Source organism: Glycine max, chromosome 4 (genome assembly GCF_000004515.6).
Source record: "Glycine max cultivar Williams 82 chromosome 4, Glycine_max_v4.0, whole genome shotgun sequence".
Taxonomy (NCBI): domain Eukaryota; kingdom Viridiplantae; phylum Streptophyta; class Magnoliopsida; order Fabales; family Fabaceae; genus Glycine; species Glycine max.
Genome location: NC_016091.4, coordinates 9,032,203 through 9,154,586, shown reverse-complemented (window position 1 = coordinate 9,154,586; position 122,384 = coordinate 9,032,203). Strand labels below are relative to the sequence as shown.

General features: G+C 32.4%; 9 protein-coding genes and 1 pseudogene across 14 annotated transcripts; 8 read left to right on the top strand and 2 right to left on the bottom strand.

The window, feature by feature from the left end:
* Positions 1–10,995: 10,995 nt before the first annotated feature.
* Positions 10,996–12,081, top strand: LOC102665656 (secreted RxLR effector protein 161-like). Its single transcript, XM_006579016.1, has 2 exons — positions 10,996–11,138; positions 11,694–12,081. Exons 1-2 carry the CDS (start codon positions 10,996–10,998, stop codon positions 12,079–12,081), a joined length of 531 nt encoding a protein of 176 aa, XP_006579079.1.
* Positions 12,082–12,176: 95 nt separating this feature from the next.
* LOC100778505 (phospho-2-dehydro-3-deoxyheptonate aldolase 1, chloroplastic-like) lies at positions 12,177–16,468 on the top strand. The gene is made up of 4 exons (XM_014775057.2): positions 12,177–12,389; positions 12,980–13,233; positions 15,551–15,826; positions 16,369–16,468. Exons 1-4 carry the CDS (start codon positions 12,177–12,179, stop codon positions 16,466–16,468), a joined length of 843 nt encoding a protein of 280 aa, XP_014630543.2.
* Positions 16,469–32,860: 16,392 nt separating this feature from the next.
* LOC106798468 (F-box protein At1g78280) lies at positions 32,861–34,362 on the top strand. The gene is made up of 4 exons (XM_041014624.1): positions 32,861–33,269; positions 33,380–33,637; positions 34,017–34,101; positions 34,342–34,362. The coding sequence occupies exons 1-4, from the start codon at positions 32,923–32,925 to the stop codon at positions 34,360–34,362; spliced, it is 711 nt and encodes a 236-aa protein (XP_040870558.1). The 5' UTR covers positions 32,861–32,922.
* Positions 34,363–37,450: 3,088 nt separating this feature from the next.
* Positions 37,451–39,745, top strand: SGF14h (14-3-3 protein SGF14h). The gene is made up of 4 exons (NM_001251460.2): positions 37,451–38,086; positions 38,442–38,564; positions 39,131–39,247; positions 39,335–39,745. The coding sequence occupies exons 1-4, from the start codon at positions 37,601–37,603 to the stop codon at positions 39,386–39,388; spliced, it is 780 nt and encodes a 259-aa protein (NP_001238389.1). The 5' UTR covers positions 37,451–37,600; the 3' UTR covers positions 39,389–39,745.
* An 8,775-nt stretch (positions 39,746–48,520) lies between these two features.
* Positions 48,521–49,471, top strand: LOC106798467 (uncharacterized). Its single transcript, XM_014775055.1, has one exon. It carries the CDS (start codon positions 48,521–48,523, stop codon positions 49,469–49,471), a length of 951 nt encoding a protein of 316 aa, XP_014630541.1.
* A 4,649-nt stretch (positions 49,472–54,120) lies between these two features.
* Positions 54,121–57,463, bottom strand: LOC100777442 (VQ motif-containing protein 9). 4 transcript variants are annotated; one of them, XR_005891239.1, is made up of 3 exons: positions 56,350–57,463; positions 54,585–54,647; positions 54,121–54,276 (listed from the first exon to the last, which is right to left on the bottom strand). XR_005891239.1 is itself a non-coding variant. In XM_041015129.1 (2 exons), exon 1 carries the CDS (start codon positions 57,220–57,222, stop codon positions 56,359–56,361), a length of 864 nt encoding a protein of 287 aa, XP_040871063.1. In that variant the 5' UTR covers positions 57,223–57,463; the 3' UTR covers positions 54,121–54,647; positions 56,350–56,358. The 4 variants fall into 4 exon arrangements, 2 of the variants coding, with proteins under 2 accessions (XP_040871063.1, XP_040871064.1); XR_005891240.1 differs by having other exon boundaries at positions 54,585–54,628; XM_041015129.1 differs by having other exon boundaries at positions 54,121–54,647.
* Positions 57,464–64,637: 7,174 nt separating this feature from the next.
* Positions 64,638–66,494, top strand: LOC100776911 (peroxidase 42-like; annotated as a pseudogene).
* Positions 66,495–95,698: 29,204 nt separating this feature from the next.
* Positions 95,699–100,070, top strand: LOC100809150 (serine--tRNA ligase, chloroplastic/mitochondrial). 3 transcript variants are annotated; one of them, XM_003522736.5, is made up of 10 exons: positions 95,699–95,956; positions 96,055–96,203; positions 96,885–96,978; positions 97,053–97,201; positions 97,326–97,418; positions 97,880–98,059; positions 98,389–98,555; positions 98,829–98,963; positions 99,063–99,156; positions 99,525–100,070. In XM_003522736.5, the coding sequence occupies exons 1-10, from the start codon at positions 95,776–95,778 to the stop codon at positions 99,801–99,803; spliced, it is 1,521 nt and encodes a 506-aa protein (XP_003522784.1). In that variant the 5' UTR covers positions 95,699–95,775; the 3' UTR covers positions 99,804–100,070. The 3 variants fall into 3 exon arrangements, with proteins under 3 accessions (XP_003522784.1, XP_025983997.1, XP_040871062.1); XM_026128212.2 differs by lacking the exon at positions 95,699–95,956 and having other exon boundaries at positions 96,063–96,203; positions 96,878–96,978; XM_041015128.1 differs by lacking the exons at positions 95,699–95,956; positions 96,055–96,203 and adding an exon at positions 96,218–96,472 and having other exon boundaries at positions 96,878–96,978.
* A 943-nt stretch (positions 100,071–101,013) lies between these two features.
* Positions 101,014–102,644, top strand: LOC102665112 (protein MAIN-LIKE 2-like). Its single transcript, XM_006579012.1, has 4 exons — positions 101,014–101,052; positions 101,849–101,924; positions 102,030–102,172; positions 102,252–102,644. Exons 1-4 carry the CDS (start codon positions 101,014–101,016, stop codon positions 102,642–102,644), a joined length of 651 nt encoding a protein of 216 aa, XP_006579075.1.
* Positions 102,645–105,918: 3,274 nt separating this feature from the next.
* On the bottom strand, positions 105,919–111,245 carry LOC100775284 (O-fucosyltransferase 7). Its single transcript, XM_006578252.4, has 13 exons — positions 110,849–111,245; positions 110,542–110,714; positions 110,126–110,200; positions 109,547–109,646; positions 109,397–109,464; positions 108,989–109,077; positions 108,710–108,890; positions 108,469–108,597; positions 108,229–108,362; positions 107,925–108,138; positions 107,177–107,361; positions 107,013–107,108; positions 105,919–106,461 (listed from the first exon to the last, which is right to left on the bottom strand). Exons 1-13 carry the CDS (start codon positions 110,868–110,870, stop codon positions 106,311–106,313), a joined length of 1,617 nt encoding a protein of 538 aa, XP_006578315.1. The 5' UTR covers positions 110,871–111,245; the 3' UTR covers positions 105,919–106,310.
* Positions 111,246–122,384: the final 11,139 nt, after the last annotated feature.

The following is a 122,384-nucleotide window of genomic DNA, read 5'->3' as shown; positions in this document are numbered from 1 at the left end:
TTTGGAGACTTCAGATAATGCCATTAAAGTTGGTGCAGCACGTGCTTAGGAACATCAAAATTAATTAAACTAATTAGAGTTAACTAACATAGGTTGTGGTTTGGGTGCAAAATTGAGGTGAAAATGGTGGTGATTACAACTTGTCCTTGTTAATGTCTAACACCTTTAATAAATTCCATTTCTGAGTTTTTCCCTGATTGTGAATCACAAGGAGGACGTTTGGTTTGTCCTCATTATCGAAATGTGAAGGCAGGGTTCGGGACCACCAAATGCAGAGTCCTCAGTTTCACATATCTGGTGCCTGTTCTTTGATCACAGATTGGATCCGTAGGAATATACAACTTTTTCCTTAGCAATGTGTGAGGTGCTACATAATGCTTCATGATGAAATAAGCAGTGGTCCCACTTCCATATACGCTCAACTGTGTTTCAGTGAGCATTTGTGAAATTAATTTTCAATGACATTAATTTTATAAAACTGATTTTAAAATAGTAAATGATTAATTTTCCTAGTAACGAGTTTGTTGTAAAATTTTCTAGTTAATGCAAAAGCTATATTTTTTTATCACTTTACTGTGTGTTTCTGTTTTGTTATTTGCTTTAAAAGATTGGATGAGTACGTCACTTTGAAGCAAGATGAAGTGGCTTCTTTGTCTTTTAAAACATTTGACACGATAATGTATCTAAGCTTAGTTAAACCATGATTTAGAGTTACAATCAATTTTATTTAACAATAACCAAATATTGTATCTTTACAGAGATTACATTTGATAGGAGGTAAAATCAATTCTGGGACGTGTATATATATATATATATATATATATATATATATATATATATATATATATATGTAAAAGATAAGATTCAAAGACTTCAGTGTAAACACAGTTTGTTATCCGGTTTCAAGAATAAAAAAAAATGATTACTGAAAATGGGAAAGTTTAGACATGCATTATCATGTCTAACGTTATGATGATCTTATTACTAGAAAGCTTCATTAAAACAAAGAATCTATTAAAGTCGAGTTGTATGCTTTGTGTAATACAACAAAGAATCTATTAAAGTTGAGTTGTATGCTTTGTGTAATAAAACACAGATCTAGTGAGAACGTTATATTCGGGTGATTAATTTCATCATTCAATAATAGTCAAATTTACTACTTCTTAATGAAAATAATCTCACGAATTAATGAATTCTAGTCCTTTCCACAAGCTGCTCCTTTAATCTAATTCTCCCTAAAGTAAGCTAGGATGACATAAGAAAGCCTAAGATGAAGTTCAGATAAGAGTACTGGATTTATGTTATTTTTATTTTTTGTAACAGGGAGGGGCCAAGCCCCTGGATTTTTATTTTTTGTTACATATATAGAGAACTGGGCTAGTTGTATTCAAACAATCAAATTACGTTCAATTAAATTAAGAAAACAATACGTGACCAATAAAAAATAAGAAAATAATAAAACATACAGAATTCTACAGTAAAATGTTATGCGTGTATTTATTAATGTACTCCTACTTGTTTTTTAAGAGGATACTAACAAGTTACACCTTAAATATATTTTTACAAAATTAAAGTTTATAACTTGGTAAAATACTCCCTCTAGAGAGTGTGTATTAGCAAGTCTCCTAATGATCCATGTTTTTTAGAATGAGATTTAACAAGTTATCACAGTATTTTTTTTATTTTTTGAATTCAAATATAATAAAAAATAATTAATTTCATACTAACTAAGAAAGATAATTAACATAATTAAATTTTATTAATCTCGACTAAAAAATTAAAATTGTTCTTAAAATATTCTTCATTAATACTTGATATCATGAATAAAAAATCATTATAAATAAAATCAAAGTTAAACAAAGAGTGTTTTAGAAATTATTTCATCAAATAGGATGAATTAATTAAATTTAGTTGTATTTAAATCTAACAAGATAAATTTTTTGTTATATTTGAGTATATAAAGAATAACTTGTTAACATATTTTTTCTAAAAAAAACTGAATATTTCTTCTTAAAAAAAAGTGAATATGCTAATGTTATATGACACCCTATGATACTTGTATTTGAAATGTAATGTTCGTAAGATCAATATTTGAGAGTTATTACACTTGACCTTCTCTAAAAGGTACATCACTATGTAAAAATTATGGAGTGCGGGTGCAGAGATACCATATGGACTTATGCCTCATAATATTGAGCTCTCAGCCTGTTCTATAGAGCTGGGATTTAGCAATTGCAGAAAGAGGTGTTTCTGGCTGCAGGAGATCGATACACTAATCCAAGTACCATCAATTCTCTTAATTCCGTTTTGTCGTTCGAAAAGTAAAAGGTTTAATTATAGATTTAGTCTTTTAAAAATAACTAAAAATTTAATTGATTTCCTCAATTATTAAAATTTTTAATTAAATCTTTGAATTGTTTAAAAAAGTTCAACTGAGTTTCTCAATTATTAAAAAAGTTCAATCAGATTTATTACTTGTTTTTAAAAGATTTAATTGGATCTTATAATTATTAAAAAATTCATTCAAATTTTTTAATTGTTTAAAACAGTGAGTCTAAGAAATTTCTTAGAAAATTTCTATATTTCATTATATAAAAAGATTTGATTGTAATGTTTTAAATAATAAAATGATCTAATTGAACTTTTAAATAATTGAAGGATTTAATTATAGTGTTTTAAATAATTAAAAAAAACTTGATTGAACTTTGAATATAATTAATAGATCAATTGTATAATTAAGCCTAAGTAAAATAGATATCCAAGTTTGTAGGCTCACCAAATTTTAAAATAAGATTCAAGATTCAAAACAATGAAAAAATAGAAAATAAAGTAATACAAAAAATCACATTTCCTCCTTTAAGTTATTCTATATCAAAATAAAAACTACCATTTGCTTTATAATTTATTAATTCAGATTTTAAATTTTGTTAATTAAAAAAGAAGGCTAACTCGACTTAATTCGCCTCTCTAGGTTATACAAGACTTAAGTAAGTTGAGTAAAGATGATCCAAATGAATAAAAGTTAAACATTTTTTTTCCAATCCATTTGACCCGTGAATCAAATTAAGCTAGAATGGTCCACAAATTAGAACTTCTATTCACACTTTTAAGTTATGATTGGTTAAGTTTTTCTAGAAATATTTATAAGAAATGAAATAAACTTTTTCATAAGATAAATTTAGTTTTTCGTTAGTTAATATGTATGTGCTTTTTCATCTTTTAGAGAAATTATTTGAGAGAGTTTTTATAAATTAAGTAATATTTAACTAATGAAAAATTAATTTTAATTTATGAAGCAACTCATTTTTTTCTTATTTTCTTTTCTTAAAATTATTTTTAAAGAAATTTATACAAATGAGTCCTTAGATTAACTCTAATAGGGAGCAGCTTTCAAGGGCTCTTTTATGCTGTTTCTTTACAATAATCAATTCACTTTAGTTTAATGATTATTAAAGTAAACTTAGTTGGTGTTTCTTGCATGTTTGATACGTGCATTTCTTAGCTTTATCGTGCTAAATCTCTTATTTTTGTGGAAGCTACAGTGTAATTCGTTTCATGAATATGTAGATCTATATTTAGCAATTAACAGACATTAAACCAAACATAATTACTAGACATTGATTTAGCTGGTGAAATATTAACTATTAATTTTTTCATTAACAATAAAGATCAGTTACTTTACCGTTTCTTACTCTTTTTTTTCCCCTGAAGTTTACCGTTTCGTACTTTAAAGTAGTCAAATTGTTTTTTTTTTTTTTTTAGTTTATTTACTAATCATTTTATTTTTATTTTTATTTTTGTCCCTGGAGCTTTTCATTGGGCTGAGCCCAGCTCTGATCCAACATAGGTCCAGTTCGTAATATTGTCAATTTGTTGTATCTAATTTTTGTCTAAGTCCAAAACTAATCCTATTTTTTAAAACATTTTTTTAGTATTGAAGGATTGGTATGTTTTGTTTATCGTTTCAACTAGTATAATCATTTGAGCCCTTTAACCCCTTTTGTATTATGAACCTTTACTCTCTAATCTTCTACAAAGATAAATAAAACTTGGTGCTTACGATTCACCTTAGACATGATTGACTTAATTATTCCAACCTTTTCAAAACTAGGAAATCAATTACTAATTCTCTGTATTTCCGCACCAATAAAAGTTAAATTGCAAATCCTTAACCCATTTTTTCTTATAAAATAATACATCACTTGATTCTCAATCCAATCGAGAATATGGAAGAGCAAGAGACTAACCCTGTTGAGTTAAACAAAACATTTTCATAAATTTTTCCTTGTTTAAAAAATAACAAAGGTCATCGTATTTAAAAATAAAAATAAATATTGAAAAATTATTTCCTTGATTTTGAAAATAATGGCAAATACCAATTTTACTATTATCTTAATTTTATATATTTAAATAGAGATAACTATTTTAGCATGACCATGCTTCTTCACCAGGGGTGAGTGGGAAGGCAACATAGGTGTGTTTTTCTCTTTAGGTGAGCTCTTTTCGAGATTTAGCACGATGTGCTCGTCTTTTGAGCGTGAACCTTTCAAACACAGCACGATTGTGGTTGTTGTAGCACGACTAGCTCCTTCCTCGAGAGGCAATTGGCTAATTTGTGCTCAGCATGACCATGCTAAAGGCCACGCGATTGTGCTTCCCATGAAGTGTTGAGAATTCTTCAAAAAGAAATTGGCTTCTTTTTTCACTTAATAACATGGAAGCTTACGTGTTACGCAGTTAACAAAAAAAATTAAGTAGGAATTGTAAGGTTGGATTGATGATTGAAGAAAGAAGATGAGAGGAAGAGATTATAGGTTTGAATATCTTTTATTAGTAAAAACTAATAAATTAATAACTAATGTTAACCTTTAAAAAATCAGAAAAAAGTGAGTTCTACCAGCATAATATACCGAAAAGTAATGAACATTTTTATGGCCAAAACTCATTTTCCAACACGCAAAAAATATGATTTATCAAATGAACTTCCAATTTGAAAAAGTAATTAAATGCCACTAGCAAAGGCCCTGAGATTCTACCGTGTCTACCAAAGTATCCAATTTGATGCCAAAAGATTTGCATTTTTCAAACTATATGAGGTTTCTATATGAGGATAAAAGCGGGGCAGTACTTTGCATCATTAATTCTTTTTCTAGAAAACTTGTTAAAGGCTCATCCACAAACCGAAAATTGTTTAGGCCAACTTTTTTTTTTGTCGGTTGTTTGGGCAAACTTGTTCTATGGGCATAATTATTTTAACGTTACAATTACTAGATGAATTCTTATTTTGCATGGAAATAGATTGTACGTCATTTTGTTAGGTCAGACTTCGAGTTTGCATGGCCTTGGGTGGCATGACGCAATGCGTGAGGTCATGCATGGTTGCACTAGTTAAAGGTTTTTGTCCTTACGTAGAATATATAGTTTACAAAATGCAAAGTCTATCCTTGATCATGTCTTCTTAAAATTATTTCCATCTCCTTTTTTTCCTTTGAGTCAACTGGTGGGCCCATGGAATGGGTTGCTTCTTTCCTCATTAATGGAAATTTCCTCCTTCTTTCCCTCCATTTTGATTTATTAGCCTTCAAATTAGATTTTAAAAACTATTAGATTGGTTTTTTACGTTTTACAACCAGCCAATCATTGTACAAGGTTCCATCAATATTTTTTGCTTTATCTGCAGTTAATGATGGTCCCATAAAATTTCCACGATAGTAAACTGAGTAACATTTTCCTGTCCTCCAAGATTGGTGGAGCTCCCCTTAACAACTGGTTGATTTGTGTTTTTCGAAGCGGCAATCGTCGATTTTGGATGAACATTGCAATTTCTTACTAGGTGGCGATAACAATCAGACAAGGTGCAAATAATATACATCCCCTCATACTCCACCTTTTACCAATGACCATTAAGCTAAACTTTTCTTACTACTAGCCGATTAAGGTCAAATTTCCATGCTAATACATGCAAATCTTCTATCAACTCTCAGGGTATTTGCATCATCGACGCCATGATGAGCAAGAACGATTCATCATAATACACGAGGTTGAATCTTGGAAATAATATCCAAACCAGAGTGGGTTCAACTTGAACCTTTGATGAGACAAATTTTGGACTTTAATTAGTAACTATTGGATAATGATAAAAGATCATCCATGGTCTCTTTGTTATTACCTTGTCTCCATCTACTTTTAATTAGATAACATTTCACGCCATGCAGAAACCATTATCTACATCCATAATATCAAATCCTCCGACAAGCTTCACCACAAGGACATATTGCCACAAGTTCCAAAAGTCCTGATCATTCGAGTAGACTTTAAGAAACAATATGTTTCCATCATAAATTTCAACAGTACTAGATTTTGTGCGAAGAGATCTACGCTCTCCTTTACTAGTAGGGGGAGCTTGCTTATTATCAATCACCTTGTCTTTGAAAGATATTTTATTTATTGTCGTTAGATCAAGTAGTTTTCCTAGAGCTTCAATGTAGTATAGTACTCTTAAGTAGAGAAAACCAAATCCCCATATCTTCCTCCCCCTTAAAGATTGCTCTATTGAAAAGAAATACTATACACGTTCCTATTTATAAAATCAAATTATCTAATTTATCAAGATTAAGAAAAATGATTAATTTAATTGATAATAATAAATACACTAAATTTATATATATTTTTAAAAATATCATTTGTCAAATAATATTTTTCTCTCTTTTTTAAATGTTCGTTAATATAACTTTTTTTAATTAAAGATATTTTGGTCTAAAAATAATTAACGTAAGATACATCATGGAGTGAGTTTTATAAGAAAAAAAAGAAATATCATTTTTAATTTTGATCTTAAAATGGAGATGATTGATAAACATTGATGACTTAAACCAATAAAAAATGGAGATAATAACTTTTAACTAAGAATTAGACTTAAACCAATAATTCAACGCATAATTTCTAAACATGATGACTTTAGATACATGTGAATTTATATAAAAAAAATAGTTGCACACTACTTTTATGGTCGACATTGATTGAGCCAATTAATAGGGAGAGAGAGTTTTGGGGTATTTAAATTTAAATGTTAAATGCAATCTCATTAATTCTTCCCCATTAACCCCCGCGCCCCGGTCCCCCACACACACAGGAAAAAAATTCTGATTAACACTATTTTTTGTGTGTTTTTATATTCATATATATAAATTCATGTATATAATTTATTTTTCTTTAACATATGTATATGAGTGCTTAAATAAAAACGAAAATGATTAATTTACTCATTAAAATGTAGGTCATGAATACTCCTTGGTCTTTGAATTTTAATAATTGTGCAATGTGATTTTGAACATTTTTAAGTATTCATTTTTATCATTAATTTTCCATGAAATATTAATGGAAAATGTGTATTTTTTCTTAAAAATAAGCTTAAGACTAAATCATGGTTAGATGTAAGTAAGAAAAAGAGTAAATTAAGAGATCGTTTATTTAGTATTCTATTTTTTATTTTGTTTCCAAAAATTTATATAAAAAATGAAAACAAAAAATAATATTTTTTCACCGTTGATAGAAAGTAAAATAAAAAATGTTTTGTTAGATCAAACATTTCGTAACTGTCTATTGTGTTAAACTATCAACATCACTCTCTATTTTATTCTTTTTTTTTTATTTTGTTTAAAGATCCATGGAACTAGTAACTGTCTATATTTGTTTTATATATATTTTATTTAATGAAGATCATTAACTCTCTGTATTTTATTTATATTTTTTGGTGAAGATAAATAAATACGTTGAATCCAAAACTATGAAGTGGAACCCCGCAGTCAAGCCATCTTCCCCAACAACCCCATTCCTTTATAAACCCGTGTCTCCCCTCTTATCGTAGCATATCAGAAAACCCCGTCGTATCTCTCTCTCTACGCTAGATTCTGTGTCAGTGTCTGCGAGATCATAGACACACACAACAACAACAACAATGGCGGTCACCGCTTCCAACTCTCCTTCACACCAAACCATTAGTCCCAACCCTTCCTTCTTCCTCCAACAACAACAGCAACCAATGTGCATCTTTTCCTAGGCCCAAGGCTGTTGAAATATGATAAAAATACCAATTAAACATCTTAGTATCATTTTGGTCTTAGCTGTTAAATAGTTGAATAGTGTTGAGAGTGATAGTTATAACTAACTACTAACTGTGTCTTGAATTGTATAAAAGAAGTTGTGTTGTAACAAAAAAAATAACAATACACTGCACACTTATCATTCTATCTTCTCTCCAAGAACAAAATTTTCTTTCTTTCTTCTTTCCTAAGACATAGATCACCATTAACCATCTCCTTCAATTGGTTCTAACAGATTGGCATCCAAAGCTTTTGGTTCGATTGGCACAACTCAATTCACGTTCCAGTTGAAGGATCATGGCAGGAAGCAATGACATTCTTGGAAATCTACCACTTCTTGAAGGAATCAAGAACTAAGATAAATGTTGTTCTCAAATGAGAGTTCTCTTTAGATTTCAAGGTGTGCTTGATGTTTTTGAGAAAGGAATTAAAGCACTGAGTGAAAGTGCGACTAAGGCACAAATAACAGCTTACATGGAAGAATTAAAGATTGATGGAAGAGCATTGTTTCTGATCCACCAATGTGTGGATCCAAATATCTTTGAGAAAATATAAGAAACCAATTCAACAAAGGAGGCTTGGGATACTCTTGCAGTGTGCTTCAAGGGTGACGAAAGAGTCAAGAAAGTGCGACTTCAATCACTAAGGAGGTAATATGAGTTGATTCAAATGGAGTTCAGTAAAAGGATTTCATAATACTTCACAAGGGTATTAAATCTTGTGAGTCAAATGAAGAATTATGGTGAAAAAGTCCCAAATCAATAAGTGATTGAAAAGATCATGAGAACCTTAACTCCCTCATTTGACTAGATAATTGTGGCAATTGAAGAATCAAGGGATCTAGAGGAACTGAAGACTGAAGAATTACAGGGTTCTTTAGAAGCTTAAGAATTGAAACTACTTGAGAGAGGTGTGTTAAAGACTGCAAACCAAGCTCGGCAAGCCCAGACCTCTAAAAGAAACAATGGTGGAAAGAACTGGAAGAAGGGACCAAAGAAAGGAAAATACTAAAAAGAAAACTAGAAAGATAAGCAAAGGAAGGAAGAAAAACCAGAATCCTTTAGCAAGGGATCTTAGAAGAATTCAAATGGTAAAGATGGGAAAAAGGGGTATGACAAAAGGAAGGTGCAATGTTCCAATTGTGAAAAATATGGTCACTATGCTAATGAGTGTTGGTTCAAGAAAGGGAAGACAAGTAGAAATAACAGTGAAGAAGCCAATGTTGCCCAGGAGCATGAGTCTAATTCTGATCCAGTTTTGTTGATGATGACAACCAGTGAAGGTGAATCACATAGTGAAAACTGGTATCTTGACACAAGATGTTCAAGCCATATGACTGGGTATAGGGATTGGTTGATTGAGTTTGATTCAAGCAAGAAGACTCAAATCAAACTTATTGATAGCATATCACTAATGGCAGAAGGCATGGGGAAAATTGTAATTTAGAGAAAAGATGACAAGGCTTCAATGATTGAGGAAGTTCTGTTTGTACCAGATATGAAGTGTAACCTAATGAGTGTTGGACAATTAATAGAAAAAGGATTTCCAGTGGTGATGAAGGATAACGACTTAGAATTTTTTGACTCAAGGCAAAGGTTAATGCTGAAGTCTCCACTGCCCAGAAATAGGACCCTCCAAACATCAATCAAATATGCACAAGTGGAGTGTCGTCTAGTAGCTAAAACTGATGAAGGTTGGCTTTCGCATCTCAGGTTTAGCCTTCTAAACTTTAGAAGTTTGAGTTAGTTACACAATGATGAAATGGTGATAGGTCTGCCTAGAATCACATCACTTGATAAATCATGTGAATCATGCATGCTTGGTAAGCAAGCAAGGTTAAATTTCAATCCCTGTTTACGTATGAGAGTTGTAGGTCTATTACATGTTCATTCTAACATTTGTGGACCTTTTGAGACTTTTTCACTAGGGGAAACCAGTACTTTGTGACATTTGTGGATGATTATAGTAGAATGATGTGGCTCTACATGATCAAGCACAAGAGTGATGTGTTTGAGATTCTTCAGAAGTTCAAAACTATGGCTGAAAGACAAAGTGAGAAGAAATTGAAGATCCTCAGGATAGATGGTGGAGGAGAATACACATCTAGAGAAGTTGAATGTTTTTATGAGAAAATGGGCATTCAACATGAAGTGGTTGCACTCTATACTCCTCAACACAATGGACTTGTAGAGAGGAGAAATAGGACAATCCTCAAATTATGCAGAAGTATGATGAAACAGAAGCAATTGCCAAAGTCCTTTTGGGGTGAGGTTATTGCTACTGCAACCTATCTTTTAAATAGATGACCCACTAAGAGATTACATAAGAAGGTCCCTAAAGAGGTCTGGAATGGAAAGAAACCAATGATCAGTCATCTCAAGGTGTTTGGTTCCCTATGCTACAAGCATATTCCAGATGCTAAGAGGAAGAAACTACATTATAAGAGTGAATGCATGATTTTGATTGGATATCATAGTACAGGTGCCTACAGGTTATTCAATCCAATCAAAAAGAAGGTTGAGATCAGCATATATGTGCTTGTCTGTGAAAGTGAATTCTAGGACTGGGAGAAACAAAAGGGCCAATTGAAATCAGTAATTCCTGAAGCTGACTCGCATCAGGAAGTTGAAACTAGAAATGAAGAACATAATGACTTAGACATTGAAGGAGCAAATGATACCAACCTAATGCCTGAGAGTAGTGAAGTAATTGAGGGAACTAGTGCAAATTAGAGACCGTAGAAAGATAGGCACATGCCAACCATATTTGACCAGTTTGAAATGCTACCTTATAATAATGTGGCAAACGATGGTGATCTAGTTCATTTTGTTTTACTTGCTGATACTGAACCTTTAGACTTCAAACTGCGAGAGAACAAACCTTGAAACAAGCGATGATTGAAGACCTGCAATCAATTGAGAAGAATCACACATGGGAACTGACAAAATTACCTTCAAAGAAGAAACCAATTGAGGTTAAATGGATCTTCAAGCTCAAACTAAACTCGGATGCATCAGTGGCCAGACATAAAGCCAGGTTAGTGGCTAAAGGATTTTTGTAGAAAGATGGAGTAGATTACAAAGAATTCTTTGTACCAGTGGCCAGAATTAAAACAATCAGACTAACTATGGCTCTAGCTAGCAAATGAAATTGACCTGTGTATCACTTAGATGTGAAATCTGCTTTCCTGAATGTATCTCTCAATGAAGATCTATATGTTACTCAACCACCTGGGTTTGAGATAAAAGGGAAAGAAAAGCTAGTCTACAAGTTGAATAAGGTTTTATATGGCATAAAGCAAGTCCCTAGATGCTGGAATAAGAAAATCAATTCATTTTTTTTATCAAACATGGATTCAAACAATACATAGTTGAATATGAAGTGTACTACAAGGAAGTGTTTGAATCAAGTCGAGTACTAATTTGCCATTATGTAGATGACCTATTGGTTGACATATTTCCTTGGCTTGGAATTTCTGTACACTGATAAAGGAATCCTTATGCATCAAAGAAAGTATACCATTGATATGGTAAAGTGGTTCAAAATGATGGACTGCAATCACATAATCACTCATTCTGAATTAAACTCTAGGAAGGAAGAAACGAAAGATGAAGAAAAAATGGATCATACCCACTACAAGCAACTCATTGGCTCAGTAAGGTACCACTGCAATTCAAGACTTGACCTTAGCTTTGTAGTAGGAGTAGCTAGTAGGCATATGCACGAACCAAGAAAGTCACACCTCATAGCAGCCAAGAGGATCCTCATATACTTGAAGGGTGCCAAAGACTTAGGAATTCTATTTCCAAAGAACACAAATGAGAAAATGGATGAACTGATAGGATATTGTGACTCAGACTGGTGTGATAATAAATCAGAGAGAATGAGCACTACGGGATACCTGTTTAAGCTTGCTAGAGCCCTAATTTCATGGTGTTCCAAGAAGCAACCAGTGGTGGCATTGTCAAGCTTGAAGTAGAATACATTGTTGGAACCTATGCATCATGTCAAGCAATTTGGCTTGATTTTCTACTGAAGGAGATCAAAGTTGAAGTGAAGAGACCTCTGTACTTCATGATTAACAACAAATTTGCAATCAATCATGCAAAAAATCTTGTTGCACATGGGAGAAGTAAACACATAGAAACAAGGTTCCATTTCCTAAGAGAGCAAGTGAAGAAAAGGATAATCGAAGTGACCCATTGCCCCACTCAAGATCAACCAGCTAATGTGCTTACCAAACCAGTGAGAGTGGATCGGTTTTTGAAGACCAATGGTGAACTAGGGGTTCTAAGCTGTTTAGATTGAAGGGGAGTGTTGAAATATGATAAAAATACCAATTAAACAGCTTAATATCATTTTGGTCTTAGGTTTTAAATAGTTGAATAATGTTGAGAGTAGTAGTTATAACTAACTACTATGTCTTGAACTGTATAAAAAGAGTTGTGTTGTAACAAGAAAAATAATAATACACTACACACTTATCATTCTATCTTCTCTCCAAGAACATAAATTTCTTTCCTTCTTCTTTCCTAAGGCATAGATCACCATTAACCATTTCCTTCAATTGGTTCTAACAAATCCCAGGCCTAGGCCTATCCAAGATGTTCATGCCGCTGACAACAACTCCATGAATGTAATAACCGATAAGAAGTGTGAGGCGAAGTGGACAGTGGACAACTAGAAGTCGAAAAAGGCCATTCAGCTCCCGGAATACCCGAACCAAGAGAAGCTCCAGTATCAAACTGATGATCGACTTTGAATTAATGTCAAACTAGTGGGACATTTATTGATCCACATGACCTGATTTTTATTAAGAAAATGTGAAATAAAAGAGTGAGTAATGATGCTATGTTTGACTGGTCGTGCTGTGTTAGGTGGGAAGAATGATGGGTCAATTTGCGAAATTGAGATCCAAAGAGATGAAGGAGACAGATGGGATGAAACTGTCGAGTTACAAGGGAGATAATGTGAATGGAGATGCTTTCGAGGAGAAAATGAGAATTCCTGATCCTGAAAGGCTGATCAGAGCGTACAACAAATCTGTTGTGACTCTAAGTCTTCTGAAGGCATTTGCTATGGGATGCCAATGGAATTTGGACTTCTCACAACACAACGAGCAAGGAGACAAGTACTCATGGGTAATTGAAATTCACACAGATCTAAAATAAAAATTAAAAATCTAATCAAATCGATTGTTTGGATGATTTTTTTCCCTCAAATTAATCAGTTTGTGGTTTGTGTTTTTGAAATCGAATAAAATCGTAACGCTTATACTTCGGGGTGGGCATAAAGGTCGATCTAGTTCGTTTAAGGCCCGACCCATGAAACCTATGTTCTAAGTGGACCAGGTAAATTCATTCTACAAAATAAATGGATTTTTGTAGGTTCGTATTCAGTTCACCAAGCTTGCGGATAAACGGACTAGTTCGCGGGTTCAATTAATAATTTTTTTTAAAAAAAAATATGTTTTTGGTTGTTTGGCACAACCACAAGCAAGAAAGAGGCGGGACAGGATGGGAGGCACGATGGCGTAGGGAGGCAAGACATGCAAGAAAGAAGATCAATGCGTAGAGAGGGGCAGTGCGTGCGAGCCTAGGAGGAGGGAGTGGCCTTCTCTCTTGCGGTGTTTGGTCGGGGTAAGGGATGTGCGGTGTGGTGCTGGCTGAGGTAGGGAGGTTGTGCGTGAGTTGAAGAAGAGAAAGTGATGTTGTGGGCCTCTCGGTGGAGTGAGGGCCGAGGAAAGAGATAGGTGACAAAGTGAGGGCCGAGGAAGGAGATGCATGGTGAAGTGAGGGTCGGGGAAGGAAACGCGCGACAGAGTGAAGGCTAGGGAGGGGAGGTCTGCAGTGAAATGAGGGTTTGAAAGGAGAGACTCTGAAGTTTGAAGTCTCAACCTATATAATTTTTATTTAAAAATTAATTTTGTCTTCTATGGACTACCCGCGAGCTCGCGGGTAAAATCCGTTATGTCCACGAACTTAACAGATTGAACTCAAGTATTGCTTATAATCATAAGGGTTTGTAAAAAAAAGACTCACAATCCGCGAGCTTAACGGGCCGACTCACGGACTTGAACCGTAGACCTACCCCTACTTATACTAACATTTATATTACTTTTTATGTTATAGATTTTGAGTATAACACTTGAGTTTTATAGTATTATAGTGTTATATACAAAAAACTTACACAATATGTACATTTTTTAGACGATTTCTTTAAAATATGTGATTTTAAATAAATGAAATTTTGATAGATTTATAAAATGTTTAACATATTAATAAATTTTATATATGATTTATCAACAATTTTTTTAATGTAATTTAATTTAAAAGATAAAAAAATATAAATTTAAATAAAATAATATTTTAATAAAAACTGTAAAAACTAAACTGAACTAAATCACAAATTATTGAATTAGTCTAAATTTTATTTTAAATAAAAATTAAACCAAATTAAATCATATATATTTTTTATTTTAGTTCACATAACTTTTTGATAAAAAAATCAAATCAATGAGTCACACGAAAATTCCTATATCACGAAATCCTTTTTTTTTCTTTTACTTCAATGGGTGCATCTTTTTCTTTTCTTTTCTTCCCCGTAACTTATTTTATATTTTCATGGCTTAATTATTTTCCTACTCTCTCCTTAAATCTTGTCTTGTTCTATTCATTTTCCTTCAATGAGTCAAGTTTTTCTTCCTTAAAATAAGGTTGAACAACCTCTTTCTTCCTCTAAATGGGATCGTACTATCTAGAACAATAAAATTAAAAATAAAAAACGGAGGTTGGGTTACGTGTACAGTGTCAATGTCTCTCGTTTAAATTTTTAATTTTAATAAAATTAATTTTAAATGTTAGCTTTATTATTTTTTAAAGTTTTATACTAATTAATTTTACTTTGTTATTATTTAAATTAAGTGCATTCTAATGTAGAATATTCTTTAGATATAAATATTTTTTTGGTACAAGATATAGATAAATTAATTATTTTAATGTTTTTTTAAAAATGAATTCTAAATAAACTCATTTTTTATTTTATTTTTTAAAAAATAAATTATAAATAAAATAATACGATCCCATTGTTTTCCTCTTTTTTTTTTCATAAAAAAATCAAGTGACATTATTGCCAAGCCATATATTAATAAATGAAATAAAATGATTAAATATTATTATATGTTTCTGTTACATTCATGTTTATAGCTACCTCTCCTTTTCAATATAATTTAATATTAACTATCCGTTCCAAGATTTAGCTCCCTTATCCACTTTCCGGTTTATAGCTACAGAACATCTATACATTGAACATCTTTTGTTGGTTTTTCTAATGGGGTAAAGAGAGAAAGATGGCTAAATTAAAATTTTTATAGTGCACTGCACCTATAAGAAAAAATTCTTCATTCAAGTCTTTGCAAAAAATAATTATTTTTTGGCATGGCATGACAGGTACCTAGAGCTTGCTCACCGAATTGATAACACCCTTGGATTCATGGCTGCTGCAGGCCTCACGGTGGACCATCCTATAATGAAAACAACTGAGTTTTGGACTTCACATGAATGTTTGTTACTGCCCTATGAGCAATCACTCACTAGGTTGGATTCAACTTCTGGTCTCTACTATGACTGCTCTGCCCATATGCTTTGGGTTGGGGAACGGACCAGGCAGCTCGATGGTGCCCATGTTGAGTTTCTAAGAGGAGTTATAATCCCCTTAGCATTAAGGTTTGAACATGCATGTTTCTTCTAATTCCAATTAAATTCACTTTCATCTATGAACTTGTACAAGCACGTAGAACCATAAAGTCATCCTAACGATAAAGAAGATCTATAATAATTTTTAAAAGAAATTTTTTACTTTAAATATGTCAGATATTTTTACTAACAAATGTGATTTCTTTTTTTCAATATATGAGGTCTGTTTTATTTTATAGATACTAATAGCAAATGAATTTTTTATTGATGAACCTAAAACATAAGCTTTAATTGTTTTACCTTTAAGTTGGTCCCGGAGAACCATTTCATTCTATTGCTATTTTGATATGTATCTTTAGTCTCAACTCTCTTGATATATAGTGTAATGTTGATGAATTAATAAAATGATACCATATTGCAGGTAAGTGATAAGATATAAGGTATTGCGAATTCCTGTGCCGCTGAAGATAGCTGGCTACAGAAATCAAACGTAAGGTTTTCATTTTTCAATCACCACTTGAACCAACCTTGACTGATTTTGAACATGGCTACCACACTCACTGTGACCCCAGGCTTAATGCTTCACAATCTCTTGAGCTTGCTTTCAACATTTCTGAACGCCTCAAAAAGAATAGGATCGGATCTGATCTTAACAGTATCTTTTCTCTGTAGAATGGCTTTGCTCCTTTTCCTTAAATTTTAATTTATATATGGACGCAACAAACAATGTTATTGAATAATGTTTTGTGGATAGGAGAGGAGATAGGCATAATAAGTAGTATGCTAAGGAGAGAAATAAGAAAGATCAAATGACTATTTTGTATTAAAAAAAGTATCCATGAATATTATCAAACTTGAACATGGACCATTTAGATATAAAGCTTGTGCACTTTATTTTATGTGTATATTGACAAGTAAAGCGGTCGTGTTTTTTAAATTAATTGGGTGCACATGCTATTGACAACTCCATTTAATCTCTTTCTTCTACATTAATCCTTTTTCATGATATTTTTATAGATGTCAAACTTATATTATTTTCGTGTATGCTTCGGGACAAGTCCATCTCACGATGACAAGGAGTTTAGCGTGCTACTCTTAAATGTGAAAGAAGATATTTCTAAAAGCAACTAGTGAAATTACTTATGTTAATGCTTAAAGTACATAATCTAAAGATATTATTAGGGTAAGTGAATTTTTATAATATTTTTACAAAAGTTTGTTTATATATCTTGCTATCCTTTATATGACATGATATATGACGTGTGTTACAATTATTTTAGGTTTTCATTGCATGATGAGAAGATAAAAAATGATAATACATGATGATACATGTATGTAGATTTATCTTTAATTGACGAACATGTTTATTAGTATAAGACTGTTTTAAAGGATCTTTGACAGAACGTGTTAAATGTATGTTAAGGGGAAAAAAATATTGTATTGATGAGAGTATTCTTTGAGAATTATGGATGCCATGGAAGGATGTAGTGATCGTAAACTTCTGAGAAAAATAACAAGTTTTCTTACAAGAAGACCGGTTGAAGTCCATTTGTAGACCATTAGGAGGTATTGATGAAGTAGATGTGAGAAATGGCTTTTTCATGGTGAAATTTGACTTTGCTATAAGGATAGAGAAAAAGTTAATAGTTGAGAGCCATGGATGATATATTTGACCATTACCTCACAGTTTGTCTATGGATCTTATAGGATTTTCTTTATCTAGATTGATTGGATCTTGGTTTGGATTCATTCTTCAAGTTTAACTATAGAATATTATGGTAAAAGTGTCTTTTTTGCATTGCCCTCAACTGTTGGAAAACTAGTAAAGGTGGATATAAGGACGACGAATGTATTAAGGGAAAGGTTTACTAGAGTATATGTGGAAATTAACCTTGATTAGTTTGTGTGTACGTAGTGCGAATAGGGTTTAATTAGAAATCACTAGTCTGATGTGGAATATGTAGGTTGGCATATGTTGTGAAAGAGATGTGGTTTTTATTTCCAAAATGTGAGAAATTATGCAAGAAAGTAGGCGACACAACTAGTGATGACGGTTGTTGGACCTAACCCTAACACAAAAGGAGATGCATTCTAAAAAGAAATTGTTAGTCATGCAAACCCTAATGCAAAGTTGGTGATCAACATAATTAATGGGAAGGTTGATTTGTACGGTGATTAGCTGGTCGTTACTGAAGCCAAACGACAAATCAAATCAAGACAAAATTAGTTGTGGAGGAAATGATGAAATTCTAGGAAGTCAAATAAGAATTGAAATCAATTTCATGCGCTAATTATTTTTGGCGAGGGATATATGAAAGTAGGGCCACCACAATCTGAGTCAAATAAGGGGTTATTACACAGCATAAAAAAAGACGATAAAGTTGAGAATAGGAAAAGAATGAATCATAAATGACAAGAAAATAGGAGAAATGTGGTGACTGTTGACATAATTAATCTCATTATCCAACCCTTGGTCAAACCAATAAAACAGTGAGTCCAAAAGGTGGGAATGTGGAAATGCAAATTGCACAAAGAAATAACATTGAATAATTGAATGCTTATATGGCATCAAAACTGCGATGAATGTCCAAATATTTGCCCCTAATAAACTAAGATTGGAGTATCTAGAACCACCAGATTCTATGGTAGAGGTGAGGTCACTTCAAATGATGGAAAATGGGGTAGAAGTAGATGAAATGGTGGCTGAAACACCATTGACGTATATCATGGGTTCGAGCTTCTTATGTCACAAATCAAGTTTTAATGAGTAAATTTAAAGATTTTTCAATCTTATCTTGTGAGAGGGTTTGCCAATAACCGAAGTCATCAACATACATGAGATGTTGCAAAGATATAAACTAAAATTAATTTTTATTTGAGACTCGCATACCCTTCTCTAATACCAAATTAAAAATGTTTTGGGATAGAGAAGGTTATATTTCATTAAGCAAACATGCTACCAATGTGTTTGATGCGAAAGAAGATATTGCTGCTGATTTGATTGCAAAACTTTTGAAAAATGGGAAAGAAAACTCGTGATTTCAAATTCTACAATGTTAAAGTTGTAGAAGAGGAATATAAGGACAGGGGGAAAGGGCTTGAACAAGAAGTTCTCAATTCATACTATAACATATTTGCTTTAGAGATGAAGGTTGCCCTGCTAACTTATGGGTCAGTTGCAACAACTTGAAAGCAGAACCGATGACATTTAGTAACTCGCATACGAGGTCCAAGTAGAAGGTGCAATGTGTCTCAAGCTCCTTGACGCTATTGGAGTATTAGTATTTGTGTCTTTATTACAAATTATCAATTTGTATGATGTGTATGAATCATCATACGTGTTGCAAATTCATATAATCTAATTTTTTAAAAAGAATTAAAAATATATATTTTTAATGTTTTTTTTAATAAATTTAGTTATAATTTTTTAATAATATTTGTGTAAATATTATTACGTTAAAGTAGGTTTTTATTTTTGGTTTTATTATAATTAATTTTGATCTAATAATATATTTTTTTACATATATAAATTTTAAATAAAAATCATAAGTTTAATAAAAATTTATATACATAAAAAATTAAATGTTACAAAATTTATTATGTAAATTTATATATGCATTAAATATACATTAAAAATTTTAGTGTTAAATATAACGACATTAATTATTTTATAATATAATTGACATATTAACTCAATTGATTAGATTATTATATTAATAACACGAAAGTGACATATTTAAAACTTATATGAATAATTAATTTTAAATTATTTCATAAAACATATTTTTAATCATCCCTACAATTATTCATTCCCAACATACAACAAATTAACCCTGAACATAATTATGTAGCTTTCATGCATAGAGTAGGATTGGTGTAACATTCAAAGAAAGAAAATGAGTTGTATAAAACCTTCAAACCTTCAAACCTTCAAACCTTCACATTAGTCAAGGGCTTTTCTTCCACACATCATCTCAAGAATAAGCACATGCACCAAAGCTATAGACATCACTTTTCTTAGTTAGTTGACCATAAAGTGCATATTCAGGTGCTATATATATATCCATGAGTACCATGCTACTCTAGCGTTTAGATGAGACATACTTTCACTGCTCCGTTTGCCTAGCCCGATATCTCCAAACCTTGCTCTCTTATCTTCATCAAGTAGTATATTGGTGGCTTTGATATCTCTTTGAAAAACCTCAGGTTAAACTCCAAAGTGCAAATAAACCAAAGCATTTGTCACATCCAAGATTATGTTTTTCCTTTCTAGAGGTGTGACTGTCTGCAATTCAGGAGGTTTGTTTTATCTCATTTTCCGCTTCTGGTCCAAATTAGTAAAATAACAAATCCCATCATAGACATAATTGAGGTCTGCAAGCAAATTTGGCAACTTATATTGCAATAGCATCTGTGAATTTTTAAACAACACTACACCCTACTTCTCTAGGTAAACTAGTCTAAATCATATATTGCCAAACATATGATTGTAATTAAAGTGTAAATGGAGGGGCAACTTGCTGAAATTGCTGGAGGAATAGCCACCTACAAAGGCCACCAACGTCCCAATTGAAATCCAGATGCAACCCTAATGTTGGGACACTGTAATGCACTTCATTTCCCTAAATTTCCCTCTCCACTGCACTGCATTCCAACCAAATTTACGGGGGCATTAGTGTAAATGTAACTGTGGAGGACAATCTTGTCATTTTCTCTACGTGGTCAAATATGTGTAATTTTGAATTTTTGTTTTAAAAATAAATATTAAAAAGATTACCCCCTTAGCATATTACCCGTAAGGACTCTCAACCATCCATCTTTTTTATATTATATCCAACGGTCGTTATTGAATTTGATCACCAAACTCTATTTTGCAAACTTGACCACTTAGAATTATTCCATGAATAGACCAGATATAGTTTATGATTTATTTGATACACATATATGACAAATATAGTATTATAGGACGAATAGTTGGACAATTATTAATGGATGCAGGAATAAAAACTTTTAGGAATTTACTTGCTGATTTTTCCATCTATCTATGCTCCAAACACACAACTGTTCGCATGAAGAAAACTAATGGATGTCAAGATTTTTTATATGCATCGGTTTCTTAATTATTTTTTTTGGTTTCCGTAATAATTTTTATGGTTCTCATAGTGTTATATCACTCATAAAAAATTCAAATAGAATTTTACTTCAATGCAAAAAATCAAAAAAACCGCAAGAAACTTTAAAAAATTTAAACATTTAAATTTTTTTATTATAACTTAATTATTATTCCAATAAAATAATTAATTCATTTTTTCAGTTTTTATATATACAAATAATAAATATGAATAAATGAAGAAAATATTAAATATAAATTAAAAATAAAAAATTACATAACATTAAAAGGAAATGTGTAACAATAAAAAATACATTTTTATATAATAATAGATAATTAAATACAATAACATAGAAATAAAAAACATAATGATGAAAAAAATATTACATAAAATTAATTATTATTTTCATTTCTGAAATGTTCCCAAATATATTCAACTAAATCTGCTTGAAGTTGGTGGTGTCTTTGTTTGTAGTGAACCTCTGCTCTTCTTTGGAAGTATGTTGATCTCATACTAGGGTGAGCACCTATTAGAGTTGACATGTTATTACCTACACTATTGTAATCAATATTATTTTGATACGTGTCAGGTTTGTCCTCAACAATCATGTTATACAATATGATGCATGCATAGATGATATTCTTCATTTTATCAACATCCCAAAAACATGTCGGATCACGTATAATTGCGAATCGAGATTGGAGCACTCCAAACATCCGTTCTACATCCTTTCTTGCTGATTCTTGTCATTATTTCCGCTTTTCTCCTTATGGCATTGAGATGGTCTTCACAAACGTGACAAAGTCTGGATAAATGTCATCCGCTAAATAATATCTCATATTATATTGGGTTCTATTCACTGTGAATTGCATTGCGGGTGCACGTCCTGACAAAACTTCATCAAACACATTAGATCCATTTAACACAGTAATGTCATTATTTGAACCAGCGGTGCCAAAAAATGCATGTCTAATCCACAAGTCTTGTGATGTCACGACTTCAATAATTATTGTTGGGTTGTGATGATCGCCTTAACAAAATGGACTTTTCCATGCAACTGGATAATTTTTTCATTCCTCGTGCATACAATCAATGGAACCTAACATACCTGGAAATCTGTGTGCCACTCCTATTTGTAGTAGTCATTCAGTGTCTTCGTTATTTGGTCTTCTCAAGTAGTCATTCCCAAATATGGTGCAGATGCCAGATACAAATCACTCCAAGCATTTCATTGCAGTTGTTTCACCAATTTGAACTTATTTATCACCACTGTCAGCAAGTGATCCATAAGCCAATAAACAAATACAGTTGTGTACTTCTGCAATGGAGATAGGCCTTTTCGACAAAGTGCATCGACTCTCATTTGAAAGTATTCATCATGATTGTTGAGCGCGTCTACAATTCGGAGAAACACATGCCTTCGCATACGAAACCTTCTTCGGAAAATGTCTGTGTACATAGGATTTTCTGAAAAATAGTCATTGAGCAATCGATCATGACCTTCTTCACGATTACAACGTACCACTTTTCTTCTTTGGCTATGCCTAGTGGTGTTGCCATGTAGTTGTTGTTGACTCTCAAGTATCAATGTAATTATTTCTTCATTTGTGTTGTCTTCCAATTCCTCATCTATCATTTGATCTAAAACTCCATCTAAATCAATGTTTGGATCCATTATATGGTAACTGAAGTGTTTGAAATATAAGAGAAATGTTGTGTATTTTGCATGAGAACATGTGAGAATGATGAAACATTGGGCATTTATATAATTTCATTTATAACGGCTAGTTTTATAATGGCTAGTTTTATAACGACTAGTTTCATAACGGCTAGTTATATAACGACTAGTTTCATAACAACTAGTTTCATAACGACTAGATTTATAACAACTAATTTTACAACATAAAATTCTGAATTTAAGATACAACAAAAACCTACACTACTAAAATTAAATATCAAGCACAACATTAGCATAACATTCATACATAAGAACTAAACATTTAATATCCTAATTTTTTCCTAATAGTCACAAAAATATTCATGGTCTTTGTGTTGTTGTTCAGACATGTTGGATGTATCCTTCATGAGGATTTCATACTCCATACGTCGTTCCTGCTCTTGCAGACGCCTTTCCTGTGCCTCCTTTAACTGAATAAGTTTTGATGTGTTCACATTTTTTACCTTCATTACATTTTATATGCCAGATAAATCGAGTGTTAGAAGATTATTTTCCTTTGCTCTTCCTTTTTGCCGCTTTTTGTCCAATTGGGCGAGACATTAGCGTATCATATTCTTCAACTTCAATGGGTGCTCTGGGTTAGAAGATGGCGAGTAATTTCCAGAAGCAAAAACCTTTGTTCTTTTTTAACACTTTGACATAAATTCTGCATCGAATTTTGGTTGATCTTTCAACAACAACCAAACATGCTCAACCTCAAATTTTTTACCTGTATCCTGTGAGTAAATCATATGAGCATCAGCCCAGACATCCTTCTTTGAACTTCCATTTCTCCTATGTTTATCTGCTTGTTTATAGCACCCATTAAACTTCATTGCTAGGTACAAAATTGGATAAAAAAAAGGCCTATAACATGTGTTTGGGTTGGTGGTTGACTATAAATTTATGGATTTTGAGAACTACCACTAGTACGTGACTCTACATTGAATGAAGGATGCATATAGTGGATACATAATATACAGTGGTGGATTTTGAGAATTTTCACTGGTATGAGGTGGTGGTGGATACATAACATATTGTGATGGATTTTAAAAATTTTCACTGGTAGGGGGTGGTTGATTTTGCAAGTAACTACAGTAACATTGATAATTATATTGGTTGGGATCCATTTTTGAGAGAATAAAAAAGATTGAGGCTTGATAGGAACAAGGAAAAAATCCTAATTATTAACTTATTTACAACGAAAGTTTTAGGTTTTAAATAATTTTTTTATATAATCTATTTTATCTTCCATTAATTTTTTTTTTCAATTACTCCACTTCTCCATTTAATTTTGCCACTTCTCTAGAATTTTCCCCCTTCCCCACACGTTGTCTTTCCCACTTCCCCACACACTCTCCACCCCCACCCCACCCATCTTCTCTCTTTTCTCCGCCAGACCTCCACATGCACACCCTTCTTCTCTCTTTTCTCCGCCACACCCACATGCCTCTTTCACTTCCCTCATTCTCTTTGTGTTCTTTTCTTCAGTGCACCACCATTATCATGGCACCATCTTCGCAACACCACCATTGCGTCACCACCATCACACCACCACCATCATGGCCTTTCCCTCGTGCAACCACCGTCATCCCTCTTGCCATCATTGCGGCCCCTCCCTTGCGCAACTATTGTCACAACCCCTTGATTTGGTGATTCTGTTCTTAAATTTTTTTTTCCATTCTCAAATTACTTGTTTAATGTTCTTTAATTTTGGTTCTATGTTGCTCTTGTTCGTTGTGTTGTTCTGTGTTTTGTGCTCTCATTGTTCTTTCTGTTGTTTTTCCTCTCTTTTTTACATGGTGGTTGATGTTAGATATTAATATTTTAAAGTTAAGCACAAGTTCCTTATATAAGAAATGTCTCTCTAGTGCAAGGTTTCTTCATGACATTGCATCTTGGTATGAAGGAACGACTGGAGAACCCTGCGTTGGAAATGCTCTTAATGATTTTCAACTGTATAATTCCCAAAAGAGCCTTTTTAAGAAACCATCCTCCAAATAAAGAATTTGCAAAATCAGATTTCATTAAATTAATAAAGCTATTTTTTTCCAGTGAGGGATCCAAAATTACGCTCTAAAAGGTAAAGACAAAACTGCAAATCTGGACCTTTTTTTTTTATATCTGTGCCCCTATTCTTACCATTAAGATCCTGAATACCCCTTTTTAAATTAAGTACAAAGATATCCCTTTTTTTCTTTTTTGCATTGTGAATTCGGGTCCTTATCCACCAAATTCACAACTTGTTTATGAAAAATCGTTTTACACTCACGTTAAGAATTCGATTTTCCCATAACCAAATTCTTAACAGTTTTTTTTTGTTTTTTCCTTTTTTTATTGTTTTTGTTATTTAAAAAATATTTTTAATTAGATAAATTATTTTTTCCTTTTTTTATACTAATTTTTTTTGTCTTATACATTTTAAAACATTTATTTTGGTTTTTTTATTGTGAAATTTGACTTAGTAAAGTTATTAAAGATTTTAAGTGCAAAAAGTGGGTTTGGGCTTTAACTCAACCCTATAAAATCAACTTGTAAGGTGAGAATTGTTCTCCACTTATATAATTTATCTCGACACTATTTTTATTCGATGTGGGATTTTAACCATGTCTCTTTTAGAATTCCATTGTCAAGAGAACACCTGTATCGCTTCCAATATCTTTTCTCAACACTCATATATACCTAGTGCATATAGCTACGGACGAGTTCATTCTGTTTTTGAACCTTTGTACAAATTGTTTGGGAGAAAAATAATTACCTCTAGAAGATATACGTGTATAAGGGTATATTAGGGAAGAATCAAGCTTTGAAATATAGCAACAAAATTTTTCCTAAAATCAATCGTTTTGTTTTGAAATAAAAGATATTGGAATTTAGAAAAGAGGAAAAAAAGAAAGAATATACATTATACATATGAGGGATCAGAGGATCAAGAAGACAAAACTAATCCTCCAAATTAGAAAAAAGCTAAAAGAAAATAGGTAAACAAAGTAGCATAAGGACCCACAAAGCTATCCAATTTGTTGCAACAAACATGAGGAGAGAACAAAAGAAATGCAATAAAAACAATCTTATGAAACAATGTGTAAGAGAAAAGTTACACCCTTTGCAATGTCATTCATGTTGGAAGTTTTAGAGGATCCTATAGAAGCATAATTGCTAGATCAAAAGGATGTGGAAACTGGAAACAAAACCAACTCCTCTACCTAGTCATCCATCAGTCCCTCTGAAATTCATGTTTTGTGAGAAAAAAAACCCGAAAATAATAAAACAATCAAGTTGTCTGTCACAATTATTACACCAATAAGGAAACATTGAAAAGTACATGTCTAGAATAATTTTACTTCTAAACAAATTTTTTATTCAAATCCTTGAATTGAATTATTGTTTTTTGGCAAAAAAAAAATCCTGCTATTTTCCCCTACTTCAACAGTTAATTTGTAAATCATGAATATAATGTTGTTTTTAATCATGAACCACTATATATATATATATAGAGAGAGAGAGAGAGAGAAAGAGAGAGAGAACGGATTAAATTATACAAATATAACTTTGACATTATATTCATGATTAAAAATGTTGTTTTTCTGCTTACTTTTTAATTGCCAAATGAACTCCTTTTCTTTCATTGTTCTATTATTCAAAACCTGACTCCTCACCACAAAAAAGTAAATGCACCATAAAAGTTCAATTCATTTCAAGTTACTGAGATCCATAAAAAAAATTGTCTCAAAGTCATTGTATCAAAAAGAAAATTCTGCATAGAATTTGTGAGAGACTTATAAGTTTAGCCTCACCATGGGACGTTCTATTGCAATTAACAACATCATACAATTATTTTGGTTATGCATGAACAATTATGGTAATTATGCAGAAACTATCATGAGTTAGAAAACACTTTTATTTCTGATAATATAGACTTATCTATATCTAACATTGGTTTTACCCTTAATTGCATCTTCTACCTATATATAAAGGTTGATCATCTGTTATTGGCACTTGGGTGAAGGGCAACCTATTATTGCAAGGATTATTGTTGTCAATGTTTTGCAATCTAGTGTTATTTTGAAGACTAAGGAAGGAGGAAAAATAGTGGTGATAAAAAAAAATATTGTATAAACCAGTTAAGTGTTGACATTTTTGCAGTTCTTTACTTTGATTTTCCATTTAGAAGTAACGTAACTGCCAAAGTTCAAATAAACATAAATTAACTTCAGCACAAATAAAAAAAATGAAATGAAAGGAGGTGTTAGTACCTGATTTGTAAACTCTTCACGCCCCTGTTCAATTTAATCATTCTGCTGTTAAATGCAGAAGGATGGACTTGCTTCATCATGTTGCTCTTAAACAAACTATCTTGTAAGTATTCTATCGTCTTATTGGCACCTAAATAAGGACATTATACTTAAGCCTAGCTCACAATAATAAGAAATTCCAAACTAAAACTAAATTAGCCATAATATGTTACAAATTTGAACTTCAATTGCAACCATACATACCTACCTCAGTCATATCTAGAAAATAAAATTCTTTCATGAGTTACCCAATGTTCCTTAATGATTTCAGTATATCTAGAAAATAAAATATATCATTTCATGCATTAGTATCACAAAACCAATCGACTATAAAAAGCACTGAAAAATACTTTATTTGATGGAAGCAATTGAAGAATCCTAGTGACAGCTCAAATGCAAAGTGCATAAAACCTAGTGTATTACAGGTTATCATATACCATATTGATTTGATGTTAAAAAATAAAAAAAAAGGGTTATGTTTGTGTACCGTTGATCCTTGCCTCCTTGGAGTAGAAGATAGGGTCCTTATTTTTCCTATGAATGCCAAAAGATTTATATTATATTAGGATTTCAATGATAGAGAGGGTGAGTCTTCAAGCTTCTTCCATAGGGCTGCAATAGTAAGTTCATCTTCAATCCAACACATATCAGCGTGGAATTTTATATTATATTGGGAAGCACAAATTAGAATAAGAAATTAGAGAAATAATATATTAGTGGAGAACATGCTACTATTAGTAGAGCATAAATAAATAGAAAAAATATAAAAGAATTAAGAAAACATGAATACCTTCCATATGAGTTTAGAGTTAGATGTACTTATCAAAGTTTCTCTTTAAGTAACATGTAGGCTTCCTACATATGCTTTGTCTTGAAACAAACTGAAGCACACCTTTCATGTGCAACATCAAACCTTATATTTCAACTGAAAATGATATAACCTTTTGAAGCACATCAATTGGCTTTTCATTCTTACCTCACTTTTTCCTCTTTAAAACTGCCAAAAGTACATATTGTTATACTAAACACATGTTATGTATGGACCCACGTTAGTAAAATATCTAGTCTTGAAATCAAGTAGGCACAATTCATATTGTTATAATAAACACCTCCCTACCTAAGAATTTAGTTCAAACAAGTTAAGGGATCAGTGGACAGAGAGTTATAATCAAAATAAAATTTATATCATTAATATCATGTCTTTTATGCATCGTCAGAAATGAAATCTTAGAGTGTCTTCTTTAAACTAAATTAGTGCCTCGTAATCTTGTAGAAATGCATGTACTTCCTCTATGTTATGGCATGCTTCACTCGAAGCTTTCACACTACAACATTCAAATAATTTTTTGCTAGTTTTCCATACTGAAGTCCTACCTACTTTCTATATCATCCACCTATTATTAAGAGGTAGGCATTAAAGGTGTGCCTCTAGTTGCACTCACCACAGGGATTGTGTTCATGTCATTCTTTGTTGGATCATTCTTTAGAGTCATAAAAGGTGTGTCTCTAATTGTATTCACTGCCACAACATGAGATTATTTATGGTATTTCCTATCTAAATTGATTGGATGACTTCATCTCTCCTTTCTCTGGCATGAAAAGTTGAAATTCTTTCAAACTCAAGTTTATTTCAACTTCCCACCATATTGGATTTGATCAAATCTAGACATGGAAATAAATTTCTACTTTTATCAATATGCAGAGAATTATTTAACTGCCCATTGTATTTAGGAACTCTAAGAGCTTTTTTAGTAAACAAAGCTCTTAAGTTGTAAAGATAAAAAATAAAAGGCTTCATGCAGGAAGACAAACAAACAACAAAAATATTAGTGTTTCTTTCATCTATGCAGAGCACTTAATTGAACTAAAAACATTATTGGTCAGTGAAATGAAGTAGTTTGAAGGTGCCATAGGTTGTACACCAATGAAATATTATATAGTCGAATTGTAATTTTTCACCTAGTTCAAGATGCATTGAAACAAAATATGAGCTTTCAACTCAAATTGTCTTCCAAATGAAAGATAAACAATTCACAGGAAGATTATTGTGCTTTTTCAATTCTGCCTCTGCATCACCCACACTCAACAAAATAATTCAAATACAAAAGCCATAAGGAGTGATGTATAAGGGAGAAGAAAAATAGAACTCACTGGTGTAAAAATTTTAAGGGTTTCCTAGATTCTCACAAATAATAAATAAACCAATGATGTGTATCTTTCTCCATAGTGAGGCTTCTTTCCGATGTACTTTGATTTCTTGAAAGATGAGAGAAACAAGATTTCACTCTCTTAACTATTCTTTCTGTCTCTCTACGTTTGTGATGACAGGGATTAGAGAAAACATTTTTTTGTCAGGAAGAGGATTTTATTTCACGTTAGTGGGTATTAACCCCCTTTTATAACCACTACTCCTATCTAGTAGTAGTTACCTCTAGAAACTTCTCTTATTTAACCCAATTACAATTTAGTCTTTAATTATTATTTATTTATTTATTTATTAGTCCCTACACAAGTCACATGCCTCTCACATGAGACATTAATTCTAACATTCTCCCACTTGGCTCATGTGACATTACTAAACATTATGGACTAAATAAATAAATAGATTAAATTAACATAATGTGCATTAAAAAGGATTAAACCATTCTATACATTGGGTACATCATAATTTCATGATTAAGAATAAGAACCAATTCGAGTCATGGTGGTTGTACATCACTTAATCGACATAGTCTCTTCCATGTACTATAAATTAGTCTTCTCCTTAATATGATCATTAGTTAGGCATAATTGGTCCAACATAATGTCTTTATTCAAGATAAACCTATTAACATTACTCTAACACAAACATGCATGCAAACATAGAGAATAGGTAATCAAAAACATATCATAAATGAGCTCAAAGTGTTAGTAAAATGAATAAGATAAATTACACTTATTGATCATCAATAACAATAATGCTCATACTTTCAACATGTTCTATAAATGTCTTGGGCGATAATCCCTTATTCAAAGGGTAAGCTATCATAAAGTTTGTGCTAATATTTTCTATTGACATTCTTTGTTTCTGAACTTCTTCCTTCACAACAAAGTATTTCAATTTCATATGTTTAGCACCCTTAGAGTACTCGTCGTTCTTAAAAAAATACTATTGTGGAGTTATCACAACACATTTTTAGCGGCCTGGCAATACTATCGACAATTCCAAGCCTTGAAATAAAGTTCTACAACCAATTAGCCTGAATTGTAGCCTCAAGAGATGCTACAAATTCAGTCTTCATGGTAGATGCAATAACAACTGATGCATATGGAATTGTTTCCATTTGTTTTCGTTCCATATCATTTCTAGGATATTGTGCGAGACTAAATTTGTCTCCTTTCTAAATTGGAATAAGTGATGCTAAATACCTTTTCATCCTGAATCTCTCTAGTATTTTATTAATATATATTTTCTGAGATAAGCCTAACAATCCTTGTGATCTATTACGAAATATTTCTATCCATATCACATAGCTTACCTCACCCATATCTTTCATTTCAAAGTTATTATAGAGAAATTTCTTAGTCTCATGAAGAAGACCAACATCATTAGTTGCAAGCAATATATCATCAACATACAAAATTAAAAAAATAACCTTACTCCCATTGACCTTCAGATATATATACCGATCAACAGTATTTTCCTTAAATCCAAAGGAAACAATGGTATCATGAAACTTCAAATACCATTGGCAAGAAGCTTGCTTAAGACTGTATATTGATTTATTTAATTTGCACACCATGTGTTCCTTTCCTTCAACTGAGAACCCCATTGGTTGGTCCATATAAACATTCTCCTCTAAATCTCCATTAAGAAAGACATTTTTCACATCCATCTGATGTAGCTCCAAGTCATAATGGGTTACAAATGTCATGATAATCCTGAAAGAATCCTTTCATGAGACAGGTGAAAACGTCTCTTTATAATCAATGTCATCTTTTTGAGTAAATTCCTTAGCAACAAGTCTAGCCTTGTAAAGTTCAAGGTTGCCATGAAGTCATGTTTAGTCTTGAAGACCCACTTACAAGCAACTCTCTTACAACCCTTTGATAATTCTACAAGGTCTTAAACACCATTATGTTCCATGGAATTTATCTCTTCTTTCATGACATTTAACCACCTCTCAGAATTATCACAGCTTACAGCTTGTGAAAACGAAACTAGATCATTACCATTAATGCTTAAGTCTATTTATGTTTCATGTAGGTATACCACATTGTCATTCGAAATAGCTGGTCTCCTTTCTCTTTGAGACCTCCTTAATGTTACTTCTTGTGATTCTTCCACAATAGGTTCATTATGTATCATGGGCTCATTATTGTGTTGTACTTCTTCATTATTGTTTGTAACAACACCTAAAGGAGCAATCACCTTACTGCTAAAGGGACTTGCACTCTAACTTCTTTAATTTCCACTTCTCGTGGAACTGTACTCCCATTGATTTCACCATTTTCAATGAACCTTACATTTCCAGTTTCAACAATTCTCATACTATGATTAGGACAATAAAACATATACCCCTTTGACTTTTCTAGATAACCAATGAAATATCCACTAATTGTTCTTGCATCCAATTTTCTTTCTTGCGAATTATAAATCCTTATTTCTGTCTGGTAACCCCAAACATGCAGGTGCCTTATACTAGATGTCCTATTTGTCCACAGTTCAAAAGGTGTCTTTGGAACTGCCTCACTAGGAACCCTATTTAACAAATACATGACAATTTTCAAGGCATACATCCACAAAGATACGGGTAAAGTTGAATTGATTAACATACTCCTAACCATATCCATTAATGTTCTATTACGCCTTTCTGATACATCATTTTGTTGTGGTGTACTAGGCATTGCGTATTGCGCACATATGTTCTACAAATTTTTTTTTAATGGATTGGATCAGATTCCTATTCAATGTTGAAAACAAGTTTAATTCAAACCATACCAAATTTTGTTGTGTTTTTAAGATTATTCAACAGTTAACTACATGATCATGTATTCAAGAAATTTGCTATCTATTTTGCATTTGTTCTTTAAGAGATTGTAAAATTATTTTTAATTTATAATTTGAATGTATACTTTGAACTATGTTGATGTGATGTTGGATTAGTTTGTTTATTTCATAATTTATTTTAATATTTGTTGACTCTTTCTTCAAAAACTGAAAAGCAATCCAATCTATACTGAAATAAATTGGATTTAATTTGATTTTAAAGTCAAGCTGATTAAATGATCAAAAAACAAACTTGAAGTGATTAGATCGAATATTTCCCCCCTCAAAACTTATCTAATCCAATGTGAGAACACCCCTGTAGTGGTAACGACAACAATGATAATGGTGGCGACAGCTGCCATTAATAGCAACGGTCGGTGGCCACGATGGTAGTGGTAGTAGTGGCAATGACTGTGATGTAGGCATTGGCTGTGGCAGTGTGGCCATTGGCTGGTGTTGTGGTGGGTGGTGGTTATGACATCAATGATGATTGGTAGCTGTGGGACAATGGTTACGGTGGTAGTGATGTATAGTGGGTCTTTTGGGAGAAATGGAGGAGTTAAATATATTTTTATAACTAAAAATAAAAACCAAAATTACTTTTTATTATTATGAAAGTTTATATAAAGTGTTTTGAAATTAAGTTACAAATCAATTCAACCTCATTTTAGCCAAACACATTTTGTTTTGAAATTTACCCTTGAAAACTAAAAACATGAATAGGCTATAAGGTTCTCCAGTTGAGTTTTCACATGAGAATGGCTTGTGGTATCTAACAGAGTACTTTTGGTGTATAAAATATCTTTCTAACTGGGAATATTTTCCATTTTCTAACTAGGTTTATTTAGTGGGAAACTCTGTTGTTAAGATTTTTGTTGAAGGAGGACTGGAAGCTTCACTTTACGGTTTAGGGACAGAGGTACTTTATTGGCATTCTGTTTCCATTGCTTCTGTTGAACATATCTAATTTTAATATGTATCTTTTACAGCTAGAGTTTCACAGTCTGTTGGATGAAGCCAATTCCCCTCTCAGTAAACACATTCCTAATGTTCTGGCCAGTGGAATTATTTATCTTGAAAATGGATCTTATACTAATTTAAGTTGGGATGGAAAAGGAATCCCTGATGTCATTGTGGAAAACAATATGATCAGGAAGAAATGCAGCATTGACGGTTTCTCATTTGGAGTATGGGGCAAGAAACAGTTAGAGTATAGGAATGCTGGGATGCCGGTGGATGGATCAGTTAGCTTAGCTGGTAACTCAAGCATATGGCCATATATGATAACAAAACGATGTGAGGGGAATATGTTTGCAGAATTGTAAGTCATATCATTGGGGTTTAGTATTAACTCATAGCAATGCAAATGTCTTATTTCTAAAAGTAACATAATTCATTGAATCTTAGGATTTTGTTTCCGTTCTCTTGCAGAAGAGACAGACTAACATGGGAAGATACAACTAACTTGGCCTCCTTCTTGGGGGAACAGCTGTTTCACCTTCATCTTTTATCATATCCACCTCTAAATGTTTCATCTTTCTCTGATATTGAACATGAATTAAGCTTGGGTGAGGCTAATGGTTGCATTGCAACTGTTCACTGTAAATCAAACTCTGCAGCAGAATGGAGGCTCTTCACCAGAACCTTAACAAAGATGAGGAAGGATGTGTCAGGCCGTTTGACCAAGTGGTACAATTTGTTCTTTTTGGCCCTCTGATTTCCTGTTAAACAGTGCAGTTTGAATTTGTAGATATGTAAGAAACACACTGAGGGAAAAACATAATTTTTTTATGCATATGAATGAAAATTTAATGACCTTCAAGCACTTCGAAGTTCAACAGGAGTTCATAAAGTAGAAAAAAATGACAATTTCAGTAGCTGTTTTTATCAATTATTTATAAGCTCTCTTTTGACTTGCTTAGATTGTACTTTATTCGTGTGTTATTATGTTTTCTTTGTTTCTTTTGCCTATGTGCTCCTGTAACATACTCGTCTCTATGATTAATCTTTCTTTTAGTCATTCTTATTTGTAAGGCTGCCTCTTATGCTTGTTATTAATATTTTGTAGGGGAGATCCAATTCCTAGCAAACTGATAGAGAAGATTGATGAATATATCCCACCAGATTTTGCTGAACTGCTAAATATATCTGAGGTTTCTTCTAAAACTCAATCACATTTGGACATCAACTTTTTTTTTTTGGATATGCTAGAGTTGATTTGCTTAGATAATCTAATGCAACTTTTTTTGTCTTGCACAAATAAAGATGTTTTGCATTGTGCCTGGCTTTAATAAATTTAGCTATTGTAGGTGCTATTGTAGCTATTAAGAAGTGTACAATCCTTACAGATGTTTTGCTCGATGGGATTTATTCATTTTCTTTTGAAATTGCAGGTGCTATTGTATCTTGCATGATGACAAATTGACAATGTCTTAGGAGCTCTTTTTAGCGTATGGGAAGAACTGAGATCAGCAGAATCATGGGAAGAAGTTGAACTGACAGTGTGGGGAGAGTTGAACACTTACAAAGGCTTTCCGTGACCATTGGTTGCATTTAAATATTTTTGGAGCCTGAATGCACGTCGGAGCCCCAGCGATAATAAATATTCAACTTGTTCTGTAGCTAAGGAAGAGGGAGAGAAGTTTAGCACTTAAATTAGTTGCCGTTAGCTTTTTTATTTATTACATTCTGCTTGAATTTTGATATTCATAGTAAAGTTTCCCTCTATAGTTGATGTAGTTGTGAAGTCATTACATTATTTTTTTTCCCCCATTGCATAAATGAACACTGTAAAATCACATTTTTTTCCTATAAATTCAAAACTACATCATATGAATATATTCTAATCGATATTCCTTAATTTCTCCTAGAGCCTATTATCAAAATGAATTAGAACTTCTACCAATGGAATATAAATACGTGACCCATCTTGTAATAGCTTCTTCTTGAGTAAAATTTTAAGGCTTATATACCAATTTCTGTATATTGATAAAAAAAATTTAAAAAAAAGAACTATCTAGGCTTCTACACCAATTCACTATCGACTATTTCTAATTGAGAGGTGTACATGCTATAAGAAAGTTAGATTCTGGACAAGAAACGTGAAAGAAAAGCAACACAATTTGGCTTGTGCATTTAAGGTCACTCTTTACAATTGAATGGCGGTTCTAATGAATGATTCCAAAATTTCTTGTCATAGTGATGTTGAACGAAACCAACTTGGGAACTAGACGGGAAATTGGACCAAAAATCATACGGTTTTTTTGGCAAGTTATGACTGTGCAAGGCCTTAAACAACAACGTGAAGATAGGTAAAAGAAACAGTCACGTCGAAGCCACTGAGTACTGACTATCTCGTGGTGAATGAGACGGTAGCAAAGTCTAGGTTAATATATTCTGATTTGATTTTTTATTTAAAAGTAAAATGTAAATGAATATCTCAAACTAATTCAAATCAATAAATGTTAAAGAATTTAACTTTTATGCACTGATTGGATGTGACACAGAATCAACTTAAACTACCCATAAATATTAATTCTTCCAAAAAAAGGAGGTGATCCAATCACACCTATCTTATTAAGACTTTACTCTCATCACTAGTAGTCATGTTTTGGCATCTCCCTCCTTGTAGTTAAGGTAACACTTCGGGCATGATTAGTTCCCATAGTGTGATGGGTAATGTGTATAAGACCTGGGAATAAATTCATTGGAATATCTCATCACAAATTAATATTTAAATTATTTTAAAAATTAATAAATTTATCATACATATAACCAGTGGTTCTTAGATGATTATATAAAAAAATTTATATATATATATATTCTTTTTCTCAATTTTTTTTGAAAGAAAAAATAAAAATTACCCAATTTAATATGATACTATAATCCACTCAAGTCAAATCTTCCACTCAATCAATTCCGAAATCATATTATATTAAAACAAACCAATAATCAATGATATGAGTAGTATTCTCTATGTTAAGAAGATCTTAATCAATTTTGTAGGTTAAAATACTTGTAAAATAATTCTAGAAAGCGATAAACTAGTTTCAAACGATAACATGCTTGCAGTTTCTATCACTTTTATGAGTTTATCCTTGAATTTAACTAAATTTTATTGAATTTTTTTTTTTGTTCCTTCGTGTGTGATAAATAATGATGTCGGACTGTCATAGTTGTAACTTGTAAACAATAATGTAGCCATTGAACAACAGTCTAATAAAGTGACGAAATAGGCCTAACAATTGATAAAATACAGTCAAACACTTCCCCTTTCTTTCTTTCTTTATTTGTTTTCTGAAACACTTTCCTCTTCTCTACTAATTACTTCGTCTAGATTGCATAAAATATTTACAAGACTGGAGGATGAATTAGAATTAAAGCAAAACGCGCTAGCCAAATTGACCTCAAGCTAGACGAAGGTTCATACTTGTCCTCTCTGTTTCACACGTACTGATAATTTCGCTGGCCTTTATTTTTCTCGATATTAATTAATTCAACTAAATCGAGAACAAACTCTACACCAAATTCTTGATTAAAAAGTAGTTATTTTAAAATGAGCATTCCCACTTGATGTCATACTTTTTCAAATAATTATTTTTTGTTGAATAATTTTTGTACGAATCATGCTTAAAAGATACGCCTTTAACTTACGTTTTGAAGAGGTCAACAAAAGATTTATATTAAAAAAATATCATTAGCATTGTTGTTACACATACACAAATTGTTAAGATTACGATAAAAAAATATATTATTTGATTTGTTACAATTGAATCTAACAACAATCATCCAACTAAATTAAAAATAATTAGACTCAATTATTTTGTGTTTAAAGAAATTATGTCTGATATTTATTTTACTAAAAACACTATATAAATTTTCTTTAATTTATATGATATATATATATTTCTGTTAATATAAATTTATTTGGATTTATTCGAGTTATTATATAAATTGAAAGAGATTAGTATAATGTGAAGGATAAAGTATTGAATGTAATATAATAATTTCAAGTAAAACTTGTTATTATATATATATGGAAATTGTGAAGCTAACTTTATTAAGCAAAAAAAGAGCGACCGCGTAGCAGCTAGTGCCTAGTATGACCTACCACTTTGTGTTGATTCTTAATTAACGAGGACAGACGAAGGAGAAGAAAAGTTGCAGTGAAAAGCACTTTTAAGGGCCTAGTCGAATCCAATCTTCAAACGGGCCCATTACCAACCAACCCAGCCCATTCCTTTTTCCTTTCCCAATTCAATTTAAATTTGAAACTTTTCAAAATCAACGAAAACGAATGTTATAAAAAGAATACAGATTCTACAGAGCGAGAGAACAGAGAAAGAGTATCAAAACCCCGTGTCTGACAGCTGTCTCTTTTTCTCATTTTAAATTACAGCAACAAGAATTTCCAATTTTCAGATATTAATTAATAAAAAACAAAACAAAAATCACCCATCCATGATCCAACGGTTCATGTTCAATCTCCAAAACGACCCCACCCACGCTTCTCAAAACGCAATTATCGGAAGCAATAGCCTCAAAACTACCCTTCCCTTTCGTCGTTCTCCGTCTCCCTCATTTGTTCACTTTCTCTCTCTAAATCCCTAAACCAGATCTCGCACTCGCGCTTTCTCTCTCTAGGATTCGACAATGGCGGCCGCTCCCTCGCCTCGCGAAGAGAACGTGTACATGGCGAAGCTCGCCGAGCAGGCCGAGCGCTACGAAGAGATGGTGGAGTTCATGGAGAAGGTCTCCGCCGCCGCCGACAACGAGGAGCTCACCGTCGAGGAGAGGAACCTCCTCTCCGTCGCGTACAAGAACGTGATCGGAGCGCGCCGCGCCTCGTGGCGCATCATCTCCTCGATCGAGCAGAAGGAGGAGAGCCGCGGCAACGAGGACCACGTCTCCGTCATCCGCGACTACCGATCCAAGATCGAGTCCGAGCTCTCCAACATCTGCGACGGTATTCTCAAGCTCCTCGACTCTCGCCTCATTCCCTCCGCTTCCTCCGGCGATTCCAAGGTCTTCTACCTCAAGATGAAGGGAGATTACCACAGGTACCTCGCCGAGTTCAAGACCGGCGCCGAGCGTAAGGAGGCTGCCGAGAGCACTCTCTCTGCATACAAAGCCGCTCAGGTTAACCGTTTATTTCTCTTCTTTCTTTTCTGATTTTGCGATTCAGATCTGTTCGGTTTTTGCTCCAGATTTGCGATTGTGCTTTACTGTTTTCCGATTTTTGTTATTCTGACTGTGAAATCTATGTGATTATTTACTCGATGCAGTTCTTTGGAGCGGTTATGCGTTATTCTTTTTCTTGTTTAAAATGTTTTGGCTTAATATGGATTTTAACTGCTGATATTTTCCCATTGCAAATGAAATAATAAAATATCTGCGTGCTTTTATTCTGTACGAATTGGTATGAACGATTTTCGTTGTGGTGCTTTTGTTACTCTATTGGTTTAACGAATGAACATGTTACTTTGTTTTTCAGGACATTGCAAATGCCGAACTGCCTCCAACTCATCCAATTAGGCTTGGCCTTGCACTTAACTTCTCTGTATTTTACTACGAAATCCTTAACTCTCCCGATCGTGCCTGCAACCTTGCAAAACAGGTTAGATTCAGATATAGTGAATATCTTGGCCTTTGTTTTGCTCTGTTTATTTTTGTTTTACAACATTTTGAGCAATGTTTTGGATGTTTCCCGTGAAAAGAGGAAGGAATTGGGCCCCATACAGTGAAATTTGCAGCTATTATTGTCCATTAATTCGAATAACTTTATGGCTACTCCCATAATGCATTTCGTTAATGTCGAAGCAACAATGATAGCTACTCGTTGGATTCTGGCGGCTAAATATGGAGTTCGCTTTGTACAGTTGTTGCTTACTTTACCTGTAGCTAAAATGAGTTGTCAAATATTTGGTGGATTTCACAGTAGGTGTTTGGAAGTCTAATAATTATAAGCTAGCAAACAACAATCGATCAATTTTTGACTACTTAATCTAGGTACTGGTATAGATGGGAATCTGACCTTAGTAATACCGGTGGAATATATTCTTTTAGTTTTTGATGTGAAAATGTTCTGGTACAAGTTGCAAGAGCATAACTTTACTATGAGTTCTGTTTCTAATGGCATATTTCGTACTCATGAAGAATCTTTTTCCTTATGATATTCGCTAGGCTTTTGATGAAGCTATTGCTGAATTGGATACACTGGGAGAGGAGTCATACAAGGATAGCACTCTGATCATGCAACTCCTTCGTGATAACCTCACCCTTTGGACCTCTGACATGCAGGTATTGATTTTAGGTTGCCATAGCTCATCCATCACTTCTTTTTTTATTTCCCTTTTTTGTGTTGTCGACTTATTATTGTGGTTTCAGGATGATGGAGCAGATGAAATTAAAGAAGCAGCACCGAAACAGGATGACCAGTAAAAATATTTTACTGCTAATTAGAATTGAACTTCTCCTCCATATCTTTTTGAAGGGAGAAGGTGTTTGTTGCTAATATCTCTTTGGTACTGAGATTTTAGGCATTCATGTTTGTTATGATTGTGGATGTACTGGGCCGTTTTTAGTTTGTCCTTCCATTTTCAAGTGTTTTGCCAAATTGCCTATTTTATTAAGGACGCTGAAGTTTTTATTATATGGAATTGGAATTTTAAGATTCTTCTCTTCTATCTAGTAAACTTGATGTCACCCGCTTATATTGTGAGGATTAGATATATTTGTATTCTTTTTGAAGCCTCGATATTTAAATTTAGTTTGATTGGAATTGGGTTTGTTCTCGTTGAACTATTTTGAGCATTGTACACTTCATTCTGATAGAAGTTTCTGCTGTTCGAGATCGCTACCCTGTGTCAAATTATGTTTGGATGAAGAATTTCCAAATGACAATGCAAAGTAATTTATTTAATTGAAAGCAGTTAAATTCCAATCAATTATAAAATTACTTGTTTGGATTATAAAATTTTGCAAATATTTTCATTGAATTGCAGAACGAATGTTCTCGTGATTTTCTTATCTCCTCGCCTACATTGTTTTGTATCGCTACCACACATTACATCCATCAATCCCAGCATTGCAGCACAAATCTCGCGACAGAAATTGAATCTTGATAAATGAATTGGATATCAAGTTATCTTTATGTTATGGAAATTCACAGCCGCTTCTAAGTCATCAACGGAGGTATTGAAATGGTCAAATGCCTTGAGAAAATTGGTGTCATTGAAGATGGTGATGACACAACAAAGGATCTTCACACGGTGTTGATGACTAACCAACCACCGAGCAAACTTGTTTTTTCCCCTGCCGTTGTTGAAAAAATCAAAGGGATAAAGTTGCTAAAGATGAGGTTGGGGATGATGAATCTGTGTTCTGTTCAATGAAGATGAAGAGTGATTGACGAATTTCTTAAATTCCACCTATTTTGCTGGACTTCAAATTCTGTATCTAACAAAGGATGATAAAATTGAAGAATTCTTCAAATCCTCATGTTAAACATCCAAACAGAAAATACCCTCAAAATATTACCTGTGTAAATGCTTCATCCAAAACACAGGTAAATGTTGCCTATGTTTTCTCTATTCTGCACCTATTTTCTATGTGTAACAGCTAGAGCGTTATTCACGAGCGTTGCATTTTTAATTTTCTAATTATGGTCTTGAAAGCATGATTTGCAATTTTTTAACGAGTCTAACAAATAATATTAAAAATTATAAAATCATGAATGAGGTTTAATAAATAAAAGTAAAACTTAAAATTATCACATATTATAATTTAGCCAATACCGTATTTAAGAGTGAATGGTTTCACTGGAGAGGAACTCTCTCGAGTGACCTTTTTACTGGAGGAGATCCCCGACCCTTAAATATTTGTTGTTAATAAAATATATTTTATTTAAAGTTTTATAAAATCAATGGCTAGATTATTTCACTTGACAATTTTGCCATTTTTTATTTTATTTTTTACATATGAGGATCCTTTCCTGGTAGAGTATGTTGTCAATATTTCTTTTCTTAATTGGCTTGGAATGGATTGTTAGTTGGTGCCTCAAAATTAAAGTAATAGATGCTGCCCTCTCTACACGTGAACAGCTTTCAGTAGTACTGGACAGTATAAACAAACAAAAGTATTATAGTGATTCGCGAAAAGAATTGCATGCAACAATCGAAGGGCAACCAAAATGGATAGAGCAGTCTTATTGGCCAAAATCTGAAGAGAATATGCTAACTGATTATGTGAAATAGGTTTAATAAAAATTTATATATATGTAAAAAAGTACAGATTAAAATTAATTGTTATAAAATTTATTACATATTAAAAATTTTAATGTTATATATAATAACATTAATCATTTTTTAATATAATTGACTTATTAATTCAATTGGTGAGAGTGTCATACTATTAAAAAAATCAGAGGTTTAATGTTTACATTGACCAGTAATTTTAACAATACGACAATAGGTAAAGGTTATACGTAAAAACAATGATTCATTAGGGAAAACAAGTTAACCTGCTCACCAGTACTGCCGACCTAAATTGCCACTTGACCTTATATTGAACTGTTGAAGTAGATCTGAGTCAGCTCTAATTGGGCTGAACCATATTTTCCCAAAATAATTCAATCTTGTGCTAAACATTTCCATCCACTTGGTAAAACCAATTACTAGCCTGTTATTTTTCTATTCGCCTAATTAACACTCAGTATCTCATATTTCCCTTTTTATTACCAACATATCGTTGGTCTGGATTGAACTGAGCTTAGATCTCATAAACAAGATCCCATGTTTATGTTTAATTGATGAAAAAAAATGTAATTAAGAAAGTAGATCCTACTAAAAGTAACTAGTGAATTTTTTCTACAAAGATTAATCATAGTGTAAGAAACTTTAATATTTAAGTTAGTAAGATTTAGAGTCAAGAGGTTAGAGATAAAGTAAATGCGTCTAGAGGTTAATCTATTATATTTATATCATCATTGACTTATCATTTGACAATAAATACAATTATAAATATTATTAATTTATTTTCAAAATGTTTGAAAGTATTTTTGCAAGCCATTAATTTGACAGGGTATCTAAGTGTGAGTATAGTATACTGCACCTGGAGTCCTAACAATTTTTATATAGTTTTTAATAGTGAAATAAGCTAGATATCATGTTAATGTGACATAAAAAATTACGTGTCATCGTAATACCTTATTTTTGCACAGATTAAAAATATTTAATTATAAATTATTTTCTATATATAATTCAGTTTTAGCCAACTCTCTTTTAAATTTGTGTTATTGCTTTCTGTAATAATAGATAATCTGACATCTATATTATATATAAATCTTCTTTCTTCTGCAATTTCTGCCAATAATTTTTTCATCTATCCTAATTGTCTTGCATCTTCACCAAATTTATATTTTCCGTTTCAAATTAATAACACATTAATATTCATAAAAATTATTTGGTTATTCAATCCTAATTATATTTGTCGTTTCATCTTCACATTTCAAATTTGTCATTAAGGATGAACAAGAAAAAAACCTTGAAGAGGCTTGTCACGTACAACCCTACATTAAGAATGATAAAGTAGTCGTAAAGGACTTGAAGAGATTTGAGCAGTTGAACCATGAAGAGTATTTAGAAAAGAAAAGTCAGAATTTTGCTACAGAAATAGCGGCACAAAGTGTAATATTGATTTCTTTCACTTTTAAAAAAAAAAAAAATTGTAAGATGGATATCATCTCACGTGTGGAATTCACAAGTTGGTTTAGGAGTTTTGTCATCAAATTGAACCAAAACCAAGTTAAATATGTTATTACTAAATTTCATATTGTTTTTTTTTTCATTATGAATTTCTATTGATTTTATATTTATATGTGATTTTTTTCGTTGTAATTTATATTCTTCTACATATTTTTTACATTCTAAATGTCTTGTTGATTTTTTATTTATGTGATTTTTTTTGTCGTAATTTATACTCTACTACACATTTTAATTAATTTGTTCTCAAATTTTGTGCAATTAAAAACAAATAAGGTTTCCTACTAATTTCTTGAACAGTTATGGAGATGACCCACAAGCTGGAGTTGTTAATATAAATTACTCATATGGAAATACAATGAAGATGAAAATTGGTGTTCATCATAGTCAATTTGTTATCACTAAAGTTGACAACATCTTCAGAACTTTTTATTGCTTGATAAGCCATCATATTGTGATGTTTTATTACCTAGGAGAAAATAATTTTCATATTAGGATATTTGCTATGGAATTACGTAAAATTATTTATCCATTAGGAGAAAAAGTTTTACAAAGGACTTCTGCGTAACACTTAAGTTGGATTTGGTTTATGGAGAGGTATCAATTTCTTTCTTTTATACTTTTTTTTTGTTCCTTCAATTACGTTTATGCAATTTCTTTCATTAATTTTTTTAAGAAAATGTTATACCTGGATAGATTTTTCTCGCATTTTGGTGTCAAAAAATTGATATCGACAACACACAATTGAAGGATGTAAAAAAAAATTGATACAAGTTGAAGTCATAAAAATATTTGATATCAACATTTACAATTTTGGAGCTTTAGAAAAAAAAATTATGAATTTTACAAGCTTAATGGAAAACATGAAGTTCATGTCCATTATGTTGGACAAAATAATTTTGAAATGAGGCTTTATGATGAACAAGGTATTGAAATTCAATATTCAGTGTCCATGATGGATCCTACTTTCAATCCAAAGTTGAAATTTCATATCAAGTGCCCATGATTAACTCTAACTCTCAATCTGAAAGTGTCGGTGATGATATATATTTGGCAAATGAACGAAGTAAGAAGCTGGATGTTATAAGACATTCAAAGTTATTTTTACATTTCAAGTTATTTTATAGTCAATTTTTAGGCATATTTAGAGTTATATGAAATTTTGATTATTATTAATTTAATAATTTTATTGTCAGCAATTTATATTTATAATTTTATATAATTAATAAAAATATTGAACTTAAATTTACGAAATTGTCGTTGCACTAAGGAATATAACGATCTTCTCCCACTACTAAGTCATTGGCTTTGAACCAAATCTAAGCAATGACTCTCAATATAATGGTTGCATATTCCAACTCCAAACCCTTGCAAAGACCTTATTCCTTTGTATATTATTAAAAATAATTTTCATGAGTTTAAATTTTTGTGAATAATTTTTTAAAAAATCCATAAAATAAAACTCAATTACCAAGCAAATGCAACAAAGATTGATTGCAGTTTATATAATCCATTAGTAAATATATAAAAGGAACAAGACAACAAATAGTTCATGCAATAATAAATTCTTGTTATCTCTAGAATTTTTTTGAAATTTTGACATTAAACACAAATATGTGACTTCTCATTAGGAGTTCGAATTCAAATGTTGCAAAAATGAATTTATTCTCATAATGGGTTTTGGGAATTGGAAATGTAACAATTGAAGAAAGTAATGATGTTGACATACATGTTGATATACCAGATGATGTGTTGATAAAAACAAGCAAATAATTTGTTTTGGTTATGATCAATTGGGTATGATCAATTCTGCTTGTCTAGGTTTTTTACACAACATTAACGATCCATCATTTTTTTGAGATAGGGTTGTCTTAGATCCCAAAAATGATATTGTTGACATCATAAATGAGTACATGTTGTCCTTAAACATTATCAAATAGATAGATCTGATTATGTTTACACTCCTGAATTTTTTAATAAAATTGTTACTTCAAGTCTACCTAATGATCACTTGAAACTTAAAGTAGGAACAGTACCAATTATGTTCCTAAGAAACATTGATTAATTTGTTGAACTGTACAAGGGTACTAGACTCATCATTACAAGAATGGGTAAATATGTGCTTGAAGGAAAAGTTATTACTGGAAGTAAACTAGGTATGAAGATTTATATATCTAAATTGTCGATAACTCCTTCAAATCTTAGAATCCCTTTCAAATTTGAAAGAAGGTTGTTTCCTTTAGCTTTTTCACTTGCAATGACTAATAACAAAAGTCAAGGCCAATATTTGAAGCATCTTGGAGTATTTCTTTCACAATCAAATTTTTTCCTCATAGTCAATTATATGTTGATGTATCAAGAGTTACAATGAAGAATTTGATAACTGACAATGAAGACAAAGAATTTACAAAAACATTCAATGTGATTTAGAAATAAGTTTTTATAAATGTTTAGCACAAAAGGTGGATTATCATCATTTTTTTTTTAGATTTCAATTTAAACTCAATGAAACAAGTTTGAGTTTATTATTTTTATACTATTTTCATGGATTTCAAGATATGACATAAAATTATTTATTATTGTTCCCATAAATTATGACTTATATCAATAGAATAATATTTTTTATATTTCATATGTTTGATAATTTAATGTTGTTAATTGTTCTCTTATATCTTATATACACAATTATTTTTTAATCGCTTTTATTCAATGGCATTTAACCATTTTTTTAATACATATAATTTAATTAATTAACTAGTTAATACATATAACTTTTTAGTTGAAACAAGAGCCACATACTACGAATGGTAATGTCTAGGCATGGAAAAATTCTACATTGAAAAAAAAATGAAAGTATCTCCCACCTATACATTTAACCAAGAAAAATGTTAGGATAATTTCTCAATTGCAGAAGTGCTTTTGAGGTTAGTCTCCGATCAATACTCGTAGAAATGCTATAAACAAGTACCAAACTATAACTAAAATTTACACTGCACGTATAACCCCTGTGCAATTCTAAAATGATTCCTATTGAAGAATATTGACCAATTTTGCTGACTGGCAATTCAGTGGCAGCGTATAGGTTAGGCTTCCGTCCAAATCAAAGGAAAATCAACGAGTGTGACAGAAGAACTTCACTCTTCACTGTTCAATTTCCAGCGCAACAGTCAAAAGAAAGAAAGAAAAAATTGTACAATATCACTTATTTTAAAATATTATTTGCTATCAAGGAAAAATGGTCAAGAGGATTTAAGACATATATTTATTCAACAAGACAATATACAAGAACACACATTGATCAATATGATGCTGAATTTCATCCGGCATCTTTGGAAGATGAATTTGATATTCGATCGTTTTGATGAGTCAAAGTGTAAATTCTACTGATTTGAATGTTTTAGATCCTAGATTTTTCCGTATTACTTAATCCTTATAATATAAAGATATACCTAAAAGTGTTGATGAACTTGTTAATTTTGTTGTGAAATCATTAGAATTTTTTTCATCAATGAAGTCAAATTATTTTTTTTACATTACAATTATATATGACAGAAAACATAAAATCAAAAGGTTCTCGGAAGTAAAAAAATATATTATACATGCAAAGAAAGCAATGTTAAAAAGAAAAGGGAAGCTGCCAATACAAATCAAGTGCAATTCTATATTAATGCAAAAGGTTATATCCATTATTTAAGTTAGATTTTCTTCCAAGATAACAATCGTGCGATTGTAACATGGATGCAATAAGAGTTTTTTTTTTATAAACAAATGTTAGTGGTTAATTTTGTTAGAAGTTTAGTCGGAGTGATCCCAACCAATAATCTCTCTCTTCTTCTTTCATCCTTTAATCATTATATCAACTTTATAATTTCTAATGCGGTAAGAGTTAGATATGATTTCTTATTGATGGTGTAATTTTATTGATTTTTCCTTTTTGTTTTAATGCAGTTTGAATTTTTGGTATTAACTAAAAAAAATGAAACATATATAAAAGTATAAAACTTTACTACTAATATATACCAGAAAAGAAAATATAATTTAAACTATATCAAACAAAGAATATATACCGAAACAATCAATATTCAAAAACTGTGTAAAGCTGAAACAGAAGGGGTGTGTTTTTAACTTCTTTTTTTTTATCAAAAATGGTGCAGTTGAGTCTAATTGGAAAACAAAAAGATAGTTTAATGCAGGATATCTGAACCGCTATTTCCTACTACTCACTTAATAGTGCATCAATACTCAATTCTCATCAATCATTCATTTTTCATATAATCAATTTATGATGTAACATTCATTTCATAGCCGCTTTCCCAAATAATAATCATTATAATTATAATAACAACTTATAAAAAAGACACACCTTTTGCAAAGAATAAGATTCAAATCAATCCCCACTCTCCAAGTAACATGTAAATGGAAAGTTTAGGGAATTGTCTTCTAATAAGGAACATGTTTCAAGATTAGGTCATCTCCGGATTCTGAAAATTAAATCAACTTAAAAAGAAAATGCCCATGGCCATGACAATAAACACGTGAAAGATCACTCGGGTACCTAAGCTGGCACTTAACCCGTTACTTAAGCCTAACAGAATCAACTAACAAATATTTACAGAGGATTAACATGAAAGACAAAATGCTAGATATTTAAAAAATCCTCCTTTTAGGATTAAAAATAAAGCTTCTTAAACGACCAAATTGATTATTTACTCAATTTATTAATTAATATATAATATTATTATTATATTTAAATATAATAATAAATAATAATTTATTATATGATAAAAATGTTATATTAATTATTAAATTAATATGTTAATATATAAATGCTATGTACTTTTATTTAATACTTAATTTATTATTAGATAATAAGTTTTCATTAAATAATATTATTATTAACACAAAATATATAAATTCATTATATTTATTAATATTTAATTATATTATTATATACTAATTAATTTATATTTATAGGTCAAAGGCCCATGAAATCCAAAGAGCACTTTGAATCAAATCAAACTCCTTTGTAGGTCTAGATTGTAAGATCGTCCAACTCCCAAAGATAATAATAACCTAAAAGGAAAAAAATGCAAGCATTTAAGGTTCTAGAGATGTATCAAAAAATTAAAAAGGTGCAACTTAGGCCCCCAAGGCGCCACCCATCCAAAACAATCATGTCACTAGCAATCCTATCAAAGGAAATGTTGCTAAAAATATCCTCACTTGTCACTGATTTAACCTAGGTTCCTTTCGTCCTTGGGTGCTGCCCAGTGGCTTGGCCACCGACGGAGTGGATCTTTGCTATCTACAAACGCTAGGATTCCTTCTTCGATCCTTGGGAGTTCTGACTGCCTCAGTCTCCAATGCTTTTCCTTGTTTTTTTCAATCGCGTGCCCTATCACTTTTTCTCATCTTGGGCTATGAAGTAGTTCGTTACTACCTGCAATAGCCCGCTTGAACTGCTCCTGATGGGGAAGAACAAGGGTCGTCAATCGCACTCAGCTGCAAAGCAAATTATGGTGAAGGGTACTACCTCAGATTCAGGCAAGGTGCTCGTAAAAAGGCAGGGACAAGTTCTACAAAAACTGATGATGTCGCACACCAAGTGTTTGATAATTTTTCGGAATGCAATGCTGAATCTGAATCTTCCCCAGAGGTTTCTTGCACCTTAGGGGACAATGATTCAACTACTGATGAGGATTCATCTCACTCCTGTGGCTCTAAGTCATCACCGCAGCTAGACGACAATAAGGCTCCCACTCCTTAGGTCAATCTGTTCAAAGATAACAGAAACCCTTCCAAAAGTTTTGGAATGAAGTTTTCCCCTCCACCCTCTGATGATGAAGTGTTGTTGGAAGAAACTGTTTTACAACCCCTGGAAGAGGCTTGGGGACATAGCCTTATTGGCTATATGATTGGCCGCTTCCCAGGAAAGAAAGCTCTGTTGGATTGTTGCCAAAAATGGGGAGTCAAGTTCTCATTCTCAGCTCATGAAAGTGGTTGGCTGGTGTTTAAATTTGAGGCTGAGGACGATCTGAACCAAGTCTTCTCTGCAGGCCCTTACTTCATATTTCAAAGACCCCTACTGCTGAAGGTTATGCCAGCATTCTTTGACTTTGGCAATGAGGAGCTCAGCAAGATCCCTATTTGGGTTAAACTCAGAAATCTTCCTCTGAAGCTTTGGAATCCTCAAGCCTTAGGGAAAATCCTGTCCAAGATTGGTTCGCCCATTCGATCTGACCATCTTACTGCTTCTAAGAGGTCTATTTCTTTTGCTAGAGCTTTAGTTGAGATTGATGCTTCTTTGGAGTTCATCGATGAAGTGCGATTTAGACTTCCTACAAGGAAGACTTTTGTGCAAAAGATTGAGTATGAAAATAGACCTTTTTTTTGCACTCACTACAAGATGATTGGGCACCGCCTCACTAATTGTAAAACTGTCACTACGAATAAGTTTGCTCTCATCACAACCTCCCCCACCTTGGATCAGCCACAAGTGGGTGATTCAGCAATGCCCCCACATACCAATATAGCAGGCCCCTCTGATAATCCAAAGACTATTCAGACTAATCTGTCTGTCCCTCCTCACAAAAAACATGTTCTGGTTGCAAATCATGTTCCTGTCCTTCATAATTCTTCTGACCTCAAAGAAATAGGGAACACTGAGTTTGGTGATCCTATAGAAAAGGGGTTTGTTCAGGTGAAAACAAAACACCAGAAAAAAGGTAAAAAAAGTGCAACTCATAAAGACAACTCGTACTGAGGATATGCACGCTGATGTCCAAAGAGGAAGAACTCATAAAGCTGTAACTAGGGTCGGGGAGGCTTCCTCCCGTCCGAATCCATGCTTATTGCCTCTTGGAACATCAGAGGCTTTAATTTGCCTCTGAAGCATCATGCGATGCAAAGCTTCCTTCGCTACAAGGAAGTTAACGTCATGGTTGTGTTGGAAACTAAGTTGAATAAGGTTTCAATTGAGGAAATCATGAGAAGAAAGTTTGGTGACTGGAACTTCACCCATAACTTCGCTTCTCATAATGCTGGCAGAATTCTTATCCTCTGGAATCAGGATAAGATCCATCTTTCTGTTTTGGAGTCAAATGCCCAATTGATTCACTGTGCTATTGATTGTAAAACCACTGCCAAGCGCTTTCAGGTTTCATTCATCTACGGTCTTCACTCCATTGGGGCAAGAAGATCTCTTTGGATAAATTTGAATAGTATCAATGCTAATATGAACTGCTCCTGGCTCCTCATTGGTGACTTCAACTCCATTTTGTCTCCCACCGACCGTTTCAATGGAGCTTAGCCCAATGCTTATGAGTTGCAAGATTTTGTTGATTGATGTTCTGACCTAGGGCTGGGGAGCATCAACTCTCATGGCCCCTTGTACACGTGGACTAATGGCAGGGTGTGGAGCAAACTGAACAGAGCTTTATGTAATTAGGCCTGGTTCGATTCCTTTGGAAATTCTGCTTGTGAAGTTATGGAGTTTATTTCTATTTCAGACCATACTCCTCTAGTTTTCACCACTAAGTTGGTAGTTCCTAGAGGTAATTCTTCATTTAAATTTAACAATGCTATTGTGGATCATCCAAATTTCTCAAGAATTGTTGCAGATGGCTGGAAGCAAAATATTCATGGCTATAGCATGTTCAAGGTCTGTAAGAAATTGAAAGCTCTTAAAGCTCCCTTGAAGAATCTTTTTAAGCAGGAGTTCAGCAACATCTCCAACCGAGTGAAGCTAGCTGAGGCTGAATATAATAGTGTGCTTAATTCCCTAAAGCAAAATCCTTAGGACCATTCCCTTCTTGCTCTGCCAAACCACACTAGAGGGCAGACCATTATGCTTAGAAAAGCAGAGTCTATGAAGTTCGCTCAGCTCATCAAAAACAGATATCTCCTGCAAACTGATAAATGCTCCAAATTTTTTCATGCTTTAATCAAGCGCAACAGACACAGCCGGTTTATTGTTGCCATAAGGCTAGAGGATGGGCATAACACTTCCTCCCAAGATGAAATTGTCCTTGCTTTTGTGAATCACTTTAGGAATTTGTTTAGTGCTCATGAGCTGACCCAAACTCCTTCCATTTTGATCTGCAACAGGGGTCCTAAGGTTCCCACTGATTGCTTTGCGGCCTTATTTTGTCCTACTTCTAAGTAAGAGGTTTGGAACATTATTTCTATGATGGATAACAATAAAGTTCCAGGGCCAGACGGTTTCAATGCTTTATTCTTCAAGAAGGCTTGAAATATCATTGGTGATGATATCTTTGAGGCGGTTAATGAATTCTTTACAACTGGAAAATTTTTAAAGCAGATCAACCATGCTATTATTGCGCTTATTCCTAAGCATGATCAGGCCTCCCAGGTTAACCATTTTAGACCCATATCTTGTTGTAATTTATTATACAAGATTGTGTCTAAAATTTTGGCCAACCGCATAGCCCTAGTGCTTGAGACTATTATTGGGGAAACTCAAACTGCCTTCATTAAGAATAGAAAGATGATGGACAACATTTTCCTAGTTCAAGAGATTTTGCGCAAATATGCACGGAAAAGATCCTCTCTGAGATGCCTCCTAAAAATTGACTTGCATAAAGCTTATGATTCCATTTCCTGAAAATTCTTGGATTGGATGCTTAAGTCCATTGGCTTCCCAGCCCAGTTCTGTACTTGGATCATGGAATGTGTTTCTTTCACTTCCTTTAGTGTGGCAGTCAATGGATCCATTTATGGCCACTTCAAAGGGAAGCGGGGTCTTAGACAAAGGGATCCTCTCTCCCCTTATCTGTTTGTGCTTTGTTTGGAGTACTTTTCCAGAGATATGAGTAGCCTCAAGGATGATGCCAATTTTAAATTTCATCCCAACTGTACAGGTATTCAGCTATCTCATTTGGCTTTTGCTTATGACATTATGCTTCTATTTAGAGGAGATATCCCTTCTGTGTTAACTATGTTTGCCAAGCTTCAGCACTTTTGTAGGGTTTCAGGGCTTTCCATCAGCTCTGATAAATCTGTCATATACTTAGCCGGTATTAGACCTCATGAGCTTTCTCATATTCAGCAGCTTACTGGATTTAGCTTGGGTGGTTTCCCTTTTAGATACTTAGGTGTTCCCCTTTTATCATCTAGATTAAATGTATGTCACTATGCTCCCTTGTTTTCCAAGATTACTGGTCTGATTCAGGGATGGAGCATGAAGTCTTTATCTTATGCAGGTAAACTAGAGTTGATCAGAGCAGTTATTCAAGGAATTGTGAATTTCTGGATGGGGATTTTTCCTTTGCCTCAATCTATTCTGGATCGGAACAATGTTTTGTGCCGTAATTTTCTATGGGGCAAAGCGGATATTGGGAAAAACAAGCCCTTGGTTGCTTGGTCAGTAGTTTGTTCTCCGAAAAAATAAGGGGGTTTAGGCCTTTTTAATCTCAAGGATTGGAACCTTGCGCTTCTTTTTCATTGTAAGAAAGATTCTCTATGGGTTCGGTGAGTTCACCATTACTATTTCAAAGGGAGCGATGTGTGGAATTACAATACTTCTTCATCAGATTCAATTTTGATAAAGAAAATCATTCAAATAAGGGACTTTATTATCTCCAAAGAGCTAAGTACGGAACAGGCCAAAAAGAAGATTCAATCTTGGAGCACTGATGAACAATTGCTTGTTGGCAAAGTCTATGAATACATTAGAGGTGTCAAGCCTACTGTTAGTTGGTATTCTGTTATATGGAACCCAACAATCCCCCCTAAGATGTCTTTCATTCTATGGCTTGCTAAAAGGAACCGACTGCTTACTCTTGACAAAGCTGTTTTTTTTTAATAAGGGTTCCCTCTGTCCTTTATGTTCAAATGAGACTAAGTCAAATGCTCATTTGTTCTTTTCTTGCAGGAAATCTCTCCAAGTTTGGGCTCACATTCGTGATTTTTTGAAGTGTTCAAGGAAAATTTCGTTGTCTGACTATAACAATTACAGTCTACTGCATCTGGCTGTCTAGGAACAATCTGATTTTTTGAAGATTATCAATTTTCTGTAATAGAGGTTATTAGCAAGATTAAGTTTCTTAAGTATAGACAAGCGCACCTGCTGCATTTGTTTTAGCATCTTGATATAAGTCTTCTTATGTTAGGGAGACTTTTGATTTTCTCTAACTGCGGGGTATGTCCCGTTTATTGTTGTATCATTTTGGATTTAATATAATTTACATTTTTTCCAAAAAAAAAAAAGGAAATGTTGCTAAGGATTTCTCACCAGTTATATTTACAATTGATATAAAAAATATAAAATGGTTAACAATAGAGACACCTCCAATATTAATAATTCTTTATGTCTCTATTATGTTAATCATTTTTTACTTTCTATATCTCCTATTTAGGATGGCGTTTCAGGAGAAAAAATGCGTCAAAAACAAAATAAGTTGTTCTCATATTACACCTTTTGGGTAATGTTTCTTTTTTCACCCACTTCGGCCAAAAAGTCGCCAACCTACGTGCTCTATACCAATTTCGTGTAAAAGAAAAAGATATTACATTTTTTTTTTTTACTATTGCTATATCCATCCACTCTCCTTTAAAACTAATACACTCCCTTTTTAATTTTTTTTTTCTCTCCAAAATACCCTATTTCTCATAAAGTGCTTTAAGGAAACATGATTCTTAATCTTAAGGATAGAAAATCGTATTACTCCATATATTCACCGGCAATTACTCCTCGCTCTTAACTCATTTTAATTTTTCACTATCTCCACATGTGCCTCCTATTCAAAAATTCATCTTTCATTTTTCACTTACATAGAGACAGAGAGAAGAGGATCACTGAGAGCAATAATGCATAAACACCCACATTAGATACCCTCATACCCAAGGCAAAGCGTGGTGCAGCAAGTCGATAAGATCATCATCAAACAAAATTTTGTTTAGATCGACGACAACGGAAGGGAATGCGATGAGGAAATTGTTATTGCCATCATCTACGACAAAAGTGGAAGAGCCAATGATAATTGCCATTATTGGACAAGAGGGAGGTATCTCTTCAGGTAGCAGTAAAATAGGGCATAATTATCAAGGGTATTTTTAGATAAATAAAATAAAAGGGAAGTGGAAATAGTAATTACCTATTTATGTAAGATACCAAGGTGATATTTGATTTGAATGTTTATTTTTTGTTTCATTTTTTATTTTTATTTTTAAGATTTATAAAAATGTATCAAGAAGAAAGTTTTTTAAGATGTCACCGCGCGCTTTCACTTCTTTCAAAAAAGGTTGAAAATATCGATTTGTTATTTTTAGTTCAGCCTATTTTTCAAAATATTTTCTAAATTTTTAAACAAATATATTTTTATTTTTTATTTTCTTTAAAAATGAAAACATAAAACACTGCAACCAAGCCCCCCTAAGATTTACAATAATCCATTTCCTACACAAGGATTCGTCCATTTCCAGCACAGAAGGCCCACCATGTGTTTGGATATATAAAGGTACAATTCCAATTGAGGAACAGCAGTGTAAACAAATGTGGCGTGTCCTTTGACAAATTGCAAATCAAATAACATTCAGCTACTTGCCGGACTGGGAAAAGAAAAAGAAAATTTACTTAATGAATCCAAACTGATTGCATAGCATTTTTTCTCTGCTTGTCAATCTTTGTGTAACAAAATTCGTAATTATCCCGACCACATATGCGAGAAACACATTCTAACAACAGCAGAATCAAAACTTGTCACAATAATTTGGCTGTTAAAAGCCATAGTTAAACTTCAAACACAAATGAAAGGAACACTTTCAAAACTAAGGGAATCAATATTTATCATCAATCGCTTAATAAAACTAACTACCAAATATTTGGTGATGAACTAGCTACAATCATATATTCTTACCGAATATCAGAAAGCTGTGCTCTCTAGCTTCCTTCTGTCACGGCCTGGTAGAAAAATAAAATTCTGGGACCAGGTTATATAAGTCAGGTCAGGTGAAACAATAAACAGAGCAATTTACTCTCTTCGTTTAAACTAATGATCCTTTCCTCCTTAGATACTAGCTATAATTAGTTTCCCAATTCTTAATTTATTTTTCCCCCTATTGTATGCAAAAGATTTGGGAACAGCAGCAAGGAAGGATATGAAGCAAGATCCTTTCAACTTGTCACAGTATTATAACAAAATAATGTTTTACATATGGTGCTATCCAAATTCAAAACTACTTCATCTTGGATCCCCCAAATCACACCAAAACGACATTCATGCTGATGATCAAATTCCATATATTGTTTTATAATCATCATAGTTAAGAATGTTTCACCATAAAAATTTAACCAAAAAGACTGCATTTAAAGAACCATAACCAATGTCAACCCAGAATGTGGAAAATAACAAAATCACAGCCAATGTCATAACATATTATGTTTGAAAATGCAAACCAAGACCACAAATTGAGAAGCATTAGCCAAAAATAAGAATACAAAGAGAAATACATTTTAAGAATTAAAAAAAATGCCTATTTAGTGTGTGTCCTTTGATATTTTCCGCGTCAATTTCAATCCAAAGGACGGCTTTAATGTTTTTGCATAAAATCCACGCATTGAATTGGCTAACCGCCAAACCAAACATGTGTAATATAGTGATTCAAAAAGCATTCAAATGCCTAAGCTGCGCTGTATAACATTAAGTTGCAGATGCATGTCTATCTCCAGTGGACGTGCGTTCAAACACATGTGTAGAGAGTAGTAGCATGTGTTGGTGTAGGTGTGTGCGTTAAACAAAAATCAATTTAATTTCCATGGTCATGATAGCTAAGCTCCAAAGCAAAACTTTAATGTTTTTTGCGTAAAATCCAAGCATTGAATTGGCTAACGGCCAAACCAAATACACGCGTAATACAGTGATTCAAAAAGCATTCAAATGCCTAAGCTGTGCTGTATTACAGTAAGTTGCAGATGTGATCATTACAGTGCAGCAGCATTAATATAGAGTTGCATGCTAAAAGAATCAAAACCAAAATCTGGTATATTTGCAGGCAAAATTACTAGCCTTGTAGGAGAATTTCAACCTTGTATGACTGAATGGGATGTAGCCACTAGCAAAAACATGAATCCAAAAGGCAAGCAGTGTTATAGTACAACATATGTACACCGAAACAAAACACATGCAATTATAATTCAACCAGTCAATTATCATGATCTAACCAATTGAAGTGCCAAAAGGAATTGCCAATTATCATCAGCTTGTGTGACAAACAGCAAAGAAATAAATGACAATATCAACATGGTTAGGACATTTACACAGAATTAAAAGAAGAGAAGAACAACAGTGAAGACAATAAAGATTTTGATTATATTGAAAACAGCATCATAATGACAATGATAATAATAATAATAATCCCACTATAATTGTATAACATCTAATTTGTTTTTGCATATCCCCAAACAGCAGAGAGCATGAACCAATGCAAAATTGTACCCTTTTTGATGTCTTTGATATCCCATTTACAGAATTAAACTAAGCAGCAGCTGACTACTTGGAGTCCAACCACCGCAAATTGAATTCCCCCTAGCACCAGCACCATGTACAGGTAACACAACAACAACCCAAAAATAAAAACCCTAAAAAAGCTGAGCTAAATGGACATGTCTGTGCCCAAACTCACCTCACCCTCTCAAATTCCCTTCCAGCGAGGGCTAGGAACCGGCACGGTCGGCGAAAGCGGAAGCTGCGGAAACCCTAACTGACCAGAAGTTGGGGAAAACAGAAGCCCCGGCGACAGAAGAGGGTAGGACGCCAGCTGCGAATTCAGACACCCAAACGGCACAGGCGAAGACGGCAGCTGAAACGACGACGGTGCTTGCGACGGAAGCATCGCTTGCTGCTGCTGTTGCTCTTGTTGAGGCTGAGGCGGTGGAGGAAAGGGAGAAAAGCCAGAAAAGTGTCTGGCGTTTGAATCGACGAGAGTCTGCAGATCGCGCATGTAGGCGGAGATGGGTGACTCAGCAGGCGCGTGGACGGTGGGGAACGGCGGCAGAGGAGATAACGGCGCGGGGGGTCTGGAAAAGACGGAGAAGTTGTTGAAGGTAACGGCGTTAGGGAGTTGAGGGCGGGGGAGGGTGGTGGGGTTGAGTAGCGGGGGTGGGCGGTTAGTAATTTGCGGCAACGGAGGAGGACGAATCCGCTGCAGACGCGAACTCGGTGGCTTGGGTGGCTGAATGGGAGGCGGTGTTGAGATACGGTCGTGCGCAGGTGAGCCCGTCAGTTTCTGAACCACATCACGGAAGTCGTTCTTGTTGATGTTGTACACCGGCGGCTGATGTTGCAGGTTCTGCTGCGCCTGCACCTGATTGTTTGGGTTTGGGGCTTGGGCTTGGGCCTGAGGAGGGTCGAAGGTGGGTTTCTTAATGAGGGGTTTGGAGATCTTTTGAGAAAGCTTGTTGAGGTGGCGAAGATATTGATCCCTGCTATTGTTGTTGGGGTTGGCAGGAAGGGATGTGCTAGTAGAGTCTGCAGAGGGATCACAGCTTTTATCCATATTAGCCAACACTCACTCACTCACTCACTGTGTTTGTGTTTTTGAGCAGAGCTATGTTGTGTGGTGGTGGTCTTCCTCTTATCGCAGATATAGAATATTACTTTTCCCTAGAGCTTAAAGCATCTGCTCACTGCTCACACCCTTCGCCAATATAAATACTACATCTCAATCTATTTTCGCTGCTTTTTGGGGGGCTTAAAAGAAGACAACTGACAACAATCGCAAAAGAAGGGAAACCCATTTTTATTAGTGCATTTTGTTTTTCCTCTCCTTCCTTAATTATATACTAGTATAGTATTAAATTTAATAAACAAATTATCCTCTTATCTGCTAATCTATGAATTGCCACTCGTCACATCATATTAACTCACGCTCAAATTGGATGTGAGGGTGACACTAAAAAAACTCTTATCTTAAAAAATTACATTTCAAAAAATGAAACAAATGTTTTTTGGACCAATATATTAAAATTAGTTTTTGAAACAAAATTATCGAATAGTTGTCCTTTTAATTTTTAGAGATTAGATTGTTCTCTTGATAATGGCTGGAAAAAGAGTTATTTAATAACCGGTAGTGAATGATTTTTATTCTTTAGTAGAAGTATATGATTTCACAAGAATGAATTTTTAGATCATCTATGATATCTTTAGAGTAGTGGATGAATTAAAATTAATTATCAAATTAAAGTGAATATGAAGTAATATATATAGTTATTTTAAAAAAAATCATGATGACATCATAATTTTTTATATAGTCATTATGATTTTAAAAGGTTCCAAATATGCTACTAATCTAATTGAATATTTATTTAAAATTGTTCATTAATTTGAACCGGTAAATGATGCATTTAAGGAAAATATTTAAAAATATTTCTTTTATTACGGCACAAGTTGAAGATAAAAAAAAACATTTAATTGCAATAAATTCAAGTGCATATTATAATTGTTTTTAACTGTTTGAAATTAAATAGAAGTTTTTGTTTTTTGTAACTAACAAACAAAAAACTTGTAAGGGGGCAATTCACGTGGTGAGTTTCAAATTGAGTTATCCTCGCCGTGGCTGGTCAAACAAGCCTGTTACGGTTGCCTTGGCTGTTACCGAATTGGCCATGACACAGAATCTTAAATCATGTATGTCCAAGTTGAATGATGCCCAGGCCAAAAATAGAACAACCCAAAAACCACAAAAAGGGTGGTACTAAGAACAAAAATAAGAGAAAATTAAATTGAAATTCCGTTAGGGTTAAGGATTTCAATCACCAGGCCTGTACGCAAATTCTGTGGTCATAATTTTCAATCTATTCGATGGTTGAATAACAAAATGATGTAAAAAAAAAAACGTAACTGTTGTAATAGAAATCATAGGAAAAACTTCGGACACACTTTTACAATTCATTCAAATTTATTGAAAATTTTAACATTTAGTACGTCTTACATCATACTTAACTTAATGTTCCTCTCTCCTCATTTTATAGTTTTCAAAAAAATTAATCAATCAAAAAATATATTTTTAAAAGAGTGTGTCAAAAGAGTGTTTCATGTGCTTCTCTTATCTTAAAATATACAATAAATGCAAAATGATGATTAGAACATTAATTTAGTTTCTCACATTAGTATTATTGGTCAGTTTGTTCATTAAAAAATATTAATTTATTACATAAAATTAATAATATTAATTAATTTGGCATTTTTCATTAGGAAAAAAATCAATTTAATTCTTAATAGTTCAACTCGATTGACCAAATTAATTTATAATATTAAAAATTGAATTTCCTAATTTGCTAATTTTGTAGCTAAACAAATCAATAACACTAATTTCAAAGAATAAATTGATAATTATTTTTTTTTATAATTTCAAATTTTAAATAAGTTCATTATGGCAAATATAGATATTAAATTAATATTTTATCTTACAAAAATGAGTATTGTTAATTTTCTTTTGATATGCAAAGATGATGTCCTAATAGATTTATTACTTAAGACACTTTACTTATTAAGAAGATTAGACCTTTCAATCATAGAGAAATCGACCATCGGAAGTACTTCCATCCTTTTAAACTTAGCGCCTGAAAAGTTATAAATCATCGGCCACAAAAATGAATCAAATAATGAACAGATAGTCCAATAATAATTTTGAAATGAAGTTTATCTAAAACTATTTTTTAAATTTGATACAATTTATTAAAATTGACAAATATTATTTGAAAGGAATAGAAATATGAATAAAAAAAGTCGAATACTCAATACGAGAAAAGATACTTGATTTAATGAAAATGAGAAAATTTTCTAAAAGTATTTTTATTTAGAAATGATCTTAAACTCACAAAAGAAACTAAAAAAAAAAATATTTGAAACATTAATTCTAAATTTTGTACGATATTTTCACATTAATCCTCTTATTTATGAGTTAAAGAACTTAATTATTAAATATTACATATTTTAGAAACAGTAAACATATATAAGTAGTCCTCCATCTCAAGGAAAAAAATAATTCACGTTAACTAATTAAGTAAGTTAATTAATTATATTAATATTAATTAAAAAGCAAATTTTTCTTCAATTTATTTTTTATTAGAACTTCATAACAAGAATAAAAAAGAAATATTAAAATTATAATCTCAATTAAATAAAAGATATTTTAAAAATAATATTATATACAATAGTTAAAAAAATTATATTCAAAATTATGAAAAAAAATAAATTTTTTTTCTTATATTTAATATTGGAATTTGGAGAGTATACTTTTTAGGAGGCCATGTCCTTGACCACCATAGGATTATTTTTATTGATTTAATGGCCACCACAGGATCGTTTTTGGTTGTGGGGGTATTAGGCATTTTAAGCAAGTAATTAATGGGTTCACTATTTCCAAAAGCTTTTTCAGTTTTCCTATTCTGGTCAAAAGTCCGTTACTCTGTACTGTGCTAGTCAGTGATTCTATGGAACGATTTTCCGAACTTCCAAAGGTCTTTTGACCATATCCTCATCATAATTATCTCCAATTCTCTTTTGTGACTAGTAACAAAAAATAATATAAAAGCTGCAAAAAGCTGGGTATTATGTGTTATACGTTATCATTCCTTCAATGTAACTTTTAGTCTGTTTGATGGGGCAGAAGAAAAAATAATAGAAACGAATTAAAAAATATATAATTAAAATAGAGGAAAAAGATGTAAAATTTATGTTATTTTTTGAAAAAAATTACTGAGTAATAATTATTTCTCTTCGACCAAATTCTCCGGTGGAATCTGTGTATATTGTGCGTGTAGTTTTTTCTTACTTTCTGAAAAACGGATTTAAAAAAAGTTTATTTTTATTAACTTTATATAGTTGAAAATACAGGAAGGCCCATTGATATACTAATATTATTGTTGGGCTATATATATGTTATTATAATTTTTTTTTATCCTACAATGACAACTAAAAGAAATTACAAATTTTAATTAAAAGAAAATATTTTTTAACAGAGATTAAAAGGAATTTTTAGTAATTATAAGATTAAATGAGTAATTAAACTTATTAAAAATAATATATATTCACCTTGATTTTTTTTATCTATTTTTAATAATAGGCATACAATAAAAGTATAGCTTAAGTTTTAACTCTCGAAAAAAAAACACTTTATGTTTTATACTATAAAACAAATAGATATATTTGAATATATGTTTTTAAAGAATGATCGAATTGGAAATAGTTGAAGGAAAATTAAAAGATTCATACTCATATTTATTTAGATAGCAAGAGAATGACGATATGATAATGGTGATATAACAGAAAAGAAGAAAAAAAGTATATATAATATTATATATATATATATATATATATATATATATATATATATATAATATATATATATATAACATAAATGGCTATTCCTATAAACTTAAATTCTTAATCCCTGTTGTATTGCTTTTTAAGAAAGGAAGAAATTAAAGTAAGGAAAACACTAAACCACTAGTCTTTGAAAATATATAGTGTTGTCATATTGATTTTTGAAATCAAGAAAATATTAAATAATTTTTTAAGAAAAATCAATTGTTTAGTCTAAATCTCTAAATTTAATCACTGTGGGTCATTTCAGTTTCCAAACATATGTTAAAATTAATGGTTAAGTCACACTTTTTGAAAAAAAAATTGAATTATATAATTTTTGGATTATACTTTTAAAGGCTCATTTAGAATTGTCTTAATTTCAAAAATTAATGTAATAGTGCTATATACTTTTAAGGTATATAATGGTAGTTTATTTTTAAAAATTATTTTTGTAACTTCTAGAATAAATATGAGTTCCTTCTAGATTATTTAATCGTGGGATTTATCGTGTTCATTCTTTAGGAGAGTGATGAACGTGTTATAACAATGTAAGAGATGTTGAAACTGTGTGTCTTATTAGTTACATTTTTAATTCAATAAATATACGAAATAATGTTTCTATTTACATGATATAACATGCCTATAATTACAATGATTTTAATTAAGTAAAGAAAAAAATTATAACCTCTTGCGTTGTGTTTTCTCATTTTATCATGTCGGTTAGCAAGCAAAGTCATCACCTCGTCTTGAATCTTGATACCTTTATAGCCTTCTATTCTCTCAATCCTCTAAAGAGCTTGTAACCTTCCTCTCATTTCTAGAACGTCAAGATCATAATACCCTCACAAAGCTTTGAAACCTTCCTTCCATTGCAGTTTTACACTTTTTTCTTGATTACAATGATAGCTAGGTTGCAATTTAACGTCACCCTTTACAGCGATCACTATTACAATAAAGCTTTTTTACGACACACTAACTACGATGGTTAACAACCAAAACCTCGTTGAAGGATTCACAGTGGTATTCTAGTAATTTTTATGAAAGTATACAACGACGGTTATTTAATAATCATCTTCAATAATGAATTTATGGAGTACAATGGGTTGACAAAGATCGTCATAGTTGATATGGTGATACAAAAATGATTTTTTCATATTAATCGTCTTTGAATAAGCTTTTCGAAAGTACTAATGGTAGCTACATTTTGAAAGAAAAGAAAACCGTGGTTGGTTCCATTTCTCATCTCCTTCCCTCACTCCTGCAAAAATTAGTTTCGACTTCCAAGTAGCAAAATGAGTGCTCTCATGGAGACGGAGCTCACAACCGACCAAAACGGTGCTGCTTACCAACACCCACTTCCTATTCCCGAGGACAAAGTTCTTGTCCCTGGTACACTTCCTCCCTCACACTCTCTCTACTCTATAAACTCTCATTTCTCACCTTAATCTTTCTTAAGTCACTCTAATGTTGCTTCTAGTCGAGGTAACCCTAAAACCTTCAAGCACAACTAAAATTGACAATGTTCGTTCCGCCGTTAAGGGGTAACCCCTTTCTCTTCTTCGCCAAATTGGAAATTAAATGTTTTTTTGCCTCAAATTGTGATTATCGATATTCTCATTTTTTAAGGAAGTTGGAAAAAAGGAGTTTGAGCTATAACGATGGACCCGTTCTAGTGCCTCTTGATGATGCGTTTCTCGCAGATAACGTGCAAAGAATATGCGTTTGTGGATGTGATACTGGTATGTGATTTGTTGGTTTAGGGTTTAGGAGTGGCTTGAAATGAAGTTAATTGATTTGATTTCGTTTACTTTATTTTTAAAAATATGAAATTGCATAAAGATTTTTGGTGTCTTAGTGAGTTGAATTGGGTGTTTTAGCAATTAGCACAATAAAATAGAAGATTGGTGTTGAATAATTGAAATTTTCCTCTTGAACTTTGGAAGCGATAATTCCCTAGAGAGAGAGAGAGAGAGAGAGAGAGGGAGAGAGAGAGATCTACGTCTTCTCTGTTTCTGTAAATGTATTTCTTTTGTATTACTTTACATTAGTTTATGCTTTTCCTTATCTAATTCTATACTGTGGTTATTTTTCTAATGATTAACTATAAAATTCTAAATCATTTACCCTGCACTATCAACCATTGTGTTTGTAGCTTAATATATGAATCTGGTCTAAAGCAACGATTATTACGATATGCAGCAAGTGCTTTGCTCTTTACTGAAAAAGGGGTTGATCCATTCCTTGTTTCATGGAATTGGTAGGAACTGGAAATATTTATTTAGTTATGGTTTTCAGTTCTGAAACTGTTTTACAATTGCATGCATGATCTAATGTTCATGCCATGTTCTTGTCTGGAAGACAAGATGCATAACGATTCTTCATTATATACTAAGCAACTTATTATAACTGATGATTGAGCTTGACATTTGTTTAGAGACTTGATTTAAATTCCTTAAAGAGAAATAGTTTACAGTGTACAAAACTATGATAGACAAAAGTTTATTGTCAAAATCTTTATTGAATTCTTTGCAAACCTTAGAAACTAACAAAATAACTAAGCAAAGGAAGGTGAACAAGAACATTCAATGGTGGACCTATAGTTCTTGCTCTTTTTAGACTTTGACGGCTGAAAGCAAATAATTTAGAACTTAATGATATCATTTAGGCTATTTTCTATAAGGAAAAGTTAAACAAAAGCATGTTTTATCTTCTTTTTTAATCAATTTTAATGTTGTTTAATTAAAATTGCTTGGAGAAGCAATAATGGGAAGTTAAACTATAAACTTAAGTGAGATGATTGAAGTCATTGAACTATGATCATATCTTTCACCTAGACTTAGTAGTATTGTTTGTGTGATGATGAGTAATAGTTCTGACTTCCCTAGGGAGGGTATTTAGTGAAAATAGGTTCATTTTAGGATCACCTTCTTAGGGCAAAGTAGAGTTCTTACAATGCACAAGGAAAAGAAAAAAGAAACCGAGTTACAAACTAGTGCTATTGTGCTAGTATTTGTAGCAAAAACAAAAGGACTTGTGACCATCATCTTTGTTGTTTTGATATTGTGCTAGTATTTCTTAGGGCAATGTTTATAATTTTAATACTAATTTTTATTAAGTATAGAATATCAAGTGAATCAAATATGCTAGGACTGACAGGTGAAGTAGCGGTTAGTGGCTTGTACTTAATATCATTTAATTATATTAAATACCAATATAGGAATTTATGGAATTTTGAAGTAAGGAGATTAATAAGCCAACTAAAATGATGTTTTATACTTACAAATGAATGAACATTTTTGTATGAACATTGAATGCGTAATTGTGTTTCTTTGTTTTTTACTAGGTAGCAAAACTGTAGATGCAGCCTTACAATATGAGGAGGTAGTGAATTTCTTTATTTTATCATGATTTGCGTTTAATTGTGAAAATTGATTAACTACTGTAGTTAGATTATTTTATTTAAATTAAAAAAAATAATAAATAAATATAAGATAATTATAATTTTATAAAATTAAATTTATTATCATTAATTTTTTTATAATTTATATTATTAATATTATAAGAGATATGAGTAAGAAAAAATAATTATATTACATTAAAAAATTAAAATAAACACCCTAATTCGTAGGCAACATCTAAAAAGAGAGTATTGAGACATAAAGACTAACTCATAGTGAGTTGTTTGTGGTGTTGGATCATGATGAAAGCATCAACATCACGCTTTAACCTATAGTTCAAAGAAAAAAGTTTAATGGGCATCTTAATTCCTAGGCAACATTTAAAAAGAAAATAAAAAATATAAGATAAAATTTATTATAGGACAATAAGAGAAAGATAAAAAAAAATGAAAAATATTAAAAGATGTTTAAAAATAATGAAATATTTGTATATAGTATATTACTCTAGCTTAAAACTCAAATTTACCCTACCAAAGCTCTCTCATATCTCATACAGACTACAGTAGTATTTTATTTGCATTACTACTACTACTTTATTATTTAAGTAGAAGCGGGTGAGTGAGGAAGAGCGAAGAGTGAAGAGAATGGCTCCCAAGGGTTTAACCTTTTTGGTTGTGTTAATATGAGTTTCAGCACTGTCACTGAGTCCTTCTGTTGCGGAGGAAGGGCAAGATAATGGCCTTAATCATGCCCTCAGGCTGAAGACATCATCACAGAACAAGTCAAGCTTCTCTACAAGCGCCACAAGAACACTACTTTCTCCTGGCTCAGAAACATCTTCCATGATTGTGTTGTTCAGGTAATTAAGCTTGGTTTTTGTTCTGTGTTTGCAAGGTGCATGTTCGTCATTCTTTTTTGTCAGTTAATTTTTTATATATGAAAGTATTTGTTCTTTACTTCTTTTTTTGTGTGAGGGTAGAGTTGTGATGCTTCACTATTACTGGACTCCACAAGAAGGAGCTTGTCTGAGAAGGAAACAAATAAAAACTTTGAGTCGAGAAATTTTAGGTACATTGAGACCATCAAAGAAGCTTTGGAAAGAGAATGCCCAAGAGTTGTTTCCTGTGCTGATATCCTCGTTCTCTCTACCAGAGATGGCATTGTTTTGATAATTTACTCCTCCCAGCTTGTCCCTTTCTTTTTTGTTCTGTTCTGTTTCCTACTAGATCTGTTTTGTTTCCTCTTTTAACAAAGTTCCCTTTTGAAAGTTAATTAATTAAAGTCCATGTACATATACCCTGTCCATAATTCTAGAAAGATCAATCTATTTTTAGTGTGGGGATAAGTAGTTGGAGACTTATTTGGTCTAGATTTGTTTTAGCAATTAACTGCTTTAATAGTTTATCTGTTAATTATTCTTATAATGAATGAATTAATTTGATGTGTTGCATGCAACTACGAGGTCCCCATATCCTTCTTAAAACTGGAAGAAAGGATGGTAGAAAGAGCAAAACTAATGTGGTTGAGCTGTTCCGCCCAAATCACAATAAGTCTATTTTTGTAGTTCTTGACAAGTTTGGTGCCATAGGAATTGACACCCCCAGCATCGTCGCATTACTTGGTACTATACACTCTCCCTTGACCCATCCATGTACATACATTTATGAAATGACAATACGGATAAAGCATACATAACATAGAAAACTTTATGCTTCGTAGATTTCTTTTAATAAATATATGGGTTCCTCATGTTTAATCAAAGATAAAGCTAAATGCAAACACTCACATATATATATACATGGGTACATGACATATTAAAAGAAAGTACACTGCCTGTAACTCTCAAATACATAGGTATGAATTCTTAAGCACTTAATAGGGTGCATATACCATGTTTAGAAGTCTGATTGATGTTGCTTTAATTAACATTGGAACTAATAAACAAACATAAGATAATTGTTTGGTATTTGAAGTTCTTATTATATTGTTCACAATTGTGATAGGGCTTTATCAAACTTCACCCCAAACACTTGTAGTTAGTTTTATTGAATTATCTGTTTGATCTTGGGATTTGGAATTAGTAGGTTTCTCAAATGAGAACATAGTTTCAGATAACTTATTTTTTATCTTATGGAAATTTTAATTCTAGGCATGTTTGTTATTCATGTTGTGAATCTGCGAAGATATTGTGCATATAAAGTTTATTATGGGGAATGCAAGTTTTTTTGCAGAGAAATTGGACACCCCTACAATGATATGGACTGTAATTAATATTTTATGGACATGTTGCATGTTAAATATTACACGCGTTTGATTGTTTGTTTGTAATTTGGTAAATTTTTAGAAAACCAGTGTAAATTTGGTAGTCATTTGAATTTCTAAGACGATTTAGGTAATAAACGTCTTAGAAAAAATACTTTCTAAGACGATTGTGAGTTAGGATCCGTTTTAAAAAGTTCACTTTCTAAGACTTTTTAAGACAATTTCAGATAATAATTGTCTTAAAAAAATACTTTCTAAGACAGTTATTTGTTGACAACCGTCATAGAAAGTTTAACTTTTTTACAACGATTATTTTATAACCGTTGTTAAAGGTCTCAACTTTCAACAACATTGGATATAAAAACGGTTTGTAACCATCGTTGATTGCCTCTATTAATCGTCATTAAATATCTTTTTTGTAGTAGTGGACAACGAAATTATCATGACATCAGACACCATTAACGCTTTTGTTGAAATACAACGATAATGGCTTAATGATCGATCACCCCCATAGATTCATCCCTAACCGTCACCATCCCGTGTTTGCAACAAAACGCAAAAAATAGGCATATATAGCTTTAATTGGTGTATGTTGGTGGGGGGTGGGGATATTTAATGAATTGATTATCACAAAGATTGATTTTATTCCTAGTTTTATTTTGAATGTTGTTTTAACTAATGTAATTGTTAGTGTGTTTTCTCGTAGATTTTAATGTTGATTTATTTGGGGGTCTTCCCCCTTACTTAAAAAAAAAAACTTATTATGTATTTTTGTATTTATTAGATTATGCATAGTTATATTGTTATATTTGAGGTTTAAGATCCCCTTTAAATGTAAGTGTGGTTGGGCTACCATTTATATTTTCAATCCAAACTCCATTGAAAAAGAATTTTTTTTTTAAAATATATGCGATAAGGTTTTATTTAGGCAAACCACATGAATTTTACCAACATTCTAGTTTAAAAAATAAATAAAAATATTTAATATAAAAATATTGAATTTTTAATTTTTATTTTAATCATTAAAAAATGAAAATTCTATTTAACGATTATCTTAAGATTAAGAAAGAAATAGAGATGTAGAAATTGTGTTTATTTACCCTTTTGTATAAAGTAAATGAAAATATATCAAGATTTATAAAAAATTATAAAAAAATTAAAGTATAACTTTTTAACATTATCAATTTATTTGAAATTTAGAGACTTACTTCCCATTGTAAGATAAGTACTCTTTTTGGATGATTTGAATATTACTCTTGCAAAGGAAAATGTTGATTTGATAATTTTAGATAACTACTCCCTCTATATTTATTTATATCTATCCACTTTTAGAAGAATATATATATATATATATATATATATATATATATATATATATATATATATATATATATATATATATATATATATATATATATATATATTTATTATATTTTCATTTAAAGTTCAATACAACATTAATATCTATCCTTTTAGTTATACCATAATTTCTACTTAAATTTCTAAATATTTATAAACTTAACATAAATAAAAGAGAAATAGTAAAAGTCATATTAAAAATTTAAAATTACATCAATAAAAAATATAAACTATATTTCTTGAATTGTATATTATTTTCATAAATAAAAAGAGACTAGAGAATTACATCCTAGGTTTAAAACTTATATTAAAATAAAAGCTTGCAATTAACGCAGCATATGGTAAAATTATAAATATGCATAGCGGATAGTGACATGATTCATGAATAAAAGGGGTTAGAAACAAAGAATATACCAAATTTTAGTCAATAGAGCTTTATAGAGGTCGGAATTAAAACTAAAATAAATAAAAGTCTTTATAGAAGTCGATCCGTGGCTAGATGACATTCTATCCGTTAAAAACGTCACCAATGCTGGCCAAGTTAGGACTCAAAATGATCCAAACTCTCAGCCAAACTCATTTCAATTTGACTTGACGCATTAATAGTTAGTTGTTGAAAGTTTGATTTAAACTTGACAAATCTTTTTTTAACTTTAACTTATTTCGGTTTAAGTTCGTAAACAGTTTAATTTAATTTATTATCTTAAATTACATGAATCCAAAGTATTTTTTTTTTTAAATCTTACATATTTTATTTTTTAATTTTTATTAGTAGATTTTAGATAAATAATTATTTAATTTTTTTAAAAAAATTAAAACTAAATTTATTCTATTAATTTTGTAGGACCATAAAGTATCATCTAAAAAAACATAATTATAATCAAAGTTTACATAAATAAAAATTAACCCATCCTGCATGTATAAAATAATTGAAAATCTAAATATTTATAAACTTTATATATATATATATATATATATATATATATATATATATATATAATATATATATATATATATATATTGATTCTTTGAATCATAATGAATCAAATTATACTTGTTTATTTAACAAGTTCACTTTTTTAACTCAAATTTACTCATATAATTCATGAACCAAATTCAATAAACTAATTATCGAATTGAGTTTTAAACTATTTTTAAGTTAATTTGATTCATTACCACCCCTAGTTGAAGCAATTTACATGAAGAAAAGGTCAACATGCAAAATTATTATTATTATTTTTATAAGGTTTATTCATTCTACCAATTTCCATATTTTTTTCATCAATTTTCAATCAGGACTTTAATTTTTTTTTTCAATTGAACCCCAAACTTTTATCATTGAATCCTCTTTTTAATTGTCTTTACGAAAAATTATCTACAAACACATAATTAGACGGACATACAATAAACTAATAATACTTTTGGAGTGTGTTATAAGTACTATTAATTTGTTTTGAAGTCAATAAGTACAATTAAGTTAATTGTAAGTAAGATATTTTTTTGGGTTATCATGAGATTGTGGTAAAATATCCATAAACTTTACAAATGACTAATGGAAGAACTTGATTGACCATATTTAAGGGGTCTCTTCTCTTAATTTTTTTTTTCATTCACAAGATTCAAACCAAATCCCTTATTTAAGGAAATTGTGAGAGATACTATTGTATAGTTTTAACATTTTAGTTGGATATAATTTAAAATTCAAGATTTTATTTCATTTTTATCCTTTTAGTTGGGTATATATAATTTTAATTTTTAAATGTTTTGGGTTAGTTTTTAAATTAAATAAAATTAGTTTCTCATAAAGTTTTTACATAAAATTCTCAAAATTTCACTTGTATTCAAAATTTTAACAAATTTAATTAATGAAATTATTTTTTAATTTAAAACCCATCAATCATAACATTTAATTTTATTTAAAATGAAAAGAATCTTATTTTTTCCATTTCAAATATGAACGTCACATGTCATAAAATTTATTATATTTAATCAATTTTCACTAAATTCCTTATTTCTAAACTTTCAAAATAATTTTATTTCTTAAATTCATTACAAGTTTTCAAATACTCTATGCTTCAAAAAGTAGTAAAAAAAACATGCTTAAAAAAAGGAATATACTTTACTAAGTGGGGATTGTATAGGGGAAGGGACTAATTTTTGTAATGCAGTGAATCAAGATTCGAATTTTCGTTAGAAGAAATGTTCATGTTTGATATTCGATCGTGCCTTCATTATACTTTTGAAAGATGATACATGTGAGAAGAAGAAAAAAAATATATGCATGATACTTTTTAAACAATGCACGTATAGGGATGTTCTTGGATTATTTGAGGCTGATTTCGATCAAATTTAAGACTCAATTTAATCAAATTTGATCGGTTTAATTGGATTCAATATTCACATTTTTTTAAAACCAAACTCAATCCATCACATTTAAAAACGGTTTGGTTCGGTTTAGTTTGGACCAATATGTTATACATTAATTTGATCTTTTTTTTCTCAGAATTACTATTTTATATCATGATTCATCCAAATATTTAATACAATTAACACAATATTATCAAATGTCTGAAAATAGTAAAATTGATTCATTTAATATCATCAACATAATATTCTAAAATAGATTAATACAAATTAAAATAAAATATTCTTCGACGATGTTTACTATAATAGTCGGAATTATAACTATTTTTTACCAACTAATTTCTTACTATAAACTTTGTTGCAACCAGATTTATTAGAACCAGATTTGCTGAAACCTTAAGAAATTTTAACACTAGTAGTTCCAATACTTGGAGTCTTAATATTAACAGTATTTAAAAGTCAAACCAAACAACTCTAACAATTTAAACAAAACCCTATTAACACAAAAATTAATTGATATTTTATACAAATATAAAAAAGAGAGATTACACACATGATTCAATCTTTTCTATTTCATTTATTTTAACTTGCAAATCATTAACATTTTGATTACAATGAAGCATCAAGCGTTAAAATATAATGTGTTAAAATGCAAATGTGTTTCTAATTTTATTAGTGTAACATGTTTCGGTGTTTGTAACCACCAACATATTAAATTGTTAATATTTTATTAAAAGCACTAAAGGAAATAATGCAGTATCCCATCTTTCCTAATTGTCAAATTATTTTTTTAGTTTTTAATATGTATAATAAAATTTATATTTTAATTACGGATTCACAGGTTGAGTTAACGAATCAATGAATCTATAAATTTAAATCCATGAACTCAATCTCTGTATAAACGATTTTGATTAGTTCAGTTTTGACCTAAATATGTAAATGATTCAAACTAAATTGTTTGAAACAATTTGAGTCAAATAGGATTTACAAATGACCCATATCCCGTGACACCTTATGCATATAGTTCACTTGTTAATATTATCTATTTTTTTTATAGTTAATATAATAGTTCTTTTATTAAATTTTATTTCCTTTTTTGTTAACTTAACTAAAACTAATGCTTTTTTTTACGTTATAACAAAAAAAAAACCTAATCTTTTAACATCAGCATTAGCTTTTTCTTCCAATTTTTTTAAGTAATTGAATGTATTCAATTTACTAAATGCAAGCATATTTAAAAGGAAAAAAGATAACCAATTTATTCTGCTTTGTTTTAAGACAAATTCACTTTTGATGGACTTTTTGCGTCGCCCCCAATGGTCTTTGTTTGGCATTGGCACTAGCATTACAGAGGTCTATGGTCTTTTAATCTTTATGCTTTCCGTGACTGTGACCCACATCTTGGATTGATTTCATTTCACTAGGCAAATGATTAATAAACGGCGATCGGAAATATCACTTGGTAACTTTTCCAGCCTTATGTCATGGTAGTGTTTCTTTCTTTAAATTAACTCGATCAATTTCTTGAGTCTTTTGACTAAGAACAAAGAAAGCAACTTACATATTGTTTGTTTTTCTGCGTATTGAAGGGGAATCTCAGATATGCCACTGATTAGGTTCTCCTCTTTCTCTCTCTCTCATCCTTTTTATATTCATTGATATATCGACAATTTGTTTGAACATATTGACAGCGACGTTTGGTTTAGTCGTCGCTTTCTAGTAAGTGTGTGATTAGAAGAACTTGATTTCTTGTTCTTCACGGGCCATTTTGGGGTTCTAATTGGATAGGCATTCACCTAACAATATACCGTATAACAGAATATACGATACCAAATATTCCATATAAGCTCATTTGCAATCAACAATGCAGTTCTTAATAAGAGAAAGTATTTTGTTGTTTCTTTTTTGGGCATGTTCCAATTAACATTGAACTCTAGTTATCAGGAATATCGTGATGCTGGAATGGTGAAAATTGATTTATCTTTCTGATAATATTATGTTAATTATAATCGATATTGTAATATTGTGTTAATGGTAATCGATGTTGTTTTTCCATACTAGACCGTTGGAATCAAACGAAAAGTATACAAGTAGTTCTGTGAAAAAATGATGACAAAAAATGTAGGTTTGTGTGACTGAAAAAAGTTTTATTGGTCCTATGATGAGCATCAAATTGCAAAATGTTTCAACTAATGATAAGGAGTGTTATTGGGGCACCAGCTAAAATTCAAAATAGAAATTTTTTATTAAATTGTTTCATTAATATATTTTTATTGTCATATTTAATATATTTTTAATCTGATTTCCAATAGAATTTTTTTATTTTAAATTTCTTAAGATGACACTAATTAACAAGACTCCATGATTAATGTTGAGTTTGATGAGCTATGTTTAGCAAAAACAGTTAAAAAGTTTGTTGATAATTAAAAGTTGTTAAACTAACTAATTAAATCATAAATATTTTGGTAAAATTATTTAGTGAAATAACTGAAAAGGTAAAATAACATAAATAAACATATTTTTATGATTTTTTTATATAACTTCAATTTCATTTTATGAATAAAAGTATATTTTTAGGTGTTATAATTTAATTTTTTAAAATTAGTTTTAAACTGTTCTTGTATTTTTCATTTATAGATAAATTATTTTTATTTTTAATTACTACATTATTTCATATTATGTAGTCTACTGTTAATCTTATACTTTATATTGAAATATTTTTAATCAAGTTTAAAATAAATTATAAAAAAGAGTAAAAAAAATTGTGTGAACAATAATGGCGATACTTTAGACGTGTGAATTAGTGAAAAAAATTATATTTTATTTAAAAAAGGATGATAACAAATTTAATAGATATTTTAAGGATAAAAAAATACTAAAAGTATTTGTCAGCATTTTTTAAAAAATGTACTTAAAATAGTATTTTTAAAAATACTAAATATTATTAGAAAAAATTTATTTATCAAACAACCAAATAATTTTTTAGTTAATAAAATAAACTAGGCACTAGATGAAATAACTTCCAAAATAACCCAAATAATTAGACTCAAATCTAAAATTCGGCTAGAATTCGAGAGGATTCAGGAAATATAACTAAACTTTTTTTGAAAGGAGAAATATAACTAAACTAGTACCTATATATAACGAGGAAATAAATAATTAAGGTTGCTTAAACTGGGAATATTTACCCTAAAAAAAAACTCAAGAATATTTATATCTACTAAACTTGTCCATGTTAGCAGCACTTATATATATTGCATATGTATCCTTTATTTCTGTCATTAACCCTATATGTTTGGAATGAAGAAAAGAGAATGGAAAGGAAAAAAGAATTGAAATTTGAATTAAAAAAAAAGTAGAAGGAAAAAAATTTGAATTTTTATTTCTATAAGTCAACTTTTTTTTTTCACTTTCTCTTAATCAAATAAAAAAAATATCATTAACTGTGTTTTTATTTTTATTTTCTTTTCTTCTTCACATAAATACCATAAGTTCAGGTAATGATTGCGTTACTTCCATAAAAGAAAATTAAATGATACATTACAGTTTAGTTGACAGTTACCAAATACAATATATATAGTTTAGGATTATGAGGAAATAAACAATAATCTTAAAAAGAAAACTAGGGAGAGGAATGGAAAATAAAGTTATCGAGAGTGCTGAACTGCTGATACCTGATCTGAATGTCTGATAGCACAATAAACCGAAAAGTAAAATCCAATAACATGGCTCAAAGCAGGTTTTTTATTTGCAAACATAGCACGTGTTGAAGGTTAATTAATCTTCATAATGCAATAATTATGTCTCGACAGGATTCTTAGATAGAAATGCAAATGGGTTTTTGCGGTCCTCAACAGTCTGCATAAAAGCTGCTATTGGTCTTTTTACGAATAAACTTTTAATTTTATCTCTAAAATATTATTCTCTTTTAAATAGTCTCTAAAACAAATATATCATATAATTAATTCTACAAGTATTAAAAATCATACCAATAATTTTTTAAATATTAAAAAATTCTTCAAATTAGTCATGGATTATTAATAAAAAATATTAATATAACGGCATACAATAAGCCTAAGTTTTTTAATACATTTTTCATTTTATATTAACAGCTTAGTTTTTGAGTAATTCAACTAAAAGTATTGATTAACGTGGAAACTCATGAAAATAAACTAAGTCATAATAGAGGGGCATATCAAATTTATGCATCTTTAGTGTCTAAGATGCGGTGGTGTTCGCTCATTTAATTTTTTTTTAAGAATATATTTGGTAAGAGAGATCAAGAAAAGGAGGAGAAAAAATCGTATAAATCTCGACTTCTTATAGTCTATTTTTCAATTCAAATATTTTTCTTCTATTTTGATTATACTCACGATGTCACATATATATGAATTATAACTATCGTGATTTCTGATGTTCCATTTCTTTCTTTTACTTTTTAATCTATTACATTAATCCAATAAAACTTAAACACATGCCTTTCGTACCTTTTCGTCTCAATTCATTTCGTACCTATTAGGATTGCTATTTTTCTAAAAATATCATTAGGTCAGCTGAGATGAGTATTTTCATACAGCAAAACCCATGTTAAAATTTGAATATTAGGGAAAAATTTAAAGGAAAATACTGAAAGTTATGAAATCGTTTCCGTCAAAAAGCACACGAAATGTGTATTTTGTCAAATTCTATTTTTGATTTTCTTTATTTTTCAATTAATGTTTGTTTTTGATAAAAAAAAAAGGTCAGCCATTGATTGTTAGTTTTCGTGCTATTCGTGCTTAGAGTGTTCGTACTAAATAGCAACGTTCAAATTTAAAAGGTTTTGTGCAACTTTTTCTTCCATTTTTTTTTAAGGTTACACAATAAAGATTAAAACCGTTCTATCAACAAACCAAACAATCAATCTCACTCATTCAGTGATAGGCAAACTTAAACTCAGCTAGCTAGCACCGCTTCCATTAAAGTAGCAATTTAGTCGCTAAACTCGGTTATCTAAATGGGTGAGTTAGTATCTTGACGTGTTACGTTTTTCAATTGTGAGGTATGAGTATGATGGATGATCTGATTTCAGGTTTTGCCAACTTTTTAAGTTGTGATATCATCTTATCTATTATTATCTACCATTGTCCTATCATTTCGAGCATAATTGTAGCATCCTCTCACATTTTGATTTTACCATTAAACTAATTCGGCACTATAGAGTATAGATGGGCATGGTGGGCCTACTCCAACATACAGGGGAAAAAGGAGAGCCAATAAACAAATAAAGCAGAGTGTCTTGTACATTCACTTGACAGCAATTGACTAAAAAGATAAGCTTTGACTATAGGTTCATAGTAACGAGGGTGTTGTTTTCCCACTTCCTGAATTATTTCCTGTACTGTACTTTTCATATTGTTTTTAGAATGACCGAAAGTAATATGAGAAGTGTAGGAAATAATTCAGAGAATACAAAAAGCAATTGTCTAGTAATAATAGAAAGCAATTATAAGATGCGCAGTCCAAATAATAGACAAAATCGAACTTGCCTGGTAGTTGGGCCTGTGGATCTGTTTGCACTTCTTTGATGAGCAATGCATGGATGCATGTGTCACATCCTAATTCTGTCCGGCTCTACAAAGAAAAAAAATTGAGAAAACAAAAAGAAAAGAAAAAAAGGAAAAATAGTAAAAAAATAAAATTCAAAAACAGTGAAAAAAAGGAAAAAAAAGAAAAAAGAAAATGTAAAAAAATGATGAGAAGCAAAGAGAAAAAGAAAACGTATAAAAAATGAAAAAGAAAAAAAGAAGTAAAAGAACCTGAAAAAAAAAAGAGAGAAAAAAAAACGTGAAAAAAAAGAAAAAAAGAAAAAAAACGTGAAAAGAAAAAAAAAAGGAAACTAAAAAGAAAAGAAAAAGAAAAAAATATATTTTGTGGCCTATTGGACTCTCAAAGAGAGCTCATTAGATCAAAAGGGAACATCAGTGCATAAAAGAAAGAAAAAAAAAAGGAAGGTTTAAGGGAGGAAGGGAGAGGCACAAATCCCCTCTCCTCTGTTTCTTTCTTATGTCTCTTCTTCTTCTTTTCTTTTTTGAGTCACTGCGTTGCCCTCCGTGGGGACTCCACCATGGCCGTCGGCAAGGCCTACACGATTTGTTGTTTTTTTTTTTTCTTCCCTTTATTTTGTTGGGTAGTGCTTCTCCTTTGATGTGTTTTTGTTTTTTTTTTCTTTTCTTTTGCCAACTCCGACGAGGCTGTGGTGTCTCTATCCATGTTACCGCCACCATTTGCCGCTAACCTGTGGTAGCTTCGCACTCGTGAGGCCTTCATTGGTGGCATTAAGAGCCCTACCATCTTTGTTTTTTTTTTGTTTCTTTTCTCTCTTTTTTGTTTGCACCACCTTGAAACCTCCACCATCGTCACGCTGTCGCCGCCCCTGTGGCGATCTCGTATTGTCGGGCCTAGTACTAGCGGTGCCAGGGGCGGCGCACCACCCTCCGTGGTGGTTCCCCTTTGGCCATGCGATTTTCTGCGTGAGGCAACTAGGGTTTTCCAACCCTGTTGCATCATCACGGGTTGGGCCGGGTTGCCCTGACCAGGTTCCAACCCAACCCCAAGAAAAAAAAAAACAAAACAAAAAACGCGAAAAAAAAACAATCATTGTTGTTTACACCGCCATTTTAATACATACATTTTTTTTAGGTTTTGGGCCTAGCCCATTTTTCCGAAGTCTGTAATATGACGGAAAGGCTATTCACACCACGTTTTTCATACATGCACTTTTTTATTTTGGGCCTAGCCTGTTTTTGTGAAGTCTGAAATAAAATGAACTTTACTATTCACACCTTTTTTTCTAACACATGCACCCTTTTTTCATTTATGTATGGTTGGTGTCTCGTGTCCTTAATCATGGAAGTAGATTTGCCTGTCCTCTACAAGGTCATCGCATGTGTTTGGAAAAAAGACAAAGTAAATTGGGAAGAGCTCCTGGCAAGTGTGACGGGGTCGTCCATTCGTTGGTTCTCACGGTGGAAAAAAGGGGTGACAGGAGTATTGTGCTTATGTGAAGAATTTCTAAATGTCCCTTTGATGGGGACGAGGGGTTGCATTAACTATAACCCTGTGTTGGCCATAAGACAGTTAGGGTATCCTATGAAAGGTGCGCCATCGGAGGAAACCATCATGCCTTTCATCGCATGAGGATTCAGTGAAGCTAATACGGAGATACTTCAGAAGATCCATAAGGCATGGAATAAAGTGGAAAGGAAAGATAAGGAGCTTAGAGGAATAAGCAACGGTGTCATAGGTGGTTATCACAAATGGCTGAAATCTAGAGTGCAAGGGATTGCTTGGCTAAAAAAGCTAGAGGGTCTGAATGGGAAAGAGATAGAGGTGTCTGAGGAAAGCGAAGAGGTGCAAGTCTTGAAGGCTGAGTTGGAAAAGACAAAAGTGGCGAAGGAGAAGCTGAAGGTGTTAGTCACTAGAGTTAGGAAAGAATGTGATAGGATGAAGGATATCAACATGTCCACGGTTGATGCGCTAGAGTAGGAAATGAAGAAGGCCAGAAGGGAAGAGTTGAGTAGAAAAAGGTTCCAAGGGGCTTTGTTAGGCAGTAGTAACGAGCTCAAGCTTAGAAAGGCCGAGAGAGACAAATCAATGATGGAGAACATAATGTTGAAGGATGAGTTAAGGAATTGTCGGGAATCAAAGGACATCTTGAAAGGGCAGTTGAGCAAGACAAAAAAGAATATGTTGATAATCATTGATCAATATAAAGAGAAGGTGAACCTAACTGCTATTCATGGGCAGGCATTGAGAGATGAATAGGCGAAGGTGCCGACCTTGTAGACTGAAAAGGAGGCAAGGGAAGAAGTGATAAAGTTATTGCATGAAGAAGGCATGAAGTGGATGGACAGGTTCGCTTTCACTCTAAATGAAAGTCAAGAGCTTCCAAAGCTGCTAGCTAAAGCTAAGGCGATGAATGATGTATATTCCACTCCCGATGAAGTTCATAGTCTTTTTGACTACTGCCAACACATGATTGAGCTAATGACTTACATAATTAAAAACCGCCGATGTACCTATGTGTATTTCCAATTGTACTTTGACTTGGACTGGATGAAATGAACAATGTTGTTTTAATGAAAATTAGAGTTGATTCGACCCTATGTTTTATTGAATGTTCTATGTAAAATTCATAATACTTCAACAGCTAATCATTCACATGCATTCATGCTTATTTGTTTTTCTACATTGGTATGCATTGCTCATTACATTCTTTCCTTGAAATCAGAAAAAAATAATCATTGTGTTATGAAAGAAAGACTGCGCTTTATGACACCCTTACCAGACATGTCAAGGCAAGGATAATGAGTGACATAGAGCAAGTACAAGAGCAAATGAAGGATGATATGAAGGCCATGAAGGAGCAGATGACAACAATGATAGAAGCGATGATGAGCATGAGGAAGATGATGGAGGTCAACGTTGTTACAACTGTTGTTGCCAGTACTGCTACTGAGATGGACCCGATTCACCGCCCGATCTCAATCAAGTGAGTTGTCCAGTCTTAGATGTCGTAGGTCAAGGAGGGGAGACAACGAAAAATGCATGTGGGCTTCATTATGTCCAGGTCCAAAGTAAGTATACTTTTCCACCATACGGTTTGCCTCCTGATTATACACCACTTACTGTTGTATACACTCCTGGTGAGAATATCGGTAATTCTGCACCCGTATTCATTGAGAATCAACAACCCCAACTCGTTATACTCATGCCCATGTCTCTCAACTTATGAGGGAAACACATGAAGCTCCCCAAGACCATACTCTGGCCTGTTTCGGGGTTTATCCGAGATATACCACTGAAGGACATGCATTTTCTGGTGTCCCCATGCTAAACGCTCCGGGGGGACCTTAGTATCGACGACCACCCCAACCCTTACATTTTGTGATGGAAGGAGGACCTCCTATTATAGTTGAAAATAAAAAAATTGATCATATAGAGGAAAGGCTGAGGACCATTGAAGGAGTTGCAATCACCTCTCGTATCCTTTCATGATGATTCCACATCTGTCCAACACCTTGAAATAGAACCAAATCTTGTCCTAAACATGGAACCTCAAACAACACCTATCAACTTGTCACCAACAACACCAAATCTTAGAATGTCCTCTAAGACTCATAAAAATCCTGCATACTTAGATGACTTTGTATGCAACACTTCTTATCCAATAAAATCCCACCTTACTTACACCAAACTATCTCCAACATATCACAATTATATCCTACAGGTTTCATCAATTTATGAACCTCAATTCTATCACCAAGATTGCAAATCAGTTGAGTGGTGTCAAGCTATGCAAGAAGAAATCAGTGCACTTGAAGCCAACAACACTTGGTCTATACAACCACTGCCTGCAGGAAAGAAAAGCATTGGATGTCGGTGGATTTTCAAATTCAAGTACAAAGCTGATGGAAGTTTGGATAGATATAAAGCTAGACTTGTAGCTAAGGGTTACACTAAAAAACTTGGTTTAGACTTTGTGGACAATTTTTCTCCAGTGGCAACTCTCACCACTCTTCCGGTATTATTAGCTTTAGTTGCACAAAAAAAATGGAGGTTGGTTTAGCTAGACATTAACAATGTTTTCCTCAATGGTGATCTATTTGAGGAAGTGTATATGCAGCTGCCCCTTGGTTATCCTAACAAGGGAAATAACATGGTATGCAAGCTCAATAAATCTCTTTCTCTCTAATTTAATACATAAGCAGCATTTAATTGATATTTGTCTAATTAATTAAATAACTCTGCTCACCTCTGAGGTGATTAAGGAAATGACAGATGGCGGTGTTGATTATTGCTTCGAGTGCATAGGCTTTGGCTTATTAATGGCGGATGCTTTTAATTAATAGCAGTCGAGATGTTTGCTCCCTTTCCTCCTTTAAACTCTAACATGCACATCTGCGCACATATATATATATATATATATATATATATATATATATATATATATATATATATATCAGATTCAATTTTGTAAACTAGCTAATCTAAAACTCAATTAACATTTTTAAATGCATCACTTCAAAAGTCACATTAGAGGTCGCAACAGATTTTTAATAATTATCCAAGTATAAAAACATCAAATGGCTTAATTTTTTTCCATTTCACTTTAATTTATGTTATCCAAATAAAACAAAAAAAACATGTTTTTTTTTATTTTCATTTTTTGTTTTCTCTTCGTTTGAGTTTAATATACACTATACACTCATTTTATTAACTCTCTATGGTTGGTTTGTTTGGATTAGGGTTGGGGGAAAACATTTATATTAGAGATGTGATAATTATTAATTATGAGTATATTTTGGGGTTAAATTATATAGGAATTCGTAAGTTTTCTCTTCTAATTCTTCTTTTTTGAGCAAATAATTGTTAAATTAACATCAGTTAGTTTTTGTGCAGAAAATATGAAAAGTTGATGAATTTATGATACTTAGTGAGTAAAATAAAACCTAAAAGAGTAAAAATTGGAATTCTAAAGAGGCGCGCTTAGCGTGCTCTAGGCGCTCAGCACGAGGCTCAGGCTTAGCGGGAACCGCATGCTGAGCGCCAGCAAGATAATTCAGGAAAGCAGGGCTAATTGAAGAAAGAAGGCTAAATCAGGAAAGAGTCACGCTTAGCATGGCCCACACGCTAAGCGCAAGACATTGTTGTCATGCTCGCTAAGCGTGACAAGCACGCTTAGCGCGAAGGTTACGTGAAAACTAAGTCGATCTGCACCTATAAAAGAATGAGAGAGAAGAAGGAAAAGACACATAAGAATTCTAAGAGAATACAATTCCTTATAGAAGACAAAGGCTAGAAGAAGGATAAACAAACATTAGAAATCATTCATTCCCTCTATTCTCTTTCTTATCTTTTCCTCCTTTACTAAATATTCCTCTCTTGCAGTTGTGAAGCCTCCATGACAATGAGAGGCTAAACTCTCATTCTTTAAGAACTTGATAACCAACTACTTTTGATATAATTTTCTTTCTATCTATTTAATAATATTACCTATGCATTATTCTTTCTTGTGCTTAATATTATTGTTTGTGGCTTGATCACCCATTTGCATGATAAGTTCTAGGGGGTAGTGTTGGGAAACGTTATTTTATAATAGAACTGGGAAATGATATCTAAATAGGGTCATCATTAGGGATAAGTTGATTTTGTTTAGTATGTTATACATATTTATTCTTGATACAATTTACTATTTTAGTTCTGCAAAGGAATTTGGAAGAGAAAATAGAAAAATTAGCCTTTTTCATGTGAGGAATCAAAGTTAGAGTATACTAGCAAATGCATGTGTAAATTGAAATAATTATAAATAGAGAAAAAAATTATTAACATTACATCAAGAAGTAACTCTGATAGGCTATGTTTCTAACATTCTCATCTTTTGAATTTACTTCTACAATATTATTGGGTTCTCTAATTTTTTCTGTCTTTAATTAATCAATTTAAATTCTTATGTGATTTAATTTTCTGCCAATTTAAATTATTATTTTTCTTATAACATTTTCAAAATAATTTTCTTTAACTTCTTTTATTAATAAAGTATTTATCTACCTAAGTACAAAAAGTCTCTGTGAATTCGACATTCGGACTTCCATTTTAACTTTACTACTTCAGATAAATTGATACACTTATCAATCCATCAACATAATGGAAATACATGGCTCACCAGTGACGCTGAGTCCTTATGAACTAATAAAAGACAAAAAATATAATCGGATCACTATTTGGAGGCATCAAACCCAAATCGTATATGTATATAAAATTAATGACAATCCATGCATTGCCACTAATTTTAAACTCAAAATTAAATATTAACAGTGAATTGAGAATGGTGCCCTGTTTAAAAAAATGTTAGTAGGCAAAACAAAAGATATTGATATAGAAAAATATTTTATGAACACCCCAATGTTATCTTACACCTAGAGATAGAGTTGAAAAAAGGAAAAAAAATTATAAGTATAATAAGTTGTTTATAATGTGATAATGTGATAGAAAAAGAGTAAGGATAGAGATAAATGAGAGATATTGATTAGAGTGTTTAAAATAAATGAATGTATATCTATCATTAATCAATAATATATTACTTTGTAGAAAGTAGCAACCATTAGCTATATTATATATTGCCGTGCATTTGTGTCACAGAAGCTTGACTTGGACGGCTTCATAACGCATGAGGACATCAACAAAGCTTTTGACTATCTCCTGGAAGGAAAGTGCCTCCGCTGCATTATAAGGATGGATCATTAAGCTTATAAAAAAAGGGTGGATCATTAATTAACAAGCTTGCCAGCATTTCCATGTAATAATCCTCAAAACTATCTCTTTCTCTATCTCCACATGATAATAATTAAACAGACTTGTATATAAATTGGTTTGTAATTTTAAGCCGAAGTTCTGTTATCTCCATGCATATGATACTAAACAGTCTCGTTCTATGGATGGAAATTATCACAATATATGGATGAGTGTTCCACTTGGTTTGATTTGCTTATAAAAAAAAAAAAAAAACTTGCTCGACTCGAGTCAAGACCCCAAATAAAAATTATACGTCTTTGATTATAAAAAAAATCCACATTTTAGAGGAATGATGATAAGAGCAGAGGGGAGTGGGAAGACGGGGAAGGGAAGAGAATGGGCCCTACTTCGAGGGAAGGCAGCCTCCTAAAGCAATATAGAGAGAGAGAGAGTTACGTAAACCTTTTGCATGCCTTCTTTATTATTTATTCAAGTATTTATACACTGCGAGGGTGGTTACATGATGCCTTTTCAACCGAATAACGGTCTTTAACTAATTTGGTAACTACCCTAACTACTTTGGTAACTAATTGTTTGAGCCTTCTTCCTTGAGTCATGTCTCGTAGTCATTCAAGTAGCAGGGTCTTGATGTGGTACGTTTGGGCTTTGTCTTTGTAGTTGTGGGCTCAATCTTGGTATCTTCCTGGTTACTGTTATCAATACCGTCGCCCGCGAGGACCACCTCGTCCTCGAGGTGGTAAAGGTCACGTATTTCTGACCATGGCTCCCAGGTAGTATCCTCAGGGGGTTGGCCCGTCCACTGTACGAGGACGAGTTTGTTTGGCGGAGATGATGAGATGTCGAGTTTAGAGTCCAAAATACACAAGGGACGTGGGACAGGCTGATGGGTTATGAATTCCAATGGCCAAGTATCTTGTCGGGGTGGTGGAGGGCCGTGATGCTCGCGTAGTAACGAACAGTGGAAGACGGGGTGGATCCTTGCCGCCTCAGGTAATTCCAGCTTATACGAGACGTGCCCTACGCATCCAATTATCTGAAATGGCCCAAAGTACCTCTTAGATAGTTTTGGGTGTATGGGACCTGCTACGGAACGCTGCCTGAAGGGCCGTAATTTAACATAGACCCATTGGCCGACATTGTAGTTGACGTCACGGCGGTGTTTGTCTGTCGCCTTCTTCATGGAATCCTGTGCTTTCTGAAGACGGTGTTGCAGCTTTCGGTGGATTTCTTGTCGTGAGTGGAGCATGGAGTCGACAGCGTCGTTGGTAGAAGCTCCTGGAAGGTACTGAGGAAGTGTGGTGGGTGGTTTCCCGTAGATGACCTCGAATGGTGTCATTCCGGAGCTGGAGTGAATGGAGGTGTTATAACACCATTCCGCCATTGTTAGGTAGCGATACCAGGTAGCGGGTTGATTGTGAACGAATGACCTCAGGTATTGCTCAAGAACTCGATTCATTACCTCGGTTTGACCATCGGATTGGGGATGGTAAGCCGTACTCATGCGGAGTCGTGTTCCACTGAGTCGAAAAAGCTCACGCCAGAAGGAGCTGAGGAAGATCGGGTCCCTATCGGAAACAATACTCTTTGGGAACCCGTGGTGCTTACAGACGATATCTATGAACAAGGAAGCAACCTTGAAGGCGGAATGGTTTGTCGGGAGAGCGCCAAGGTGGACCCCCTTCGAATATCTGTCTACAACAACCAGAATAACAGTATAACCGTGAGAGGAGGGTAGTTGGGTTATGAAATCCATTGAGATGTCTTCCCAGACTCCGGTGGGTGGTGGAAGAGGTTGAAGAAGTCCGGCGGGGCGTTGTGTGGTGGGCTTTGTTTGTTGACAAATAGTGCATTCCTTAACGAAGCGCTTAACATCCTTTCGTAGTGAGGGCCAGAAGAAGTTGGACTCTAATCGGTGAGTGGTTTTACTCACCCCAAGATGTCCGCCTAACGGAGTAGAGTGAAACTCGAGCATGAGGTTGGGTATTGATGGGTGATCATTATTGAGCCAAATGCGATTCTTGAAGAGGATGAGTCCCTGGTGAATACGATAGTCAGGATAGTCATGAGGTTTGTCCCGGATCTTAGTGAGCAGTTCCTGGAATGCGTTGCTGGAAAGGAGAGTGTTGCGTAAGTCATGCATGAAGTCAAGGTGAGGGACTGATAATAGGAGGAACTGGCCGGAGGGAGATGACCGGGATAGGGCATCCGCGACTGCGTTTGAAGATCCTTTCTTGTACTGTATCGTGTAGTCGAAGCCTAGGAGCTTAGAAAGATAGTAGTGTTACTCAGGTGTTTGGATCACCTGAGACATGAGCTCGCGGAGGCTCTGATGATCGGTAAAAATGGTGAAGGGATGGCCCAGAAGGTACTGGCGCCATTTGCGGACTGCTGCCACTATCGCATGAAGTTCTCTGACGTAAGCGGAGGCATGAATCATTCGTGGACCAAATTGTTTACTGAAGAATGCAAGAGGATGGCCCTTCTGCATTAGAACTGCCCCCATGCCGGTACCGGAAGCGTCGGTTTCTATCGTAAATGGTTCATCGAAATCGGGTAATGCGAGGACGGGGGCAGATGTCATTGCTGTCTTCAGTTTCTCAAATGCCGATTGAGCGTCCAGAGACCATTCGAAAACATCTTTGGTGAAGAGAGAAGTGAGAGGGGCCGCGATCATAGCATAGTTTTGAATGAATTTTCTATAAAAACCTGTAAGTCCTAGGAAGGACCGGAGTTCCTTGGCTGATGACGGTGTAGGCCACTGCACCATGGTTTGGACTTTGGACGGTTCCGGCTTGACTCCTTGGCCCGATACGATGTGCCCTAGATACTCTATGTGCTTCTGAGCAAAAAGGCATTTCGTCTTTTTGAGGTAATACTGGCCCTGTAGCAGCGTTCGGAAGATGAGCTCGAGATGGTGTAGATGTAAGGCTAACGTTCTGCTATATATTAATATATCATCAAAAAATACAGCTGCAAATTTTCGCAAAAATGGCTTTAGCAAGGTATTCATTGCTGCCTGAAAGGTGGACGGTGCATTACACAATCCAAAGGGCATCACACGATATTCGTAGTGCCCTTGGTGTGTCCGGAACGCAGTCTTTTCCACATCTGGACCATGCATACGTATTTGATGAAACCCTTGCCGGAGGTCGAGTTTAGAAAACCAATTCGCACTTCCTAACTCGTCCAGAAGCTCGTCGATCGTGGGAATCGGAAAACGATCACGAACTGTAGCTGCGTTTAAAGCTCGGTAATCGACACACATTCTCCAGGTTCCGTCTTTTTTTTTAACTAGTAGTACCGGTGAGGAGTAGGGACTCATGCTGGGTTGGATTAAGCCGGATTCGAGGAGCTCCGAGACTTGCTTTTCGATCTCCGATTTCTGGAACTGTGGGTAACGATAGGGCCGTACATTGATTGGGGCGGTGTTAGGGAGAAGTGTTATGTGGTGGACGATTGATCGCGGGGGAGGGAGGGAGGAGGGTTGCTGGAAAAGGGTATGGAACTGGGTGAGAAGAGCCTGGACTGCTGGTATCGGGTGGGGAAGATGAAGTAGTGGGTCGGGTTGTGGGTTGGGTATCACCTTTAAATGAAAGAGTGCTGAAGCTGCTCCGGTTTGTAGTAACCGTTTTACTTGAGGGGCCGAGATTGGTGTTGGCCCAGTAGAGACATCAGCGTGTAACTCAATGGGCTGGCCCATATGGGTGAACTTCATGGAAAACGCGGTGTAATCAGTAATGATAGGCCCAAACTGCTTTAACCACTCTATGCCCAATACGGCATCGGCCCCACTGATAGGCAGCAAATGGAACGTGACCAGAAAGTGATGGTCCTGTAAGAGGAGTGAAATATCATGGCAAACTTGGTCACACTTGAGGACAGATCCATTACCTACTAGGACATTTAGTGGGTTTGTTGGTTGAGTCTTTAGTCGAAGGAACTGGGCAAGTCGGGGCTGAAGGAAGTTATGAGTACTTCCGCTATCTATGAGAATGGTGAGGGGAGAGTGGTTGATGATTCCGACAAGCCGAAAAGTCTCGGAGGAGGGAAGGCCGGAGAGGGCGTGAAGGCTCACGTGAGGAGGAGTTAATTCTGAGGTTGAGTCAAGGTCAGGGGGACATGCTGGTGTTGGTGCTGGGAGTGGGAGTAAGGGGGGTTCAGAGATGGGTTCATCTGATGTCGGAGAAGGGTTATCGGCGATGAACAGAAGGACACGTCCTTTACATCTGTGGGTGGAGCTCCATTTTTCCTCACAATTGTAACAGAGACCCTTTTCCCGACGGAGAGCCATTTCATCTGGGGTTCTCTGAACATACGTAGAGTGTGGTTTTCGAGTAGGAGGAGCGTATGATGCTGATGGAGTATTGTGGTTTCGTGGTGGAGCTTGGCGGCGATCACGGAGCTTATCTTCCTGCAACTTGGCTAAAGCCATTGCTTGTGGGAGTGAAATGGGTTGGAGAGCCAGAACTTCTCTCCGTATATCCTGTGTTAAGCCTGAAACAAAACAACTTAACAGGAAAGGTGGTGGTAAGCCAATAACACGGTTAGCTAACCGTTCAAACTCCGTTAAGTATTCATTGACTGTGCCTCGTTGCGTAAGCTTGAATAAGGCTCCTTTTGGGTCATCATAATAGGAGGGTGCGAACCTGGACTCGAGGGCCTGTAGGAAGCCGGACCATGAAGTAATAAAACCATTCCGGAACATCCATTGGTACCAGCTCAACGCGGCACCATCAAGGTAAAAGGAGGCAACTGTTATTCGTTCTTCTTCTGGAGTGTTTTGGTACTCGAAAAGCTGAGAGATCTTGAAGATCCACCCCATAGGATCCCGGCCATCGAACCTAGGAACGTCCAGCTTGACAGAGTTGCGCTGGTGGAAATGAGAGGAAGAGCCATGGTGTTCCCTTGCTGGAGACCGTAGGTGGAGATGATCGAGGAGCGTGTCAACCTTGCCGGAGAGTTCTGAGTATTTATCAAAGAGGTCGGCATGTTTATCTAGAAGAGTGGCTTGGCTGTTGGAGAGACGATTAATGGCCTCCTCGAGCCTATCGGTAGTGGTTTTCCTAGTCGCGTGGTCGGCCATGGCAAACGTAACGGCGGCAGGTCGGACCAGTGATAAGAGCAGAGGGGAGTAGGAAGACGGGGAAGGGAAGAGAATGGGCCCTACTTCGAGGGAAGGCAGCCTCCTAAAGCAATATAGAGAGAGAGAGAGTTACGTAAACCTTTTGCATGCCTTCTTTATTATTTATTCAAGTATTTATACACTGCGAGGGTGGTTACATGATGCCTTTTCAACCGAATAACGGTCTTTAACTAATTTGGTAACTACCCTAACTACTTTGGTAACTAATTGTTTGAGCCTTCTTCCTTGAGTCATGTCTCGTAGTCATTCAAGTAGCAGGGTCTTGATGTGGTACGTTTGGGCTTTGTCTTTGTAGTTGTGGGCTCAATCTTGGTATCTTCCTGGTTACTGTTATCAAATGACAATCATTACGAGAAAAAAGGTTATTTGCAATTATTTTTTTCCTAGTGGAAATTTAATTGTTTACAATTTACACAAGTTTGCTTTCAATTCTTTAACGTGATTAATCACGTCAAAACAGAAACAATAAATATTTATTTTTGTGTAATGAGAATATTAGAGGCAAATTTATCTCAGTGAGTCACCTTTACAAACTATTTATGTAAAGGGGTCTCTTTTTTAAGTATTTACGGAGGGGTCAGTTTTTGTATGGAAGCCGCCACCAGCAATTGTGATACCACTGATACCGCCATCAGCAGTGGCGAGAATGGTGCCGACATGGCTAGGTGCCGCCAGCACCAACAGCGATACACCCCATGCCGCCAATACCAATGGCGGGACATGTGCCAATGTGGACAGTCCCGCCATTGGCTCCTGCGAGACCAAGGAGAAAGCCCATGCCGCCAATACCAATGACGGGACATGTGCCAACGTGGACAGTCCCGCCATTGGCTCCTGCGTGACCAAGGTGGACGTGAATCAGCCTTCTAGCTAGGGTATTGTTCTTACATTGCAGGAGGTTAGGGCATTCAGGCTAGGCATGCAGCAGGTCACATGCATTGCATGTTCCAGGTTAGGGCATTCAGGCTAGGCATGCAGCAGGTCACATGCATACAGTTTTGCTTTAATGGCGTGTAAATTTACGTTGCAAATCACATGCATGCTTCAGCTTTGATGTAAATTTTCTTTAAATAGAGCACTTGCAAAATTTGACACTGAAGACAGTAACAAAGTAGTGTGTAGAGAGAAAGAAAGGTTTTCGTTTTGCTTGAAGTTTGCTGATTCTATCTTCTATTTATTTAAAGTAAGAATATTTTGTATTTATTTAAAGAAAACCTTCTTTTATTTTGTTTATTTATCATGTACAAATTTTTTATTTTGAAGTAATAAATTTTGTGGTTAGAATCAAATTTGAAGCTCAAATTTAAGTGTATTAATTTTGTGAATTAGATTTATTATTTAAAAATTATTAGCAGTAATTATTTGTAAGCCTTTTTTTTTATGATTTTTGCGTCTGAAATTTTTTTAAGTGTAACCCTTCCATTTATATCCCTTCCATTTTGTGTCTGAAATTTTTTTGAAGTTGAGGAATTTTTCATAAATTATTTAATTAGAGTAATATTTTTAGAATAAAGTATAAATGTGTAGTTTAAGTTTAATAGAGCAAGCAAATAAATATTTTTATTTGTATCATTGACAAAATATTTAATTGAAGTAATAATTTTTTTTGTTAGACTAAAATTTGAAGGTAAAGTTTAAGTGTATTAATTTTTTGAATTAGAATTTTTATTTTAAAATTAGTATGAGTAATTATTTGTAATCCTCTTTGTTCATGGTTTTTGTGGCATAGAAATTTGACGTGTGACCCTTCCGGTTATAAAATTTTGTTGATGCTATTTGTGAGTTAAAAATATTTAGAGGTGACTCTTCAAGTTTTTGAAGTTAAGGAATTTTTTTGAATTATTTAATTGGAGTAATAATTTTTTTGTTAGAATGACGTATCAATGTCTACTTTAAGTTTAATAGAGGAAGCAAATAAATTTTTTTATTTTTATCATTCACAAAATATTTAATTGAAGTAATAATTGTTTTATTTAGAAACAAATTTTAACGTGAAGTTTAAGCCTATTAATTTTTGTAATTAGGTTTTTTACTTTGAAGTTATTTTTTAATAATGTTTAATTATTTACAAGCCTTTGTTCATGGGTGGACAGACCTTACAAATAATTACGTGATTCCCTTCTAGTTTTTTGAAGTTAGAATGAAATTTTAATCTGTAGTTTAAGTTTAAGTTTAAGTTTAAGTTTAATTTTAAGTTTAAGTTTAAGTTAGTAGATGAAGCAAGCAAATACACTTATTTATTTTAAAACTATTGTTGTTATGATTAATTATTTTTAATTTTGTTCATGTAGGTATATCATGAATTCAATTATTACACTGTTGTATTTCAACGGAAAAGTATATGAAGACAATGATGGTGTAATATTTGAAGGCAGTAAAAAGGCGATTCAAATTAAACGCGGAATTAGTTTCAATGCTTTGAAAAAAAAAATTGGAGATAAGGTAAAGTTAGAAAATAATGAAATTATTTCTACTATAAGTTGTAGATTTTTAGTTTTAGGAAAATATGTTGTGTTGCAAATTTGTGATGACGAAGATGTTGAAACTATGATCGAAATTTTTCAACAACAACAACAAATGTCAGTTCTAGAATTGTACGTAGAAAAGGATGTTGGTGGTGGTTCTATGTTTCATGTTGCAAATTTTGTTACGTCATGTGGACATAATGTATCTCATCATGAGTCGGAACTGCCAAGAAATATAAGCAATTTACATGATGATGAAGATGATGATGATGATTATCTTGCGTCTAACTCATACGTTAAAGAGTCTTTCGATGAAGATGATAGTGTTGATGGAATATCTGATACAGACGATGAAGTCACCGACATCGTTGAACCAGTTTCAATTATTCACCCAACTGAAGGTAAATTTTATGAAATACAAAATTAGTTGAATACATCTATCTTTTTATGAGAATTGTATTTAATGGTAACTAAATACGAGTAGTTTGTTGACGTGATTTTTTTTAAAAATTATTAGGTGCACCAGGAATTTAAAATCCATTTTGGAATGATGCTTTGCATTAGAATAATATCAATTGGAGTCATCCGGACAAGGAGGACATTTGTGGTTTGGACATGCCAACGACTTTTAATGTTGGACAAGAATTATATGTTGGCATGGATTTTGACAGTAAAGATGCGGTAAAAAATGCACTGAAACAATATGTGATGAAGGTGCATCAAAGTTTTAAGATTGTTGAAATGAAATCACACAAATATATCGTTTGTTGCCCTAACAACAACGCAGAGTCTCCTTGCCCTTTTTATATGAGGATAATTTTATCTAAAAAAACTGATGCATGGAAAGTGACACAATGGGGTAGACCGCACATATGTCTAAATATGACTATGACACAAGACCATGAGAAGCTTGATTCAGATTTAATTGCAACTTGCGTAGTAGGTACGTTTTTTATGTTCATATTATCCTACTTTTGTGTTATTTGTTATTTTAATTTGTTATTTTATTTTATTATTTGAATTACAGGCATGATCAGAGAAGATTCATCAATAAAAAAAATTTTGATTCAAGAAAGGATAAATAATGAATTTTCCTATAAGGTTTCATACAGAAAAGCATGGATGGCGAAACAAAAAACGATTGCAATTGAATATGGCAATTGGGAAGAGTCGTATGCGAAACTCTCGTCATGGCTAACACACATGCAAAATCATTCTCCTGACTCTTATTTTCAAATACTACATGACGATTTTATTGTTGGTAATAGCGTGAGTCGCGAACATCGTGTGTTTCATAGAGTATTTTGGACATTTGGTCAATGTAAAGAGGCTTTTAAGTACTGTAAGTCAATCATACAAGTTGACGGCACACATTTATACGGGAAATACCGTGGGACCCTATTAATGGCCACATCACAAGATGGAAATGGTGGTAAGATGCACATACCTCTTTGGAGCCAAGGTTGGACATCGTTCCCATGCCCACATTTGTAGTAAGATGCACATACCTCCGATTGATTTAGTTTTATAATCGGTGACACTGCACATCTCTTTGTATAGAAAAGCAAGTACGGCAGGTCCCCATGCATATGTGCTACAGTCTTCAAAGTCACGTAAAAATTGAAGGTACCTTAGCGAAACTTTGTTACTGTTTTTGTCAACGAACAAGACACCTCCAATGAATCTTAGTATCCATGCACGGGCACACCTTCGTACTTGTTCTTCGTCGTCGTGGTTATTTATTTGTGCAAAATGGTGAGTCAGCCAACTTAATTTAACCACACTACCTTTAATTTCACCTTCTTGTGGTGATCTGACTCCCAATAATTCCTCACATAAATCAACCCAATTAAGATTTGTTGGATCGATTAATGGTAAACCATCCACACGTAGACCTAACAATACAGAGACATCTTGAAGAGTAATAGTACACTCTCCGCATCTCATGTGAAACGTATGTGTTTCCGGCCTCCATCTTTCTATCAAAGCACTAATTAATGAGACATTTATTTTTAAGTATCCTATCTTCATAATCAAGTAAAAACCAAATTGTCGAAGAAAAGAAAAAATTTGCTCTGAAATTTCTTCCCCTTAATACGTGGGGACAACTCGTCTGATATGTAATTTCTGATCTTCTTCCCCATTCCAAACATGTTATGAAACATGCTTAGGTTGCATCCATAATACATCACCGTCGATCGGGCCAAACTTAATTTTAATATGTGATGGACATGACGATGAAGATGTCATTGATACTGCAAAATAAAATATAATACAATAAATTCACAAAACAATTTATATATTATTTGTAGATAATATAAATTAAACTACACAGATTTATAAAAATGTTATTAAATATATATAAATAAATTTGTAATAAATAAAACTGGGCAATTTTAAATATATTCTATAGATAAATTAAAATACATGTGAAGACAAATTTAAATAAATAACAAAATATATTCTACAATTAACAAACAGATAATTAAATAAAATATGGACTAACAAATTAATTATAATACAAACAAATATTGAAATGCAAAAAACTATTTAAACAATATATATACAAAAATAATAATAATGTACAATGTATCATATTTTTAATAACGTAAATTTCCTAAAACAAATAATATTAACCTACAAACTAAAACTAACACTATCTTATCATATATATACATATATATATAACTAAAAACTAAAAATAATTAACTCAAACAATATTAACTTATCAATTCATTTATTTAAAACTATACTATCTATATGTAACATACAAAATTATAACACTAAAAAGGCAAATTTACATGTGTCTAATATTACAATTATTTATTTACGTGTGAAATACTTAATATTACAAAAACGAAAAATTTATGTCTGCCTAAAATTTACAAATATATACCTAAAACTAATATTAACTTGTGCCTAATATTTCTATAGCTAGCTAATATTACGTGTGCCTAATATTTCTAAAGCTAATAATATGCGTGGTTGACTAAAATCATATATATATATATATATATATATATATATATATATATATATATATATATATATATATATATATATATATAATATCTAAAAATATATACAACAAACCAAACTAACTAACATAACCTTCAAATATCTATTAATACATAAAAATTATAAGTAGCATACCTATTAATAGTAACTAACCTAACTTTACAATATCTATTAATCCTAATCAACCTAAACTTACAATACCTAATTATACTAACTAACCTACTATTTTTATAATATTAACAACATAATATATAAATCAGAATATATAAATCTTATTTAAGAAAATCACTTACCAGGAATGAATTATGGAAGAGAAATACACAGCAAACTTGAAGGAAGTGCAGCACGCACACACTCAGTGAAACTCAACAAAGGAGAAAAACTCAGCTTGAAGAAGAGAAGTGTACATAAAACGTTGATGGAGGTTTTTTTATAGAAGAAAACGTAAACAAGCAACGGTCAAAAGGCTACTCTGCGTTTTCAATCCCTACTCTGCATGTTGCTGCCCTAAACACTGCAAAGCTGTGACCTGAGCTTCTTCACGTGACCACGTATCTCGCCAATAGAGAAGGTGAGACCTTCTTCACGTATCTCGCCAATAGAGAAGGCGAGACCTTCTTCACGTGCCTACGTGGCCTGGGTCGCCTATCTCGCCAAAGGAAGAAGCGGAACTCTAGCGTGTATCGCCAGTGGCAATGACAGCACCGTCCACGTCATCACGTATCGCCAGTGGAAATGACGGTACCGTCCATGTCAGGTCCTGTAACGCCAATGACAATGATGGGTCAAGCTTTATCGCCAACGGCGTTGGCGACTTCCATGCAAAACGAACCCCCTCCGTAATTACTTTTGAAAGAGACCATAATCGATAAATAGTTTATAAATATAATCCTCTAACGTAAATTTGACGAATATTAGACGTGGAGAGTAACGGATTCACATTACATAATTCATTTCAAACATATTGATAGACATCCGATAATTGATTGTCGTTTTTTTATTATTATTTCACGGTAATTGTACTATACCGATTCCGGCAACAAAACTTGTCCTAGTTAAAAGGTGTGTTTTTTTCTCTATTGTTTTGTAGTCACTAGTAAAAATACTACTTAATACCAAAAGTATTTCACGAGAAAAAAATTATTTTCTATGTTAAGCCCATTTGATGTCAGAGAGGAAAGATGTTTTTCTATGTCAACATGTCTAATGTTGTTGGAAAAGATGCTTACGTGTTAATGTGTCTAATGTCTGTTTGGAAAAATATTTTTTTATGCCAACAACACTAAAAACTCACCGAAAAATGCTAAACTTTTATAGCTTTGGGTAAATGGTTAATATTAACCAATTGAAAATATATACCAATAAAAAAAATGAAAATACAATGTAAGGAGCTTGAACAAAGAACACAATTTATAGTAAAGGAAACAAATAGTATTTTTATAATTTTATAAAATATCATATTCTTGTTCCATCCCCTCGCTCTTCAATTAGAAGGGGGAAATGAGAATTTTATTAAAAAAATCTTATCCTTGTTCCTCTTTCATTATTCAATTATAGGAATAAAATGTGACAGTAGTGAAATGGTATGAAATAATCTTGATTGTATTTATCTTCATTTTATGGATCTAACTAATAAAATAAGACGTAACTCTATGATATTTCAATAAATATTTTTAGTTTATAAACATATTAATTTTTTAAATACTATTATTTAAAATATATAATGAAATATGTAAATAAGGATATAATTTTTTTATTTTAACATAATTACACAGATTTAATATTGATGAGAAACTACAATATTATGAAAAATGATTATTAAATAAAATATGAAACCAACAATTTCTATATTTTTAAGAAATTTCAATCAATTGAAAAAAAAAGTATGTATAAAAGAATATATTTGACAACCAAGAATGACATTGAGTTATTTACAACCAAGTATGTTTAGAAAAATATATTTTCAACCAAGAAACTTTCAAGAGTATATAATTAAATTAAAATAGAGATAGTTATCTACAATATACAGTAATAAAAAATATTTTTGGTACATTTACTTTTAGAATATTTTCAATTAAATTTTTTATTCAGTGACTCATATATTAAAAATGACATTAAGGAGTAAAACTTTATTAGTTTTAACTAAAATAAAAAAAATAGTTTGATTAAATAATGAAATTCATGCATGAAAGTGTGAGATAGAAATAAATGGATTACTCAAAAATAAAAAATACCATATTATCTTTATTTGTTGTACGTACATCTAAAAATTAAATTTATATTTTTGATGAGAATTAATTTATTATCATACTTTATTTTTGGAGAACGAATTTCAGTATTTAAGCATTATGATATTTTCCATGGCTTGTTGTTCTGTTTACATGAATTAAGGATAAATGGAGCTCTGCCACAGACTCTAGAAAGCAGAGAAAACGATGATGGGCTTACATGGTTGTACTCTCAAACTCGCTTCAGTTCCCAATTTCTCTTCTCCAACTTTCCTTTTCAAAACTCCAACCCTCCGTTTTCAGAAATCTCCATTGTCACGCCCCATCAGAGCTCTATCTTCCTCCGCCCTCGTCCAAACATCTACTACCAAGGCCACTGAAGACCAAGGTCACCACACACTTTTCTCGTTTTTCTCTTTCACTTTCGTTCCCACTTCTCAGCAACCAAACTGATTTTTTTTTTTAAAAAAAAAATTGCTCTTTCAGGTGTGAAGCCTCAATGGAAGGCCACGATAGACTTCAAGTGGATAAAGGATAACAAGGAAGCTGTTGCTGCCAACTTAAAGAACCGCAACTCTGATGCTGATTTGAACCTCGTGCTCCACCTTTATGACAAAATGTTCACTCTTCAGAAGGTTATGTTATGTTATGTTTCTCTTCGATCCTTTTCCTCTTTTTCTTATAACCAATTCTGAATAAATTCAAATCTAATCTGTACTTTATAAAATGTCTTGTTATTTATTGATGAATGCTTGCTATTTCTAAGTTGGATAGAACAACAATAATGGGTGGATTTGCAAGGCATTTTGCTGAATGCTTATTTCATGGTTCTTAATTGGATAAACTTCTCCGTAAGCTTCAAGGAGAAGAAAATAAGAACAAGAAATATATTGGGCCTGTTTGGGTAAGCTTCTTTAGAAGCACTTCTAAGAGAAGAAAATAAGAAGAAAAAAAATGAAATGAGCTTCTCTGTAAGCTAAAATTAGCTCTTCATTAACTAATTTGTAGAAGTTTTCTCATATAGCTTATCTGAAATAGAGCTTCTTTATAAGCTAAAATTAACTTATGCATTTAACTAAGCTCTTTCATCTAACTTCTCCAAAAGCTGAGGTACATGAGTTGATCTTAGCTAATGAGAAGTTCAACTCATTTTAACTTCTTATTTTAAGTTTATCCGAACAAGGCATAAATGTTTAAGATTATGTTAAATGTGAGCAACCAACCATCACTGAAATGCTTGAAAGATGGGTGTTGGTGTAATGCCCAAAGATCTTTGTTCTCAATGGCTTAGCTAATTTGTTTCTTACAGATAGCAGGAAGTTGAGAGGGTTCGTGGTGAAAGAAATGCAGTGGCTAACAAGATGAAAGGGAAACTAGAACAGTCTGAGCGTCAAAGATTGATTGAGGAAGGTGCTTTTGGTGCAAAGTTTCAGCCAATTGGCATTTTAAGTAAATTCCTTAAAACTGTCACTTTTTGTCCGCAGGTAAGAATTTGAAGGAGGGACTTGCTGCTTTGGAAGAAGACTTGGCGAAGCTTAATGATGAGCTTCAACAGGAAGCGCAGTGTATACCAAACATGACTCATCCAGATGTTCCAATAGGAGGGGAGGATTGTTCCACCATAAGGAAGATGGTATTTCAATTATTAGAATTCCCTTCCTTTTTCTTCTCAAGGAAAAAGGTTGTTTGTTGATCTGGTTCATGCATCAATTTCTTTTTCTCAAATATTAATGTGTTGTGAATGTGTGACATTTTAGGTTGGTAGCTCTCCCAAATTTAGCTTTCCTGTCAAGGATCATCTCCAACTAGGAAAGGAGCTTGATCTATTTGATTTTGATGCAGCTGCAGAGGTATACTCAGATTATTTTAAAGCATTAAAGCACCATCTATTTGAAGCTTGGCAATTTCTAGTGTCATCTTGAGATGCAGGTTAATATGTGAAATGTTGCACTGTGAACATGACATGGTGTTGGATTCTATTAACTTAGTAGTACTCTTATTATTTTCTGGGAAATGCACAGATGCCTTGGAGGTAGCATACTCTCTTGTGCAAATGTAGCCAGGAATGGTTTTGTTTATGATATGAGATTGAAGAAGTCTGAAACTTTTCTAAAATTAAATGCTTCATCTCTATCACTGTTCTTGTATACAATACAAAGACCTTAATTTAAGTTCTAACTTTGACAGTAATTTATTCCTTAATTTTTTTTAAAACTTTATGATGAAGTTTGGATGTTCAAAAGAACTAGAATATTATTGGCACTTGACTTCAGTTTTGTCTCAGATGCATCTAACATATGCTGCTTCACAGGTCAGTGGGTCAAAGTTCTACTACCTGAAAAATGAAGCAGTTTTGTTAGAGATGGCTCTTGTAAATTGGACACTCTCTGAAGTGATGAAGAGAGGCTTTACTCCATTAACAACGCCTGAACTTGTGCGATCCTCTGTGGTTGAAAAATGTGGATTCCAACCTCGTGCAAATAATACCCAGGTTTGTGAGTGTGTACCTCTTAGTTGTTGCTTTCTTTCTCACCATTTGCTAGTAAACTATTCTTGAGTTTCATGATCATGGACATAAGATACATGACAAACATGTTTTGGCAACCATTTTGACTGAGACAGTTTACCTGCAGTCTGAAGAACATGTGTCCTTTTAGTCCTTCTGTCTGCATCTTATTTTATATTTTGCTAAACTTAAGAACTACAAATTCTTTGATCTTACCTTGCTTTATTTTCCCTAAAATTCCTTCTATTTCATGTCTTTAATTTGATGATTGAAGTTCATAGCTTCTGTTGATGTTTGTTGCTAACATTGAACAGATTTATTCCATCGCTGACAGTGACCAATGCCTCATTGGCACTGCAGAGATTCCTGTCGGTGGCCTTCATATGGATTCTATACTCTCTGATTCATTGTTACCTTTAAAATATGTGGCATTTTCTCATTGTTTCCGTACCGAGGCTGGTGCTGCTGGCACTGCAACAAGGTAATTAATTAATTAGAGCGTTTTTGTTCATTCCATGTTCCTAGCTATAGATTTGACCATGGATTTAAATCCTTTATAATATTCAACCTTTTAATATATGGGGGAATTTGATTTGTTAAAATACTTTCTTTTGTTGCATATATTGGATTAAATTTATTTAACCAATGGAAGTGCCTATTCTTAATGTCTTATTCAACACACTAATATTAATGTTTTATTGTTTTTAAATATTTGGTTCCTCAAACTTTTCTGATCATAATTATTATTGAGCAGGGGTCTTTATCGAGTTCACCAATTCAGCAAGGTGGAAATGTTTATTTTCTGCCGCCCAGAAGAGAGTGAACATTACCACCAAGAGCTTATTACAATCGAAGAAGACCTCTTCTCATCCCTGGGATTGCATTTTAAGTGAGAGTTACCGCTATGTTCATAGTAGTTAGTACATTCTTTCTTCATTTCTTAACACGATTCCATTGCTGTTTTTATTATAACTAAGCTTTTATGCAGAACTTTGGATATGGCTTCTGAAGATTTAGGTGCACCTGCCTATCAGAAATTCGATGTGGAGGCTTGGATGCCTGGTTTAGAACGGTTTGGTGAGGTACTGCAACAACTTTTTCCCTTTCAATCTTCCGAGACATCTCTATACTTTTTATGGCCCTAAGGCTGAGATTCTGGCTTGAGTGCAATGCCTGTGGGTATGACTAATCAAAAGTTGAAGATAATATCAAAATGATTTCCACGCGGACCTTAATGCAGACTTTATCATTATTTTAATATAACCAGTAGATACTATACTTGTGCAAGAATTACTCTTCACTTGCACTAAGAGAAACTGCATTTTGTTTTGTTACTTGTTAACAATGATTGCTGAAGCTTACCACGCTTGAAAACGCAACGCCATGCTATTCCCTTGTACAAAAAGCATCTGACTTTCAATATAATTGCTGAGGCTTCTTATTGTGTCAGATCTCAAGCGCATCAAATTGCACAGACTATCAGAGCCGTCGTTTGGGAATAAGGTATCGTCCTGCATCAGAAGCACAAGCCACAAGTGCAAAAAAATCTAAAGGCAATCTTGCCCCACCTCAGTTTGTTCATACATTAAATGCAACAGCTTGTGCTGTACCACGGATGATTATATGTTTGCTTGAGAATTACCAACAAGAAGATGGATCTGTCCTTATACCTGAGCCCTTGAGGCCCTTCATGGGTGGCCTTAGTGTCATCGCCAGAAAATCATTATGATTGATCACAGTATTTGTTTCCATTTGAAGGATGCTGCTGCGGCATTAGACTATGGTGACAGATGAGTTGAAGCAATTTTCATTAGGGTGATATTTTTACAAATAATATTAATAGCCTTTTTTTCCTTATAAACTATTTTTTCTATCCTTTTTTCTTTATGATGCAACGTGTATCTAAATTTATTTTTTTCAGTAAAAACAATTTTTCAGTAAAAACAATATTCCTTGTATATCTTTTTTCTTTTTAATGAAAAGAACTAGTAGTAAACTAAAAGATTAATGGGAAGGGAATTATTTATTGTTTATATTTTGGCATGGCTTGTGTACAATTGCACATAAACTAGGAAGAGTGGGCATACGGATCGGTCCGGCCCGTTTAAGATTTGGACCACAAAGCTCGCATTTTAGAAGAGTCGGATAAGCTTGGTTCGTAAAACAATTAGATTTTTTTATTCAAGGTCCGTATCCGATCGGCAAAAGTACACAGATAAATGGACTAGTATGCCAACCCAAATATTAATTTTAAAAAAATTATATATTTTTTTTAAAAAAGTGAAAAATGTATAAAATTAAAAGAAAAGAAATTGACTTTATTTTTTAAGCTAAAATCTATCACATTAAAATATGCTAACAATTTAAACATAACAAAATAACAATAATAATCTATGTTAAAGATCAAAATCTTAAAATAACAAATTAATGGTACCTCACATTGGACTTAGGCGGATTAAACAACGGATGGTTTGTGAGTTTGTAGATAAAGTTTGTTAGGTCCACGGGCTTAACAGATTGAACTACAAAACTAAAAATAATTATACAATTTTTTTTTAAAAAAAAAGAGAGACTCATTATCCACTGAATCCATAGGCTTAACGAACCAGTCGAGAGACTTGAGTCCATATACCTACCTTATACACTACTGAGTTGCGGTGATATATAAAGGTAGGGTTTTGCTTTGAGCACCAGTCCAACTACTAATGCCCTTCACCTTTTTTTTAAAGCTTTTTCGTTTTGTTCCTCTCCCGCTTCAATTTCTGTAGTAGCGCCTCCTCTCTCTCTCTATGTTTTCTTCATCTTCTTCGTGTTTCTACCACCATTGTCATTCGCCGCCGTCACCACCAGTGACTAATGCTGCCACACCATTCACGTTTCCACAACAGAGATCCATCTCATTGTTGGACTTGCAGGGATGGAGGGGATTCGAATAAGAGATGCGAATTGTCAATATCCCTTATACGGATTACCAGTCTGTATATTTATTTTAATTTTTTTCAATTTGAGATAAAAAAAAATTAGTTTATAATTATTTCAAAATTTTAAATAAATTATTTTTGTTTAAATTTTTTTAATAAATAAATATTGTTGTAAATTTTTGGTGTATTTTTATGTAATTAATTGTATTTATTTTTTGAAGTTAATTTTTATTAAGAAATTAAGTAATTTGTTTATTTTTATAAATGTATATATATATATATATATTATTGTGATTTAATTATTTTAAAAAAGTATAAGTAAATTACAATTTCTTATACTTGATATTTTAAAAAGTGTTTTATAAATTTATTAGTATATATTTGACAATTTAGTTAGTTTAACAAGAAAATATAAATTTGTAAATTACAAATTTTACAATTCTTAAATTACAATTTATATATATATATATATATATATATATATATATATATATATATATATATATATTATTACAGTCATAGTATTAAATATCTATATAAATAGTTTTTGGAAATATAAAATTAAAATATTTTCATTAGTAAAAAAAAATTAAAGTAAAAAATGAAATAGTGATTTGTTAGAAATAAAAATAAAAAATATACTTATATTTTGGTCATTAATTTAATTTTACTAGAATTAATGTTGTGAACTCTATATATTGAAAAAGAATTTTATATGCATTTATGAATATTAAAGTAATAAAAAATTTATTCAAAAAATTATAAAAATCTTATTTATAAATTATTAAATAGTAATTGATTGAGATATTGTTTGAACGCTTACATAAATTGTTTTGACTGTTTTAATATGCAGATTATGGTTAGAACCACGGGTTTGGATCGGGCTTTAGACAGGGTTATAGGAAGAGTCCTAAGGAAAGAAGTCAGTGGTGATGCAGATGAAACCCCCCAACAGTGAAGGCCCACAACATCTACACGTAGGCAGCGGGAAGTTGCAGCTGTTGCTAAGGATGTTCAGCATGTGGATCATGCAGATGACGAGGTCCATGAACAGCCCGAAGAAGCAATTGTTGATGATGTAGTTACTGATCCCGAGGGTTTTTCAGGCAAACCCCACGACACATCAGTTTTGATGGAGTATGTTTATCATGTGGCAGCAAAAGTTTGGAATGGAAAGGTATTTATATTTTTAAATAAATAATATTTTCATAACTATTTGTTATTATTGCTGAAATGAGTTAAATTATGATTTTCAGGAATGTTCTGAGCTGAAGTTATCCTCCCGTGGAAGGAAGGTTGAGAAATTTGGCAGGCTTGCTCCAAAGATCGAAGGCTTAGTGGTTGTGACAGGATTACGTCCTCTGATCGTATGTTCGCTGAACACGAGTGATCGAGGATTTATGTCTACTTTCGTGGAGAGGTGGCATAAGGAAACTAGTAGTTTTCATCTATCAGTAGGAGAGGTGACTACCACTTTGGATGATGTGGCATCGTTGTTGCATCTGCCTATTGCAGGCACGTTCCATAGCTTTGAGCCTCTTCATGTGGATGATGTCGTGTTTCTCTTAGTCGAATTGCTTGAAGTCAGTGCTAAAGAGGCAAGAGCTGAGACAGTACAATGTCATGGGTCATATGTGCGACTATCATAGTTGTGAGATGTATATTGAAGCAAATGTGATGCAACACAGTCAATTGTAGCAGCTCGAGCGTATTTGTTGTGTCTGCTTGGTTGCACACTCTTTGCTAATAAGAGTGTCGCACACGTGCATGTGATATATTTGGACACATTTTGTGACCTGATGCAAAGTGAAAGTTATGCATTTCGTACCTATAGTTGTTGTGTTTCCCAAGTGCATAACCTTATTTGTTCAGACATTAATAAATCTTTCTTTGTGAGAAATCAACCATGTTTGGTTGACATAGTCAACAAACATTGGACATAGTGAGCAAGTAATTTCAAACTTCTTAAGGCACTCATCAAACTATTGCTCAGAAGGACAATCCGCCAAACTCCCCTAGGCTTCTATGACATAATCTTATGCATTTTTTTGACCAACCAGGATTTTAGACTTTGCCTTCACATTCTTATCAATGTGAAACTGACACAACAAATTGGTAACCTTAGGGAATGCAATTTTCGCTACATTCATCAATGTTAGATCTTTGTTGGTAACAATAACTCAAAGGACTGCATCACGTCTAAGAAAAAGACCTTGAAACCGTTGTAGAGCCCAAACAACATTATTCAGATGTTCTCCCTCCAAATAGGTAAAAGCAACAGATGATGTCATCCTTGTTGGTGTCACACCAACAATATCAAGTAATGGTGACATGTGCCTGTTTGTTTTGTAGGTATTGTCTATCAAAAATACCAAATTATAGGCATTGCTTAATTTGACTGCATCAGGATCACTCCAAAATATGTCACGTACAACACCTTCATCCTTCAATCTAAGTCAATGAATATACTGATCCTGTTCAAGAAGCTTCATTAATTGTTGCATTTCAGTATTACTGTCTCTTATGGAAGAACGATAAGCATTTCTTGCATTGTATATTTGCTTGATTGTTGTATAACTATTGGCATTGTACTTCTTCAACGTTAGAAGAATATTTCTTGGTTTCACCATTGACTTAGTCAGTCGACTAGCATATGGATGTCCAACTAAAAATTTCATCAATTCATGATTATGACTCCCACAACTTAAATTTACCATCTATCTTTTGCCTCCAACAACTGGTTTTGCACGCAGCTTAAAGGGACACCCACATTTTCTACTGTCAGTACATGTTCTTACCAAATCCTTTTTCTTGGCCTTATACTAATCACTCCTTTCACAACCAATTAAATCAAATGAGATCCTTCCTCTAATACCATTATTTGTGTCTGACCTCATAATCACCGCCACAAATCCAATTTCATAAGCAACAGATCGAGCCTAATGTAGAACATCATCACAGGTAGCAAATACCTACAATGCAATCCATACAAATTTAGTCTTCAAGGAACATTCATTTAATTACTTTAATAACAATAAATCATGTTAATACTTGAGAAGTATTGATCGCATTAGAACAATCAACATGTTCTTCATTCACACCACCTTCATCTTCATTTTTGTCATTCATATAGACTTCTTTAGACATTACACTATCATACATCTACTCTGATATTCGTCCATCTTAAGAAAACATTTAAAAATTTCAATGACAAACAAAAAACTCCTAACCACACCATAATTATACTATCATATAATTTTCCCTTTTTTATTTCATTTTTTAATATAATACATTAAATTTAATTAAAAACGAAAGAAAAATTTGTATAAATTCTTTAACCCTAAATATTACTTTCTTACTATACAAACTATAACTATCAAATGAACATTCTAACTATATCTATTTAAAAGTTTTTTAATTATCAATTCTAATTTTTTGTAATTAAACAATAAAATAAATTTTTAAAAATAAAAAAAAATTTTAAAACAATATTACGGATTGATAATCCATAAGAAGCATATGGATTCTCAATCGTAAGTTATATTAAATTTACAGATCAGATTACCAATCCGTAAGTATTACACACACACACACAAAAAAAAAAAAAAAACAAATTAACATCTTACCTCCACTGTTAATGACCAAACCAACCACCACTACAATCACCACTTGTCGACGAACCACCATAAATAATGTAGCTCGACCAAAGAGGACACAAGAATGAACGATGGTGAAGGAAAAATAAAAACAAATTCAAAAGAAAAATGAAGAAGGAAAGCACTACTTATAATAGAGGGGTATAATGGTCATTTTAAAAATTTGCTAGGTGTACCAGCAAATCTGCTGGTGCCCAAAGCAAATACCATAAAGGTAACAGCGATGGCATGTCAATTGAATCTAAAAGTCCAAGCCCGTGAATATCCATGTATTCTGGAGTCTTCAGCTAACTCTCATAGGAAAAAAATCCACTTCTCAATTTGTATTTGAGAAAACAAGGATGGGAGTAAGTTTGGAGATATAAGTGTCTTCCATGGTCAAAATTTATATAATTGAATTTAAATCTCATTCCCGTACTCTTATTTCTTATAATTATTAAACAAATTTATAATTAAAATAATTTTAATTATAAAAGTTAAATAATAAATTAAAATTGCACTTTTATTGAAAATATCAAATCTTTAACTTTTAAAAAAAATCTTATTTTCTATTAATTTTCATATATATTTTTTAGTGTTCAATGGAAAAAAATGAGATTAATTTTCATCACTAGATAGATTCTGGTGGATTTAATTTTGATATATGATTTAGTTAAAAAGTAAATAAGTAGATTGAATTAAAAAAAAAAACGATGGCCTCAAATCCAAAGGAGATAAGGTAAAAGTTTTTTTATTCTCCCTTTTTCAAAACCCAATTCAATAAGCTTTTTCGAAGAACAGAGATGGGAAGGACAAAACTACTCTCAAATCCAATCCAGCTCGTTGGCACACCTTGAACAGCTGAGCTGCGCCTGTCCAAATATATATCGAGCTTCCAACCAACGAATGATGCATGTTTGGGATACTATTGGCAAACTTAAATTTTGGAATAGTTTTTAATTTTAATTTTGCAAATTGTGTTTGCAAAAGGAACCTTATTCCTGCGTTTAGATAAATTTGGCTTCAGGTAAAATATAAGTGTGTGGACATACTTTCGAGGATAACTAAAACATCTCACGAAACTGACTCTCCAAACTGAATTTAAAACACCCAAATGGGAATCTAAACATAGCCGTAGAGGGTAATATTATACCAATCTTTGGCCCGGATGGGAAGAGCACTAAACATATGATGGGAATACAATAAAATTTGCTTCACATCAGGATTAACAAAATGTGGAACTATATATCATGTTGGATTAATTAAAAATTATAATTCCAATAATGAATTTCACCAAAAAAATAATATTTTCAATAATGTGTGATTTTGAGTCCCTGGTCAAATCTAAAAAAGCTTCACATAAACAAGTAATGCTCACTTGAATGAATGAACGAATCATGCCTTCCAAAAGACCCAATCACACACTCAAGAATCTCATTTTGTCATCCTCACCAACTTTGTATATCAACTCCTGCATCTTTCTTTCTTTTTTCTCCTTCCTTCCTTTTCCTTCCTATTGTACTTTATTGTTTGCTATCAATATATACACTATGCCAACAGCCTTTTAGCACCTTCCAGCTGATTAGTGTTGAAACGTTGGTAAAGGGAAGATGCATGCGGCAATTCTTTCACCAATATAGATCTGTTAAAGGAAAAAGCTTTTGCTTTATCTTGGCCTACCTATACTGAAAAGTGAGAAGTGTTCATGGAGAGTGATTCTGTCCGACATAAACAACCAGGTAAAGGGTTTGCATAAAATGTTTCTTCTGAGCGAAACCTGTCCAAGCCCTTTGTTCCAGAAACGGGTCCTTTTCTCTTTCTGAAGCCAAGCCTGCTCAAACCACCATAAGCACAAAGTCATAATAAAATCATATAAGGAACTTCACATCATCTAACTGAAAAAGAAAAGGCAAAATTGTATTTTTGGTCCCCCTAGTTGTTTTTAATTTCAATTTTAGTCTTCTTTTAAATTTATTCACGAATTTAGTTCCTTCCAAGTTATGTCAAATCCTGTAAATGTGGTCCCCAAGCACAGATTTGAACGTTGACTGTCACGTGTCACGTTTTGATTGGACATGAAAATGTGCGCCTAAGAACCAACTCTAACATTTATCTGTTCATCGTCCAATCAGAATGTGACACGTGGCAGTCAACGTTTCTTTGTGACAAATCTGGGCTTGGAGACCACATTTACAGGATTTGACATAATTGAAAGACTAAATTTGTGAATAAATTTAAAGGGGGACTAAAATTGAAATTGGAGACAACTAGGGGTACTAAAAATACAATTCTGCCAAAACAAAAACATAACCAACAATTATTTGCCTATCTAACAATCATAAAATTACTTCACATATAATTAATGCTTCTTCTATCACATACCGTTTTTTGTGGAGATCAATGATTTTATTAGACAATGTTTTCCCCTCAGTCATTGATCCATTTGCCAGTTTATCAAACAGACGAACAAGCGCTTTCCTGATAAAAGAAATGGGGTCATGCAGAATAGCTTTGTAATGATGAACATCTTTTGAAAAGAGTCTCACCTATCAGGAGATATTGTTCTTCCACTCCCAAGAAAACGACGATGGCCTTCAACAGCCTTTGCCATGTTTCCAGGGTAAGAATGTACAAATACATCACTTTCAACTGATACAATATAGTCAAGAGCAGCCATTTGAGACGAATGACTAGAAAAGGGTTCAAGCTCCTCAATGGATGCTAACTTTTCCTGAAAATTATCATAGGTAGGCTATCAACATGATATCAATGCATTCTCTGCTGACAGCTATTACTAATTTAGACTTCTTGCCTTAAACTCAGCACTTGCCATAGATAGAAAACATGGCTGCACATAAATGATTTAACAAAATAAACCTTTGATAGAAAACATGGTTGCACCTAAATGATTTAACCGAAACAAGAGTTGGATCAATGCACAATGTCACTAACCTGATCTATGATTAATTAATAGAGAATCTGGCTTATGATGTAAAGCTCCTCATGCATTTAAATAATAGAGGCACCATGTCTTGGTTTTCTTTTAGGTTAGGTTTTCTTCACCATTCATCTTATCCCTTTGACATTGCTTTGTTTTCAATTTAAGAATTGTATAGGGAGTATTATGTCATCATATAGTAGATGAGACAACGTACAAGCCTTTCCCATCAATACCTCATTTTATTGTTATTTGTTACTCAATATGGCAATAAACTTCATTGAAAGAAAATCTGTTCATAAGATTTTTTATCAACGTTCACCAATATACAACAACAAATTATTGTAATTGCTTACCTTGCTCATTAACAATGGATAGCGGGATTGCAGGTCAGTCATATGGGACTCACCCCCATATATCTCCCCAGCAGCAATATATATTGGTGTGTTTGATGGGTATCCAAGAGCAGTAAGAAAAATTCCAACTTCCTTTGGAGTTAAGGGGCAAAAACCTTTGGACCTCTCTTCTATAGGATTAATATACTTTCTTTTCCAATAAGTAGTATTCTGTCTACAAATTTAGACCACGATGGTAATTTTCAAACATCAGATATCAGGAAAAGACAAGAGATTTCAACTAATCAGTTTGAAGCATTGATACCTGATAATCCATAGCTCTTTAGCCTCAACTGCAGATAATTCATGTGTGCACCCACTAAATGCAAGCATATCCTTCTCATAACGTAAATGTAATGCAATATAAGGGCCGAATGACCTCATCCTCTCCACCAATATCTACAATGATCCAAAAAGTATTTGGAAAAGAAAAAGAATCCTAAAGTAAGGACACAATGAGAAAGCAATCAAAGAAGTCAATAAGAGTTAATATCTACTTATATACTTTTCCCATTTTTTCAATGTGTGGAGAGAAACGAAGAGCATCATAACATGCACGGCAGCGAAGCTTCTGAATCTCTGGAGGCAGGTTGTTATTTGCTAACCGAGAATCAGATTTGGAAGCTCGAATTACCTTTAGAGGTTATCAAAGATAAGATGGTCGTATAGTAGTTAGGAGTTAAGGTAAATAGATGGATAATAACATAGTAACGTATACACCTACAGATTTCAAACAAACAACATACTTTGAAATTATCCCACAAGGCAGCAATCTCATTCTCATAGTAATCCATGCCAGACCAGCTTCTGAATTGCATGACAATTTTGGTTGCATTAACCAGTTTTTTGGGAAGCTTCTTAATGATTTTTATATCATTAGCTAGAGAACTAATAAACGACTCTTCATCAAAGATATCAGAGAAATTGCTGCAAATCAAACAAAAGACAATAAAATATAATCATGTAAAATCCAAAATAGAGAACTATAGTAGAAAAATAGATCTCAAACAGAATTCAAAAGTTACCTAGTATCATGCCAAAATGACTTTTTATCAAGTTCCGGGATTACAAGAGTGGCATTTATGATACGAGCTATAGCTACCATATCACATATCTGTAGTTGAGGCAACAAACTTTCAGCTTGTAGCAATACAATGATAAAGCTTCAAAGAGCATCCAAAAGTGACTATTTTACTAGTGAATTAGTGATGTTCTCTAAATTCAAGACTTTTGTCATCAATTAGGCATTTTAGCAATCTTTTTTGTCTTGAAGTAACATGGAATTATAAATTCTCGGCAACTAAACAGATGGAGAACTTTCTAACATCTAACAACAATCAAATAAGAAGTTAAAAATTCAAAATGGAAAAGCTGAGTAGCTGACACTAAAACTAAACGTTTCATATGAGAGAATTTTAAGAGAGAGAACTCACCCCAGTACGCATTTGGTTTAGCCCTCCATTTGTATGAACAGAAAGGTAACCACGTGACCTTCCAGGAGCTGGATGAACAGTTACACTTGATTTAAGGACTGATTAAAACAATCAAACTTACAAATTGCTACACAAGTTCAAGTTTCTTACTTGAGTAATTAGGAGTAGGCTTTGTACAGGGTATGAACCCATGATTTGATGGAGGCTTCCACAGTTTCTCGTAGTCTGAATCCTTTCTTGAATCCTTCAACTACAGAACTAAAGGAGTGAAAACAAAGAAAAAGCACATAATTGCTTTGCAGAATATAAAATATATCAGCTAAGATACATGACACCCCAACATAGCTGACAAGTACTAAACCAAATAAAATAAGAAACTCCCCACAGAAATGCAATTAGCAAAGAAGAAACACTCCTCTGATTGACGGAAAAAAAAAAAAAAAGAAGCAAGGAAATTAATGAATATAAATACACGTCTGCATTTGTGATGGTTTTCCAATAATAATTAGCAACTTACTAAAACCAGTTAGTGAAAAAAAGGGTAACACTTATCTCTGATTTATCTTAAAAAGATTTTTTTCAAAAAATGTGAAGAAAAAAAAAGTATTACATTGGGATCACTACCTAGTGGATTGATTTCATTTCTCAGTCACATTCTCAGCATCCACAAACAGAAAGATCAACAAATCAGTTCAAAGGGAATAATGATTGGAATTGGAAATACAAAACCTTGGGAACAGAGAGTGGAGCCTTGGATAGATGAGGCGGAACGAGTTCTCGAGTCCAGCTTTGCGGGTCACGAAACTGTCAAATTTAGAATTTCACAAAAACAATAAAAAAATGGAACTTTGATCACCAAGCCATCAAAATATTCAAAACTAAATTCCAGAAAGCCAAACTCCCACACTTCCCATATTTGTATGCGCAAATGACAGTCTAGTTCAAGTCAACAATACACTGAAAATCGAAGCTTTTAAAAGAAGAAAACCTCGAAACAGACCCATTCTAAACACAGTTAGAGGAGATCACGGAGATTTCCAGAACCTCCCGGAGCAACAAGAAGTGCCTTAAAAAAACAAACTTTTTATTTTTGTTCTGCGAAAAAAGAGAGTAAAACAGAGGAATGATAGAGAGAAGAGACAAACCGAGAGGATCTTATCATTGAACTTGTGATCAGAAGGTGAAGGAGAAACGTGAACATGAACAAAGAAGAAAGAAGTGACAACTATTGAGAACACTGATGCGCCGAGAAACCTTCTGAGCATGCCCAATGGAACAACCGTGTTGTTGCGCCTCTGCATTGATCCTCCTCTTCTTTCTACACGTTATTATTATTAATGATATTGAATATAATAACAAAACAGCGTATAGTTATAATAATTATTATTATTATATAAGGTAGGTTGGTTCGACAGTTATGTTAAGAACAATAAGATGAAGGAACACTCGAACCTCGGAGTGTGGGGTTCTTCATGGGTTTGCAGTGACTGAGAGAGAATGAATGAATACAAAAGCGGTGCTGTTTGCTCTGTTTGTTCGGTTTTGGCTTTTTCTCAACCTCGTTCTTCCTTGCCACCTTGCAATCCTCCTCGCTTTTCCCTATTTATTTTTCTTTTCATTCTTCTTTTTTTTTATCTGATGAATTACTATTTCTATTACTCCTATTCTTCAGTAATACTTCTACCATGCTTTAACTAATTTATGTGCTTAATTGAATTAAAATTTAAATTGTTCGTGCATCATGGTGGTTTCAGATCTCGTTCGCGACCCACGCTTTTTGTCCATCTCTCTTGCAGTCTTGCTCTTTTCTGTTTTTATTTTTCAAGATAAATTCAGTTTTATATTTGAATAGAGCTTGTAACTCCTCATAAATACACTTCTTTTTTTTATTTTTAATTTTTGATTTATTATTGGTTACCATGTATTTAATAGCTATAAAATTCATAAAGTAATAAATGTCAATTAACAAAAAAGAATGAACGGAGTATGTATCACAAAATGTGTTACTAACATTTATGGCGGTTACGGATCACAAATAATTATTATAAAAATTAATAAATTTATTATATATAATTAATTGTAATTTTTAACAGGGTATTTTTAAAAGATTTTATTCAACAAGAGCATTTTTAAAACATATTATCTCTCTCAATTTTTACTTTTTTTTTTTACTTTTAACATGAATTTCAGTAATTTTAAAAGAAACGATCGATAATTAAAAATATTATTATATCAAAATATAATTTATTTATCATAAATCTAAAATATAATTAATATGTTCGTTTTTATTTATTATAAATTTTATATATGAATATTTTTAAATGTTTAAATTTTTCAATTATAAATTAATTAATTATTAAATGAAAAAATATCACATAAAAATATTAACCACAAGAGAATAATGCTTTACAACTACCAAAAATTTACCCATTATGTTTCTATAGTATTAGTATTTTACTCTATACTACATAAAAATATTTATTTTTTAAAACTAGATTCATAATGAATATACATTTTTAATAATATAAATTTTATTATAATAAAATAACGTATACTGAGAGAGACAAAGAATTAAGAGAAATATATATGAAAATATAAAAAGATTGTAGTTTGAAATGGTTAAGGTTTTTTTTTATAATTACAATGCAAGATTGACCTAATTAAGGTAAAGCTATTAAAGCTCAAGTTTTAGGCTCATTAATCAGAAAAATATTTGTTATTAATTTTTATAAAGAAAAATTGTCACATATATTGGTCAAAAGGATAGATATCTCTCTTATTTAAAGTAAAATTATTTCTCTTAAAACTTACTTTATTAACGATATTAAAATTTGCATTGGTCACCGTTGGATTAGCCCAGTTATAATGCTAGTGTGTATGAAATGCACCATCAAACGATAAAAATTAAAAATATTTGCTTCAAAAAATGAAAAACTTGAAGAATGAAACTATTATTTTCTCTTTTTTCTTGATTAATATTCTCTCTTTTAAATCTGTATTTTACATATTACTCTTGAAACTAGTTAAAAAATTCTTTCATTTTTTTTATCTATATGTTTATTTTTTTTAATTGCTTGTTCCAAAATAAAAACAGCCTAATTCATTTTTAACTTTTAACTAAGTTCATGTTTGGATTAGTGGTAAAAGGTAGAATGGAGGGGAGGAGGAAATTATTCTTTTATTTAGTTTGTAAAAATATGAATGAAACATAATGAAATAAAATGGATTATTTCCATTCCATTGCCTAACTCCAATTTTATTTCTCCACAAAGAAAATTAGAAAGGTATTGACGTTGTGTTTGGAACTACTGACAGAAATAATATTGGTGAAATGAAAATAAGATAGATTCCATCGCCTAACTCCAATTTTCTTTCTCCACAAAGAGAATTAGAAAGGTATTGACGTTGGGTTTGGAACTACTGGCAGAAATAATATTGGTGAAATGAAAATAAGATAGAAATGTTTGATAAGTAAGAAAATGAAAAGAAATAATTCGAGAATTGATGAGATTAACTGATCTATTTATCACTTTTTCTGTTTCTGTATCTCTCTTAAGTTATTTCTTATTCCTCTTCAATACATTTACTTATCATTTTATTTCTCATTTATTTTTACTTTCTCTTTTATTTTCATCTATTCAATTTTTTTTCCTCTCAATCAAACACAAATGCATATAAAAACTATTGCTATATTTGTATGTCATGTCACTGTAAAGTACTCGTTAGTCGCTACCCATGCAATGCAACAATAAAAAGGGCTGATAGAAAGAACCATCTAAGCTGTGTATGTGGTATGGAGCGTTATGTTTGCGAAGAGGACAAAAATTTCAAGTCCTTATCATTTTGGATTAACAAGCTTTCTTCTAATTCTCAAAGAAGCCAAGAAGCTCTTCCTTTTTTCTCGTGATGCTTTCATCCTTTGTCCTTTCACTACTAAAAAAAAATTATTTTCTACATCGATTCTGAAAGTCTTCTTACATCGGTTATGAATATATACCTGTGAAATTAGGTCAGATTTATAATAAGGTAAATATATACAAACATATTTCGAAGGCCTCCCCCACAGTTTACACTTTACAATAAGGTGAATATATACAGGTGAAATTGAGTTAAATTTATAACATATTTCGATTTGAACTAATCAATACTAATTAGTTAGACTGGCTTACTTTTCCAAATGTTTTAATAATTCAAACATATTCAAGTTTGATTAGGCCAGGTGATTAAGTTTATGACTGAAATAAGAAAAAATAAAATCATGAACGAAGGGAAAAGAATCATAAAACAAATAGTATGTATGCACACAACTACAAATTTTTATGTTTACATGTACCCATTTATATGATTTAACTACTAATCTATCGATTCAGTCCAAAAATACTTGATACAAACACACAATCAGTAGTATCATACGATCACATGTAATAACAGGAACTAAATACACAATGTTTGTGTAGATGAATGTTGTTAAAATTGTTATTAAATTGAATTAATTTTACAAATTTGATTTTGAAATAATATATTTATAATTAGATGTTTTCAATAAGATCAAATTAAAAGTAAAATTAAATATAATTTTTTATCTAACACAAAAATATTAAAATTCACTTCAATTCATAATTAATTCTAAATTCTGAATAAATTTTAATTTTTTAAATATAAAACCAAATATATTAAATTTTATCTAAAATAAAATTTTCAACTTCAAACCAAACAAAACATGCACCTATTACCTATTAAAGTTGGTGATGTACTTCGAATACGAAGTTCGCTATTTAATTTGTTTATCCTGTGAGTACGGAGTACAGAAGTAGATCCTCCGTATTCTTAACCGTATGCAAAACGTAGCTCTCGGAGGACAGAATCGTATCTATGGGGATGACGTCATCATAAGCATAAAACACAGACGTGATTGTTATGCTTGGGAGATGCAATGATATAATAATTAATTAATTAATTATTATACTGAGCCTAAAGTAAAAAAGATGAGTGTAAACTCCCCGTTATCCAAAAAGAAAAAGAGTGTAGCACATGACCGTAAGTCAGTGACCTTTCACAATCTTCCTTGCACGTGATTCAGCATTTATTATTTTTAATATTATTTCCTATATTCGTTATGTTTTGTTTTTCTCTGTAGAAGATTTGGATATAAATGAATTAAAAATTATTTTAGTTACTAAAAATACATTTTTTATTAGCATTTTTTCTTAAACAGTTCTTAATTTTTTCATTATCAAAATTTACACCTTCAAGCTTCTTTATTTTTTGTTAACTTAAAGATATAGAAAGAGATTCTTACTAATTTAAATTTCGGTTGAAAAATAAGCAGAGTTTGATAACAAAAATTATTTTTTTAAGAATTGAACTCAAGTTCTACTCAAAGAATTTAACTTTAACTTCAGTATAATAATTACTTATACTCAATTACTTGATTAAACTTAAAGATATATGAATTTCTTATTTAACATCTAACTCAATTTTCTCACACTGTCTATTTTAAAGTAAAGTTATATTTCCATTTATAACTTCATAGATATGCCAAAAATTGAATTGTAGATTTCAGTTAAGATGTCAAATTACTTGTATCAATAATATTTTTTATACCTTCGAGCTTTACTATTTATTTATTTTTATTATTATTATATAATATATAACACTTTTGGTACCCACAAAGATTGATCTTTTTTTTGTTGAATTGATTTATCTAGTTAAATTTTCCATTCACACTAATTGTGATTTGAGATCTATCCTCATATTTGCCATTATATATATATATATATATATATATATATATATATATATATATATATATATATATATATATATATATATATATTAAGAAATCATATTCTTAAATGAGATTCTTAAAAAGTAGTTGAACTAGAATTGAAAATTTCTTCATATCAAGTAACAGTTAAAAGAAAAAAATGAAATTATTTTCCTAATGTTTCCTGAAGAAAATATTTTGTCATTTTATCACATTTCATCGCATGAAATAAAATAAAACTTATATAAATTTATATATAAGAGTAAATAGTGTATGTATTGATAATATAAACTATTACTTAATCATAAAGTTACATATAATAATCTTGTTCACTTTAATAATAAACACTTTAAAATTCATATTTACCATAATTTCTAATTAGTTGAAGATGTATTTTTTTTTCACTCCTACAGTGCATGAAAATTAATATATATATTTTATTTAAAAAGAAAGACTTTGTTGGCATGTTCCACAATTAGGGCCAAATTACAAGATTTCATCAAAACGAGTCAATCACAATTCCAATTTAGCGAGTAATTTATGAAATAACTAAATTGATTTTAATTATGTTTCTTTAAAAATAATATGAAATCATTATAACCAAATACATAACAATTATATTATTGATTAATTAAATTAATGACAAAAAGTTTGAAAAATGAAAAATCTTTAATATATCTTAAGAATGCAATTATAAATTTAATTTTATCTATAATTTATAACTATTAATAAAGAAAAATTATCTTAATATACACATTTATTATTTCTAATTTATATTTTAACTAATTTTAAAAATTACTCACAATCATAAATAATTAATGTCTAATAGTTTTTTAACATGTCAATTAATTACAACTACTTGTAACTAAAATCAAACATTCAAAGACACAAGGCGCAGAGTGCGTCTTTTCAACTAGTGAATCATAATGGCAATAAATCCTCTCGCCGAACCTTTGGCAAGATTGGCATGCATTGGTATTTTGTTGAATTTTTGCATAAATTAAGGACCATTTTTATTTTTTTGTTTTTTTCCGGCTGCATTTTAGACTTACTATCCTCTAGTGAGGCCCATCCGTGGCAACGGGGCTTCACCTGCTAAAATAAATACCCCCAGTTGTTTTTAAGAAATAATTTAAAATAATTAGTATTTTTTGGAAAATAAAATTTAAAATACCAAAGTAGAAATAATTTGGAAATTTTTAAAAATTTATATTTCCAGTTTTAAAAATACTAATATAGACACACACAGCGGACGAAAGTGAGATTTGGAATGCAAATTGAAACAAATCATCATTATATTGGCAATGGCACATGTTTTGTCTTCCAAATAATATGTGAATGTAGCCTCAGCTTAAATTCGACTTTATGATAATAATAATAATAAGTTTGATGATTCCAAGTAAGACCTGGTGGTAAGTATAACTGGATGAGATGTAACAACAAAAAACGCTGTCGTTTTCTCCATATTTTGGTGTGTAACTGGAATTATTGCATCGGCAATTTAAATGGCTGCAAATTAAACTAAGTTAGGGTCTAGTAGCATTTGGTCGATAATCGATAGGAAATCTTTAATGAGAGATCAACACGAGTTGGAATTTTGAGAATAGTGTGAACGTAATGCGCACGATCGATGGGGGCATAATAAGCATTTAATCAACCACAAACGTGACACTTAAATATTATCATTATACTGTGGAATGGAATTTGCATATTGTGGCACGTCATCAACACCAACATAGCACTACTACTACTTGTGCATTTAAAGATTCCATGCTCATCATCATGGGAAACTGGGAATTTAAATATCACCGTGAACCGTCTCACCTTCACTTACGGAAAATGTTTCATAATAGACACTTCTTCAATGGCAGAATCCATTTTGTAGAGAAAAAAAAGTTGAAGAGAGAAGTCGAAAATTTGTAGGTAATATTTCGGGTCACCATTTAGTCTCCCTTCTCAACCATAGATTTTAATTAAGAGATATTCGGACCAACATAATATTCATCTATGTAAATAATAGTATAAAGTAACAAGAAGCGAGAAATAAAGAAAATATTAACTAAGTATTTACAATGTAACCATCTCATCGTAAGCAACGTTGTCTGATATGACCACATAGTATTTCCAAAATGTAATAGCCCTAATGTGACCAATTCTTGGAAGAAGAAAAAACACAACGAAACTACTAACAGTTAAAAAAGAGAATATTTATATTTTTTAAGAAAATACAATAACATATCATTTTTTTCAAATAGAGACAAAAAAAAAAAAAGAGGGGCAAAAAGCTGCAGCTCAAAAGCAAATCAAAATGGAAAAGGATAGTAGTTAGCCCAAACTTTAATTGATATTTTTCTTTCTTTCGATTTTTTTAATCTTATTTTTTAGAGTGGGAGGGTCTATCAATTTTCCCTGCTCAGTCTAAATCTATTTTTTATGTATTTAAAAACAACAAGATAATTACGTGCAAATAGTTTGACATATGCCGTGTGTTTGGTTCTAGGAGGATTTGATCATCCAACTCAACTGTGTGTGTAGTGCGAACCAAATTATATGCGTGCAAGCACTACCAGGTAAGAGAAAAGGATCGTATATTCTTCTTGAATTTGAATGATTTCAGAATTGGCCATATCCCGACACAACATTGCACCCTTTATAAATTAAATTAAATTAAAAGATGTATCACTAATCTGTACTAAGCTGAAGCTCCTTGTTCTATATGATATTGGTAAGGGACACTTGTCTGATTGCTATTGCTTTTTGCCCGAAAAGCAAGGAACAGAGTTACGTGATCCTTTCTAAGGTTTCGTGATGTACTTGGTTACTTCATTTTGGTCCCATTGCTTATCAAGCGACGGAAAATACAATCTTTCTATAAAGACATATATGCTATTGTATTGTATAAAATACAATATAGAGACACACAAACACAATGGAGACGTTTGAAATTTATGAAAAAATACTAAGTCTGATGGAATTTTCGCACACAAACACAATGGAGAAGTTTGAAATTTATGAAAAAATACTAAGTCTGATGGAATTTTTGGATGGCCCACATTCTGTTTCAACTGTTTTTTATTTTTTCTGTTGTAATTTTTTTGGAAATTTATTTTTTGAATCTATTCCATTTTGTTCCCATGTTCAATCTTTATCTCTGCAACGTTTAGTAACAAACTCACGTCCTTATCCTCAAACCTGATAACGAATTAATTGAGCTCTGTGATGGATAAACTTTATAAATAGGATGAGGTGTTCTCAGTTTTGTATCACCAAACCTACTTCTTTATTCAGAAAAATACATCATCTATTTAGAGTGAGAAAAGGTCTGGAAAAACAAAGCTAACTACGGGTTCGTGCTTGCGTCACTTCGTGTTTGATCAGCAATGGCTGGAGGTACTCTTGTACTATTTAGTTTCCGCTGTTTGATCTGAATATGACATTTTCAATTCATTTGCATGTTTAGATTAGTATCTGTATATTTGTTTACAAATGGTATCAGAGCTTGTATGCCTCTATCTTGCTTCTGTTTTGGAACTATACGTGAGTAACGTTGTTCTATTCGATATGGTTGGAAACCTACGGGTTCTCCTTTGTGTTACTTATTTTGCTCACGATGACATTAATGAGTCATGAACCCATCTTATTGGAGAGGCCGAAGATGTTCGCGCACGTGACGCCGAACCACTGGCATGGCATCGCTATCATTTCAGTCAGAGAAAGCGGCGCCGCCAAAGGCATCCACGACAAACTTTAAAGTGAGAAGTGCGATGTCGTCGAAGGAGAGAGAAACAAAGGGGTGAAAGAAAAAGATGAACACCGCATACGGAAACTTATATATATATATATATATATATATATATATATATATATATATATATATATATATATATATATATATATATATATATATATATATATATATATATATATATATATATATATATATATATATATATATATAATATAATATAATAAGGCCATCTTTTCATCCGTAGGAAAAAGCATATTAATTTATTATTTCTCTAGTTAATCAATATGATTTAAATATGAGTTGTTAAGTGCCTTTTAGTGTGTTTGAATTATTTATTTATTAAGATTAATTGTATGTTTGTTTTGGTATTTAAGGATGCAATATTAAGCTAAATAATTTATGCACATTAAATTTAATGGTTAAAAGCTTATATGTTTTAAATATTGGATAATCATATGCATATATTATTTATTTACTTTTGAAGTTTTGTGTATATGATTTTATGATTTTATACATGTGAAGTTATCTTGAATATTTTTATGCAATGTTATTCAATTTGTTTACATTATTTAGAATATTATGTAAATATTTAGCTCTTATTAATAATTAATGTTAAGTGATTAATATGATTTAATTAATTAAAGAATAGCCACAACATCTTTAATTGATTAGGTTTATATATTAAGTATAAAAAAAATTGGTTTTGATTAATCATATTTAATGTGATAAAATATACCCACAGAAATTTTGTTATGTTTGTATGATTAATTAGGATAAAATATCAGGTTATATTTCTTAATTTTTCCACAGAAATTGAGAAAAAGGAGCATAATTTAATAGTTTTATCATAAGTATGAATCTAATTAAGTAAGACTTTGGCCTACTGACAAGTTGTATGTCACTAGGTTCATGAACTAATACATATTTTACATTGGTAAAACATGACAATTTATTAAGTCTCAAATTATGAATAATGAGAATGTATTCTTGAACTTTGCAATTAATCAATCTGCAAACATTTCTGATATTAAGTGTGATATTTCCGAATTGAAAGAGAACAATTATAAGGTTTGGAGAGGGAGAATTCTCCTTCATTTAGGCTGGATGGATATTGACTATGCTATTAGGAAAGACGAGCCGCCAGGCATTACTGAAACTAGCACTCCAGACGCTGTCGATCTTTATGAAAAGTGGGAGAGATCTAATCATATGTCTGTAATGTTCATAAAGACTAATATATTTGCTAGTATATGTAGTTCCATCGATCAACATGAAAAAGTCAAGGATCTTTTGAAGGTCATTGATGATCAGTTTATTACATCTGATAAGGCCCTTGCCAGCACCCTTATAATGCAGTTCTCATCCTTAAAGCTCCAAGGGATATGGGGTGTACATGACCACCTCATGCGCATGAGGGATATAGTGGCTCAACTAAAAGCCTTGGAGGTTACCATGTCTGATTCTTTTCTAGTACACTATATATTGTGTACTCTGCCCTTGCAATATGCTCCCTTCAAAATCTCTTATAACACACATAAAGACAAATGGTCGATTAATGAGTTGATGGTCATGTGTGTTCAAGAAGAGGAAAGGTTAATTATGGAAGAGGGCAAAAGGGTGAACTTAACTGTTCATGGAAAGAAGAAAGGGGATCAACCCAAAAAAAAGATAAGATTCCTGCTCAGCCAGCCATAAAGAAAGAGTCCAAGTGTTTCTTTTGCAAGAAGAAAGGACACATGAAGAAAGACTGCTTAAAGTTTAAGAGCTGGATGGACAAGAAAGGTACTCCATTTACTTTTGTTTGTTATGAATCTAATATGGTTAGTATTAATCATAACACATGGTGGATTGATTCTGGTTCTATAATCCATGTTTCTAATACCTTGCAGGGTATGGAAAACCTAAGGAGGCTAGTGGGAAGTGAGCAGCACATCTATTCAGGAGGCAAGATAAGCTCACATGTGGAGTCCATTGGGACGTGCAATTTGGTTTTAAGCAGCGGTTTCATTTTACGTTTAGAAAAAACCTTTTATGTTCATAGTTTTTCTAAGAATTTGGTTTCTGTATCGAGACTTGCACCATTGGGTTTTTCTTTTAATTTTTTGGATTCTGGTTTTACTTTAATTAATAAATCTAGAATTATTGGTTCTGGTGCATTACTCGATGGTCTTTACTATATTGACTTGCAAAATGATGTTGCTTATAATTCTATGCATGTTACCGTCGGGGTTAAACGATGTGTTGTGAATGAGGAATCCTCTATGTTGTGGCACCATAAATTAGGACACATCTCTATCGAGAGAATTAAGAGATTGGTAAATGAAGGAGTACTTAGTACTTTGGATTTTGTTGATTTCGAGACTTGTGTGGATTGCATTAATGGTAAACAAACTAACAAGTCTAAAAAGGGTGCAAAGAGGAGCTCAAACCTATTAGAAATCATACATACATATATTTGTTGTCCAGATATGGATGCAAGTAGTCCAAAATACTTTATCATCTTTATAGACGATTATTCACGATATATGTATCTCTACTTACTTCGTATTAAGGATGAAGCTTTGGATGCCTTTAAAAATTTTAAGGCTGAAGTTGAGAAACAATGTGGAAAACAAATTAAGATTGTGAGATCTGATCGAGGTGGAGAGTACTATGGTAGATACACGAAGAATGGACAAGCACCACGTCTGTTTGCGAAGTTCCTTCAGGAACATGAGATTGTTGCCCAGTACACTATGCCTGATTCTCCGGATCAAAATGGTGTGGCAGAAAGAAGAAACCGAACTTTAATGGACATGGTAAGCAACATGAGAAGTAATAGAAAACTTTCTCAATTCTTGTGGATTGAAGCATTAAAGACGATTGTGTATATATTAAACCGAGTTCCAACCAAGGTTGTCTTAAAGACACCTTTCGAGTTATTCAAAGGTTGGAAACCGAGTTTGGGACATATATGCATTTGGGGATGCCCATCTGAAGTGAGAGTTTATAACCCACAAGAGAAGAAACTAGACCCAAGGACTATTAGTGGGTATTTCATTGGATATGCTAAAAAGTCCTAAGGGTATAGATTTTATTGTCCATCACATAGCACTAGGATTGTGGAATCAAGAAACGCAAAATTTCTTGAGAATGACTTGATTAGTGGGAGTGATCAATTTCAAGACATTGCTTTTGAAAAAGATCACTATGAAGCTCAACCCTCTAGCTCAAATGATAGATTGATTGTCATTCAGACCCCTCAAGTACAAACAGGTGTTAGACAACCAATGATTGAAAATCCACAAATTATTGGAAACAATCATACAAATCAAGTTATTGATGAGGAATATCAAGATAATGTTGAACAACCTATTGAACAATTGGTTGAGCAACAAGTTCCTTAAGAAAGTGATGAGGTAACATTAAGAAGATCTACTAGAGTCAAAAGGTCAGTGATTCCTAGTGATTATGTAGTGTATCTGTAAGAATCG

Excerpts from the sequence above, each read along its gene's own strand:
- LOC102665656 (XM_006579016.1), top strand. The coding sequence starts at position 10,996 with ATGATTGAAGACCTGCAATCAATTGAGAAGAATCACACATGGGAACTG. Across the intron at positions 11,139-11,693 it reads GTGGCCAGACATAAAGCCAG|GAAGGAAGAAACGAAAGATG; the intron begins GTTAGTGGCTAA and ends ATTAAACTCTAG.
- LOC100778505 (XM_014775057.2), top strand. The coding sequence starts at position 12,177 with ATGATTAACAACAAATTTGCAATCAATCATGCAAAAAATCTTGTTGCA. Across the intron at positions 12,390-12,979 it reads AGACCAATGGTGAACTAGGG|GTGGGAAGAATGATGGGTCA; the intron begins GTTCTAAGCTGT and ends GTGCTGTGTTAG. Across the intron at positions 13,234-15,550 it reads CACAACGAGCAAGGAGACAA|GTACCTAGAGCTTGCTCACC; the intron begins GTACTCATGGGT and ends ATGGCATGACAG.
- LOC106798468 (XM_041014624.1), top strand. The coding sequence starts at position 32,923 with ATGTATCTTTTACAGCTAGAGTTTCACAGTCTGTTGGATGAAGCCAAT. Across the intron at positions 33,270-33,379 it reads GGGAATATGTTTGCAGAATT|AAGAGACAGACTAACATGGG; the intron begins GTAAGTCATATC and ends GTTCTCTTGCAG. Across the intron at positions 33,638-34,016 it reads TCAGGCCGTTTGACCAAGTG|GGGAGATCCAATTCCTAGCA; the intron begins GTACAATTTGTT and ends AATATTTTGTAG.
- SGF14h (NM_001251460.2), top strand. The coding sequence starts at position 37,601 with ATGGCGGCCGCTCCCTCGCCTCGCGAAGAGAACGTGTACATGGCGAAG. Across the intron at positions 38,087-38,441 it reads CTGCATACAAAGCCGCTCAG|GACATTGCAAATGCCGAACT; the intron begins GTTAACCGTTTA and ends TTTGTTTTTCAG. Across the intron at positions 39,248-39,334 it reads TTTGGACCTCTGACATGCAG|GATGATGGAGCAGATGAAAT; the intron begins GTATTGATTTTA and ends TTGTGGTTTCAG.
- LOC106798467 (XM_014775055.1), top strand. The coding sequence starts at position 48,521 with ATGAAGTTTTCCCCTCCACCCTCTGATGATGAAGTGTTGTTGGAAGAA.
- LOC100777442 (XM_041015129.1), bottom strand. The coding sequence starts at position 57,222 with ATGGATAAAAGCTGTGATCCCTCTGCAGACTCTACTAGCACATCCCTT.
- LOC100809150 (XM_003522736.5), top strand. The coding sequence starts at position 95,776 with ATGATGGGCTTACATGGTTGTACTCTCAAACTCGCTTCAGTTCCCAAT. Across the intron at positions 98,964-99,062 it reads TCCCTGGGATTGCATTTTAA|AACTTTGGATATGGCTTCTG; the intron begins GTGAGAGTTACC and ends GCTTTTATGCAG. Across the intron at positions 99,157-99,524 it reads GTTTAGAACGGTTTGGTGAG|ATCTCAAGCGCATCAAATTG; the intron begins GTACTGCAACAA and ends TTATTGTGTCAG.
- LOC102665112 (XM_006579012.1), top strand. The coding sequence starts at position 101,014 with ATGCGAATTGTCAATATCCCTTATACGGATTACCAGTCT. Across the intron at positions 101,053-101,848 it reads CTTATACGGATTACCAGTCT|ATTATGGTTAGAACCACGGG; the intron begins GTATATTTATTT and ends TTTAATATGCAG. Across the intron at positions 101,925-102,029 it reads CCTAAGGAAAGAAGTCAGTG|ATGACGAGGTCCATGAACAG; the intron begins GTGATGCAGATG and ends TGGATCATGCAG.
- LOC100775284 (XM_006578252.4), bottom strand. The coding sequence starts at position 110,870 with ATGAAGAACCCCACACTCCGAG. Across the intron at positions 109,078-109,396 it reads TAAACCAAATGCGTACTGGG|ATATGTGATATGGTAGCTAT; the intron begins GTGAGTTCTCTC and ends CCTCAACTACAG. Across the intron at positions 107,109-107,176 it reads AGAACAATATCTCCTGATAG|GAAAGCGCTTGTTCGTCTGT; the intron begins GTGAGACTCTTT and ends TTCTTTTATCAG.